Genomic DNA, 138,640 nt, shown 5'->3' on the forward strand with positions numbered 1-138,640 from the left:
GGAATGACTAAACATTATCAAGAGAAATAGACAAAGACAGAAACCCAACACCACCATGTGCTTCGGAGAAGCTACACCACAAGCAGTTTCCATGCCCACATTCTGACGACACCCAAGATTCCTCACTCCCACCCCTTTCTCTCCTTCTTTCCAACCCACTCCGAGATCCCAAGGAGTTGGTATCAGAGGGCGTGCTCTGGGCAGTTAATTCCACGGAAGGGAGAGTGAGCAAAAAGTAGAGATTAAGGTCCAATAGATAGACTTGGACCGAGGGCCGAGACTGGCACGCTGCCCCACACGCCTCCAGAAGGCGGCAAACAAAGGCATGCTTTCTTTGTGTGCCAAGAAGCTCCTTCCAAGGCCAAGAGCACCTGAGAGGACAGTGCCGTCACTTTCGTTTCTTCAGGCGCAACGTACAAAAGGGCACGTCTGTAGCAGAGGACGTCCGAGCGTGGATAGCTGCTTTTCAAAGAAGGGTTTCTTTCCTCCTACTCATTGGAGTGATTGCCATTGCATCATTAGTGTTTCTGTTACTTTTCTATTACTGTTGAAAGCAAAAAGCAGGTGCTAGAAACAATATCAGACGAAAGCTGACTGGCACAACCTGGGGATCACAACCAGACACAGTAAAGACCTCTGCCCTTGCACTTTGCTACTCTGCTGCTGAGTACACATGCCCAGCGTGGAACATATCTCAGCACAGTAAAACAGTGGATGTGGCTCTTAATGAGATATGCTGCTTTATCACAGAATGTCTATGCCCAATAGTGCTGGAGAAATTATACTATTTAGCCGGTATTGTACCACCTGATATCTTCCAGGAAGTTGTTGTTCGGCAATCCCTTGTACCCTGCGGATGATGGTCCTCCAAGAGTAGTGTCTTCGTGGTGGGTCCATAGGTGACTGTGGAGCCCTATTCTTAATCCTCATGTACTCCCACAGTGAGGACATCGGTTTCCAGGTGGAAGACAGTTCCAGTTGGGGTTAGCTTGACACGCCTTCCTCTTGGCACATTTCTGCCTTTCTCCCTCCATTCATGCCACTTCAAATTCTGCAGCTGGTCACAGCTGACTCCAGCTACAGCGCTCAAAGGCCAGGGCTTCCCAGTTCTTGGTGCCACAGTTTTTAAGGTTGGCTTTAAGCGCTTCTTTAGAGCTCTTTTCCTGTTCACCAACATTATGTTTCCCATTCTTGAGTTGAGAGTATAATAACTGCTTTGGGAGATGGTGATCAAGCATTCTGACAACATGGCCAGTCCAGCAAAATTGTTGGCGTAGGAGCATCACTTCAATGTTGCTGGTCTTTGCTTCTTCCAGCATGCTGACATTTGTCCGCCTGTCTTCTCAAGACATTTGCAGGATTTTTCAGAAGCAGTGCTGATGGAGTTGAGTGTGACATTTGTAGACAGTCCATGTTTCACAGGCATATAACAGGGTTGGGAGGACAATAGTTTTATTAAAAAAGCACTTTGGTTTTCCTATGGATGGCCCAATCCTCAAACACTCTCTGCTTCATTTGGAAAAATGCTGCACTCATAGAACTCAAGTGTTGTTGTACTTCAGTGTCAATGTTGACTTTTGTGGAGAGGTGGCTGCCAAGGTAGCGGAAATGGTCAACATTTTCTAATGTTATACCATTAACCTGGATTTCTGGCATTGCAGAGGGATTGGCTGGTGACTGCTGGAGAGCACTTTGGTTTTCTCAATGTTCAATGAAAGGCTGAACTTCTCGTACGCTTCTGCAAAGGTGTTTAGAGTGGCTTGTAGATCTTCTTCTGGATATGTGCAGACTACATTATCAGCTGGGAAGTAGCAGCCAGCAATGAAAGGACCAAGGCATTGACATCTCCAGCCCATTGTTTGTTCAGATATCAGCCAGTAAGCCAACACCTTAAATCAAGAAACAGCTTCCTAAGATCTACAGAGATACTCGCAAGAACAACTCAGCAAGCGAGAGTCCAAAAGTGGCAGGTTAAAACCCAGAAGGTTGGACTTGGAAGGCGCTGAACAGACTGAGCTCTGGTATTGTGAGATGAAGAGCCAACCTTAAGAAATGGGACCTCAAAGTGTAGTCTGCGACATGTGAGTGTGGTGAACAGCAAACCACAGACCACCTACTACAATGCAGTCTGAGTTCTACCACATGCACAATGGAGGACCTTCTTACAGCTACACAAGAGGCACTTAAAGTGGCTAGCTTCTGGTCAAAGGAAATATAACATAATGGCAAGTTTTTAACTTCGTTTGTGGTTTTTTTATACATTATAAATGTATTCTCGTTATTCATTATTATGGCGCTTCATGCAGTCATGCTGGCCACATGACCTTGGAGGTGTCTATGAACAACGCCAACTCTTCAGCTTAGAAATGGAGATGAACACCACCCCCCAGTATTGGACACAACTTAATGTCAGGGAGAACCTTTACTCAGTTTGCTTCTGACACGATAAACAAACTGATGGAAGTAACCATAAAGTTATGTCAGAGGACACGGCAAATACCATTATGTCATGTTGGAGAACATAGCATCTTACTTTTTAGGAATTTTCTAGGTCCTCTGGGACAACTCTATGGCAACCTTTGACCAAAGCAGTTCATTTCAATGGCCATGGTTCCAGTTGCCTTGTGATGCAGGGTCCACCCTGTATTTCCTAACGCCTCCTGCTTACCCCCCAAGACATGAGGCTCTTGACCTCAAATAACCTCACCACTGCTCTAAGAACTGGGGAAGAAAGACCAGCTCTAAGATCTGAGACTTCAGCAGTAAATCTACATCACTGACTTCAGATCGCCCTCTCCGAGTCTGCCGGTTTCACAATGGATTCGGTTCCCTTTTCTGGCCAAATTCTGCGAAGATCATCCGGCCTCCCGTTGCTGCGAAGATCATCCGGCCTCCCGTCATGCTTTCACAAATAAGCCTAACACGTTGTTGCTCTTTTGTAATGACATGATTTTTATTATACAAAATAAAATCCCTTGTACATAAGTTAGTTGAAACCCTACAAAAAGCATCGGTACCAAAATATATCATTTTTCAAATTGAAAAAACAAACAAACACACGCACAGTACCATAAAGTACTAAACATAGGTATGGAAATAGTACCAAACAGAAGTAATATTTTCAACTTTTTTAAAAACCCGGTGTTTAAGTAAAATAGGGTATGGACCAGTGGTTCTCAACCTGAGGGTCCCCAAGTGTTTGGCCTACAACTCCCAGAAATCCCAGCCAGTTTACCAGCTGTTAGGATTTCTGGGAGTTGAAGGTCAAAACATCTGGGGGCCTAGGGCGCTTCCAGACATCATCAAATCACAAGTTTTAAACAGGGGCAAAAAATCCCAGGACTTCAGAAGAGGTTCACATACAGGCTTGTTGGTCCCGGGATTTCTGCCTCCATTGTCCAGACTTGATGCTTTGTTGCGAGATTTAGATGCTCCCAAGATGGTCGCCGCGGGATTTCTGTCGGAAAATTGTGGATATGCGGAGAATCACTGCAGTGAATCACTGCAAAAGTTCTGTTCTTTGTCCTGACCAGAAAAACTGTGGCCTCCAGATATTTCATGAAGTATCTGCCACACAAACAATGTTTATGGGGTAGTACCATTTCTACCCAAGTCAACACTACACAATCACAGAGGAAAACACACTTTCAAGCCAGGAACAGAACTTTGTCATTATTGTCACTTTTTAGAGCCTGGCTGCCAGGCCATCTGTTCAGACAGATTTGGTTGTGTTGTTGTAGGTTTTTTTGGGATATATGACCATGTTCTAGAAGCATTATCTTGCCTGCATCTATAGCAGGCATCCTTGGAGGCAGGCATATTCAGACCTCATAACCTCTGAGGATGCCTGCCATAGATGCAGGCAAAACGTCAGGAGGGAATGCTTCTAAAACATGGCCATATAGCCCGAAAAATCTACAACAACCCAGTGATTCCAGCCATGAAAGCCTTCGACAATAGATTTGGTTGTGTACTTGTGGCATCAAACAACAGGTTCCTGGATTACACATGGCTGTTCCTGATTGCTTTTCTTGTGAAAAGATGTACAGTAATGACTAGGGGTGCACAATTTTGTTCTGTCCAGTGAAACTGTGTCCCCCACATGTTTCATGAAGTTTCTGGCACACAAACAAAGTTTTTGCCTTCTACTCAAGTGTCACCTTCTTTTCAGGAATCAACCAATCAGGAACAAACATCTAAAGCCTGGGAACAAACCCAGATTTTTAAAAATCCAGTGATTTCCAATTGCAGGGACATCCAGATATTCGAAGATGCGGATATTCGGGTCAAAACCGCAATATTCCAGCACCTGGAAATCTCACTTACTTTTTCTCTTTTGTAGCAATTGTTTCTGTGTTTACAGGCATTAGTGTCTGGCTACCCTCCTGTTTGCTACGGAAGCTCCTGGGATAAAGATACTATCTGGACATGCCCGCACAGGTTGAGAACCACTGGTATGACTATACAAGGCATGGGCAAACATTGGGCCATGCCTGGGCAATACAGAATAGAGTAGTCTAAAAAAAAGGGAGAAAGGGTAAAGTAAAGAGGAAGAGGTTGAATATAAAGAAAGGGCGGAAGGGAGGAGAGAGGATAAGAAATGATTCCGATGAGCAAAGTAGGGTTTTATAAAAGAGGAAATAAAAAAGATGTCCACTCAGACTTTCAGAGGTCAGCCTGTTCCAGGAAATTCATAATTTCTGTATCTTTCCTGGAAGCTTCTTCTTCTGCCTGGCAGTTCTTCTAAAATGTTCTCCAAACTCCAGAGCATTGCAGAACATCCAAAACACAGAATAAATTACATTCCACTGTCCCATATTAAATAGCATATAAATAACCCATGTAAACGTCTCTATGACATAAATTATTATTATTATTATTATTATTATTATTATTATTCCCTTTTTCCAAAAAGACTCCCAGAGCAGCCTATAAAGAGCAAGAAAAGCGTCCCTGTCCCAGATTTACAATCTTAAAGGTACGGCATCAAAAAAAGGGGGGATGATGAGGGAAAAGGAAGAACGCAAGCCCAGGCGTCAATTGTCAACGTTGGATTGTTGGTAAAGGAACTGTCCCAGAAGTAATGAAATGGTCAGTTGATAGATGATGGAGGGGAAATCAGGCCATTGTCCACTCTGCTAGTGCACAGAGGTGGATTTTGAGCAGCATTCAAGGTATCCCTGCTTCCCTACTTACTCTCTTAAAGTCTAATGCAGGCATGGGCAAACTTTGGCCCTCCAGGTGTTTTGGACTTCAACTCCCACAATTCCTAACAGACTCAGGCCTCTTCCTTTTTTCCTTAAGCAGCTGAAGGGGAAAAGGAAAGGGCCTGAGGCTATTAGGGATTGTGGGAGTTGGAGTCCAAAACACCTGGAGGGCCCAAGTTAGCCCATGCCTGGTCTAATGGTACAGCTATCAGTCTATCAGTACCCGGATACAACCAAATAATTAAAAATACACACATAAGTGCTGTCTGTGTAACCTTTGTAAAGGAGGGGTCAGCATAATGCAGTCAATGGAATCCTGGGATTTGTAGTTTGTTGCAGCGCCAGCACTATTTGAAAGAGAAGGTGAAAGACCTTGGAAAACTGCAACTCCCATGATACCATAGCATTGAGCTGTGTCACCCTGGACTTTAACTGCATTGAGTTGTGTCACCATGGACTTTAACTCAACAATATGAAATTGTAGGGATTGTACTTTGTTGTGGCATTAACAACCATTAAGGAAGACTAAAGACCTTGTAAAACTACAACTCCCATGATACCATATTGAGTGGTGTCACCATAGACTTTAACTCAATGATATGGAATCATAGGAATTATAGTTTGTTGCGGCATCAACAGCCATTAGAGAAGACTAAAGACCTTGTAAAACTGCAACTCCCGTGATACCATAGCATTGAGCTGTGTTGCCCTGGGCTTTAACTGCATTGAGTTGTGTCACCTTAAACTTTAACTCAATGATACAGAATTGTAGGGATTGCAGTTTGTTGTGGCATCAATGGCCATTAGAGAAGACTAAAGACCTTGTAAAACTGCAACTCCCATTATACCATAGCATTGAGAAGTGTCATCCTGGGATTTAACTGCATTGAATTGTGTCACCCTAAACTTTAATTCCATGATATGGAATCATAGGAATTGTTGTTTGTTGCGGCATGAACAGCCATTAGAGAAGACTAAAACTACAACTCCCATGATACCATAGCTTTGAGCTGTGTGACCATGGACCTTAACTCATGGGAGTTGTAGTTTGGCGAAGCACCAAAACCCTTTGACAAAGAAGGTTGATATCACAAAAAACTACAAATCCCAAAATCCCACAGTATTGGGTTGTGTCAAAAAGTGTAGTTGAATACTGGCCAACCAGACATAACAGAGAACTTACATTTTCATGCAAAGTTATACAGGCGAAAATAATTACAGGGTCAAATCTTGGAAAAAATGCTTTCTGAATGCCCCATTTTGTATTTTCCCCCCCAAGATCTGATCCTGTGAACATTTTCACCTGTATAAGTTCATGCATTTTTTCTGCATAATCTTTAAATATATATTATAATACATAAATATTAAAAATAAGGTAAAAGCCAAAATGTTCCAGGATCTGGGAGATGACTTAAGACATGTAACAGATGACAAACACGCCTGGGGCAGGTATCCAAGCCACCGGTTTCTACTGAGATCTTGTAGCACGAGAAGCGTGGAAATAAATAGGTAAATTTGCATGAAACATGTCCAATCCTGCTTCCGTCTGTCTTCGGTTCATTTCCCTGAGAGGTTTCCAGGAAGGAGCTGGGCATAAGTGCCACCCTTTTGACTCCTCGAGGAAGCATTAACTTGGATATTTCTTTCTTAGGATGTCGAAGTCCCGCAGCGTCCTATCCACCCACAGTCTGTACCAGAAGCACACAACGTATCCCAATTGCTTCTTCTTAAAGGTGTCGTTTTCGACCAAGTTTGGCATGGGTGGGTCCGTAACAGGGACTGATGGTCCACCCAAGGTGGAAATGATGGAGGTCAAATTGCTGAGCAGGCCTTGGATGCGTTGCCGGGTCAGTCTCAGCATTTCCAGCAGTTCCCCTTCGCCAGGGTTCAAGTCAGACTGGTCGTCCCAGACCACCTCCATTAACCTCGAGTAGGCACGGTAAGCTTGGCGGTTCTCCTCCAGACGCTTTATGTCAGAAAGATTCTTCCATTCCAGGTAAATGCTGAAGGGCAATGGCACTTCTTCAAAGCGTGTCCTTGAATCGTTGAAATCGGGATCGCTAAATGGGCTCCCTTGGTGACTTCGCTGGGAACAAAACAAGAACGCAAAGGGCACAGTTAGAAAGTCCTGTTGCAGCTCATAAAGGACCAAGGCATTGACATCTCCGGCCCATCCTCTGTTCAGATACTAGACAGCATGCCAATCTTAAATCAAGTTATAGCTTTCTAAGATCTATAGCAGTGTTTCTCAAATTTCCTAATGTTGAGACTCCTTAATACAGTTCCTCATGTTGTGGTGACCCCCGGTCACAAAATTATTTTTGTTCCTACTCCATAACTGGAATTTTGCTACTGTTTGAATCATAAATATCTGATATAGAGGATGCATTTTCATTCAGTGGACCAAATTTGGCCCAACTACCCGATATGCCCAAATTTGAATACTGGTGGGGTTGGAGAGGAGACTGATTTTGTCATTTGTGAGTTGTAGTTGCTGGGATTTATAGTTCACCTACAATCAAAAGTATTCTGAACTCCACCAACAATAGAAGAGGGCCAAACTTCCCACAAAGAACCCCCAAGCCTTGAAGGGACTTCCTGGCATGAGTCTCCCTCCAGCCTCACACACTCTCCCTCTCCCGCACATGCGCACCACTCTGCCATTCACAAAGCATGCCTGCTCTCCCTTTGGAGTCTCAGAAACAGCCCTCCCCTTGGCTGAGAGGCTGGCCAGTCACAGCACAGGAAGACTTTTGGTGGGAGGATTTGCCATTTGTTCCCAAAAAAAAAAAGGAAGAGAAGGACAGGCGGAGAAATCTTCAGTCTTCTCTGCCATAGGGGTTCCTAAGACCATCAGAAATATATGTTTTCTGATGGTCTTTGGTGACCCCTCTGAAACCCCCTTGGTGGAATTGAACCAAACATGGTACACAGAACTCCCATGGCCAACAGAAAATACTGGAAGGGTTTGGTGAGCATTGATCTTGAGTTTTGGAGTTGTAGTTCACCTACATCCAGAGAGCACCATGGACTCAAACAATAATAGATCTGGATCAACTTGGCACAATTACTCAATATATCCAATATAACAGTGGGAGCTCATCCCGCTCCTGGGATTCGAACCAGCAACCTTTCGGTCAGCAAGTTCAGTAGCTCAGCAGTTTAACGCACTGTGCTACCAGGCTCCTTTGCTTTACTAGCCTCCTCCTTTAAAACTATATATTTTAATTCACCCTCTTTCCCTCCCCAACCAAAAAGTCTCCTGACCCTGATTTAATCCTTCATAATAATAATAAAACACATCTAAGGAAGTAGATTACATCTTCGGGTGATGCCACTTATGCATGCCTACATAAGCTATATCTGTCAACATCCTGTTCAGGCGAAAGCGAAGCATTTGTCATGCAAATGAGCTTTCTGGCCACCCTTAGCTTCCCATTCCCGTTGCAAACCTGAATTAAAGCCAAAGCTGCTCTTTAAACCTCAGGTGTACTGGCTCCCTGGGAAGAAGGGTTGGGCTGGGCAGGAACAGGCAACTTGCCTACTCTCCTTGAGGGCATGGCTATCCTCCAACCACAAGATCATCCGATCCTAGGAAATGCAGGACTCAGATCTGTCTTGTGCAAAGAAACGAGCTATTGCTGGTTCAGGATCGTCCCAAGCTCGGAAGTTTCTGGGCCAAAACCCGAAACTTTGAAGGAGCCACATGATGTTAATAAGCAGAAACTCTATCTAAAGAAACTATTCCCAGACCAAGGTGAAAAGAAATGTTTATTCATCTTCTAAAGAAGCACTGGAAAACTTAGTAGAAGACAAGTGAACTAACAGGTATTCTGCTTGAGGAACTTCCTTGCTTCTAGATCTAGAAGATGGGTGGAAAGCAGAGCAGAAGGTGAGACCTGACACAGCAACATTTGTGAAGGAAGGAAGATGCTAACTAATTAAATAGAGAGGCCTTTTGGAGGATCTTTGATTGTTGCAACAGAAAAAATCATTAATTGCTGCTCTGTTATGTGAGCTCTGAAATAGATTTGCTCCCAGACCATTCCTTCTATTCAAAGTTGAGCCTACCCCAAACTGGAAAATTTGAACCCTCATCTCCCACAAAAAGCAGGACATTTAAGGCCAGGCTGTGAGATCTGGCAACTCTCTGATAGTTTGAAACCCAGGGTGCAAATACACTTTGAAATGAATGCAGTTTGACCCCACTTGAACTGCCATGGTTCAATGCTATCAAATGCTGGGAGTTGTAGTTTAGTGAAGCACCAGCAATCTTTGGCAGAGAAGAGTATGTAAAACTGCAACTCCCACTGTTCCATAGCATTGAACCATGGCAGTTGAAGTGGTCCCAAACTGCATTCAATCCACAGTCTAGATCAGGGGTCCTCAAACTAAGGCCTGAGGCCCAGATAAGGCCCTCCAAGGTCATTTACCCTGCCCTCGCTCAGGGTCAACCTAAGTCTGAAATGACTTGAAAGCACATGACAACAACAATCCTATGTCATCAGCCAAAAGCAGGCCCACACTTCCCATTGAAATACTAATAAGTTTGTAATTGTTCTTCATTTTAATTATTGTATTGTTTTTAAGTGTTTTTTGCACTACAATAAGATGTGTGCTGTGTGAATGGGAATTCAGTCATGCTTTTTTCAAATTATAATCCGGCCCTCCAACAATTTGAGGGACTGTGACCTGGGCCTCTGTTTAAAAAGTTTGAGGCCCCCTGGTCTAGATGCACCCCAAGCAAACCATATCCCAAGGTACTAAAGAGAGCTCCAAGACTGGTGTTTGAAATGGGAGCTGTGCTATGTGTTGTCGAAGGCTTTCAGGGCCAGAATCATTGGGTTGCTGTGAGTTTTCCGGGCTGTATGGCTATGTCCCAGAAGCATTCTCTGTCATAGATGTGGGCAAAACATCAGGAGAGACTGCTTCTGGAACATGGTCATACAGCCCAGAAAACTCACAGCAACCCAGTGATTCTGGCCATGAAAGCATTCGACATTAGATAGGAGTGCTTTGAGTTTCGAACCAGGATTTTAGGAGACTAAGGTTTGAATCCCCTCTCAGGCATGGAAAACCCATTGGGTGATCTTGGGCAAGTCACTCTCTCTCAGCCTTTGCAATGCCTTTGTCCACTAAGCCATCAACAGAAAACAAGATGGAAAGGTGGCCCATAAATTCACGGCTGCACTTGTTCTATGACTTTTTAACATTAGCAAAAGAGGTGAGAACTTTGGGAGAGGAACAAGCATATTTTCCACTGCTCTAGAGAAGGAGTCCTCAAACTAAGGCCCAGGGGCCGGATACATGGCCCTCGCTCAGGGTCTACGTAAGTGTGAAATGACTTGAAGTCACACAACAACAACAACAACAACAACAACAACAACAACCCTATCTCATCAGCCAAAAGCAGGCCCACACTTCCCTCTGAAATACTAAGAAGTTTATATTTGTTAATATTGTTCATTTTAATTATTGTATTGTTGTTAAGTGTTTTTTGCACTACAAATAAGATATGTGCAGTGTGCATAGGAATTCATTCATGTTTTTTTTCAATTATAATCCGGCCCTCCCAACACTTTGAGGGACTGTGACCTGGCCCTCTGTTTAAAAAGTTTGAGGACCCCTGACCTAGAGACTAGGACACAGAGCAATGAATTCACATTGCAGGAAAAGAGTTTCCACCTGAACTTTAGGAAGAATGTTTAGATGGTTAGAACTGTTCAGTCATGGAATATGCTTCTATGGAGTGTGGTGGAGTCTCCTTTTCTGTAGATTTTCAAGCAGAGTCTGGATGGCCATCTGGCAGGAGTGTTTGGACAGAGTATTCCTGCATGGCAGGGGGTTGGACTGGATGGCCCTTGCGGTCTCTCCCAACTCTACAATTCTATCATCCCTTTCCAAAGTGGCCTTCAGCCCTTTCGCCTGCATTCTGATCTTGCCGACACAATGGCAGGGTGCCCAAGTATTCCCCACCGTCCGCTTCCCGCCACATGCCCGGGCTTAAGATGCCAGAGGCCGTGAGGTCATTGCAACCCGGAGGCTTTGGCCCGCTGGTATGCAGCCCGCAGCGTCCACGTAAAAGAGAAAGTCACGCTGGAGGAACTACGGTTGGTCAGACTGAGAAACAACAAGAGGCTTGTTTCTCCAGACTGAGGAATCCCACAGAAGGCTGGGACTGGTGGGTGGGTGACGCTCTCCCAGATTTCTGAGAGGTGACAAAGGAGGCAAGTCACGCTTGGCAGACCCCCTGGAGCCTATGAGCCACCGAGGCTTTCCCATTCTCTTTCACCCCCAGCGCCGCCGTCCTCCCTTTGAGGCTTTGAATACATTTCTCACCTTTGTTTCCTCAGTGTGTGGGTGTCTTTGGCAAAGGTTGAACAGAGATAGTTTTTCCATGGCCTGGAGGCATAAAGGAAGCCAGGAGGGTTGGGATTTTGAAAGACTTAATTATTTGAAAAGGGAGAAAGTTCACCAGGTCCAAGGAGGATCACCGTTTCAGTGTGCCACTTTAACTGTCATGGCTGAATGCTGTGGAACCACGGGAGTTGTGGTCTTTACATGTTCTTTAGCTTAATCCGCCAAACAGGGCTGGTGTCTCGCCAAAATAACAACTCCTATGATCTCAGAGCACTAAGCCATGACAGTTAAAGTGGAGTCAAAATGAATTAAATCTACAGTGTAAATCAGGCATGGGCAAACTTCAGCCCTCCAGGTGTTTTGGACTTCAGCTCCCACAATTCCTAACAGCCTCAGGCCCCTTCCTTTTCCCCCTCAGCCACTTAAGTGTGGATTCCACTTTGTGGCCCATTTCTGAAGATTGGCTCTGCATCTCATCTCAACACCTTCCAAGTTGCCCGCTCTTCTGTGGGCCCAGGGGGGAGTTTCTCCTCTGGTATCAGCGACTGATTGAGGTTCCACGTTTTAACCTGCTACTTTTGGACTCTCGCTTGCTGAGGTGTTCCTGCGAGTATCTCTGCAGAACAGTGTTTCTCAACCTGGGGGTCAGGACCCCTGTGGGGATCGCGAAGGGAGTGTCAGAGGGGTCAATGAAGACCATGAGAAAACACAGTATTTTATGTTGGTCATGGGGGTTCTGTGTGGGAAGTTTGGCCCAATCCTATCATTGGTGGGGTTCGGAATGCTCTTTGATTGAAGATGAGCTATAAATCCCAGCAACTACAATTCACAAATGTCAAGGTCTGTTTTCCTGAAAACAAACTGTGAGTAGATCAATAGGTACTGCTCCAAGGGGAAGGTAATGGTGCTCCATGCAGTCATGCTGGCCACATGACCTTTGAGGTGTCTATGGACAACTCTGGCTCTTCAGCTTAGAAATGGAGATGAGCACCACCCCCCAAAGTCAGGGGTTCCCAAATTCTCAAATGGAGATGAGCACCAACCCCCAGAGTTGGGGGTTCCCAAATTGTTAACCTCAGCATATGAAGTCCAGCTCCGTTCTAGTAATGTCTACTCTAGAGTAAACCATAAGCCAGAAAACATGAAGACCCAGAACTAGATGAAAGGCCCTCCTTCCATACCAACTGCCATTGCCCTGGTTATGGAGGAAGAGAAGAAAGGGCAGCCTTAGCTCCATTTTGCTTAGGTCCAGAAGCAGATGAAAAGTTTTCCATCCCAATTACCACTGCCCTGATTATAGGTACAGATTATATATCTAACTCAAGCCCAGAAGCAGATTAAAAGCCCTCTCTCCCTTCTAACTACGACTGCCCTGGCATCAAAAAGAGAGAAGGGTCAGGTACAGCTCCATCATAGTAAAGGTAAAGGTTTCCCGTCACATTAAGTCTAATCGTGTTCCACTCTGGTTGGTGGTGCTCATTTCCATTTCTAAGCCAAAAGCCGGCGTTGTTCATAGATGCCTCCAAGGTCATGTGGCCAGCATGACTGCATGGAGGGCCATTACCTTCCCGCAGAAGCGGTACCTATTGATCTACTCACACTTGTATGTTTTCAAACTGCTATGTTGGCAGAAGCTGAGCTTAAAAGCAAGCACTCCCCCCACTCTCCGGATTCAAACCGCTGACCTTTCAGACAGCAAGTTCAGCAGCTCAGTGGTTTAACCCACTATGCCACAAGGGCGCCCTTAGTACTGTCATACTTAAGGCCAAAAGAAGACAAAAGACCTCCACCCCAACTGCCACTGCCTTGGCCCCATAAGTAGAAAAGAAATGAAGGCAGTGGCTGGTGAAGGACACAGAAATTAGAGTTCCAAATTCTACAGAATTCTTCAGAGTGTAAAAATGTGCTTCCAGTGGTTAGTCAATGGCTTGGCAAACCTGTTCCGGGTTTTAATCTAACCTCTAAAGGAACGGTTTGAGTTATGCTGAAGTCTTTTAAAGAACAGAACTCACCCTCTTGAATGGTTCCTTTAGCATTCACCCCAAAACCCAGAGTAAATTACCCAGTCTACTGCAATGCAAGTTCAGACTAAAAACAGGAACGGATTTCCACCCTTCTCACCAATATGCATTCTGGTTGGTGCAAAATTTGCATTTGGCAGAGGATATGAAATTTTAAAATGTTTTTATTAAAGGCTGAAACCTGGTAATTTTTCATGTTTTTCTTCCAGCCATTTTTCGCTTATCTTTTTTGAGAATGCAATTCTTAAGACGACGCTAGTATTGAAGACATAATCTCAAAGACGGCCAACCGTCTCCTTCCAGGGACGGGCACGCTGTCTTTCGTAGAAATGTGGGCACGGAAGAGCTTTCCAAGAAACCACATAATTTCTAAGAATTTGGTTTTGCAATTGTTGGTTCGAAGTATAATAATCAACCCTGTCTATAACCCCAAATTTAAGAAGGCAAAAAATTCTTACATAGGTGTTGAGAAGGATGGTGGTGTTTTCTTTCATGTATTGGACCAGTTGGTAGGTCCGGCTAATGAGGTTGTTGACAGAAAGCTCAGGATCAGAAGAAGCAATGTGGACGAAGACAGCCGAAATTACAAAGAGTCTGCCAACTAAAAAAGAAACAAAAGAGAGAATCTTGAATATTAACTCCCAGTTGTGGGGAAGGCCATAATAACAACAACAACAACAACAACAACAACAACAACAACAACAACAATGTATTGTTGAAGGCTTTGCTTCTCCTAATAAGACTTGGTTTCCATACTTCTGATCCTTTTGGTTGCCCTTCTCAGTACATGTTCCAACATGCCCATATCTTTCTTGAACTGTGGTGCCCAAAAGTGACAGAGTATTCCATGTGAAGTCTAACCAAAGTATAATAGAGTGGGACTATGACTCCCCCAGTTTAGACCAGTGGTTCTCAACCTTCCTAATGCCATGACCCCTTAATACAGCCCCTCATGTTGTGGTGACCCTCAACCATAAAATGCTACTTCATAACTGTAATTTTGCTACTGTTGGGAATCATAATGTAAATATCGGATATGCAGGATGTATTTTCATTCACTGGACCAAATTTGGCACAAATACCCGATACACCCAAATAATACTGGTGGGGTTGGGGGATTTATTTTGTCATTTGGTAGTTGTACTTGCTGGGATTTATAGTTAACCTACAGTCAAAGAGCATTCTGAACTCTACTAATGAATTGAACTCCCATGACCCATAGAAAATATTGGAAGGATTTGGTGGGCATTGACCTTGAGTTTTGGAGTTGTAGTTCACCTAAATCCAGACAGCACTGTGGACTCAAACAATGATGGATCTGAACCAAACCTGGCATGTATACTCAATATGCCGAAATGTGAAAACTTGTGGAATTTGGGGGAAAACAGACCTTGACATTGCTGGGATTTATAGTTGACCTACAATCAAAGAGCATGCCAATGATAGAATTGGGCCAAACTTCCCACAAAGAAACCCAATGACCAACAGAAAGTACTGTATTTTTTGATGGTCTTTGGTGGCCCCTCTGATACCCCCTCGCAACCCCCCAGGGGTCCTGACCCCCAGGTTGAGAAACACTGTACTCCTATTTAGACACGGTACTCCTATTGACATAGCCTAGAAACACATTGGCTTTTTTAAGCAGAGAATTTAGGGGGCTATAATGCCACATTAGCTCTCACTATTGCAACCTCTCCAACAGCCTTGGGATTGCCATCATGCTAGAGGGGATGGAGAATCTATCATAGTAATAATAATAATAAACTTTATATATAGACTGCCCTATCTCCCTGAAGGAGCTCAGGACGGTTTCCCACAAATATGGCAAACATTCAATGCCCAAAGAAAGAGCATACAAACAGTTTACATCAGAACAAAACACATTAGACAATAGAAAACAACATAATAATTAAAATAGCAAAGTATCATAGGTTTTAGTCCAGACTTCATGGAGCTATCCAAAGTGCTGTGCCTCTAATAGGGTTCAGCACCATGGAGAGTTCAGGCTAAACCCCAAAGCAAACCCACTTTACACAGAAGCAACCATCCACTGCTGTGAGTAGCGGCAAGTTCTAATTATGATTGAATATATATGTCGTCAGTTATTCTATGTAGCATTCTACCATACACAAAGAAAGTGCCATTTCAAAATGCCTCTGAATTTCCCTGGCACTAATACGCAAAGTAACAACTGACAAGCAAACCTGCCTCAGAGCATATCTAGTATAGGTTGAGCATCCCTTATCTGTTTTTTCAAACCCCAAACATTCCAAAATCTAAAATGCATGGCTGAGATCATGATATTTTTGTTTTCTGATTATTCAACATATACAAATTTTAGTTCATGCACAACATTTTCAAAAAAAAAAATACCTTCAGGCTATGAAGGGGTATAGACCTGGGTCCTATCTCCAAAATATATCATTATGTACATATATGCAAATACATGTATTCTAAAATCTGGGGGGAAATCAAAATAATTTCTGGTCCCAAGCATTTTGGATAAAGGATATTGAATCTATTGTCGAAGGCATTCATGGCCAGAATCACTGAGTTGTGAGTTTTCCGGGCTGTATGGCCATGTTCCAGAAGCATTCTCTCCTGATGTTTCACCTGCATCTATGGCAGGCATCCTCAGAGGTTGTGAGGTCTGTTGGAAACTAGGAAAATGGAGTTTATATATCTGTGGAATGTCCAGGGTGGGAGAAAGAGGTCTTGCCTGTGTGGGGTAGGTGGCCAATTGCAACATTCACACTTGCCTCCAACAGACAAGAGTTCTTTCTCCCACCCTGGACATTCTACAGATATATAAACCCCACATGCTTAATTTCCAACAGACCTCACAACCTCTGAGGATGCCTGCCATAGATGCAGGTGAAACGTCAGAAGAGAATGCTTCTGGAACATGGATATACAGCTCGGAAAACTCACAATAACCCAGATATTCAATCTATAGAACAGCCAAATTCCTGCTAAGTCATGAATTTTCTCCGGTGACTCATGTGCCATTCCCATTTCTCAGCCCAACCAGCCTCACAGGGTGGTTGGGAGAACAATTATAGGCTGATGTTTTTGAGAGGGAGAAATCAGCCAGAAAAATAAACTAAAAGAACAGGGATAATGTTAGTATCTATCCATAATAGGCAGCTGAATAAGAACATTTCCCAAAAGCTTGTCACTATCTCCTCCCAAATCACCAAACATCCGGCCATATGCCTTAGAGAAAAAGTTACACTTACCCAAAGAAAGACTCATGGCTACTGGAGTTGAAAATCTGGGTGAAGTTTAGAAACTTTGGTTTGGGGTCCCTTTTGTCACCCCCTAATGACTGAAGGAGGTATTTCTGCTCCTATGTGGATGCTGTTGGAGATTCTTGGTAATTTGTCTCTGTCGCCCCCAAGTGGAGGCAGTTGGGATGGTGGCCCCTGGTCCTCTTCTGCCTGGATCTCTCTCTGGCCATAAAGGGCTGCTTCCCAGCAGTCCCTCCTTCTGCCCTGAGCCTCTTGGTGCTGCTGCTCTGACTGTCCCAGGAACCCCACTGACCCGGCCCTTTATAGGCAGCTGAGGTATTAAACCCATCTTCTGTCATTCCCAGCCTTCCTCCCCTCCCCTCTGTGGCAAACACCTCCTCCCAAAAAAGGGGAAGAGAGGGGGAAAGGGGAAAAAACTCATAGGACCATTTCCTGGACTCTGTTGTTCCTAAGAAGAAGAAGAAAGAAAAAAAAAACACAAACTGGGGGGAGCGAAAAAGAGAAGGAGATGCAAGGGAAGGCGGGGAGAGGTGGGGCCGATTGTGAAATGTGCTTAATTTCCTGAATAGGGGAAAGGAGAAAAGAAAAGACACAGGAGGAGGAGGAGGGCTGAAAAGCACATGAGACAAGAGGGCATTTCCTTTCTCAATTGCACAGAGTTGTCAAACAGCCAGGATGATGCTGGTCTCACCAGGAGAATGATGTTCTGTCTGGTGAAGACCAAAAGTTGCCAGCTGAAACACCAAAGAGGGCTTCTGTACTTTTCAGGCTTGTGTAGAAGAGGAAATTTTAGCCAATTTTTGTTGAGCACTTATCACAAGGAACAGTAAGTGAACTTCCCTAATTTACACAACCATTCAAATTTTCAGTCTGGCAACCTTAGGAATCCCACCAAACGGAACATCATTTTACCAGTGGGACTAGCTATATATTTGGCTATTTGGCAATTTAGAAAAACAACCATTAGCAAAGTATAGGGCAGCATTTCTCAACCTGGGGGTCAGGGCCCCTAGGGGAGGGGTCACGAGGGGGTGTCAGAGGGATCACCAAATGCCATCGGAAAATACAGTATTTTTTGTTGGTCGTGGGGATTCTGTGTGGGAAGTTTGGTTCAATTCCATCGTTGGTGGGGTTCAGAATGCTCTTTGATTGTAGGTGAACTATAAATCCCAGCAACTACAACTCCCAAGTGTCCAGGTCTATTTTCTCCAAACTCCACCACTGTTCACATTTGGGCATATTGAGTATCCAAGCCAAGTTTGGTCCTGATTCACCATTGTTTGCGTCAACCGTGCTCTCTGGATGTAGGTGAACTACAATTCCAAAACTCATGATCAATGCCCACCAAACCCTTTCAGTATTTTCTGTTGGTCATGGGAGTTGTGTGTGCCAAGTTTGGTTCAATTCCATCATTGGTGGAGTGCAGAATGCTCTTTGATTGTAGGTGAACTATAAATCCCAGCAACTACAACTCCCAAATGACAAAATCAACCCTCCCCCCAAACCCACCAGTATTCAAATTTGGGTGTATCATGTATTTGTGCCAAATTTAGTCCAGTGAATTAAAATACATCCTGCATATCAGATATTTACATTACAATTCCTAATTACAAAATTAAAGTTATGAAGTAGCAACAAAAATAATTTTGTGGTTGGGGCTCTCCACAACATGAGGAACTGTATCAAGGGGTCATGGCATTAGGAAAGTTGAGAAACACTGGTCTAGGGGAAGGAATACTACAACCCCCACCATGTCCAGCTATAGGGATTCTGGGAGCTGTAGCCCCAAAAGTCCACTCTTAATTCTGTGATGCCCTAACAAAGATATGCCCTTGTACCTGTGTAGGTGGACACTTCAACGTCCCAAGTATTGTAGCAACTCCTCTTCTCTAAGCCACAATCGACTTTTGGCCCAGCAAGTAGTTTTGAGAGAGACCTGGAAAGAGAGATATGGAAAGGACAAGGGGATTGCTAGGCAACTAAGGGGAGGAAATGTCTTTGGCTGCCATGCAGTAGTCAGAGATAAAGAATAAGGAGGAAGCCAAATCAGAGAGGTGTGGAACAAGCTCAAAGTCAGGACCTATCCCGTTATGATGAAACTGAGCTAATCTCTCATCTTCTTTCCTTCCTTCCTTCCTTCCTTCCTTCCTTCCTTCCTTCCTTCCTTCTTCATGAAGCACATTCCTCTACAGAATTGCTGCCCAATGTACATCCTCATTTTCCAACTACCTATGAATCTAAGCAAATAAACACAACTGACCCACTGGATTTATTTGATGCTGAGTTTCTATTTGATGGTCTTCCAAACTCATTCCAGCTCTCATTGTCTCCACTGGCAAGCTGTTCAACCAACACAATTGGCCCAAATCCAGTGAAGTGTTCCTTAGGAAGGTATCTTCAGGCAGGGAGAACCTCAGACGGCTGAACATCTGTCTGTAACGCAGCTGTTGGAACCACCGAAACCACGTCTGGAGGATCAAGCCAGAAGGAATGACAGCATGACCTTCCATTTTTATTCAGGCCGTGCCAGAAGCGTCCCTTTTTTTGCCCATACACTGGTGTTACGTTGCACATTCCAGCATGACGTTTCAATGGCAGGGACGGTGCCAAAGAGCCAGACACAAGGAAGAACTGGCGTGTGTGTATAATTGCGTGCACGCATAATATAGACATTACTGGACTGGCAGGGGAATATTCAGCTTTTACTACCAGGAATCAACCTTTGAGTAAGTCATCAGGAAATTGAGAGTGTGAAACAAGGATGGAGAAATAGCATGGACTGTGGTTTATGCCACCTGCCTATAACAGGCCTCTCGGCACGTCCCGGCATCAAATTTCCGTTTGCAAACAAAGTTCTGAAGCTGAAGAAAGAGGAGCCGCGGAGAAGGAGCTGGGAAAGAGGCCAGGCCTACTGGGTCCGTTTCCAGAGAGGGAGCCTAGTGAGCAAAATTGGGCAGCCTCGCTGGTCCAGCTTCTCATGGCATGGCAGGCATTTGTCGCAGGTTTCAGACTTTTCGGAAGTGGGGTTTTGTGGACTGATGCCTCTCTCTACATATCCCAAGGCTGTGTCGAGAAGATACGCTGCACCCTGGGGATGAGCAGAAGGCATTTAGGATGACTTGAGTTGAGAATGGAAGCTTGAGCCCCCTCTTCCCTCTCCAAATTTCTAGCATTGCAGTAACTTAAAACTTCTGTTGAGTATTTAGCAATATAGTTTAAGCTTTCAACGGAAAGGGACAGGCACCTTGAGAATGTGGACAACAAATACAGTCTCAGTCACTATACAGAGGTTTAGCTTTTGCCAATTTAAGTAAACATTCTTTCTAGGAATTGCAAGATCTGCTATTGCTGTACTATGGCGGAAGTTGGCCACAGAGTCATGCTGGAGTATAGAGGTTCTTAGTCCCCTTCCACACAGCTGTATAAAATCCACATTGAACTGGATTATATGGCAGTGTGGACTCAGATAATCCAGTTCAAAGCAGATATTGTGGATTATCTATCTCAATATTCTGGGTTATATGACTGTGTGGAAGGCCTTTCTCTTTTTTCCTTATCTCCCCCATACCTTTTCCCCATTTCTTTCCCTCCCTCAAACACCTTCCCTTCTTTTCTTTACTTTTTTCTCTTCCTTCCTTCGTCTTCCCTTCTTTTCCTTTCTTCCCTTCCTTCCTTCATCCCTTCTTTCTCATCCTCCTTTCTCTTACTTCCTTTCTCTTTTATCCTTTTCTCCCCATACTTTTTCCTCTTTCCTTTCCCTCCCTCCCTCCCTCCCACTCTTCCTTCCTTCCTTCCTTCCTTCCTTCCTTCCTTCCATCCAATCTGTTTGCTCCTTTTCTTTCCCTCTGCTCTGGGTCTGAAAGTGATGGCTTTGATTTTTGTTCTGTTTTTTTAGTTCCAATCCCTGAATTATTTCAGGCTGGATAAACAATCATCCTAACCTAAAACATTGGGCCTTTCTACACAGCCATATAACCCAGAATATCAAGGCAATATCTGCTTTGAACTGGGTTATCTGAGTCCACACCACCATATAATCCAGTTCAATGTGGATGTTATACAGTTTAAGCATGCCTAGGGGGGGAAGGCAAGGAATTGTGGGAGTTGAAGTCCAAAACACCATGAGGGCCAAAGTTTGCCCATGCCTGGTCTACACTGACAATATAATGCAGTTCCAAAGTGAATTGTATGATAGTGTAGATCCATCCATTAGTTCTGCATCCAAGTTGACTCGACTTTTCATTGACCCACCATCATATATTTTTCCCTTAAGGATGCCATACACAGGAGTTTTCTATCAACATCTCCCTAAAAGCAGGGGGAAAGGGGGGAAAAGGAATGCATTATCTAACCAAATGTCATTGCAATTCAGTTGTGTACTTTAGCTAGAAACAATGCTATTTCAGAATTTGCCAAATTTTGTCGCTTCGGTGCATCATTTCCCTTCCAGTTTGCAAATTAAATCCTCATTTTTTGTTAATGAATCATTGATAACTATCTGTTTCCAGCCCACTCTGAAATACCTAAATCCAGTGATATATGTAATTAGGAATGCTTAAGGAATGAGAGAAGGAAAATCCCCTTCCATAATGGATAACCCCCATTCCCCCTTTTTTTTCAAGCACCACTTGGTTAGGAAAAGATGGCTGACAATTTTGATATTTTTTTCCTTCAGATTAGCTTCAGCTCTAGTTTGAGATAGGTTCGGACTTTAGGATGTGTGTGTGTGTGTGTATGTATAGATAGATAGATAGATAGATAGATAGATGGATTTGTAGGTGTTTTCCAAGATGGCTCCCACTTCCAGAGAGCCTTGTGACCCCCACTGATGATGGATCTGGACCAGACTTGGCACACAGACATCCCCTCCAATAACCAATTGAAAATATTGAAAGGTTTTGGAGGGAAATTAACCCTGGATTTGGGGTGTTATAGTTCACCCACATTCAGAGAGCACTCTGAACCTGATTTTGGATCTGGACTAAACATGACACACATGCCCATCATGCCCAACTTTGAATACTGGCAGGGTTTGAGAGGAATAGACCATGTACTTTGGGAGTTATAGATCACCCACATCCAGAAAGCTCTGGGAACCCAACCGACAATGGTTCAGGACCAAACTTGGCACACATACCCAACATGACCAACTCTGAATACTGGAAGAGTTTGGAGGGAATTGACCTTGAAGTTTGGAAGTTATAGTTCACGCCCATCCAGAGAACATCATGAACCCAACCGATGATAGACCTGAAGCAAACTTGACACACATACCCAACATGGCCAACTTTGAATACTGGCAAGGTTTGGAGAGAATTGACCTTGAAGTTTGGAAGTTATAGTTCACGCCCATCCAGAGAGCACTGTGAACCCAACCAATGATAGATCTGGAGCAAACTTGACACGCTTGTTCAACATGGCCAACTTTGAATACTGGTAGGGTTTGAGGGGGATAGACCCTGTACTTTAGGAGATATAGTTCACACACATCCAGAAAGCACTGGGAACCTAACTGACAATGATTTGGGACCAAACTTGGCATGCCCAACATGGAGCCAATCTAGTATAGTGTTTTTGGAGTGTTAGATTGAGCCATAGTCAGAATTGGCACAAAACTATAAAGGATGCATCTACACTGCTGTGGAATTGTGGGAGCTGTAGTTTAGTGAAGCAGGGGAGGCAAATTATTTTGAAAAACTACAACTCCCGTGATTCTTTAAACTTGAACGGTGGAGAATAAAGTGGTGTCGTGGTGCATTTACTTAGCAGTGTAGAGCACCCAAAAGCATGGCAATTGTGGTAAACTCACATGTTATCAGAGAGCTCTTCCACACAGCCGTATAACCCAGAATACCAAGGCAGAAACCCCCACAATATCTGTGTTGAACTGGGTTACCTGAGTCCACACTGCCATATATCCCAGTTCAAAGCAGATAGTGTGGAATTTTATTTAGCTGTGTGAAAGGGGTCCGAGTGTGCACCTACACTTTAGGCTTAATGCAACTTGACACTACTTCAACTACTATGCTCAGTGCTAAGGGAGTTGTAGTTTAATGAGACACCAGTTCTCTTTAGCAAAGAAGAAAGGTCTTGTAAAAATTATAGCTGGATCTACACTGCCCTATATCCCAGGATTTGATCCCAGATTATCTGCTATGAACTGGATTATATGAGTCTACACTTCCAGATAATCTGGGATCAGATCCTGAGATAAGGTACAGTATAGATCCAGCCTCTGTCTCCCAATAGTCCATGCCGTTGAGCCATGGCAGTTACAGAGGTGTCAAACCACATTAATTCTGCAGTATAGATGCAATCAAAGCTAAGGAAGTCTAAGGAAGTCAATAAATTATGACTAAAAGTTGGTGTCGTCTGCATTCTCAACTTTCTCTTTGGGAGAGTTTTTTTATCCGGACGTGCGCCAAACGTTCCTTCTCCTCGTGACTGACTTCTCTTTCGTTTTGGGTCCCTAAGGAAATGAAACCGGATGCCAAGAGGTTATTGTACAGGGATGGATGCTTTTCTATGAAACAGTGCCTCATTTACATGTCTCGGCTTATCCTTTAACGCGGTGGCCAATCCCAGCTTTTTTGCAGACTTTTCCTTGACGTCAGAAATCAATCGTCGCTCCAAAGCCGGAGATTCCCCAGGTTGCCCACACATGAACAGCAAAATTCAGCAAAAGAGAGAAGGAACTGACTCATGACAACACCAGCATGGAGTGAAAAGGATGGATATGCCCTGAGGCCACATCATCGGCCTTTGGCAGAGGTCGGGAGAGAAGATGTCATTTCCCTGTCTCCCACTCCATCCTGTCATAGACGCATTCAAAACAAAAAACTAGTTATCAATCAATGGAAAGCACAATCACCTTTGTATTGTCGAAGGCTTTCATGGCTGGAATCACTGGATTGTTGTAGGTTTTTTGGGCTATATGGCCATGTTCTAGAAGCATTCTCTCCTGACGTTTCACCTGCATCTATGGCAGGCATCCTCAGAGGTTAACAGAGGGGACGTCTACACTGGGGAATGAATGCACTTTGATAACACTTTACTGGAGATAGATAGATAGATAGATAGATAGATAGATAGATAGATAGATGTGGAATCCTGGGAATTGTTGCTCACTGAGCTGCGAGCCCACTTTTCCAGAAAAAAATGTAAAACTCCAACTTCCAAGATTCCATAGCATTCAGCCATGGCGGTTAAAGAGGTGTCAAACTACAGCAGAGTCTCGCTTATCCAACATAAACGGGCCAGCAGAACGCTGGATAAGCAAAAATGTTGGATAATAAGGAGGGAATTAAGGAAAAGCCTATTAAACATCAAATTACATAATGATTTTACAAAGTATCATGTTTTACAACGAATCGACAGAAAAGGCAGTTCATTACATGGTAACGTCATGTAGTAATTACTGTATTTATGGATTTAGCACCAAAACATCACAATGTATTGAAACAGCTGTGGATCTGGGCAAGAGGCAGACTGCGTCAGATAATACAGAACGTTGGATGAACAAAGGTTGGATAAGTGAGACTCTTCTGTACATTAGTTCTGGGTTGCTGTGAGTTTTCTGGGCTGTCTGGCCATGTTCCAGAAGCATTCTCTCCTGACATTTCAACTTAATCATTCTCAGAGGTTGTGAGATCCATTGGAAACAAGGCAAGAGAGGTTATATATCTGTGAAATATCCAGGGTGGGAGAAAGAACTCTTGTCTGTTGGAGGCAAGTGTGAATGCTGCAACTGATCACCTTGATTAGCATTGAAAAGCCTTGCAGCTTCAAGGCTTGGCTGCCTTCCTGCCTGGGGGAATCCTTTGTTAGGCGGTGATTAGCTGGAGCTCCTGGTAGTGCAGTGAGCTAAACTGCCAAGCCGCTCAACTTGTTGACCGAAACGTTGCAGGTTCAAATCTGGGAAGCAACATGAGCTTCCACTGTCAGCCCTAACTTCTGCCAACCTAGCAGAAGGGAAGGTAATGGCACTCCAAGTAATCATGCCGGCCACATGACCTTGGAGGTGTCTACTGACAACACCAGCTCTTCAGCTTAGAAATGGAGATGAATACTAACCCCCCAGAGTTGGACACGACAACTTAATGTCAAGGGAAAATCTTTACCTTTATTTAGCTGGCCCTGATTGTTTCTTGTCTGGAATTCCCTTGTTTTTTTAATGTTGTTCTTCCTTTACTGTTCTGATTTTGTTCATTTTCATGGTTTCCTCCTTTCTGTTGAAATTGTCCATATGCTTGCAGATTTCAATGGCTTCTCTGTGTAGTTTGACATGGTTGTTGTTAGAGTGGTAGTTGCTACTGTTCTCTAAAATCAGGACAGTAAATAAAGAACAACACTCAAAAACATGGGAATTCCAGACAAGAAACAACCAGGACCAGCTAAACACCTCCCAACACAGCATTCCCCCAGGCAGGAAGCAGCCAAGCCTTGAAGCTTCAAGGCTTTTCAATACTATTCAAGGTGCTCAATTGCAGCATTCACACTTGCCTCAAATAGAAAAAGAGTTCTTTCTCCCAATGTGGACATTCCACAGATACTTAAAACCCACTTGCCTTGTTTCCTACCTGCATGGCCGCATTTCTGAGTACGAACCCACACGATCTCTTCCATCATCTGGAGAGGCCCTGCTCGCACTCCCACCTCCTTCATGGGCGCGATTGGTGGGGACGAGGGAGAGGGCCTTCTCGGTGGTGGCCTCCCGACTCTGGAACTCACTTCCCAAGGACATCAGACATGCCCCAACTCTGGCAGTCTTTAGGAGAAGCCTGAAAACATGGTTGTTCCAGTGTGCCTTCCCAGAATAAGGAAAACTCTCAGCAATATGCCCTCAAAATGCACTTTAGCATTGATTTAGGACTGACTGCGTTCCTTCATCTCTCCTTGAAAATTCTATCCCAGTTATATCCTACCTTGTTCATGTCCAGCATCATTTTTAATTTTAATCAATTACATTTGGCCCAGCCATTGGTTTTAAATGCTTGTGTGTTACTGTTGATTTATTGTTTATTTTTTGTTATGTGATTTATATTAATTGTGTTGCTTTGATTGTTTTGTTATTGCTTTTGTTTATTGGTGTACTGTGGGCTTGGCCTCATGTAAGCCACACCCAGTGCCTTGGGGAGATGGTAGCGGGGTACAAATAAGGTTTTTATTATTATTACTAGCCATACCCTGCCACGCATTGCTGTGGCCCACATGGGGGTTCTGTGTGGGAGGTTTTTGTCCAATTCTATCGTTGGAGGGGTTCAGAATGCTCTGTGATTGTAGGTGAACTATAAATCCCAGCAACTACAGCTCCCAAATGTCAAGATTCTATTTTCCCCAAACTCCACCAGTGTTCACATCTGGGCATATTGAGTATTCGTGTAGCGCTTGGTCCAGATCCATCATTGTTTGAGTCCACAGTGCTCTCTGGATGTAGGTGAACTACAACTCCAAAACCAAAGGACACTGCCCACCAAACCCTTCCAGTATTTCCTGTTGGTAATGGGAGAACTGTGTGCCAAGTTTAGTTCAATTCCATCGTTGGTGGGGTTAAGAATGCTCTTTGATTGTAGATAAACCATAAATCCCAGAAACTACAACTCCCAAATGACAAAATCATTTTTTTGAGTGAAGGACATACATTGGGTTGTTAGGTGTCTTGTGTCCAAATTTGGTGTCAATTCGTCCAGTGGTTTTTGAGTTTCTGTTAATCCCACAAACGAACATTACACTTTTATTTATATAGATTATTATTATTATTATTATTATTATTATTATTATTTCCAACAGACCTCACAACCTCTGAGGATGCCTACTATAGATGCAGGCGAAACGTCAGAAGAGAATGCTTCTGGAACATGGCCATGCAACCCAGGAAAAAAGTCACAGCAACCCATTGATTCCAGTCATGAAAGCCTTTGACACTGCATTAATTCTACAGTGTAGGTGCACCCTTAGAAATGTGTTTCATTGCAAGCTCCTTGTAGCAGAAATCTGCTTGTATGTATCAAGATTACTGTGTAAATAAAGGAGAACAATTCAATGTGCAGTCATTCCTCTTCTTCCTCTTCCTTAGCCTCCTTTTGTATTTCTCTATAGACAGCTCAGGACTGTATACTTAGTTTTCCTGCTGTTATCACAAGTTGTAGTAGGCACCAGCACTCTTTGACAAAGAAGGCCCTTGTAAAACTACCATTCCCGTGGTGCAATAGCATCAAGCCATGGCATTTCACAAGATATCAAACTGCATTCATTCTACAGTGTAGATGCACCCTAAGGAGATTGTGAATTATGTTGCAATGCAGCTCCCTTGTGCCCCAAACAGTCTAGCTGTTGTCGGAGGTGATGCTCCAATAACTTAAGTTCCATTGAGGTCATTAGGTTTTTATCCTGGGTAAACATACCGTATATGCAATTGCACTGTAAAGATTACCATCAAAAGTTGCAGCAACTGGAAGACTGAGATTCAAGAGGGAAAGGGTGGTGAGTAATGAAACTGGTCAGACAGTGAGCTCTATGTTGTCCTTAGAAAATGAGGTAGCGAGCCCAATATATCTGTCCATCAGTCCTTCCTCTTCTTTACTGCATCATATAAAGAAGTATGTCAAGCAATGACTGTCGGAAAAACAATAATCATAGCAAGCATGGAAGGAGGATGTGTTTTTATAGCACGAAAGATAAACTATGAAACTTTTCTTTTTAAAAAGGAAATAAATATTTTCCTGGAATATTTCTTGTGTTCAGAACTGGTTCCTGCCATTCTCTTCCATGGCGATAAAGATAGAAACCATGACAAAGCAAACCAACAGTCACGCAAGGTCTGACAGTATGGTGTTAGTCGTGGCAATGTTTGCTGCAATGACATCAGTTGCTGTTGTGTCCGTCAAGGATCACAGCCATAGCCATATTTAGTAGGAGGAGGGAGCAAGCTTGTTTTCTGCTTCCCTGGAGACTACTAGGACACGGAACAATGGCTTCAAATTACAAGAAAGGAGATTCCATCTGAACATGAGGAAGAACTTCCTGACTGTGAGAGCCGTTCAGCAGTGGAACTCTCTGCCCCGGAGTGTGGTGGAGGCTCCTTCTTTGGAAGCTTTTAAGCAGAGGCTGGATGGCCATCTGTCAGGGGTGATTTGAATGCAATATTCCTGCTTCTTGGCAAGGGGTTGGACTGGATGGCCATGACGTCTCTTCCAGCTCTATGATTCTATGATTCTAGGGAAGGAAGGGGAGAAAGAAAGATAGGGAGAGAGAAAGAGGGAGGGAAAGAAAGAAGGAAAGGGCAAAGGAAGCATGGAAGCAAAGAGTGAAGGAAGGAAAGAGGTGGAGAAGAAGAAAGGAGAGAAAGAGAAGGAAAAGGAAAAGGGGGAAGGAAGGAAAGGGGTAGAGAAGGAAGGAAGGCAAAAAGGAAAGAAGAAAAGGGAAGGAAAGAAAGAGGGAGCGAAAGGAGGGAAAAAAGGAGAGAGAAAGGAGGGAAGGTTGGCCACAGCAACACGTGGTGGGTACAGCTAGTAATATATAAAATAATGTATAAATGTTAAAATTAATATGGCATCCCTACTTTGCGGATTTTCACTTATTGCGGGTGGTCCTGGAACAGAACCCCCGTGATAAGCGAGGGAACACTCCAATCCAATTCAAAGCAGATAATCTGGATTTTATATAGCACTGTGGTTGAGACCTGTAAGAACAGTGGAATAGGTTGTTTTGAAGTCTCCGTTGTCGGAGGTCATACAAAATAAGTGCTTTAGTCCTGCATTCCTACCTGGAAAGAGGTTGGTCCCCCCCAAAAAATTAGAGGTGCATCTGTACTGTAGAACAAATGCATTTTGACACTACTTTTACTAGTATCTTCTACACTGCCACATAAATTCAAGATTATCTAATTTGAACTTGATTATCTTTGGAAGCTTTTAAACAGAGGCTGGATGGCCATCTGTCAGGGGTGATTTGAATGCAATATTCCTGCTTCTTGGCAGGGGGTTGGACTGGATGGCCCATGAGGTCTCTTCCAACTCTATGATTCTATGAATCTATGATCTGGCAGTGTACTCATATAATCCCGTTTAAAGCAGATAATATGGATTATATGATTTGATAATCTGGATTATAGAGCAGTGTAGAAGGGACTCAATGCTCTGGAATCCTGGCAGATGCGGTTTTACAAAGCCATTAGCTGTTGCATGACCAAACTACAGACCTCAGGAGTCCATAGCATTAAACCAGAAGTGTTAAAGTTGTGTCAAACTGCATTAATTTTATGGTATAGATGAAAGAACAATTTTGAAGGACACCAATGAGATCCTGAAGTATCATGATACTTCACTGAATACTGTAGTTAGGGTTCTCCATGGCACCTTATTTCTCATTTCTAGGTATGACTGGGAAAGCTGGAAAGTAAAGTAGCTGATAGGAAGAAAATGCTGGAGAAGTTTTCTACAGATTGCTAAAATGCAAATAAATGGGTCCTAGAGTAAATTAAACACAAACTCTTTCTAGAAGCCAACTAGGCATGGGCAATCCATGGTTCTAAATGGTTCTAAAGTACTTACAAAACTAGGGGACGCTGCTGCTTTCCTTCTAAAGTGTTTCTAAAGTTCTGGTAGTGAAAATTTCAGAACTCTAACATAACTTTCAAAACTTCATTATAAATGGCAGTTTCTAATTGGTTCTGTCATAAAAATCACCAATAACAAAATAATGGAATTTTGAAAGTTTTGTTAGCGTTCTGAAATATTCACCACCAGAACTTTAGAAACACTTTAGAAGGAAAGCAACAGCACCCCCTACTTTTGTAAGTATTTTAGAACCATTTAAAACCATGGATTGCCCATGCCTACAAGATACCTAAGCTGAGAGTGTCATACTTCAGTCACATCATGATGTTAAATCATAAAATAGTAGAGTTGGAAGAGACCCCATGGGCCATCTAGTCCAACCCCCTTCTGCCATGCAGGAAAAGCACAATCAAAGTACCCCTGACAGATGACCATCCAGCCTCTATTTAAAAGCCTCCAAAAAAAGTAACTTCCACCATAAAGCCCCACAGGTCCCTTCTACACTGCCATATTCACAGACCTGTTCTATACTTGCCCTTCCTGGCTTATCAAACTTTCCAGTGGGGGATTGGCTAAGTGGTTTACGAGGATTATCATCGCCTCATTGGAGCAGGGACAATTACCATCTAGTTTTGTTTTTTTTTTTTTAAAAAAAAAAGCAATTGTAAGACCAATTTTACAGAAGTTGTCCCTTATAACTACTGGCCCATTTCTAATCTCCTTTTTTTGGCAAGGTTCTGGAGCGAGTGGTGGCGTCTCAACTCCAGGGATTCTTGGATGAAGCCGATTATCTTGATCCTTCACAGTCTGGTTTTAGGCCTGGTTACGGAACGGAGACAGCTTTGGTCACCTTGGTGGACGACTTTCGCAGACAGCTAGACAGAGGGAGTGTGTTTCTGCTGGTTCTTCTGGATCTCACAGTGGCTTTCGATACCATCGACCATGGGATCCTTCTGGGTCGGCCCTTTGGAATGGGTCTTGGGGGCATTGCCTTGCAGTGGCTATACTCCTTCCTGGAGAATCGTACACAGATGTGGGACACCTACTCAGACCCCTGACTATTTACCTGTGGGGTTCCAACAAGGTTCTCTTCTATCCCCCATGCATGAAACTGCTGGGTAAGGTCATTTGAAGTTTTGGAGTTGGGTGTCATATCTATGCAGATGACACACAACTCTACTACTCTTTTCCACCTCATTCCAAGGAAACCCCAGATCCTAGACCTGTGCTCGGTAGGTATGATGGACTGGATGAAGGCCAACATGTTGCAGCTTAATCCAGACAAGACAGAGGTCCTCCTGGTCAGTCGCGAGGCCGATTGGGGTATAGGGTGGGAAGCTCTGCTCAACAGGGTTACACTCCTCCTGAAGACACAGGTCCACATTCTGCGGGTCCTCCTGGACTCAGTGCTGACACTTGAAGCTCAGGTGTCGGCGGTGGCTGGGAGGGCCTTTGAACAGTTAAAACTTGTGCACCAGTTGCAACCATATCTCAGAAAGCTTGACGGCCACAGTAGTCCATACCTTAGTTGCATCTAGAAAGGTTAAACTGCAATGTACTCTCCGTGGGCCTCTGAAAACGGCTCAGAAACTACAATTAGTGCAAAGGGCGTCAGCCAGATTACTAACTAGGGCTAGCTATAGGGCCAGCCAGCTCCACTGGCCGCCGACAAATTTCTGGGCCCAATTCAAAATGCAGGTCATTACCTACAAAGCCCTACATGGTTCAGGTCCTTCCTATTTGAGATTGCATCTCCTATGAACCGGTGTGGGCTCTAAGATCTGCCGTGGAGGCCCTCCTCTCGAGCCCACCTCCATCTCAAGCGCTGTTGGTGGGGATGAAAGAAAGGATTATATGGCAGTGTAGACTCATATAATCCAGATCAGAGCAGATTTATTTATCGTGTCAGAAGTGAATTGAGGGTACAGTTGAGGGACATGAGAGAAGCCTCCCCGCAGCATCGTAACACATCTGGGCAATGTCTTTATAGACAACTGATTCTGGCACACCAGAAGCAACTTGCAGCATGCAAACAAATGAATAGACCCTTTTCAGTGCCAACTATGACAATAATTTCAATCAACATCGAAAGCATGTCAAATGCCAAAGAACAGTTGCCTTATGAACTGTGTTCAAAGCAGATAATTTGGATTATCTTCTTTGATAATTTGCATTATATGGCAGTGGAGAAGGGGCCATAAAAGGAGGATTCCTTCCTGGTGTGCTTTAGGGATAGAGGATGAAAAAGTAGGCTTTCATTCACAGAAAAAGGTGCTTGGTAGTAATCATTTCCAAACACGGCACACCCATCTCTTCACTGATAAGGTTTTTTTAAAGGTTTCCTAACTAACTGCATGTTACACGCTATCTGCCACCTCCCTGGTATTTGACGTAGTAGCTTTTTCAATCGTTTCAAAATTAGAAACCTTATCTAAATGACCCTGACCTGGTATCAGCAACAAGACCATTCCAAGGAATTATGATTCCTGTCTCAGAACAAAACAATACAAGCATTTGATAACATGTAACTTTAAGCCGTTAATTAATTAATTAATTAATTGGGAGCCCCCGGTGGCGTAGTGGGTTAAACCCCTGTGCCGGCAGGACTGAAGACCAACAGGTCACAGGTTCGAATCCGGGGAGAGCGCGGATGAGCTCCCTCTATCAGCTCCAGCTCCTCATGCGGGGACATGAGAGAAGCCTCCCACAAGGATGATAAAACATCAAAACATCCGGGTCTCCCCTGGGCAACGTCCTTGCAGACAGCCAATTCTCTCTCACACCAGAAGCGACTTGCAGATTCTCAAGTCGCTCCTGACATGACAATAATAATAATAATAATAATAATAATAAATAAATAAATTAGTCAACTATAAAACACAGCCGGATTGGAGTTCTTCTTCCATTAAAATAGACTGAATGCATACAATTTCTGAACAGTTGTCAATGAGGAGAAATGGCTCTCTAGAAAAGATAATAATGCTTGGTAGTTGGAAAAGAGGAAGGCCATGTTACAGATGGATAGACCCAATCATAGAAGCCATGGCTTTTTATAATACCCAAATGGGGCTGCTGATGATAAAGTGACTTGAAGGTCTATCATTCAACATACATTGAAGTTGACTTGATGGCAGGTAACAACACTTTCCTTCTAAGGCTCCATCTATACTGCCATGTAAAACCCAGATTATCTTCTTTGAACTAGATTATATAGCAGTGCAGATATATAATCATCCATGGTATCATCCATGGATTGAGGTTCTGGGTTTTAGCCTGCCACTTTTGGATTCTCACTTGCTGAGGTGTTCCTGCAAGTATCTCTGTAGATCCAAGGTAAACATACCCATCTCAAAGCAGATAATGTGGATTATTTAATTGGATAATCTGGGTTATATGGCAGTGTAGAAGGAGCCTAAAGCTGAAACCATTGATAATTGTTGTAGTCCATCTTCTACATGACATCCTTTTAAATGACCGGAATCACTAGGTTGCTGTGAGTTTTTCGGGCCGTATGGCCATGTTCATGGGTATCATCATTTCTTAGGTCCCTCCTACACTGCCATATAATCCAAATTATCAAAGGAGATAATATATACATTATCTGCTTTGAACTGGATTATATGAGTCTACACTGCCATATAATCCAGTTCAAAGCGGATAATCTGGATTGTATATGGCAGTGTAAAAGGGGCCTCAATCTCCTATTCTATCATCATCATCAACATCATCATCATCATCATCATCCAAGGTTATTTATTTATCATATCAGGAGCGAACCAAGGGTACAGTTGTATTGTATTTAAAAAACACAAAGTTTAGAAAAACTTGGCATTATATTAAATGCCCTTTGACCAGTAGCTGACCACTTGGAGTGCCTCTAGTGTTGCTATAAGAAGGTCCTCCATTGTGCATGTGGAAGGGCTCAGACTCTGAGGATTACCTAGGAAGGAATCCCACTGGAGCATTGCAGCGCACCCAAATACCTGGGAGTCACCCTGGACCATGCTCTGACCTATAAAAAGCACTGCCTGAATATCAAGCAAAAAGTGGGTGCTAGAAACAATATCATACGAAAGCTGACTGGCACTACCTGGGCATCACAACCAGACACAGTGAAGACATCTGCCCTTGCGCTATGCTACTCTGCTGCTGAGTATGCATGCCCAGTGTTGAACACATCTCACCACGCTAAAACAGTGGATGTGGCTCTTAATGTGACATGTTGCATTATCACAGGGTGTCTGCACCCTACACCACTGGAGAAACTACACTGTTTAGCCGGTATTGTACCACTTGACATCCACCGGGAAGTAGCAGCCAATAGTGAAAGGATCAAGGCAGTGACATCTCCAGCTCATCCCTTGTTTGGGCATCAGCCAGCACGTCAACGACTTAAATCAAGAAATAGTTTTCTAAGATCTGCAGCTGGAACACCCCAGCAAGCGAGAGTCCAAAAGTGGCAGGCTCAAACCCAGAACCTCAACCAATGGCTGATGCCAAATGAGAGACTCCCCCTTGGGCACACAGAAAACTGGGCGACTTGGAAGGTGCTAAACACACTGTGCTCTGGCACCACGAGATGCAGAGCCAATCTTAAGAAATGGGGCTACAAAGTGGAATCCACAACATGCGAGTGTGGAGAAGAGCAAACGGCTGACCACCTGCTGCAATGCAACCTGAGCCCTGGTACATGCACAATAGAGGACCTCCTTGCGGCAACACCAGAGGCACTCCAAGTGGCCAGATACTGGTCAAAGGACATTTGATCAACTACCAAGCTTGCAAATTTTGTGTTTTGTCTGTTTGTTTGTTTGTTTTGTTCTGTTAGAAATGTAATACAATTGTCTGGTTGCCCCTGACATGATAAATAAATAAATAAATAAATAAATAGGGCTCAGACTGCATTGTAGCAGGTGGTCTGTGGTTTGCCCTTCTCCACACTTGCATATTGTGGATTCCACTTTGTAGCCCCATTTCTTACGGTTGGCTCGTGGTGCCAGAGCGCAGTCTGTTCAGCGCCTTCCAAGTTGCCCAATCTTCTATTGCCCAGGAGGAAGTCTCTCACTTATTATCAGCCATGGATTGAGGTTCCGGGTTTTAGCCTGCCACTTTTGGACTCTTGCTTGCTGAGGTGTTCCTGCAAGTATCTCTGTAGATCCAAGGTAAACATACCCATCTCCCTAAGTGACGCATGAAATGGCCAAGGTAAACAAGAAGTGACATCTTGCCCTTAGATCCAGACAGAAAAATGTCTTGGTCATTCCTCTGATGTGACACACCAACATGGAAGCCCAACAAGCTATAAAACCAGACCCTCACAACCAGTTTAATTGAAAATGGTTGTGAGGTCAAGCCAGACATTAGAGCAATTTATTCTTTATCATAAAATTTGATTGTCGGCATTGGGATAGTTGCACTAAAGTTTCCGCTTCTGCGGTTGTTGCAATGTCATCTTCCCCAGGATGGTGTCTATCCATCATCCCCCTTCATTAGCTATGCGGGCTTGCAGATGATGGGAGTTGCAGTCCCAAACATTTTCTAAGTGCTATGCTGTTGAGGAAAGCCATGGAAAGAGGTGTCAATTTGAAAATTTCCCTGGAAGTCTATAAATGAACACTTTTCTGATTAAAACCACTCTGGTGCATGAGGTAACCAAGAAAGATAGCCTTTCTGAACAATCCATTACTGTTTAATAGCAGGAAATATTTTGGGTTTAATAGACAAACAAACCATGGGAGAGTCCCAATTTCTTTGCACGAATGTTATGTGCGCTAAAAATAGACTTTTTACCCTCTTTAACTGGAGTGAATCATTCAGAACTATCGCAATCTCTCCTGGATGATTCTTTCTTATTCACAAACATTAGCAACTTGACCATATGCTTAGGATGCTTTGCCTAAAAAAAATCCCAGTTCTCATTTGCAAATTGTTGAAGGGTACGTGTGTTGGGACTTTAGTTACCCAAATGTCTAAACATTAACTTGGGGGGGGGGGGGAATAGCTCCTTTAAAGTTCAGACTAAAATCCAGAGGACATTGACTACTCTGTTGATACTGGAGTTAGCAGGCTGCATTGGTGTGAAACTTATCAATATCTTCATTTGCTTCCAAGTTGGTGAAGGGTCCAAGAATAGGATGTTTCAGCCTTAAGTCATCTCAGGGCCCTTCTACACAGGCCCTAAAACACGACAGAAACCAGGAGATATATATAGTATCAGGAATGACTTGAGAAACTTCAAATTGCTTTTGGTGTGAGAGAATTGGCAGTCTGCAAGGATATTGCCCAGAGGACACCTGGATGTTTGCTGTTTTACCATCTCTGTGGAAGGCTTCTCTCATGTCCTTGCATGGGGAGCTGGAGCTAGCAAAGGGAGCTCAACCTGCTCTCCCCAAATTTGAACTCATGACCTGTTGGTCAGCAGTTCTGCCAGCACAAAGGCTTAACCCATTGCACCACTGTGGGTTTCTGGTGGTGGTTAAATGACATTTTTTTAAATGCATGCTGATTTGCATTAACAGCTGAAATACATGTGTTAAAAGTGCACTTAAAACCCAATTTCAGCCAAAAAAAATGTGTATATTCGTATCCCTGCAGTCAAGGAAAACACGTGACTTCGTCCCTGAACACTGCTGTGGACTGCTCCAGTATGTGTCCACATTTTAAAATCCCGAAACAGCTGATCAGGGCTGTAAACAAATTGAGACACACAGGTGGCTAAATGGCAGCACAATCAGAAAGCAATTACAATGAGAAGTCTCTGCAACCATTCCTTTGTTCTCATGTATATGAAATTAAACAGAATTTGAATTTACAGAAGAGTGAGGAGAAATAAAAAGAAATGTGTGTGTATACGTTTAGATATCCTCATCTCAGAGCATCAATTTATAAAAGTAAAAGTAAACTTCCACCAGATGTATCAGATTTCTAAAACCCGATGCAAATGAAGGTGTCAAGACGTCAGGGGAACATTGACAGCTCTATGTTTGGACTTGCTATCATATGTCTCAATTTTTTGCCCCACTTCTTTCTCCTGGATTATGATGCTCTCTGGAAGTGCCCTCAGACCACCTAGATTTAGAATAATAAACAAATACAGTTGAAAGAAATCCAATGACCATCCAGTCCTTGTATATTTGAAGGATTAGAGGGTATATTTGAAGGAGGAATACAGCATAGTAAATTGCTCAACTGCAACTTTACACATCAAATAAGTTCTGGCTTAAAATTAAATCCAGAACTGTGTGCATGCTCAAGCATCAGTTTTAAATTGAAACAGGAGCGAGAGGAGTTGGGCAAACAAACTAAAATTCATTTCAGTTTGAACTGGTTTCCTATTTGAATGGATGAATTTGGAAATCTGAGAATTAAGCAGACCTCTCATGCAGCGGGATTGTTTCACCCACGCCTGAGTGAACCTGAAGAATGGAGCCAAAGTGCATTGGAATGATGCCACTTTCCCCAGCCTTATTCATTCTTGTTTTCCTCCTCCGCAGGTAATGCATCCCTCCATTGCTGCCATCGTCCTCCTTGGGGACATCTAAACTGTTGAATGAATGCAGTATGACATCACTTTATATGCCGTGGTACTATGCTATGAAATCCTAAGTTGTTTTTTGGTGAGGCATTCACTCTTTGGCAGAGAAGGCTAAAGAGTCTATAGAACTGCAACTCCCATGATTCTGTAGCACTGAGCCATTTTTGTTAAAGTGGTGTCAAGCTGCATTCTTTCTACAGTGTGGATGCAGCCTAAAAGTCCCAGCATTCACAGATTCTCATCAACCCCATTTTATCAATTTGAACCTACTAAAGACGTGGATGTTTCATTGTGCATTTGACCTGAATTCAAGTTCCTATATTTTATTACTACACTTTTAGTTAAGCTGAAATGTTATAATGTCCTGTTATAATTGCTCTATTCCTACGCTACTATACCAGTGTTTCTCAACCTTCCTAATGCTGCGACCCCTTAATACAGTTCCTCATGCAGTGGTGACCCCCAGCCATAAAATTATTTTCATTGCTACTTCAGAACTGTCATTTTGCTCCTGTTATGAATCGTGATGTAAATCTCTGATACGCAGGATGTATTTTCATTCACTGGACCAAATTTGGTACTAATATCCAATATGCCCAAATTTGAATACTGGTAGGGTTGGGGGAGAATGATTTTGTCATTTAGGAGTTGTAGTTGCTGGGATTTATAGTTCACCTACCATCAAAGAGCATTCTGAACTCCACCAACAATGGAATTGAACCAAACCTCGCACACAGAACTCCCATGACCAACAGAAAATACTGGAAGGTTTTGGTGGACATTGACCTTGAGTTTTGGAATTGTAGTTCACCTACATCTATAGAGTAGACTCAACTATGATGGGTCTGGACCAAACTTGGCACAAATACTCAATATGCCCAAATGTAAACACTGATGGAGTTTGGGGAAAATAGACCTTGATATTTGGGAATTGTAGTTGCTGGGATTTATAGTTCACCTACAATCAATGAGCATTCTGAACCCCACCAACAATAAAATTGGGCCAAACTTCCCACACAAAACCCCCATGACCAAAAGAAAATATTGTGTTTTCTGATGGTCTTTGGTGACCCCCCTGACACCCCCTCATGACCCCCACAGGGGTCCCGACCCCCAGGTGAGAAACACTGTACTATACGCTCTATCCACCTTATTGACCAGCCTATCCTTTAACTCGTTCGCACATTGGCCCCCTCTCCCGCCCAAAAAATGAGACTAGAAATATCTCTGTTGTTGCTTATGATGCTTGTTTATTATTGTTTATGATGATGCTGTTTTTATGGTATTTTAATATGTTATTGTTCTATTTTTAATTGTATGTTGCCTTGGGCTTGGCCCCATGTAAGCACCTCAAGTCCACTCAGGGAGATGGAGGTTGAGTAGAAAAATAAAGTTCTTCTTCTTCTTCGTCTACTACTACTACTAATACTACTGGTGGGGACACAACAGTAAATCGTGTAGGAGATCCTTGCAGCCACGACTCCAAAGACCAGGGTTCAAATACCTGGTGTGCCACAGAGCCCAGATGGCCAACTTAGGCAAATCATACTCTCTCATCCTCAGAGGAAGGCAATGGCAGACCCCCTCTGAACAAATTTTGCCAAGAAAGCTGAATTATAGGTTCACCTTAAAGTCTCAATAAATTTGAAATGTGTTGTCAAAGGTTTTCTTGGCCTTTGCTGAGTTGCTGTGAGTTTTCCAAGTTGTATGGCCATGTCCCAGAAGCATTCTCTTCTGACGTTTCACCCACATCTATGGAAGGCATCCTCAAAGGTTCTGAAGTTGTGTGGGGTAAACATCAGGAGTGAATGCTTCTAGTACATGGCCATACAACCGGAAAACTCACAACAACCAAGCTGGAAATGACTTGAAGGCACACAACAAATCCTTGCACCTGATTTAAAGGTCAAACTCCTGGGGGTTCAAGTCTATTCCACTTAAATTAGTTGCTTTTTGAGGTTTCTACACTAAAGGTCACTTTGTTCTTGTTATATACTGCCCAGTCAATTCCGACCTATGCTAGTGATTCCATTATAAGGTTTTCTTACCAAGATGGATTCCAGGGTAGAGAATGTAAAATATCTTGCTATGTTTTGCTCTGTCTCCTATTAGGAGCACAATAGCCACAAAACCCAACCATCTGTTCCTTCAAGACCATAACATACTGACACCAGAGAAGCTCAGATGTGGATTTACAAAGCATGAGAGAGCTATTTTTTAACTGCAATCTTGGAATCCTTCAATTAGAACAAACACTGGATAATAGAGTGAATAAAAAGCAACTTTTCCATGTACTGCGGTTCTTCACATATTCTTTGTCATATATCTCCAGAGAAGATGATTCTATAGATAACATATTTCTTTGCTGCAATTTCACCCCTATTTTTTGTCCAATCCAGATGCAATTTATTTCAGAGGAAATTGATATTACATCCCATGGATGGCCTGGTGCTGCCACCTTGTGGTCATCCTGTGACATATCAGCCTTGCTGGCTCTAATATTGGAGAAGGATCAACATATGCATTTCTAGATATTGATTTAGGCCAGATGTTGGGAAATGGGAAGGAGCACATTTCCTGCCACTAAGATCCCCTGGGAGGCCCCAAACTCGCTAAAGCACAACTAAAAGTGGCCAAAAATCTGTTCTGGTTTTGGAAATACAGATATGTTTATAATGATAAATAGTGTAGGAGACCCTTGTATCCACAACTCTGGAGACCAGGGTTCAAATACCCGGTCTGCCATAAAACCTAAAAGTCCAACTTGGGCAAGTTACACCCTCTCATCCTCAGGGGAAGGCAATGGCAGCCCTCCTCTGATCAAATTTTGCCAAGAAAACCACATTATAGATTCACAATACAAGGGGCGTTCATTAAAGATTTCCCCTAACCCACTTCTTGTGGACAGAGAGCAATGAAATTTGGCACAGTTATTAGTCCTTCTCTCCATAGGTGCCACCTAGGGACACACACCTCTCTTATCTTTTTAAAAAAAAATTATGCTTTTTATTAAGAAATTTTTCATAAAGTAAAACTGATGTTTGAAAAAACATAGAATGAAAGTGGTGGAACAATTGAAGATGAAAGAAAGTTTGAAACTTGATAGAAGAAAAAAAGTAGCGAAAGAATACAAAAAATAAAAATAAAAAAAATCTTGAAAAATCCTAAAATCAACTCCTGATTTATCCATTTTATATGTCATTGTATCATCAGCAGCCATGGATTTTGAGATCCAGGGAGGGTCTGCAATTAGAGTACGGTGTTCACAAAGGGATCACTGTAAGAAATAAAAAATATGCTGTGTTAAAAAAAAACGAATACAATAAAACGAAAATAAAAAATAAAAAGTGGGGAGTGGGAGGGTAAAACAAGAGTGTTTTCCCTGTAAGTTGCTTCCAGGTTCTGTTTGCCAAGTTTTTAATTATATGTCTGAAAAAAAATTGGTTCATATGGCGTTGTTTTCTTATTATCCCTTCTATCCTTTAAGTTTCTTTTAATTTTCCTTATATATAAAGTCCTCTGTATTTATTTCTTAGAAATTCCATAAACACAAAAAGGATTTTTTTTCATCTAATAACCGCAGCCAGAATAACCCTGGCACAATTATAGAAAACACCAAGAATACCCACTAAAGAAAATTGGATTCTGAAAGTGATGGACATCATGAATATGGACCTTCTCACCCAAAAACTTGCTCAGAACAACACCCACCACCAGGAAACAGACTGGGGACCTCTCTTATCTTTTTAAGCAACTGTAAACACCTCGCTTGTAGAAGTCAACAGGTTGCTCCAAAAGCCATGTTGTGACTTCAGAAATCAGAGTCTCATCATCTGAAAAATGCTTTCCCTTCAAAAATAACTTCATTGTTGGAAAGAGGTGGAAGTCTGATGGTGTGAGGTCGGGTGAATAAGGGGGATGCAGTAGAATTTCAATATCACATGAGCATGCTTCCATTTGGGAAACATGTGAGTTGTGGACTGGTGCATTGTCTTGCAGAAGGCAGATACCTTTGGTGAGCATGCCATGTCTTTTGGTTTTGATGGTCTCCCGCAATTTCCACAGCAGTGAAGCATAGTATGCCCCTTTGCTAGGAAATCAATCAATATTACTCCATGCTGGTCTCAAAATACTGTGAGCATGACTTTGCCTGTTGAGAGTTGGGCACGTGCTTTCTTGGGAAACAGTGAGTCATGATGCATTCCATTCCATCGACTGGACTTGAGTCCAGGATCATAGTCATGGACCCAACTTTCATCCTGTGTGATCAGTCTGTTGAAAAAGTCCTCCTGGTTTCTATTGCACATGTCAACAGAGCCTGAGAGCATTCAACTCATTCTTGCTTCTGGAAAGGTGTGAGCAGCCGGGCAACGCAACAAGCAGATACCTTATGCATGTGAAGATGGTCTTGGATGATTTTTTCCATGGACCCCACACTAATCTTGACATTTTGGGCTAGGTGGCAAATGGTTATGTGGCGATTTTCCAAAATGGCGACCTCCACTTGCTGTATGGTATGTTCATCAATAGCAGAGTGGGGTCGCCCTGGAATTGGAGCTGTTTCCACTGAAGTCTGACCACATTTGAATTGATTATGTCAGTTCTTGACTACATCATATGATGGGGAATCATCGCCATAAACATCTTTCATCTCATTAAATGTCTGCTTTAGTGTGTGGCCTTTCAATTAAAGGAACTTGATGAGTGTTCTGTATTCCACTGGGCCTATTATCAAACCTCACACCACTTCAGCACCTGTAAAATCAAAACCGTTATCAGTTCTCAGTTGTAAATTGGCACGTAACCTATAGAGATTTACATCATTACACATGTGCAGTTTCACTGTGATAAATAGAAGTGGGTCAGGGGAAATCTTTATTATTATTATTATTATTATTATTATTATTATTATTTATTGCATTTATTGACCGCCCCTCTCAGCCCGGAGGCGACTCGGGGTGGTGAACAACAACAAAGAAGACAGTGTACAGCGGGTCTAGACATACAAAACAGACAAATACAACACAACATATACTTATACTAAAAATCCGCTTCGTCAAGTCCTGGGGTCATAGCCAAAATTCGCAGTCCTCATTCATTCCAGTGTCAATTAACTATACTTAGTTGAAGGCCTGCTCAAAGAGCCATGTTTTTAGGCCCCTACGGAAGGCCATCAAGGAGGGCGCCTGTCTAACTTCTACCGGGAGAGTGTTCCACAGCCGGGGGGCCACCACCGAGAAGGCCCGCTCCCTCGTCCCCGCCAGGCGTGCCTGTGAGGCGGGCGGGACCGAGAGAAGGGCCTCCCCGGATGATCTCAAGGCCCTCGTGGGCTCGTAGGCCGAGATGCGGTCTGCAAGGTATTTTGGGCCGGAACCGTTTAGGGCTTTGTAGGAAAGCACCAGCACCTTAAATTGGGCCCGGTAGCAGATCGGCAGCCAGTGGAGTTGGGACAGCAGAGGCGTTGTATGCTCTCTGCGTCCAGCTCCCGTTAACAACATGGCTGCCGCGCGCTGGACTAGCTGAAGCTTCCGGGCCGTCTTCAAGGGCAGCCCCACGTAGAGAGCGTTGCAGTAGTCAAGGCGGGATGTGACCAAAGCGTGTACCACCGTGGCCAAGTCAGACTTCCCAAGATACGGGCGCAGCTGGCGCACGAGCCTGAGCTGTGCAAATGCTCCCCTGGTCACCGCTGAAACCTGGGGCTCCAGGCTCAGCGATGAGTCCAGGGTCACACCCAAGCTGCGAACCTGCGCCTTCAAGGGGAGTGCGACCCCGTCCAGCACAGGCTGTAACCCTATACCCTGTTCGGCCTTGCGACTGACCAGGAGTACCTCTGTCTTGTCTGGATTTAATTTCAGTTTGTTCGCCCTCATCCAGACCATTACAGCGGCCAGGCACCGGTTCAGGACTTCGACGGCCTCCTTAGTAGCAGGTGGGAAGGAGTGACAGAGTTGGACGTCATCTGCGTACAGGTGACACCGCACCCCGAAACTCCGGATGATCTCACCCAGCGGCTTCATGTAGATGTTAAACAACAAGGGGGACAAGATGGAGCCCTGAGGAACGCCACAGGTCAACGGCTGCGGCGTTGAACAGGAGTCCCCCAATAACACCTTCTGAGTACGACCCTCCAGGAATGACCGGAGCCACTGCAGAGCAGTGCCCCCAAGGCCCATCCCTGCAAGGCGCCCCAGAAGAATACCGTGGTCGACGGTATCGAAGGCCGCTGAGAGGTCCAGGAGCACCAACAGGGACACACTCCCCCTGTCTAGCTCCCGGCGCAGATCATCCACTAAGGCGACCAAGACCGTCTCGGTACCATGTCCCGGTCTGAAACCAGACTGTGCCGGATCCAGATAATCCGTGTCTCCCAAGAATACCTGGAGTTGTGAGGCCACCACGCTTTCCATGACTTTGCCCAAAAAGGGAAGATTGGAAACAGGCCGAAAGTTGTCCAATTTAGTGGGGTCAAGTGATGGTTTCTTCAACAGCGGCTTTATAATAGCCTGTTTTAGGCTCGCTGGAATCTTGCCCTCCCGGAGGGAGGCATTAACCACCACCGTTACCCACTCGGCCAATCCCCCTCTGGCCTCCTTAAGAAGCCAGGATGGGCAGGGGTCTAGGATGGACGTGGTGGGCCTCATTCCTCCAAGTATCTTGTCCACATCCTCGGGTTTCACAAACTGAAAAGAATCCAACAAAAACTGACAAGCAGGTGCTTGTGTCACATCCACAGAGACTGCATCTAATGTGGCGTCCAGCTCAGAGCGGATCAAAGCGACTTTGTCTGCAAAGAACCGAGCAAATGCTTCACAGCGCGCTGCCGAGTTGTCAGGGCTCCCACCCGTGGGAGGAGTTAAAAGACCTCTGACAACCCGGAACAACTCCGCTGGACGGTTTTTTGCAGACGCAATAGTGGCCGCAAAGAAAGTTTTCTTTGCGGCCTTTATTGCCGCGGCATATGCCCTCAAAAAGGACACAAACCGTGTTCGGTTTGACTCGTTTGGGTCCGATCGCCACACGCTCTCTAGAACCCTCTTCCTTCGCTTCATCGCTGCCAGCTCCTCAGTGAACCAAGGAGCTGGTTTAGCTCGGTTACTTGAGAGGGGACGTTCCGGAGCGATCTTGTCAATAGCCCTGGTCATCTCCCCATTCCAGAGAGCGACCAAGGCCTCGACATTATCACCTACCGCGGTGGCGGGAAACTCCCCAAGAGCCGTCAGGAATCCGTCCGGATCCATAAGCCTCCTGGGGCGGACCATCTTAATGGGTCCTCCACCCTTGCGGAGGGTAGGGGGCGCAGTGAGCCTAAATCTAATCAGGAAGTGGTCGGTCCATGGCAACGGAGAGATGGACAACTCCTCCACACCGCCACCCTGCTCCCATCCCTGACAGAAAACCAAGTCCAATGTGTGTCCAGCGCAGTGGGTGGGGCCAGTTATTTGTTGGGACAGCCCCATGGTTGCCATGGCAGACATGAAGTCCTGAGCCGCACCTGTGAGGGTTGCCTCGGCATGGATGTTGAAGTCCCCCAGCACAAGGAGCCGTTGGGACTCCACAGCCAGGCTCGAGACCACCCCCGCTAGCTCAGGAAGGGAGACTGTAGTGCAGCGAGGTGGACGGTACACTAGCAGAATCCCTATTCTGTCCCGGTCACCCACCCTCAGATGGACGCATTCGAAATTTGTGGTCTGCGGGATGGGGCTCCTGGTTAGATGGATGGAATCTCTGTAGACTACTGCGACCCCGCCTCCCCGTCCTCCGGCTCTAGATTGGTGTTGCACGGAGAAACCTGGAGGACAAAGCTGGGAGAGATTTACGCCCCCCGCTTCATCCAGCCAGGTCTCCGTGATGCACGCCAGATCTGCCCGCTCCTCCAGGATTAAGTCCTGAATCCAAGTTGTTTTTCCGTTGACAGACCTGGCGTTCAACAACACCACCTTCAAGCCAGAGGGCCCGCTCACCTGGTTACACCAAATTCCCTTAGGAGACCTATTTGGAATAGTTAATTTGGGAAAGCGGTCCGAATTAGGCCGAATTCGTGGTCTCCTTCTCCCGCATCTCCTCCTTCCCACCACGACCTCTATGGGGGCCCCTCGGCTAGTGGAACATCTCCCCCCCTCCATGCCGCAGTTCTGAGCCATAAGAGTATTTTCTCCTATGCTTGTTGTTAACCTTATTAGTTCTTGCCAGCATCCCCTCTCCCCCTCCTCCCCCCTCCCCACCACACTCTCAATCCCAGGCTCCGGGCCACCTCTTCTTCCGCCCCCACCACCACACCAGAGCAGCGTAAACAGTATCCAAAGGGGGGCAGGGGGCCACATGGGTAGCGGCGATTCGGATGGTGGTATCGATATAGTCAGTTCTTAAAGTGCAAGATATCGCCAGGTCTTAAAGTGCCAATTCTTAAAGTTCTTAAAGTGCAGCAATTCCGGGAATGGTCCGTCAATAATCAAGAATGATCGTAAGTTTCTTAGCAGCAACACACATTCAACGTTCGACTTTAATGAATGCCCCGTAAGTTGGAAATGACTCCAAGGCACACAACAAATCTTTGTACCATATTTAAAGAGTCAAACCCCTGGAGGTTAAAATCCATTCCACTTCATATTGTTGTGTTTTGAGTTGTCTACACCAAAGGCTCCATCTTCTACATAACCAATAAAGGTGGGAATCATCTCCAGATTTCAATTTGACAGCCTTGAATTCTTTGAAATCTATCAGGTTGTTTAAACTTCCATTCACATTTTCAGACACATTGCTTTTGATTCCATGCAAATCACTTCTTTCAAAATTCTGAGTTGCTTCATGGGTTCATACCACCTCCTCTTCCCATCCCACAAGCCAAAATAGGATGTTAGAAGTGGATGAGGGACCAGGGACTGACGTTATTGGAAAGATACAGAACTCCACCAGCTTCTATTGGGAAGGGCGGAGGGATGAAGGAAATTTTCCTGGCGCCAGAAGTGTGAAATATCTTTCTATAAAAAATGGACAAAAACCTAAACATGCATTGACTGGATAGGCCCATGTGCTACTCCACAGCCACAACCACGTACAGTAATTCTGCTACAAAATATGTGAAGAAGGTTCAGTAAAGTGTGGTCCTATTTTTTCTTCTGCGTTTAGAATAAAAACAGATTGGCTGCTGATCCAAAAACAACTTTGCTCTGGTCACAGATAGGTTGAAAACTAGACCTTCCCCAACCTAGCACTCTTCAGACATGTTGAACTACAACTTCCATGAACCATAAATGCCATGGCTGTGGATAACAAGCACCACACTCTGGCATAACCAGAAAGAAGCCTGATTTGGAGAAGGTGGTGAAATGTAACTTCTAACCCAACCTAGCACTACCTGGTTTCAAAATCAAGCTCTTACAAAGCCAAAAGCTCAGCACCTGGGTAAACACTCTTTTTTCCCAGTAACCCGAGAGATCACTACTTCATACAAAGATGGGAGCTAAGGCCTGCCATTCCACTAGACATTGCCCTACATCCGGGGTTTTCAATCTGGGGGTCGGGACTCGGGGGGGGGGGGGTTGTGAGGGGGTGTAAGAGGGATCGCCAAAGACCATCAGAAAACAGTATTTTCTGTTGGTCATGGGGTTTCTGTGTGGGAAGTTTGGCCCAATTCTATCATGGGTGGGGTTCAGAATGCTTTTTGATTGTAGGTGAACTATAAATCCCAACAACTACAACTCCCAAATGTCAAGGACTATTTTCCCCAAACTTCGCCAGTGTTCACATTCGGGCATATGGAGTATTCGTGCCAAGTTTAGTCCAGATCCATCATTGTTTGAGTCCACAGTACTCTCTGGATGTAGGTGAGAACTACAACTCCAAAACTCAAATCCTTCCAATACTTTCTTTTGGTCATGGGAGTTCTGTGTGCCAAGTTTAGTTCAGTTCCATCGTTGGTGGAGTTCAGAATGCTCTTTGATTGTAGGTTAACTATAAATCCCAGCAACTACAACTCCCAAATGACAAATCAATTCCCCCGCCCCAACTCCACCAGTGTTCAAATTTGGGCATACTGGGTATTTGTACCAAATTTGATCCAGCAAATGAAATACATCCTGCATATCAGATATTTACATTACAATTCATAACAGTAGCAAAATTACAATTGTGAAGCAGCAACAGAAATAATGTTATGGTTGGGGGTCACCACAACATGAGGAACTGTATTAAGGAGTCACTGCATTAGGAAGGGTGAGAACCACTGCCCTACACACTAGTCAACCAAGGCCTGCCATTCCACTCACCAGCTTCTTTTGACAGCCAAAGATTTACTAAAGCTTCTGCTATCTTGGTTACCTAGATACCAAGGCAATGTTCTTTCTCTTGCCAACTATAATCCTAAGCAACCAGTCCTAGGATCTAATTTCTTCTCTAAGGAACAGTTAATCCCAATAACTCAATAATAAACTGCTCTGTCGACCTACTTCCATTGTTGACTGAGATACCAAATTATCATTCTCTGAATTATACCAGCAAAGAATTCAGACCTTTCATCATCAAATGCAGGATGACCAAATATGTGATGCCCAATTAAACAATACACTATCTTTGAATACCATTATTCCATATTAGTCCATCCCAGGATCTGAATTATGTCTGATAAACCAAAGCATTGAAATTAATATCCCGGTTGAAACTGCGCAAGAGGCGGAAGCCGATTTCTTCCAAATCATTTCAGAATGTCAACCATTCCCTTCAACTGACATCACAACACTTCCATTTCTGCCGCAAAGAAAATTTGGGAGATGGTCGAAGGGAAAAGATATGGAGCATTGTATTTGTGGGTAGCCTGGATATCTATAGGAGGTTTGGGGGCAAAAACGGTGTCTTAAAATCACACAGAAAAATAATAATAAAAGGGAGAAAGGAAGTTCTGTGACTTTTGACAATATACCAGGCAGATTTGGGGATAGAAGAAATGGGAATTGGGTTGTACTTTCCCACTACCTGTCTTATACCTTTTAATGAATTGGCACAGCAAAGAGTAAATCTCAGTACATTCTTATTAAAATATTAGTTCTTTGGTCACCTGAATAAATCACGTTTCTTTAGTAGCAATTACAGTAGCAATTCATGATTTGGATACTCATCAATCACCTTCTGACAAATGGTGACTAACCATTTCATTGCCCCTCTTCCTCCCCATTGTCTTTCCTTTTATTTCACCCCCCATGCCACAACATAATCCTCGTGAAACGTGGGTAAATTCGAGCCACAGTGGGCAAAATGGACAGCATGAGGAAAGATCCCAGCGACGTCAGCACCCTCTGAGGGGAAAGGATATGTTTCGAATTACTATCCGCACTGCTTGGCAAGTGAGCACATGCCATCCGGATCCCTCGTGGCTGTGGCTTATGTCCAGGAGCAGGGGCTGAGTCCCCATGGACTCGCTGGTGGCAGATGAGACTGGATGACCGACCAAAACATTTGCCACAGTGGGCATAGAGGTAAGGGCAGGCACCTGTATGGGAACGCTAGTGGTTAGTGAGGCAGGAGCTGTCACCATACCGCTTGCCACAGGTGTTGCATTGGAAGGACTTATTGCCCAAGTGAATGATCTGATGGTGGATGAGGTGCGAACTCTTTAAGAAGGACTTGCCGCACTGGGTGCGGCAAGACCCAGTGGTTTGACACCCATGTGGGTCCGTTTGTGGTACACCAAGTCCGACCACTGAGAGAAGCTCTTGGCACATGAGTGACACCCAAAGGGTTTTTCCACAGTGTGTGCCCGATGGAGCAGGATCAGGTGCGAGCTCAGCATGAACCACTTTCCAGTCAGGGCAATCAAATAATGCTTTGCAACAACATATATCAACATATATATTACTTCCATGCCTTTCTTCTTTGCTTCTATAATTTCTGACATTGTTTCTCTTCTCTATTGTTCCTTCTCTCATTTCTTTCCTTCTTCCTTCCTTCTTTTCTTCTTTCCATTTTTCCTTCCTTCTCTCATTTCTTTCCTTCTTCCTTTGTTTCTTCCCTCCATTCTGCCTTCCTGACATCCATCCATCATTTCTTCTTTACCTTTCCTTCTTTCCTTTCTTTTTTACTCCTTTCATCTTTTTTTCCCTTTCATGATGCCTTCCAACATTTCTGACTTTCTTTCTCTTCTTTGTTGTTCCTTCTTTCTTTTCTTCATCCTTCCTTCTTCTTCTTTTCTTTCTATTCTGCCTTCCTTCCTTCCATCATTTGTACCTTTCCTTCTCTTCTTTATTGTTTCTTCTTACCATTCTTTCTTCTTTTCTTTTCTTTGTTTTTATATGCTGTGGAGTTTAATTTTTGTTATTATGTATGTATTAGTTGTTATGTTCAGGCATTGATGTTTGCATTTTTTGTGACTGGAATCTGCCCTGAGTCCCTTCGGGGAGATAGAGCAGAATATAAATAAAGTTTTATATCATTATTATCTCAAAGGTGTGGTCCCCATGACAGTAGCTCAAGTGACCATGATGGCTGTCACAAGGACCCCTTCCCCAAATGGGTTATCCAACTCTCACCCTGGCATCATGGCTAGCATTCCTGTCACCACTATTGTTCATAACCTTACAGTCATCATATTGTCGAAGGCTTTCATGGCCGGAATCACTGGGTTGTTGTAGGTTTTTCCGGGCTATATGGCCATGTTCTAGAGGCATTTTCTCCTGACGTTTCGCCTGCATCTATGGCAAGCATCCTCAGAGGTAATGAGGTTACCTCACTACCTCTGAGGATGCTTGCCATAGATGCAGGCGAAACGTCAGGAGAAAATGCCTCTAGAACATGGCCATATAGCCTGGAAAAACCTACAACAACCCACTTACAGTCATCCTTCCAGTCCAGAACCAATCAACCAATCACAAGGCAATCTTTGAGATCACGGCCATTCTGCATAACAGAAACCTCTTCCTCCTCCTCCTCTTCATTGTCACTGGTGTCTCTTCCTCTGCAGATACACAAAGACATGGTAAAAAAAAGTGTGATGCAGGTTGATTTCAATTTCTTTCACTTTGAACATCTGACATTGCTGCCTGCAAACTCAAGAGGGAAGAACAACACAGAGAGAAAAGTCAGTAGCAATAACGTTGGAATCATTCATTCAATTATTTGTGGACCCCAGACAGTTACGAACAGTCTTTTATGGAAAAATCAGACCCCAAAAGTAGTCCACAGTCCACAGCTCCATTGAGATGAATTGAGGAGCCCGTGTTGGCTTTGGTTCTAGTTTCAGAATATCTTTCATCGATTCCCCTAGAACACATGTGTCAGACTACTATGTCATTTTATGTGGTCCTCCAGATGATGGACTACAATTCCAGAGTCACTTTCCTGTAATGAAGCATTGGTGGGTGTTGCTGTTGTTTATTCGTTCAGTCACTTCCAACTCTTTGTGACCTCATGGACCAGCCAACACCAGAGCTCCCTATCGGCCATCACCGCTTCCACCTCCTTCAAGGTCAAGCCAGTCACTTCAAGGATATCATCCATCATTAATCTTGCCCTTTTTCCTTCGATTTCCCCCAGCATAATTGTCTTCTCTAAGCTTTCCTGTCTTCTCATGATGTGTCCAAAGTACTTCATCTTTGCCTCCTTCCCTCCAGTGAGCAGCCGGGCTTTATTTGGACTGGTTGTATGGACTCGTTGGATCTTCTCACGGTCCAAGGCACTCTCAGAATTTTCCTCCAACACCACAGTTCAAAAAATGATGGGTACTGTTCCATTATCTGGGCGGAGGCCCTAGAGAGAGGAGGGTTGTCCCATTTATTGCGGGTGGAGTTGAAGGAGGAAAACCATAACTCCTTTCCCATATCATAAAGGAGGGTTGTTTCCACGACAGGGACATATGTGGGGGGAATAACAGGAAAACATGGGGAAATTGTTTTCCTCCTTCAACTCACCCTCCACTCCCCAAAGTGGGACATTTTCTCTCTCTCTGGCACTCCTGGTGGTCTCCTCCTGGATAATGGAATAATATCCAGTGGTGCCACATCCATCCGCCTAGCTGCCCTTCAGCAACTTCCATACCACAAAAGGGGAAACCATTTCCTGTAGTTTGAAGCCATTGTTCTGCATCCTAGTCTCCAGGTCAGCAGAAAACAAGAAAACAAGCATAAGCAGCTGAGGGGGGAAAGGAAGGGACCTGAGGCTGTTAGGAATTGTGGGAGTTGGAGTCCAAAACACCTGGAGGGCCCAAGTTTGCCCATGCCTCAACTAGCTGTATTCTGATTTTGAAAGTGATGGGGGGAGGATAAAAATCCCTTTTGAACTTTACACATGCTCAGTACGTGTGAAAAAGATCTTGGAGTCCTCGTGGACAACAAGTTAAACATGAGCCAACAATGTGATGTGGCAGCAAAAAAAGCCAATGGGATTTTGGCCTGCCTCAATAGGAGCATAGTGTCTAGATCCAGGGAAATAATCCTACCCCTCTGTTATGCTTTTGTTAGCCCACACCTGGAATATTGTGTTCAATTCTGGGCACCACAATTCAAGAGAGATATTGACAAGCTGGAATGTGTGCAGAGGAGGGCAACTAAAATGATCAAGGGTCTGGAGAACAAGCCCTATGAGGAGCGGCTTAAGGAGCTGGGCATGTTTAGCCTGAAGAAGAGAAGGCTGAGAGGAGATATGATAGCCATGTATAAATATGTGAGAGGAAGCCACAGGGAGGAGGGAGCAAGCTTGTTTTCTGCTTCCTTGGAGACTAGGACGCGAAACAATGCTTCAAACTGCAAGAGAGGAGATTCCATCTGAACATGTGGAAGAACTTCCTGACTATGAGAGCTGTTCAGCAGTGGAACTCTCTGCCCCGGAGTGTGGTGGAGGCTCCTTCTTTGGAAGCTTTTAAACAGAGGCTGGATGGCCATCTGTCAGGGGTGATTTGAATGCAATATTCCTGCTTCTTGGCAGGGGGTTGGACTGGATGGCCCATGAGGTCTCTTCCAACTCTTTGATTCTATGATTCAGAGGTTCACAATGTCAATACAATATTTTCCATTCTCACTAGAGATAACGTTGCCTATAAAAATATCTGGGTTTAAATCAAAATGTAGAAGAACTCTTTGCTCTCTTATTTATTTATCGTGTCATCAGCAACCATACCATTGTGATTACAATTCTAACAGAACAAAACAAACACACAGATTAAAAAGAAAAAGAAAAAACACACACAGATTTTGCAAACTTGGTAGTTGGTTAAATGTCCTTTGACCAGTATCTGGCCACTTGGAGTGCCTCTGGGGTTGCCACAAGAAGGTCCTTCATTGTGCATGTAGCAGGGCTCAGGTTGCATTGCAGCAGGTGGTCAGTGGTTTGTTCTTCTCCGCACTCGCATGTCGAGGATTCCACCCTGTAGCCCCATTTCTTAAGATTGGCTCTGCATCTCATGGTGCCAGAGCGCAGTCTGTTCAGCGCCTTCCAAGTCGCCCAGTCTTCTGTGTGCCCAGGGGGGAGTCTCTCATCTGGTATCACCCATGGATTGAGGTGCTGGGTTTGGGCCTACCACTTTTGGACTCTCGCTTGCTGGGGTGTTCCAGTGAGTGTCTCTGTAGATTTAAGAAAACTATTTCTAGATTTAAGTCGTTGACGTGGTGGCTGATACCCAAACGGGATGAGCTGCTTTGGTCCTTTCACTATTGGCTGCTACTTCCCGGCGGATGTCAGGTGGTGCAATACCGGCTAAGCAGTGTAATTTCTCCAGTGGTGTAGGGCGCAGACACCCTGTGATAATGCGGCATGTCTCATTAAGAGCCACATCTACTGTTTTAGTGTGGTGAGATGTGTTCCACACTGGGCATGCGTACTCAGCAGCGGAGTAGCACAGCGCAAGGGCAGATGTCTTCACTGTATCTGGTTGTGATCCCCAGGTTGTGCCAGTCAGCTTTCGTATGATGTTGTTTCTAGCGCCCACTTTATGCTTGATGTTTAGGCAGTGCTTCTTGTAGGTCAGAGCATGGTCTAAAGTGACTCCCAGGTATTTGGGTGTGTTGCAATGCTCCAGTGGGATTCCTTCCCAGGTAATCCTCAGAGCTCTGTTCTTTGCTCTCTGAAGAGATTTAACTCCACAGCCCACAATGCCATTGGGGACATATTCCCTCTGCCATCTTGCTCGTAGTCCTCAATCTCCTTGAGACACAACAGAACTCTTTTCCCCGTGCTGCTTAGCGACCTCCATAAATGGCCTAACTGGGGAGGGAGGAGCCAAGCCCCTCCTTCCTCAGCCGCCTCTCCGCCATTTCAGTTGTAGTCCAAACATCTCTTGTTTCGCCGTAGCGACCAACAGGGCCTAAGGCACCGAGCCGGGGCGACAAAACTACCATTCCCAGACTGCACCGCGGCGAGGCCCTGCCCGCCATCTTGGTTTGTAGTCCGAGCCCCTCCCTCGCGCCGCAGAGCCGAATGCGTCCCGAGGGGTGGAGAGAACTACGACTCCCGTCGGCCCCCGCGCGGCGAGCGTCCCTTGCTGGGCTTCCTGGGGCCGCCATTATGAGTTTTTGTGTGGCTGTGTGCATCTCTGTGTGAGCGAGGTGTATCAGTATGTGCGAGTGAATGACTGTGGGGTGGAAGGAGGGGGGAGAGGAGAGGATGAAAGAGGCCGGGAGCCTTGCTCCTCTCTCTGCCAGGAGCCTGAGGCCTAGCTCGCCTCTCTATGAGGCACAAGGGGAAGAGGCAGCCCGCCCCATTGCGAGATCTGAACGTTTGGAGGGAGGGGGGTGGGTTTGAAGTGCCTCCTTATGTGGGGGGAGAGACTGCTGGGTAGTTCAGAGCCCCCTTGAAGAGTGGGGAAAGGAGGGGGGCACCAAGCACCCCACCCTTTGGAATTGGGGAGGGTTTAAAGGGGCCCCCACCACATTGAATAGGCAGGTTTTGGGGGGGAGAGACTGCTGGCAGCCCAAAGCCCCCTTGAAGAGAGGGGAAAGGAGGGGGGCACCAAGCACCCCACTCTTTGGAATTGGGGAGGGCTTAAAGGAGACCCCACCCCATTAAATAGGCAGGTTTTGTGGGGAGAGAGACTGCTGGGCAGTTCAGAACCCCCTTGAAAAGAGGGGAAAGGAGGGGAGGCACCAAGCACCCCACTCTTTGGAATGGGGGAGGGCTTAAAGGAGACCCCACCCCATTAAATAGGCAGGTTTTGGGGGGGTGAGGAGAGGAGGCACCAAGCACGCCACCCTTTAGATTTGGGGAGGTCTTAAAGGGGCCTCCACCCCATTAAATAGGCAGGTTTTGGGGGGAGACTGCTGGGCAGCTCAAAGCCCCCTTGAAGAAAGGGGAAAGGAGGGGAGGCACCAAGCACCCCACCCTTTGGAATTGGGAAGAGCTTAAAGGGACCCCCACCCCTTTAAATAGGAAGGTTTTGAGGCTAAATATCACTCCCTTTATTGCTTTGGAAAAGCAGGGAAGGTTGAAAGATTGCTAGTTAAAGAGACTGGGCCTTTTATCACTGAAGCCAGGCAGATCCCTGCTGTCCTGAAACCAATATTTAATCTTGCATATTATTGAAGGGCATGTTTTACAGGATCAAGCCTGCCGCCCTTCCCGCTGAAGAGTGAATGGAGATAGAGTTTTGAGCCTGAAGCCCAAGAAGAAGGGAACTCTTCCTTCTCTCCCTTCTGATCCCACCTCCACTAAGCCCAAGGAGTGGATTTAGGGTGCACTCACCCCCTCATTGAACAGGAAAGGTTTCAGGTTACATCCCCTTTGGTTTCAGGAAAGCTAGGACAGGTTGGAAGATCATAAGCAAAGCAGGTTTGGGCCCGGAGCAAGGTATATTCCTGTTTGGCTAAAACAAAAAACAAAGTCATTTAAAATTTTGGTATACTTGAGGGGGGGCATGGGTTACAGGATAAAGTCCACCACCTTGCCTGCTGCAAAGTGAATTTTGAGTAACAAGCCAAGCAGAAGGGAAGCTGCTGACCCCCATCACCACCACCTCTTCCTTCCAGCCAAGAAGAGAGCAAGCCCCCCTCCTCTCCCTTCTCTCCCCTCTTCTTTTCCCACCTCCACTAAGCCCAAGGAGTGGGTTTCCAGAGGGGAGTGGTCTGCCTGCATTTGAAAAAAGGGGAGGGTGGGTGTTTGGGCAACTGAGGCAAACCTCAGTGGTGGGCAGCAGAGGAGGAGGAGTCAGGAAGAAGCAAGGAGGGTTTTGGGGAGGGGGCTGGAGTTTGCGTGCAGGCAATACCAAGGCTCCTTACCCAAATTTAGGGGACCCTGAGGAGATGTGGGGGCCCAGATTGCCCTTCTGTGTGTGTTTCTCTGTGTGTTTTAATGTCCTGTGGAGCTGAAAAGGGGGAGGAAGGGTGCCTTCTCACACATCACCCCCCTTGTTTTCTCCCAAGGGCAAGGAAGGGAACAGTGGAGGGTACAGCAGGAGAGGGGCTGAGGTGTGTGTCTGTGTTGTGGGGGGAAACTGCTGCTATGCATCTGTAAGAGATCGTCCCACCCCTCCTCCTCTTCTTCTCCCCCCCCCCCACTTCAGTGTTGTGGGGGGGACTGAGAAGGAGAGAGAGAGAGGCGCACGCACAAATCCTTCAGCAACTGGCAGGATCTCTTCCACAAGCCCCCCTCCCCACCATGACAACAAATCCAGCCTTAGAATCACCATCCACACCATGGCCACACAGCAGGTGAGTGAACCCCCCTCTCTCTCCTCCTCTCCCTCCTCCCAAACCTTCCATGGATTTTTAAAGTGGGGTGGAGGTGATGGTGGTGGTGGGGAGGGATTGTATTCCACATCTCCAATCTCCTCCCATCCTTGGCCACCTTTTCGCTAGTGCCTGCCTGGGATATGTGCATGTCTGTGTGCGTGAGAGAGTGTGTGAGTGTGGCGATTGTAAGACGTACAGCATCTTTTCTCTTTTGGAGGCTTCTGATGGATGAGGAGGAATCTTTGGTGCCTGGATGCGCTTCCCAAAGGTAAGCCACTGCCCTGCTCTCCCTTTTCCCCTCCCTTTGAAAAAAAAATCAAATACAGGAATTAAAAATGTTGGCCTCTCTCTCTCCTAGAAGCAAACTCTTTTTATCCCATTTCCCATAACCCTAAGCTTTCCATTCAAAATTAAATTAGCCTTTTCCCTCGTCACCTTGCCTTGAGCCCGGTGATGTTTTGAAGAGGAGGAGGGACAGAAATGCTTCGCCAACTCCCCCCACCTTCCCGCCCTCCTTCCTGCATTCGATACACATAGAGTGTGGATCGAGTGGACGCACACAGCATGTGAAAACATCACAACAACTCAGATGCAGGGAGGAGGAGGAGGGGGGGCGGTGGTTCAGCCATCAAACGGATTGCACGGATATGCATTATCTGATGAGATCTACACCTTTCCCCTCCCCATTAAAATATGCCAAGACAGACTGTTGTATTTTCCTTGCTTCCCCCCTCCCCCCCCCCCTTCTTTCCCATCACCTCCTTTGTTGTTTTGCTTTCTTGGATATTCTCCCCTACATTCTGTCACCTTGGGCTTGGGAGGGGGCAAAGGAGGATTATTCCTACAGTGAAAATAAACAAACCCAAGCATAGTCGGGGTATGTATCTCCTCTGAGCAGAGAAACGGTTGTGTTTATATATATATATATATTGTTTCAAAGGAAGGGGGTATCACCTTTGGGTGGGGTGATGAGGGAGAGAGAGGAGAAGAAGAGAGCAGCAGCAGCATTATTAGAGAGAGAGAGCTGCTGAGGAGCCCGCGCGGAACCAAAGTTTCCCGGCCGCGGTTTCCAAGGGGAAGGCATTGGCGGGCGTACGGGGCTGCCTCTGTGTGTGTTTCTCATGTTTTAACCCCTGGAGGGGAGGGGGAAGGGAAGGGAAGCGAAGGAGGGGAGGGGCCGTGTCAGCCGGATCCAGGGGGGCCACGGCGAAAGGATGGCTCTGCTTCGGCCCCCCCAGGAGGTGGGGGGCCCAGAGGGCTCTGGAGGGGCGGCCCGGACCCCGAAGGCTGCCTGGACCTAGGAAGACAAGGGGCTCCTCGGGGAGAGAGAGAGAGAGAGATGTGTCAAGCAGGTGGTTGGCCCATGGGAATCGAGGGGAGGGGGCCCCGCCACTGGCAGCATGGAGGGCCCCATTGGGGGAAGCCTGCGCCGGGACCGGGCCTGTCAGCGCGGAGGCCGCGGCTGGGGCGTGATGAGGTAGATGTGCCTGTGCGGACATGGGGGGGACAGGGCCCCAGAGATGGCTCCTGGGGGTCGCCTTGGGCCTGCAGGCCACCTGATCTTGCAAGCTGGGGGGTTTTGGGGGGAAGGGAGGAGGCATGTTTCCAGATAGATAGATAGATAGATAGATAGATAGATAGATGCATTGGGGGCAAGTTTCCAAAGGAGGGGTTTTGCTTTGGGGTTTTTTTTGGGGGGGGGGAGGCATGTATCCTGATATATATATGCATTGGGGTCAAGTTTCCAAAGGAGGGGTTTTGCTTTGGGGGAAGAGGAACATGTATATAAACATGGACATATAGTCAAGCCATGTTCCCATAGATGTATTGTGGGGGTCACATTCCACCTGATCTTGCAAGCTGGGGGGTTTTGGGGGGAAGGGAGGAGGCATGTTTCCAGATAGATAGATAGATAGATAGATGCATTGGGGGCAAGTTTCCATAGGAGGGGTTTTGCTTTGGGGGAAGAGAAACATGTATATAAACATGGACATATAGTCAAGCCATGTTCCCATAGATGTATTGTGGGGGTTGCCTTGCGTCTGCATTCCACCTGATCTTGCAAGCTGTGGGGACAGAGGCATATATATGGGTATATTTGGGGGAAAAGAAACTAGAAAAAAAATTCCAGCTGCAGTGTTAGGAAGAGCAGTGATCTTTTTGTGGGTGAGAACTGGATGCAGGTTGGGAGGTGTGTGTGTAAACATACAAGTATAGTCAAGCTATATTCCCATAGATGTATTGTGGGGGTTGCCTTGTGCCTGCATTCCACCTGACCTTGCAAGTTGTTTGGTTTTTTTGTGGGGGGGGGGGCATGTATCTTGATATATGTATGCATTGGGGACAAGTTTCCATAGGAAGGGTGTTGTTTTGGGGGGAAGAGAAATTGCAAAAAAATTTCTAGCTGCGGTGTTAGGGAGAGCAGTGATCATTTTGTGGGTGAGAACTGGATGCAGGTTGGGAGGTGTGTGTATATGTACCTGTGTGTAAACATACATATATAGTCAAGCCATGTTCCCAAAGATGTATTGTAAGGGCCACCCTGTGTCTGCATTCCACCTCATCTTACAAGCTGTGGGAACAGAGGCATATATATATATGGGTATATGTATGCATGGGGGGTTGTTTTGGGGGAAGAGAAGAAATCCAGCTGCAGTGTTAGGAAGAGCAGTGATCATTTTGTGGGTGAGAACTGGATGCAAGTTGGGAGGTGTGTGTGTGTAAGCATACAAGTATAGTCAAGCCATATTCCCATAGATGGGGGCAAGTTTCCATAGAAGGGGTATTGTTTTGGGGGAAGAGAAACCACAAGAATTTTTCAGCTGCAGTGTTAGGAAGAGCAGTGATCATTTTGTGGGCAAGAACTGGATGCAGGTTGGGAGGTGTGTGCATGTACATGTGTATAAACATACATATATAGTCAAACCATGTTCCCATAAATGTATTGTGAGGGTCGCTTTGTGCCTGCATTCCACCTGCTCTTGCAAGCTGTAGGGAAGGAAGCATATATACGGGTATATGTATACATTGTGGGCATGTTTCCATGGATGGGGGTGTTGTTTTGGGGGAAAAGAAACCGTAAGAACTTTACAGCTGCAGTGCTAGGAAGAGCAGTGATCATTTTGTGGGAGAGAACTGGATGCAGGTTGGGAGGTGTTTGTATGTACATGTGTGTAAACATACACATATAGTCAAGCCATGTTCCCATAGATCAGTGCTTCTCAACCTGTGGGACCCCAGGTGATTTGGACAGAAATCCCAGCCAGTTTACCAGCTGTTAGGATTTCTGGAATTGAAGGCCAAAATATCTGGGGACACACAGGCCGAGAATCACTGTCATAGATGTATTATGGGGGTTGCCTTGTGTCTGCATCCCCCCTGACCTTGCAAGCTGTGGGGAGAATGGCATGGATGGATGGAGATAGATGCATACATACATACATACAGAGCCATATTCCCATAAATGTATATATGGAGGGTTTTTTACTGCATTCCACCTGATCTTGCAGGAAAGGTGGGAGAAGAGAAATTGGAAGAGTTGGCAACATTTACTAGCTATGATGTTAGGAAGAGCAGTGGTGATTTTCTGGGTGAGAATTTGATGGGGCTGGATGGAGGATTTATGTGTGTGTATCAATCATATAATCATAGAGTTGGAAGACACCACAAGGGCCATCCAGCCTTCCAATCATCCCTCCATATATATAGAGAGAGGGAGGGAGGGAGAGAATTTGATTCCAAATCACTCCCCCCCCCCCATAGAAACATCTCTAAAAACAGAGTGCACCTTAGAATCTCAGTTCTATCTTAGATATTTATCTGTTGGTGTTATTATTGAAATTACTGTTCATTGTACCATTGATGGCATCTTAGAATCGAAGAAAAACAGTACACACACATATTAGAGCTATGGTCCCATAAATGTATATTAGGGTATAGGATTTTGTGCCTGCATTACACCTGATCTTGCAAGAGAGGACAGAGTAGGAAAGAGAAATAACAAGTATTTTTTATTTGAGGTGGGAATTGAAGGGAGGTATAGTGAAAGAAAAATTAGTAGTTGAATCCCCCTAAAATCAGTGCCAGTTGTACATTCCTTAAGTAATGCCACCACAACAGCCACCTTCCTCCAGACCTATCCCTTATTTTTTCTTCTTCAAATATAGGTGATGCCATGTCTTCTACTGTGTGAAAGCAGCAACTATCTCTGAATTCTCTTCCTTTAAAAAAATTAAATTAAAATCCATTTTTATTACACAGTACAATTAGTTTTTACAGTAAAACTATGTAACAGTAAATTGACTTTCTTTGTCTTAATTTGTTTTTTAATCGCTTTAATTCAATATTACATCAGTAGAGAGTTTTTGGTATGGTATAGTATGGGATACAGTATTAGTTAGGCCAATTTTATTTGTAACGCTCAAGCAACCAGAAATTACATTTATGCAGAGTCTACCAATATCAGTGGGGGCTTGTTAACTGAAAGTATACTGTAAGATCATTGACAACAATCATTCATTTGCACCCTCTCACAAAAGATGGTTTGGCGACATGACCAAATTCCTCTTTGATTCTTCCTTGAAACATAACTTCTAAAAATTGGATGTCATGACAGGAACCCACAATATGGGTATCTCTTTATACTCACAATTGTCCCTGTTTTACTTTATATGTCCTTCACTGTAAAGAGTAGAGTCAAATTGGACATTTCCTAACGCAGTCCTTGTTCTTACTGCATCAACTGTCCATCTCTGCCCAGCCTCTCCTCACATAATATCTGGAAGAACTTACCTATGTCTGACATCTGCCTTTCCCTGGCCCTTCTCCAATCACTGGTGGCCAGTGGTGGGAAATGATGACATCACGCTTTACAGTAAGTTCTGTGGATATTATGTAGAGCAAGGGGAGATTACACCTGCAAGGTGATGTATTTTGTGGGGGAGCAATAGTTGCATGCTCAGGGTGAGACCTAATTTGATAATCTGCATAATAAAGATGGAAGAGAGAACATGAGCACTTTGTTTTCCTCCTAGATTTTAAACCAGGGAATTGTGCATTTTGTATCATATTTCTGTGCAATGTACCTGTCATTGGTGGTGGTGAAACAGATGAGAGAGGCCTTTGCTAAGCAAGCTGTTGACATTCACAGAAACTTTTGGCATTGCTTTTTCTTCTGGTAACATGGAATCTTGCTGCGTCTTTTGACAGCATATCTTATTCTGTTCCCACACATTTCAGGAAGATTTCCTATGAAAATTATTGTTATAGGAGGATGTTCTTTTTGAAAAAAACAACTGATAATGTTTGTGAAATGTTCTCTCTGAAAAACATCAAGAATGTTCCTGACCTTTCCCTGTGTTGTCTGGCTTCCATTGTTTGGCTTAGTCTTCCCCAGGATCCTAACTCTTTCAAAAATTCGCTATCTTTTTTCCCCCTTCTCTAAAAGTTTCAGGGTTCTTCTGTGTGAGTTCAACCTCTGAGCCAACAGTATAGCAGGCATGATGGTCTTTAACAGGTCTGGAAGAATCCTTTAAGGAAAAAAATAGCTCACATTGTTGCCTAGATATTTGGCTTGTTCTTGTTCCTTTCAAGTCATTACAGAGCAAGTATTCTTTTTTCCCCCACCTTTTCCCCCCAGATTTAATTTTATATTGGTTTGTAAAAGCATGAAATACATGCGTTGCCTTGATGGCAGGACTTTTCCCCCTAGAAAGGATCACAGCTAGGCTAGTGAGTTAGAATTGATGTAAGTAACTCTTATAAAGCAGCACAGCTGTTGCATTTTTAATGGGGAGGACAAAAAGCAGATTGCTTTATTAAGGGGTGTCACCCCTAACTGAGATACCTATATGTTCTTTTCAGTTATTTCTTTCTTGGGAAAACAAATTGGTTTTGTTCTATCCCCTTCTATAAATCAGTGAATGTAAAGGACCTATATCTAAAGCACTGTGAATACCTTCCATTAAAACATATATAAATGCTTTTTAATAATGTCTTTTGCTACTTGGGTGTAAGGTGAAAGTCAGGAAGTAAGAGCAGTGAAGCCATTCCTTGATTCTTCTAGATAGACTCATTCATCAGAGTTGCCTCCTTTAAAAAGCAGATTCTTTTTATTCCATATCCGTGTCATTGTTTTAACAGGGACTGTAAAGTATCCAAGGGGCTTTGATTCTTGTTGCATTTACAGCTTCCCTGTGAGGAAGATCATTTTGTTCAGATGGCTGAGATTGAAGGAAAATAATGTCTCCATAATCCCTGTGTATCAAATATAGAATTACAACCTAGATATCAGTCCTTGCTTCCTAGCCACTCTAGCAACCCAAGTAGAATAGCATTTGCTTGAATCTTATTCTAATGTAGTTCCTCGTGCTTTAATGTGAAGTTGGATGCATCTAGATTTGGGGAGTTACATGTGTGCGCGTGCGTATATTGGTTTGTTTTTTTAAAAGAAAAATTGTATTTGTTTTATACTTATCATTGATGTATTTGGATTGTTGTTTACATTATTTTAATATTTTGTAAGTCACTTTGGGTCCTGTGAAGGAGAAAAGCAGGATATAAATAAAGATTTATTTTACTGAAACAAAAGCACAGTATGCTACAGCAAACGAGATCTATATTCTGGATTTATTATTATTATTATCATTATTTGGAACACAACAAGATTAGTACACAGCAAACAAGGTCACGCTGCTGGCTGTTGTATTAGATCACACATCGGACATTTCCCAAGTGTCTAAGACCGTGTGATGTATCGGCGAATGATGTGTGCAGATCCCAGTAAGGTGGCTTTTTGTACCTGGCAGATGGTATTATTATTATTATTATTATTATTATTATTTGGAATCAAGTCATGCTAGTTTTTTCTTTAATTTGTTACTGCTTCTTTACACAAAAGTGTCTACATTGACCCTTGCCTTTAATTTTCTTCTCTCTCTTTCTGCTGTTGCAGTATCATTGCTTTCAGAGCCGTACATGTACACAGTGACTTCCTTGTACAATTCAGAGGGTGATATTTGGAGCAGCGCTGTTCAAGTTTCTAGTTGTTAGGACTTGAAATTCTATAAGTTGATGGGGTAAGAAGGTCAAGCAAGATTTCCAATGACAAGCAGTTTTAGATGGGGAATCTAGACTTTCTATAACCACAACAAAATAGAATAATAATGTAGCAAGGACCAATTTTTACAAAAACTGCTGAAATTTGCATCCTTTATGCAAACTAAGGCTTTATCGATGAGGAATGTGGTTTCTTTGTCGCCTACTTGTATTTATTTTTGTAGCAAAATATACTTGTTACAACCTTGGCACTTGGTGTTTGGTAACGGATTTTTTTGTCCTATTTTTTCCTTCTTATTTCATGCCTCCTTTTTATAGTGTTAATAGATAGGAGACAGTAGGCAGTTAGTTTGGAGACAATGATTGGATCTTGTGAGAGGTCAGGTCACACTGGCAGACTTTCCCTAATGATTGAGGAGTGGCGGTGCGATATCATATTTATATTATTTAGTCACTTTTAACTTGCCGGTGGGAATCAATACAGCACTGCCAATCTTGCAGAACTTCAGCTGTCAGCATTCTTCACAATTGGTTATGTTTTTACGATTGATAGGATTTGCAGTCCAACAACATATAGATAGATTTCTTTGCTCTTTGCTGATATCCTGCCTGTCACAATGAAAGTCAAGATAGCATGTGTCAGATTCTTCATCAGGGCCCAGAAATGTTTAGCATATAATGCAGCCATTTGGGCTTTCCAGATGTTTTAAACTACAGTTCCCATGCTCCCTGATTATAGAATATGCTGGCAGTGACTTAATAAGGGAGCTGTCAGCCAAACAAACAATCTGCAGGATTGCCTACCAATTTGGGGAGCTGTAACCCACGGGAGGGACTGAATCTATCTAGACCCGTACTATTCTGTCAGATATGACAGACCCAATCCCTGCATTGCACTAGGGTTCAAAATAGCTTGCTGGATGAGGCAGTGGACCTAAGTTTACATGCCTACTTCAGCACCCAATTAACTGTGCTTTTTAATTGGAAAGCAAATGCAGTTTTGTTGTCACCGTGACCAGATTTTATTCAAGCCAATCTGGTTAGAGGAAGATGATGTCTCACTTTAAAATGCAGAGAAACAGAGCTGTATTTCTCTGTTGCTAGTTCGGCATTTCTTTTTGGCCTGGATTGGGGAACCTTGGTATATTGGGCAAAATCTGCATTAAATACACATATTTTGTTTGTAAATGATATTGCTGTGGGATCTTTAGAATTTATACAAGTGAAGACAGTTTTCTCATGGAAAGAACATTTTTTAAAAAATGACAGGCCTGAGACAAGAAATCAAACATAATTTTCTTTATTCAGTATGTCAGTTGGCGCTTAATATGAGGGTCATTCTGTTTCAGGTATTAATTCAAAGTCTTGGTTACATATGAGGCTTCTTTTTCTTCTTTGGGATGTGCTAGATAAACATTTTCCCCCTCTTTTCTCAGTAGGATATTACTGCTTACAAGGAAAAAATGTAGTGGTGGGTGAAGCTGGATGAGTCACAATACAGTAGAAGAACAGCAAGCTGAGGTCCTTGGCAGGGCTTGGCAAAATTGCTTTTTGTCACATGGTACCCAGAACTCCTTACTTAGCATGGGCAATAGGATTCTGGGAGTTGTCCAAAAATAAGCTTCCTCAAAACTCTGGCTCTTGGTTGCTTAGACATAATATTGCATGATCTGCCCCATGTATCTAGTGCTGAGGTGATTCCTGGGATTCTGTTTGGCTTCACAAAAGCTCCCACACTGGTGTAATTTTTGCTTGAGGAACTTATATTGGGGGTGCAAATCCTCTGAACATGCCAACCTTCATTTGCCAGGTGGCATTGGCTGTGTTCTGTCCTTCGTATTTCTATCAATAGCCCACAGGAGTCTCACTGACCAGCCCTGCCAAAACAGAATTGTTTGAATTGTCTTAAGTTTCACGGAGACCCGATTCTCTTTCCTTTGAAACCATTCTGCTTTTTGGTTGTCATTGTTGTATGCCTTCAAGTTATTTCCCATTTCTTGAAGCGACCCTGAGGTGACCTTATAATAGACTTTTCTTGTCAAGATTTCTTCAGAGGGAATTTATCATTGCCTTCCTTTGAGGCTAAGAGAGTGTGACTTGTACAAGACATCCAGTGGGTTTCCATAGCTGAACAAAGATTCAGACCCCTATCTGCTGGGGTTTTAGTCCAACACTCAAACACCATACTAGCTCTTCTGCTTGATCAGTGAGCCTGTTTTACTTCTTTCCCTATCTTTGTATAATGGGTTTAAAATCAATGGTTAGTTTCAAACTAATATCCTTTTAAACAATGTGATGTTTTGTAACTTACATTATTTGTTGCAGCTATAGGTGATATTTATTTTCTTTACTCTTGCTATCTAGTGACTGCTGTTAACAGCTGACCCACAGTTTCCACCTTTATGCATATTCCCTGCTGTTCATGCACTGCAACATGTATCTAAGAGTTTTCACCTGGAAAAGTTACTATTCTGACAACAGCTCTTGGAATCCCTTAAAATTCGCTATATTTGCTGATAGAGTCTGGGAGCTGTAGACTTAAAAATCAGCTTGGGAAAGTTACAGGGCTGGTGTTGTGAAACTTATTTTAGGGTGTTTTGTTTCAGATTGCATCTAGTAGAAAGAAACTGGTTTTGTTTCTTAGACTTTGTGAATATATTGTATTATTAACATTATTTTGGGAGGAATGCCCCTGAAAAAGATCGAATCCAGCCTAAAACATGGATTTTTAAGCAGGCTTTTGACCTCGATTAGGCTGAAATGGGCCCATATGAGGTTGAAACTCTGGCACTTTAGTTGTGAATTGTTGGCAGGTAGTTTTATCTACAGATGGTCTGCATTTTTTAAATTGTGCTTTTTTATTTTATATTATACCTGTTGTTAGTGGTTGTTTTTATAATTTTATATGATATTGTTTTATGTACTGTTTAAAGGCACCTTGGAGTGCCTTTGGAAGCCGCCCTGAATCTCCTTGGGAAGATGGTAGCGGCATATAAATTAAAAAATTGTATTTATTATTATTCTGATAAATCTTAATATTTGTTGTGTGGCTTCAAGTTGTTGCTGGTTTATGGGATCCTGTCACTGGGTTTTCTTGGCAAGATTTTGTTCAGATGAGCTTTGCTGATGCCTTTTTCTAAAGCTGAGAGAATGCAACCTGCCCAAGGCGACCCAGTGGATTTCCATGTCACCCTAGGAATTCAAACCCTGGTCTACAGTATAGTATATATAGTCATATGTCATATATATACATACATGGATGATACCACTATAACATGCTGGCTTTGAGGGAATACAAATACAGACAGTCCCCAAATTATAAACATCATATACAAACAGGGCTGAGACAACAGAAAGTGAGATTAAATCTACTCCTAGGAAGAGAAATTCACTCCTGTAAGAGTTATCATGGAAAAGGGGTGTGTTAACTGAAGCTTTGTCATCAATCCTTGTTTCTACGACAACCCAAAAATTTCAATATCCACTTGTCACAGGAACGGTGGCGCAGTGGGTTAAACCCCTGTGCTGGCAGGACTGAAAACCGACAGGTCACAGGTTCGAATCCGGGGAGAGGCGGATGAGCTCCCTCTATCAGCTCCAGCTCTTTATGCGGGGACATGAGAGAAACCTCCCATAAGGATGATAAAAACATCAAGGATAAAAACAACCTCCCATAAGGATGATAAAAACATCCCCTGGGCAACGTCCTTGCAGACAGCCAGTTCTCTCACACCAGAAGCGACTTGCTCCTGACACAACAAAAAAACCAAAACAAACAGGAACCAAAATGCGATGCAGTCTTCTGTACAGGAGCACAAACAGCAAAACAAACATTACAGGGATGTTAACCTTCCCCATGCTATTCAAAATAAAACAAAAACCATTTTTGACTGAAGTTGCACTTAAAACTTACAACATACACACAAATACAGTTTAAGAAAAAAAATACAGAACCTATCTTGTTAGTAACCTGGGGATTGCCTGCACTGTATATACTTATTTCGTTTGACTAATATAAGAGCTTTAATCTAAAAACCTGAATTTTCCTAAGCTCTGGTTTCATCACTTCAATAATTATACTGAAGTCTTTGTTTTACTTTTCGACTTCTCTCCCTTGCCCAACCCAACTGTGAACTGCTTTTACTGAGTACATTATTCACCTGCAGAAAAAATGCCTGCTAACTCACATGTTTGGCCTCTTCTCTCCATCCCTACAGCCCAGAGAGTAGCTGAAGCGGGACGTAGCCAATGTCGTCCAGCAAAGGGGCAGGGGCTGGAGCTCGCCGGCGGCGGACGCGGTGCCGGAAGTGTAAAGCTTGCCTGCGGTCAGAGTGTGGGGAGTGCCACTTCTGCAAGGACATGAAGAAGTTTGGGGGCCCTGGGCGCATGAAGCAGTCGTGCCTCCAGAGGCAGTGCACGGCGGTGAGTGGGGTGGGAAAGCTGGTAGCAAGTTGTCGGGTATATTTCCATATGGGGTAGGCAAGCTCCAGCGTACTTTTGTACTAGAGGCTTCTGTGAGGCGTTCTTTTCATATCAAATGCAACCTCTGAGGGAAAGAAGTGCAGCCAGGTACAGTGCCATCATACCTTGGCTCTGGCAGCTAGTGATAGCACCTCCTTCCATACCATCTGCCACTGTTGTGGCCTCTGAAGAAGAGCAGCCAGCATCCTCTAGACTTAATCACCTCTTCCACTGCCATCCCACTTTCCCTGTGTTTTGTGTCTTTTTAGATTGTAAAAAGGGAACTTTTGTATGACCCCTTTGTAAGTTGGCTGTGGAAGCCTTTATGACTGAAGGACCAGGAATAAAAATCCTAAGTAAATCAGTCATTACATTCCAGCATGGCAAACAAGGCAAGGTTTGGAATACTGTGGATTCCTGGTCTGCATGATTTTGAAGAAAATTTGATTGAGAGGCCTGTATTATTTCAGTATTAACACAGAGCCCATGAAAGTGCAGCTTGTGGTCACATGTGGCCCTTGAGCCTTGCTTTTGCTGCTCTCAGAAGCCCCTAGCCACCAAAAGCACGATTTTAAAAACATCTAATATTCAGGCATTTCTCCCCCCCCCCCCCCGAAAACTAGCCCAAATGAGTAAAATCGGGTCTTAGAACCTTGATTGTCCCCTGTAAGGTAAAGCTGTGTATTCCTTGCCTCTTGACTAAGCTACCCTAAATAATAATAACAACAACAACAATAATAATAATACAAACTTTATTTATATTCTTCCCTTTCTCCTCAAAGGGACTCAGGGCAGATTTTAATCACAAAAAAGGCAAACACTCGATGCCTGAACATAACAACTAACAGACACATGATAATTAAATTTAAACGGCGCAACATATAAAAACAAATTATAACTTAGCAAATTAGAATAAGATTTAAACACAATCTATTATATCAGACATAAAACAAACATGAAACATAAAAACAGAAGCATCAATTTCCCAGATACAACAGTGTTCCTTGGGTTCCTAAAGAGTTCCTAAAGCATTTGGGAGCCACAAATCAGCTCTCTAGGCTGGCTTCTGGCTCTGGGAAGCAGTTCTCTCCAACTGCCCCTGTTAGTCCTCACTCATTTCTTGATCTTCTCTCTCATTGCAGCCAGTTCTACCTCACACGGCCGTGTGCCTGGTGTGCGGGGAAGCCGGGAAAGAGGATACAGTGGAGAGTGAAGAGGAGAAGTTCAACCTCTCGCTCATGGAGTGTACCATCTGCAATGAGATTGTGCATCCAGGCTGTTTGAAGGTGAGCTGGCAGACAGAGGAGAGGGGGGGTGTTGATTGTTATGCTCTTGTGCTTCAACTATGCCTCCTGTTCCTCTTTCCAGATGGGGACTGCTGAAGGAGTGATCAACAATGAGATTCCAAACTGCTGGGAATGTCCAAAGTGCAAGAGAGAAGGCAAATCCATGAAAGTACGTGGATGTGGGGCAGGAATGCCAGGAGCAGAGGGGTGGTGCTGCAAAAGGCCAACCATGAAGGGATGGAGAGCAGTGGGGGGAACCATGCAAGGGTCTCATTTCTTGAATACTAGAAAAATTGAAAGACAAGATTTCTTGCTCAGTGACTTCATTATTTGTTTCCACATTAGACATAGGCTCCATCTCTCCCCTTCCCAAATATACTAGCTAGAAACAGGATTTTCAAAATTCCTATTGTTCTCAGTGTTGTAATGCAGAAAAGTAAAATAGTAAAGAGTAGAGACATCAAACTGGCAATGAAGATCCGCATAGTTAAGCAATGGTATTCCCCATAGTAACATATCGATGCGAGAGCTGGATCGTAAGGAAAGCTGAGCGAAGGAAGAGAGACGCTTTTGAGCTATGATGTTGGAGGAAAATTCTGAGAGTGCCTTGGACCATGAGAAGATCCAACCAGTCCATACTCCAGGAAATAATGACTGATTGCTCACAGGAGGGAAGGATATTAGCGGCAAAGAGGAAGTACTTTGGCCACATTGTGAGAAGACAGGAAAGTTTGGGGAAGAATAATGATGGGGAAAATGGAAGACAAAAGGAAGAGGTGCCGACCAAGGGCAAGATAGATGGATGTTATACTTGAAGTGACTGGCTTGACCTTGAAGGAGCTGAGGGTGGCCACGGCCAGCAGGGAACTCTGGCGTAGGCTAATCTATGAGGTCATGAAGAGTTAGAAGTGACTGAACGAATAAACAACAACAAAACTTTTCCAAACACTAGAAAATGTCTGAGTTGTTCAAACAAAAACACATCCTTACAATAAAAATAAAGGATTTATAGCACTATTTTTGACAGCCAGGTCTGACCCAGTGTACATAGTTTTATATCTCTGTTGCAGTTGTTACTTTTGTTTTGCTTCACACAAAGCTGATCTGGCAGCCTCTCTCTCACCTCAACAGTTCCTTTAGAATTTCTCTGTCTTGGAATTCCCTTTCCCACATTTTCATGGTTATGGGGGCAGCAGGGTGGTGGGAGGGCAGTCTTGCTCAAATACCTTTATGCCTCAGGCCTGCTTGTTAGTTATGGAAACATGCGTGCATGTGCTGATGTCTCTGTTTGCCTTCCATCCTCTTGCGCTCAGGACTCAAGTGATGGCACAGGGAAGCGGCGCTCTGACAATGGGGAAGATGGTGTCCGATGGAAGCTGACAGATGAACCCGCTCAGAACAAGAAGAAGTTGGCACCCGCCCCTCCTCTATCCCAACCGCCCTCTGAGGAGACTCAGGGTGGAGCCCACAAGCGCAAGAAGGAGAAGGAGCTGCCGCCCCCAGACACGGGACCCAAAAAAAAGGTGAGGGAGGAGACTGGAATGATGGAAAAATCCCTCTAGACCAGTGGCTAGAGTTTTTAATACTGGTAGCCAGATTTTGTTCATTTTCATGGTTTCCTCCTTTCTGTTGATTTTGTCCACAAGCTTGTGGATTTCAGTGGCTTCTCTGTGTAGTCTGATATGGTGGTTGTTAGAGCAGTCCAGCATTTCTGTGTTTTCAAGTAATATGCTGTGTCCAGGTTGGTTCATCAGGTGCTCTGCTATGGCTGACTTCTCTTTCGTGTTCCTTGATTCATGTTTGGGTGCTGCGTTATACATTCAAAGGACTCGTGAAAGATGGCCATACAAAGAGACTATATGTCCATCTTTCATGAGTCCTTTGATTGCATTTTCCTGCATTGCGGGGGTGAGACTAGAGGGCCCTCATGGTCTCTTCTAACTCTGTGATTCTATGATTCTACCTCAGTACTTTCCCATCTTTCAAGAATCTATGGTCTGAACTCTCTAAATTCGTTTAGTTCTTAGTAGGGAGATCCTGGCTTTCAAACACATTCTGCTCAGTCACCATCATTTCTCATTTTTCTTTCTTTCAGTTAAAAGGCACGCGGGAAAAGCATCTGAAGAAGGTGAGTGTGGTGTGTTTTATCACTTGGCATAATACAGTCAATGGACTGGGGAACTCAGTTTGAGAGGGTCTGACCTGATGGTTGGTAAACTTGCCTAGCCCAGGCAAAGTCTGTCCTCCCAATATTCTTCCACAACATGACTGAGAAATGCACCTGATCAACATCAATACATGACATGTTCATCAATATGGTTCTTGTAAGAAATTGCTGCCTTGTATGCCAAGCCTCCTCAGCTTTGTCCTCCCTCCAGGTGAGTTGGATGATAGGCTACAGCACCCACATAGGGCATGGTAGTGCATAATTGGAGTTGCAAAGGGCCATAGTTGGGGAAGATATCCTGAGCCTTTCTCAGTACTGTTGCTGGACTCTGCAGACAGGTTTTTGTGTAATTTAGTGACCTGCCATATCTGTATCTTACTATTGTGGGTATGTCTTGTTTCTTCTCTGTTTGGACTCACATCTTTGCTTGGGCCTCCTCCTCCTCCTCCCTTCCCCCTCTTCTCTGCCCCAAATCGCAGGCCGCTGAGCAGCCCTCTGATGGGAACAAATTGCAGTCCATGCAGACCTGGAGCCGCATGGGCAGCGGGGATTTTGAGGTGAAGGGGTCCATCTCCCACCCATCCATCCACTTGAGCCAGATCACAGCTGGTGACTTAGAGGTAAGAGACATGACAGGAGGAGTCATTGCCTCTTTCAATGTTGCACAAGGGAAGTGAGTGGCTGGCAGCTCAGGGTGGAAAATCTGTGGCCCTCCAATTTTTTTGGATTACACTGCTCAAAGTCCCATCTGCATCATGGGCCTTCAAACTGTCACCAAATGTTGCTGTAAAACTATCATTTCTTCAAATATATAACAAGCATATGGGCTGATAGACATCTTTGGAACAATGTTACTTTTTTCCCAATACAACTCTCAGAATATGGGGCCAGCATGGAGTTGTCTTAAAAGCACTGTATATAATCAAGTATAAGCTGACCGAATATAAGCCGTGGCAGCTCATTTTACCCCAAAAAACCTGGGAAAATGTATTAACTCAAGTATAAGCTGAGGGTGGGAAATGCAGCAGCTACTGGTAAATTCCAAATTAAAATAGATACCAATAAAATTACATTAATTGAGGCATCAGGAGGTGAAATGTTTTTGAATATTTACATAAACCTGTAATTTCATATAAGCCTGTCCAATCTGATTAAACCATTATAACCTTCTTCAATGTAAATGTGCTTACGTATTCTTCCAATAATAATAGAGTAAATAATGTAAATGTAATAATAATAGAGTAAAATAATAAATGTAATAGTAATAATAGAGTAAAATAATAAATGTAATAATAATAATAAAATAGTAAAATAATAAATAACCTTAATTTGAGTATAAGCCAAGGGAGGCCTTTTCAGCCTTAAAAAAGGGCTAAAATCTTGTCTTAATATGGTATCTATATCATGCTCATATAATGCATAGAGATGTGACACAATAGCATTGTTTTTCTCCCTTTGTGCTTCACTAATATTTACTTTTAGCCACCAGGTGGGGCTGTAGTCAAGCAATACGGATTGTTTGCAACTTTGGATATTTTTTGGGGATGATGCTGTACTCAGTAAAGATTCTTCCTTGGGTTCTGTAGTTCAACCATGGGTATAGGTTGTTGTTTTTTTAAAGTCCTCATAAAACAATGTCATTTTTTCATCCTGAACATTTATTTGATTTATAGCTTTGTCCCACCTCAAAACCACAAGGCAGGTAACGTTGTATTGAAAACATTATAAGCTCCTTACAAATACTAACCCTTAACATTCACTCTGTTCTATTCCTGGCTGCTGGTTTTTCTTTTTTTCAAAGATTGTCCACTGCTTCCAGAAGATGTCTAGCAATGTGATCTGATGAGTTTCCCAGGAATTGATTCAGAAATATCTTGCGTTTCAACTGTATTCTCAGCAGGGTGGCTTACAGACGATAATCTAAAACAAAACACAAATACAATTGAAATGATCAGGAAAATATTTTTTTTCAAAACAGAGCAGATAGAAAGGAAAACTGTCAGCCCTCTATATTTGCGGGTTTGACTTTTGTGGATTTTATTATTTGTGGATTTGGTTTAAAATGTTCTGCCTAGTGAAACTAAAGTCAACTAGTTGATCATGGAGTCATGCTAGAGGACCTAGAGAGAACACCCACTTGGAACATAGGTCCTCTAATGCAGTTCTGTGGTTAACTTCCAATGGACGTTGCCCATAGAGTTGTGCTGGAAAAACCTAGATGTTCGTATAGAGGTGCTCTCTCAGGTAAAACTCATGGTTTTTCATTTCCACCAGGGCCTGTGTCCCTTACCACAGGGAATGTGTGGGGTGACTATAATTCAATCAAATTCTACTTTAATATTGCCAAGGAAAGCCACTTCTATCTGGTGCTGATAACAATGGCAATGGAGATATCTGATAGTTGGATTTTTGGTCATATTATCAATGCATATTGTCTCTGGAAGCGGGTCCATCTGCATCTCAGGACCTCTACCACAGATTTTAACAGCTAGATACATTCATGTAGGAACTGACACCATTCCTGTCCTTGAGACCTTCACAATAGAAAAATAGCAATTTGAATTACCCCCAGAAATATACCGGCACCCAGTGAAGGACTCCTAATCGATTCTAACTGCCCCAATTTGTATCCTGAATCAGCTGGGATTTCGGCATTTCCTAGACAAACCTGCATATAACCCACGTACAGTAATCTAACATTGTACATTATTAAGGCATGAATAATTCTGACCAGATCATAGTGATCACAGACTTGGGGGAACATAAATTTGACTGATTTTGGAATATTTTATTTAATCCTGGGGTTCCTTCTATGACTTGGTTGTATGTCTTTCGCATATTGGGGACAAAACAGATAGAAACTGAAGTTTATATGAGCAGACAAAATGCATCAAACTTAAGGAATTCTCATCCTGTAGTCAGTATTGTCTTAAAATGAATAGCTTAAAATGAATTAGAATTACCTGCTGAAGGAGACTTGTTTGGCTCTGACTCTTTTCTCTTTACACAAGAAAGCAAATCTATAATTCATACAATGGGAACAGTTAAATAACCCCCAAAGGAATATTTAAATATGTACCGTAACCCCATTTTTTTCAAGTTTCACAGAAAAAATGAGAAGAAATGGGGGGGGGGGGCTTTTTCTGTTTTCCCTCTTCCCCGGATATCTCCAGTTGCAGTCCAACAACATCTGGAGAGTCATACGTTCCCCTTCCTTGTTTAATCATTCTCAAAGATCATTCAGTTAAACAATCCCTTTCTTTGACTGTGAGTCTTTCCTTTCCTCTCAGAAACCGAAGGTCCCGCCAGGCCCTTTGGAGTCCTCAGTCCAGTCAGACAAGTCCCACCAGAGGGAGAAGCTGGAGCGTTTCAAGCAGATGTGCCAGATGCTGGAGCGGGTGAAAAACAGCAGTAGTTCTAGTTCCAGTTCGGACTCGGACTCTGATACGGACTCTCGGGGCTCAGATGGCTCTAGCGGAGGGGTGTCGAGCCGAGCGGCCTCGCCAGCCACCCGCTCCCAGCGCCTGGCTGCCTTGGGCTTCAGCGCCAGCGAGGAAGATGAGGAAGACGAAGAGGAGGAAGAAGAGGGTGGAAGGCGCAACGGTGGTTCGGAGACGGCACGGAATGGCAAGCAGCCCAAAGCTCGGGGGAACTCTCAGGAGAAAGAGAACAATCATCGTCCGTCCAGCCGAGGGAGCGAGCGGGCTAAGCAGCAGGCGGGCGGGCGCAAGACAGGCCGTCCTGCTGGGCAGACGGGGCTCCGCATGGTGGCCCGGACTCAGTTCCTCAACTGGCCTCTGGTGCCCTCCCCTCCTAAGCCCCTACTGCAGCTGGAGCGGCACGTGGTCCGACCTCCCCCCGACAGCCCTGAACCCGACTCCCTTCCTTTGGATAGCGGCTCCGACCACATCATGCAGCGGGACATTTGGTTGGCGGTCTTCCAATACCTCAGCTATCGGGAGCTGTGCGTCTGCATGAGGGTGTGCCGAACGTGGAGCCGTTGGTGAGTAGCACGCTCGCATCCAGGGAAGGGATGGTAGGCGCCTCCTCTGTCCCACCTCTGTAGAAGCAGGAATGGGTGGCACTGGGGAGCATCAGAAAGGAGGGAGCAGGTGTGCTGTAGCATTTCTTCCCAACCATTTTCCCCTGAGAATGGTTCTGCATCAATGTTTTCTCTGGCTCATGTTTCCTAGAGCTGATTTATTACCAGTTTCTACCTGTCCAGCAAGATATAAGCTGAGTACATTTGTGCACACTGTTGGGACAAACTTCCCTACAATTAGCAGAGCACCCAAAAACAAACAGGATACAAAAGTTGAGCATTTGCTCACAGGAAGCAAAGCGTGAATTGCCGTGTGATGTGGCGGTAAAGAATTTAGAGCTTGGGCAGGCAAAGATGCAGAGTCCAATCTTTTAAAAAGCACCAAAGGTTTATTTACAATAATAAAGAACTAACTGCATTACTTCATGGTAAAGAACTGGGTCTGAGCTACTTTAACACCCATTGATTCTAAGGTTTCAGAGAGGGGGAAAACACCAATCACTACATCTCTCTGACACACACACGTAGAGAAATCTCAAAGCACACAGCACATACTCAGATGTAAGAAAACAGAAGTCAGATTCAAAAAGATTGGCAGAAGAGTATCCATTCTACACAACCAATCAGAATGAGAGCAGAAACAAAAGAGAGAAGAAAAAGATATATTCCCAACTGTCATTCAACAGACATGGGGAAAGGAAATTTTCAGTCTATTGTCGAAGGCTTTCATGGCCAGAATCACTGGGTTGTTGTAGGTTTTTTCGGGCTATATGGCCATGTTCTAGAGGCATTCTCTCTTGATGTTTCACCTGCATCTATGGCAAGCATCCTCAGAGGTAGTACTCAAAGGTAATAAACTTTTTGAGATTTTTAAAGATTGAACTCTGCATCTTTGCCCGCCCTCACTACCTTTGAGGATGCTTGCCATAGATGCAGGCGAAATGTCAGGAGATAATGCCTCTAGAACATGGACATATAGCCCGAAAAAACCAACAATAACCCAATTTTAAGTCTATTCTAAACTAACTAAACTGTTCCTCATTGAGAACTTGAAACTTGTGTAATGTAGGGTTGAATCAGATTGCAAACCCTATGAACAGAGATGATAATAAGAATGAGAGGTGCAAAGGGAGAAAAGTGAGTGATCCCAGCATGAGTGGTTGATTCCATGCTAGCAAACCAAACTTGGGTCTGTGGTGGGTTGAGAGCATGTGTATTGTACAGTTTGTCCAAGTTATTGCTCAGCACTCTACATCTGCATGTTTAACCTTTATGGATTCAATTTATTATATTCTTTCTGTCAGGTCAGTGGTTCTCAACCTGTGGGTCCCCAGATGTTTTGGCCTTCAACTCCCAGAAATCCTAACAGCTGGTAAACTGGCCGGGATTTTTGGGAGTTGTAGACCAAAACACCTGGGGACCCACAGGTTGAGAACCACTGGTCTAGGTTCTCCGGGCAGGGGTTGACCATAGATTCACCTTGGAGAACCTAGAGATTCCTAGAGAAGTGTTCTCAGGCAAAAAAAAAAAAAGTATTTTCATTTGTGGTTTTTTCCATTTGCATGTGGGTCCTGCCCTCTCATCTCTGTAAAAGTGAAGGGCCTTGTGTTTATCAAAGAACTCTTGGGAATCCATGAAGGGGTGTAAAATCCAGAAAAGGAACTAGGTTGGTAGCTATTAATAACAACAGCAGAACCAATAATTCATTTATATGCCACGATTTACTTCATAGTGGACTACAGGCAGTTTACAAAATATTAATGTTGATCAATGTGTGTAAATATATACAGAAGTCATGCTTATCCAACATAAACGGGCCGGCAGAATGTTGGATAAGTAAAAATATTGAATAAGAAGAAGAGATTAAGGAAAAGCCTATTTAACATCAAATTTGCTTGAAGTCCCCAACATCTGGGCTTATCATCTGTCCCCTACTAGGCAGAGAGTCTTCTCGGTTGTAGCCCCTTATTTATGGAATGCCTTGCCAGTTGAAACCCGATCTATCCGAGACCTACTTGCTTTTCGGAAAGCCTGTAAAACCTTTTTCTTCCGACAAGCTTTTGATGGGTGAATAACTCGGGACTATGTCTGTTCTTGTTTTTATTGTATTTTAAAGTTAATTGTATTGTTTTAATCTATTGCTGTAAAGCGCTCTGAGCTAAATTGGGAGTAGCGGTATACAAGTCAAATAAAAAAATAAATAAAATAAAATTACATTATGATTTTACAAATTAAGCACCAAAACATTATGTTTTACAACAAATTGACAGAAAAAGCAGTTCAGTACACAATAAAGTTATGTAGTAATTACTGTATTTACGAATTTAGCACCAAAAATGTATTGAAACAGCTGTGTATTTGGGCAGGAGGGAGAATGCATTGGATAATGCAGAATGTTGGATGAGCAAAGGTTGGATAAGCAAGACTCTACTGCATATAAAAGTTATTTTGAAGTGCAGTTTTCACAGTGGAGTGAAAGCCTTTTAAAGTCCATTAAAAGCAGAAGAAACACGTTAAACTATTAAAAGCCCATTGCAATTGGTTCCTAGAAATCGGGACAGAAAAGCTTTCCATTTGCCAGAAGAACAGAGTCACTCTCATTTCCTTATGGTAAAACATATTGCATGGCATCTAGACAACCAGATTGACTACAATAGAATTTATGTGGAGTTATTGCACCTTTTTCTCCCCAGCTTGATTCCACCAAATGCCCCTTGATGTAGGTTTGTGTGAAAACTGGTGTCTGGCTTAAGGGCATCATGCTTGGTTGTGACTCAGCTGGATGTGTGCCTGGTCACTTGGTCTTTGGAGGTTTTGGAAAAGGGTTTTCTATAGAGTAGAATCACTGTTGCACCAGGTAGCCGTTTTCAGAGAAGGCTAGTAACAAGAGCAGGTAGTACTTAAGAGATTTGGGAAAGGGTGGGGAGATGATGATGATGATGATGATGATGATGATGATGATGATGATGATAACAACTTTATTTATACCCTGCCTCCATCTTCCCAGAGAGGACTCAGGGCGGCTAACATGAGGCCAAGCCCAAAGATACAATACAGCAAAATAAAATAAAATACAAAACAACAAAACTGACAACACAATAAAATAAATAAATTTATTTATTTACTTATTTATTTGCTTTATTTATATACCACTTTTCTCAGCCCTCAGGCGACTCAATAAACAAGATAAAATAAACAGCGCAAAACATTTTGTTTTGCATGTGGAAACAAAGTCTTAACAGCAACAATGGCAAATTTATCCACTTTTAATATTTATTATTCTTAATTGTTTCAATTGTAACCTTTTCTTTTTCCAGCCCTGGAACTGGGTGGGTGGCAAAAGTTTAGAGAGATACAGTTCAAAAAGGTTATCAATGAAAACATATAAAAATTTAAAATGTAACCAAACTATAAGTAGATCCAAAATGTATTCATTAAAAAGCAAGAAGGGGAAAAAGCATGACCCAAACAATTACCATCCGGTCAGTCTCATTAGTACCAGGCAAAATTCTGGAAAAGATAATTAAGGAAGTGGTCTACAAACACTTAGAAATGAATGCAGTAATTGCTTATTGTCAACAAAGATTTATCAAAAACAAGTCATGTCAGACTAATCTGATCTTTTTTTCAATAGAGTTACAAGCTGGGTAGATGCAGGGAATGCCGTGGTAGTAGTGTATCTGGATTTCAGTAAGGCCTTTGACTAGGTCCCCCATGACCTTGTCAAACTAGTCAGATGTGGGCTAGGCAAACATGTTTGTTTTTTTTTTCCCATGTCAGGAGCAACTTGAGAAACTTCAAGTCGCTTCTGGCTTGAGAAAATTGGCCGTCTTTAAGGACATTGACCGGGGAAACCCAGATGTTTTCCCATTCTGTGGGAGGCTTCTCTCATGTCCCCGCATGAGAAGCTGGAGCTGACAGGTAGGAGCTCACTCTACTCCCTGGATTCGAACCCCCACCCTTTCGGTCTGCAGTCCTGCAGGCACAAGGGTTTAACCCATTGTGCCACTGGGGGCTCCTATCAAACATGCTAATGAAGGGGCATCATATGAGAAGGGCAGCCAGCTAAGGCTCCAGGAGCTGACCGCCTCATATGTGAGAATATGGTTCTTCCTGTTCAAATTCTTTCTACTTTCTGCAGCTACCCATCAATCCAATGTCCTGTTGGATTATAAAGTGCATATTCTGCAGCCCTCATGTGCTGCTTGGGGGTGTTGTCCCATGCATTTGGGTTGCTTTTTGCTTCAGGAAGGCTGATCTATGCTCGGTTTCCAGCTTAGATCGACACATTTGATGCCAATGTTCTTATTTAGCAATGCAAAGACCTGTTGTGGAAAGCATGATTCGAGGATAGCGCTGCTGTGCAATCTTAGCATAGAAATGCAAAGCTGGGGGTGTGTGTGAAACAATTCCCACTTGGTGGCTGCCTAAAATATTTGCAGTAGTTGCCTTTGGGGCCACCGTACTGTGCAAAACAGTGAACTATGTAGATGTTGGCAGAAGAGATTTTCTTCATACCACTTCATAAAAGTCCCACAGCCCTTAAGGGCAAGCAGCTGTGCATTAATGACTTAGAGTAGCTTCTTTCTCATCTATATGTTGGAGTAAGAATTCTTTGACATCGTCACTGTCAAAATCTAAAAATAGACTTCCTCCTCCTCCCTGTTTTGGTTCTTTTTACTGAGCAGGAAACATCTGCCCTGTGGGAGCCCTCCACGCCCTTCAACAACTGTGAACTGAACTCACTTGAATATTTTGATGCTGCAACAATACTACTGCTTTCTTCCCATGCAGCAGAAGAAAAATCAGTCTCTTATAATTATTCTAAACACTGTGTGGAATTGTTTTGTCTCTTCCTTTTACAAACAAAAGCACCATTATGGAAGAAGAGCAATATCATTTTGGGTTGTTGTAGGTTTTTTCAGGCTATATGGCCATGTTCTAGAGGCATTCTCTCCTGAAGTTTCGCCTGCATCTATAGCAAGCATCCTCAGAGGTAGTGAGGACCTCACTACCTCTGAGGATGCTTGCCATAGATGCAGGTGAAACGTCAGGAGAGAATGCCTCTAAAACATGGCCATATAGCCCGAAAAAAACTACAGCAACCCAGTGATTCCGGCCATGAAAGCCTTCAACAATACAATATCATTTTGACTTGATATCCCTCTTTTCTCCCAAAAAGAGACTGAAAGTAGCTCAAACATGGATTAAAACAGATGTGCACATAGAAAGAGATTATGATAAAGCTGCTTTTGAAAAGAGAATAAAATATGCTCTTAAAATGTTACTAATTTGGAACAATTTAAAAGCATTTAAAGCCAGAGCTTTCCAAACTGTGTGTCGCGACATGTTCGTGTGTCGGTTGAAGTGTGTAGGTGTGTCATGGAAAAGAAACAAAAATTGATTTAAAAAAATTGGGAATATATGTCACAAATCATAGCAATGACTTTAAGGAATTTTCTTTGAAATTGCTAGAATGGAATATGTTGTATCTCCATACATTTCGTTATTATAATTTGTGTATGTGTCCATATCTCTTATAAGAGGTTGGTTAATCGCCAGTTTGCTAGTAAAACTCAGTTTGTGTCACGAAATAATGCATATCTAAAAAGTTTGTCACCAACATGAAGTATTTGGAAAGCCCCGATTCAAAGTATCCAGCGAGGGTAGCCCTCCAGATGTTGGTCTGCTTTCCTCCCCATTGCCCATGCTGTCTTGTATTCTGAATATTGAGTGCAATAGTATCTGGAGAGTTGCCTCATTTTGCACCCTTGTTATAACATAATGAACAGACACTTTAAATCAGTGTTTCTCAATCTGTGGGTCAGGACCCCTGGGGGGGTGTCAGAGGGGTCACCAAAGACCATCAGAAAACACAGTATTTTCTGTTGGTCGTGGTGGCTATGTGTGAGACGTTTGGCCCAATTTTAGAGTTGGTGGGATTCAGAATGCTCTTTGATTATAGGTAAACTATAAATCCCAGCAACTACAACTCCCAACTGTCAAAGTTTATTTTCTCCAAACTCCACCAGTATTCACATCTGGACATACTGAGTATTTGTGCCAGGTTTTCTCCAGATCCATCATTGTTTGATTCCACAGTGCTCTCTGGATGAAGGTGAACTACAACTCCAAAACTCAAGGTCAATGCCCACCAAACCCTTCCAGTATTTTATGTTGGTCATGGGAGTTCTGTGTGCCAAGTTTGGTTTAATTCCATTGTTGGTGGAGTTCAGAATGCTCTTTGGTTGTAGGTGAACTATAAATCCCAGCACCTACAACTCCCAAATGACAAAATCAATCCGCGTCCAACCCCACCAAGATTCAAATTTGGGCATTACGATTCATAACAATAGCAAAATTACAGTTGTGAAGTAGCAACAAAAATAATTTTATGGTTGGGGGTCACCACAACATGAGGAACTGTATTAAGGGGTCACGGCATTAGGAAGGTTGAGAACCACTGCTTTAAATTATAGTACAGATTTACTCTCCTCCCTCCTTCCCTCATATGTATATTCTCTCGCATGCTGTCTCTAGCTTACTGAATTGATTGGCTGTTCTTCCTCTTCACCGGTCTCTGCCCCATTCCAGGTGCTGTGACAAGCGGCTTTGGACGCACATTGACCTCAGCCGACGAAAGTCCATCACTCCCTCCATGCTGAGCGGCATCATCCGCCGGCAACCAGCCAGTCTTGACCTTAGCTGGACCAACATTTCCAAGAAACAGCTAATGTGGCTTCTCAACAGGCTACAAGGTACCGTGGAGGAGAAAATGGGTTGTCCAGGCTGTGTGTGTGCTTTATATTCTGAATTTCTCCCAGCATGGAATCCAAGGCGACTTCCAAAAATGCAAAACAAGACGTAGTAAAAAGTTAAAACATAATTCCTGGCGCTCCAGTTGGTACAGGTTTCTCATCATAAAGCAGTGCAGCGGCAAGTGGACCAAGGGAGGAGGGACAGTGGTGCCCAATCTCCTTTAGGATAAGAATTGGGGGGGGGGGGGGGGTGGATTTTATCTGAATACTATATAAGTTCATGGCTTTAAACTTGTTTTAATTAGCTGTTAATCTGTTCAAATTCTGTTTGACTTTTTCATGTTTTAAAGGTTGTTTGGAATGTGTTTACATTTATTTTTACTTACACATTGCCCTGAGATATAATGGCTGCCGGGGGAAATATGAATGTTTAAGACACAAATCATCAGAAGGCTTTCTGAGGTGCCGGTTTGTGTATGAGAGCCTCAAATCACGACATTTAAAGGATGAATTGGCACAGGAAGGAAGTACGAATTGAGAGTTAGTTGCACATCTTAGAGGAGAGGTAGTGCTGGTTCTGATGTTTTTTTTCCCATTCGTGTGTTGCCTCCTACATCTTTGCAGGCCTTAAGGAGCTTATCCTGACCGGCTGCTCTTGGTGCTCTGTATCGGCGCTTAGCACGGCCAACTTCCCTTCCCTGCAGCTTCTAGATTTGCGTTGGATCGAGGATGTCAAGGATTCCCATCTCCGTGAGCTGCTGTTGCCTGCCACAGATGCTAAGCCAGGTAAAAAGCGGATGTAGCAAGAGATGGCAATGCTTTTCATAAAGCATTATTATTATTATTATTATTATTATTAATTATTATTGATAAACAAGATGAATAAACAGCAAACAAGATCACTATGCTGGCCTTTAGTATCCAATCACACATCAGACACTTCTCAAGTGTCTAGGACTGTGTGATGTATCGGTAAATAATACATGCATATCTGAGTAGAGTGGCCTTTTGCAGCTGACAGATGGTAATTTTGTCAGCACTGATTGTTTTTAAGTGTATGCCAAGGTCTTTAGGCACTGAACCCAGTGTGCCAATCACCACTGGGACCACCTTTACTGGCTTGTACCAGAGACTTTGCAGTTCTATCTTTAAATCCTCATATGTCAGCTTTTCCAGTTGCTTCTTGTCAATTCTGCTGTCGCCTGGGATTGCAACATCGATGATCCATACTTTGTCCTCCCCCCCCCCCCCCCCCCATGATCAGGAGTATTGTGCTCCAAAACTCTGCCAATCTGAATTCAGAAGTCCCAGAGTACTTTGATGTGTTCATTTTGTGTAACTTTTTCAGGCTTGTGATCCCACCAGTTTTTTGTCTCAGGCAGATGGTATTTGTGGCACCAGATACCACCATTAATAATAATAATAATAATAATAATAATAATAATAATATTTATTATTATTATTAATATTTTACTAACACAAAAACATAGTATGACAAACAAAATATATATGCTGGATTTTGTATCGCAAAATCACAAGTCGAACACTTCCCATGAGTTTAGGACTGTGTGATTATTTATTTATTATTATTATTATCATCATCATCATCATCTTTACAGTTTGGGGGGTGGGGGATTGACTTTCTTTCGTCCTCACACCAAAAATAATGTCATAACCTTTCTGCCTCATGTGAATGCTTCAGTTGCTGCAGTGCCTTTCTTGTCAGACTAGAGATCTGCTTCAGGATACACCCTTTAACTCTTTAACATGACAGTTTTGAAGAAATAACTATTACATATTTTTAAAGGCCCAGCTTAACATGGCTACTGCTCGCTTGCTGTGATAACAGACCCAGTTTGGCCATGCAGTTCCAAACCTCTTAGCACTCACCTTGCCATTTGACAGATTTGTCACACAGGCGTCAAAATGACCACTGTAAATAAACACGTTGAACAGCGGGTGATAATTCATGGCTAGTTTTTCTTGTTAATTATTACATTAAAACATCCAGACCCAAATATATGAAATAAAACAGTAAAAACTTCTTGTACATAAAATAAAACATCTGGCCTTATGCAGGTTTCACACACAACATGCAATAACAGTCAAGTTTAAAGAAAGCAACAGTTTATTGTCGAAGGCTTTCATGGCCGGAATCACTGGGTTGTAGTAGGTTTTTTTGGGCTATATGGCCATGTTCTAGAGGCATTCTCTCCTGACGTTTCGCCTGCATCTATGGCAAGCATCCTCAGAGGTAGTGAGGTCTGGTGGAACTAGGAAAAAGGGTGTATATATCTGTGGAATGACCAGGGTGGGACAAAGAACTCTTGTCTATTGGAGCTAGGTGTGAATGTTTCAACTGACCACCTTGATTAGCATTTGATGGCCTGACAGTTGTTTGGTGTGGCTTGTTGGTGCCTGGGGCAATCTTTTGTTGAGAGGTGATTAGATGTCCCTGATTGTTTCCTCTCTGCAACAGTTTTCTCTGAATTCTCGACATTCTTCCATATTTTCAGCTTTTTCAAGACCCCGTTCGCGTCTTGTGCATTCCTGCCCTCCCAACTGGCTCTCTTTCTATTTATTTATACCTGAACCTCTCTGCCTCTCCTACTGGCCCTATCTAATCCTTCAGCACAGAAGCCTGCAGGTTATATCCTTCCCCCCACATTCTATAGGGTGCAATTTCTGGCTTCCTCAGCTTCTTACTTCACACATGCCTTTTAGTGATGCTTACAATCTATCTCCCAAAGCACACTGCCTCTTGGCTCACTTACTCTGATCTTTTCTCCCTTCCGCCATGCCAGGCCAGACCGATAGTCGGGGCCGGCTTCAGAATGTCTCTGAGCTGCGGCTCTCTGGGCTGGACATCACGGACTCCTCGTTGCGCTTGGTGATCCGGCATACCCCTCAACTTGCCAAACTGGACCTGAGCCACTGCAACCATGTGGGCGACCAGTCTGTTAACCTGCTGACCGCTGCTAACTCTCCACTCCGAGAGACCCTTGTCGAGCTCAACCTCGCCGGTAAGTTCAGCCGCAGAGACCAGTAGAATCCCTCAAAGCTGTTCACAATTCCCATCTCTCCTTTTTGTCCTGGTGCGAATCCTTAGCTGACCCTTAAGAAAGTCCTGAAATGAATTTCCCTCATCCTTGCTAAACTATTTTATCTAGGTGTGGCTGTCTGCCTTCAATTTGCATGTTAACATAGCAGTCCCATATATTTCATAGGACATCCTTAGACAAGGAATACTTAGAGGTGGCTTGCCATGGTCTGCCTCTGAAATGTCACTTACAGCCCCTAGTGATCTTTCCAAATACTAACCAAGCTTGATCCTGCTTAACATCTGATGTAATCCAGGTGTCTTCAGGGTATGATAATATATAATACTAATATTGTGCTATGCTAATAATATAATATATTGTATGTTCATATAATATTGATCATAATATTATATTGTAATACAGTACTAATAATAATGCAATTTAATAATTATATATTATATATTGCATGTAATATTACTAATAATATTGCATTATAGTGGTATAGTACAATATAGTAATATATAATACTAATATTGTGCTATGCTAATAATATAATATATTGTATGTACCTATAATATTAATCACTAGCCATCCCCTGCCACGCATTCTGTGGCCCAGTCTGTGTATTTGTGTTTTGTGTGTGTATATATGTATGTGTGTGTTATTTGTGTATATGTGTGTTTGTGTATTTATGTGGTTTTGCACAGGTGTTGTTATAGGGGGGGGGGGGGTTGGGGTTTTTTTTAAGTCTCTTCTGCTATGTTTTTCAGTGTTTTTATGAGTGATCGTCACTCATTGGCCTGATAGGTATATTGTGTCCAAATTTGGTGTCAATTCATCCAGTGGTTTTTGAGTTATTTTAATCCCACAAACAACCATTACATTTTATTTATATAGATAACATTATAATGTAATACAATACAATACTAATAGTAATACATTATAATAATGTAATAATTATATATTATATATTACATGTAATATTACTAACAATATTGCATTACAATATTGTTACAATATAATATATAATCCTTGACATTGACTGGAATGGTGATTCGACTGACAAGACTGTTTTATTGTTTTAATGCTTGTTGATGTATTGTTTTAATTGTAATTTATGTTTAATTGTGGTTTTACTATTGTTTGTATTGGCATTGTATCAGTGCCCATTGTAAGAATTGAATCTTGCCATTATTTATGTGTAAACTGCTTTGAGTCCCCCCCGGGATGAGAAAGGCGGTATATAAATACTGTAAATAATAATAATAATAATAATAATAATAATCTGCTATGCTAATAATATAATATATTGTATATACATATAACTTGTAAGCCGCTCTGAATCCCCTTCAGGGTGAGAGAGGGCGGGGTATAAAAATAATAAATATATATATATGTGTGTTTTTTGCTCATTGGGTTTTGGAGTGTAACTCATTATATTTCTTTAAAAGGTGCAAAGGAAACAAATAGCACAGCACTAAAGAGTATGATATGTCACTTTCCAGATCAGGATCATCCTATATTAGCAAAACATGAGTTGCTTTCTAGACTTGTAGATGGTTGACCTGTCTACCCCTTTCTTGCCTCGCAGGATGTAACCGGCTGACGGATCAGTGTCTGCCCCTTTTTCGCCGCTGCCCACGCCTTTCCCGCATCGACCTCCGCTCTTGCCACCACGTCACCCCTGAGGCCTGTGCCCGCTTTGCTGAGGACTCGGTCACCAACAGGGCTTCAGTCCCCGCTGCCCCTGCCTTGGCACCTCCTTTCCGTTGCCCCGAGGAGAAATTGCTGCTGAAGGACAGCTAATACCCGCCTTGGGGTGGAGGCGCGGGGAGACTCTGCCTCACCAATCAAACAACCGGACACGGACTCTGAGAGAACCTTTTTACTTAAAGCCATGCACTGAACCGGAGTGGCGTCTCCACCCCCAGCCCCCCTTGAGCGTGCGGCACAGGGGGAAGGAGATGTGCTCCCCTGACCCGCCGAGCCGCCGCTGCTGCAGGGCCGGTCGCCTTTTGCTCCATCGCTTTGTTGCAGGACAGAGCCACGGAGTAAGTGGGGTCCAGGTAGCCTTGTTGCTTTACAATGCTGGGAAAGGTGTCTTCCTCCCACCATGCGCTGCGCCGTCTTATTCTCTCCCCGTCCCTGAAAACATCAGTCTGGGCTGCAGTGGGTACCACGACTCTCTTGGGATGGCTGCGGCGAGGTGGGCAGGAGCTTGAAATGCTGGCTCAGGAGGAAGGCAGCTTATTGTATGGTGTTGGATTATTATTTTTCTCATCCCTTCCCTGATGCAAATGTGCACTCCAACTTCATCCATTCCCCACCACCGCACATGCTGCCTTTATGATTTTGAAAGTGTGCGTGAGTCTGCCTGTCTGTATGCCTGTCTCTCTTTCCTTTCCCCCCACGTTTTCCCCAATGTTTGTTTTCAGTGAGGCTTTTTAAAAGGTGGCGGTGGGGGCCCAGGCAGCTGATACTTTGATTCCTCACCCCGCCTCACTACACGCCCACTGAAATGCCGTCCACACCGCTGCACATGTCCCTCTCCCACTGCAGTATGTACACCTTGGGTTGCCATGTACATATGGGTTCAATTCCCTGGATGCCCCAAAGGCTTGTTCCCTGGATACACTCCCCTTTTCCTCACATCTTTCTACTCCTGTATCCCACCCAACCTCTTGGCTGATCTGAATGTTCAGGTATCTTGACACATGTGCCTGACCCGTGCACAAATTGTGCTCGATCACCAAAACTGGTAACACGCACACACTGCAATCCATATGTACACTGTCTCTGCTGCTATATTGTTTACACAAAAAAAACATGGTGTGCACGTGGACACGCGTGCAAAGGCACATGCATGAGTGGGCCTATCCAACGGGTCCTCGGCCCTTCACACTCAACTTTTCACCTCCCATTTGTATTTCTTCTCCACCTTGCTTCCTTCCATGCTACATGCATTCAAAACACTTCTTTGTATACTCAGTGCCACGGAAGTATGTTCCAGAAACACATCTGTCTTTTGTCTCCATATGGAGACTTTATGTCAGGCCTAGCTATGGACACTCACAGGATTTTTGTCCCTTTTAGTAATAACCCTCACCTTTCTCAGAGTGAGCAGGACCTATCTTTGAACATCATCCTGATATTGCTTCCACACTCATACACATAAGAAGGGATTGCTGTTTTGTAAAAACTTGCTCCTTGTATGAGTAAGCTTGCACATTGGATAGAATGTGACACTAAACCGCTCTGTATTAATTTAGAACATGCAGGTAATGTTTTCTCAAGAAAGACCAATTGGGGGGAAAAATAGGAAAGCTTTTTCCTGTGAATCTCCTCTGTTTTGCAGTTTGAAATGGTGCGATCCGTTTTCTCATTCTACTGTATGTTTTAGACCACTCCTAGGGATGCTTCTTAGGTATCCTCCAATCAGGCATGGGCAAATTTTGGCCCTCCAGGTGTTTTGGACTTCAACTCCCACAATTCGTGGCCTCAGGCCCCTTCCTTTTCCCCCTCAGCTGCTTAAGCGGCTGAGGGGGAAAAGGAAGGGGCCTGAGGCCAGGAATTGTGGGAGTTGAAGTCCAAAACTCATGGAAGGCCAAAGTTTGCCAATGCCTGCTCTATAGAGCAGCTAAATCTGGAAACAATTCCTATGTTTTTGAAAGCCAGGTGGTGGGGACACACACACCATACTGTCAAGTAATGTGAGTTGACCCCCTTTCTGCTTTGCTTTTGACACTCTGACCATCAATGATATACATCAGCGCATATGCGCCACATGCCCATTTTCTGCCTTCTCTCCTCCATTTCCATTGATTCCCTCATTATCATATATAGGCACTTCTACCTACAAGTCTTCTCCCGTAGCATTGCTGTTCCCACAAACACACTCACATTACCTTCCCGGAACATTTGTTCTTTCTCTTCCCACTTGCAACGCCTCTATTTCCTCCCTCTCTGACCCCAAGGTTGCGTGTTTGTGCCGGCGCTCTTTACCAAATTCCACTTCTCCTTCCCCACGAAGCAAACAGGGCTTGGTGTGAGGATGAGTTTAGCCTGTTGTCTTGCAATCTTTTCATTTTTGCTTAGTTCAGTTATGTTTTTACTGACCTCATCTTGGGAGGTAAATGGCAGCTGTCTTGTTCTGGCCCTGTGTCTCCAACTCTCATATCCCTCCCCCTCCATTCTCTTTTTGCTTATTTGTTTGGGTCCATAAGCTTTAAAAAAAAACCACTGTTTTGGAAACTGGTGGAGGGGAAGGTGTAGAAGATAATGGGACTATGGGGCAGGGCCAGGCCTGGTCCTTAATTCTGCCTGCCCTTTGCCCTCAGTTTCAAACTTGAACCTCCCTCCCTTTTTATTTTTGTGTGTGTGCGCGCGCATGTGTGTGTCTGTATGTGTGTGTGTGTGTTTTACTTTAATGGAGGTGGAAAGAGAAATACTGTAGAAAAAGGGTGCAAAAAGAATGTCCCTGATTGAAGCTGTTATCGGTCCTTTTGCTCCTGTTTGTAAGTGGAATTGCAAGGTTGATACAGCTTTTTCCCCCTTTCCCCCCCTATTTCCTGTCTTACGTGTTTCCTCCTCATCTCTATATTGCTTTCTTATTGACTTGCTAGGCAGAACAGAGATTGAAGTTCAGTGGGTTTCCAAAGGGAGCAGTGAATGGTGTGGCAAGTAATAGAAGGTTATCTGGATTCACAGATTGACTGTCCCCTAGAATATTTTTTCCACTCCAGTCTTATTAAAAAGATTTCCCAGAGTCTTGGCTCTGAAAAATCCCCTTTTCCGGCCCTTTTCCCTTCTTCCTCGCCTCTTTTCTCTCTTCTGCCTCCCACTGTCTCTAACCTGGACTGTCAGGGGGCACCAGAAGCATCCATTCTGCATGTTGGGATTTGGGAAGAGGGCGAGATGGCGTGAGACTGGCTTTCAAACTGGTAACCATAACTTTTATAAAATATATATATATATACTTGAACGTTCATTTATTACTAAAGCATTACTTGAAAAAAACGCAGCGATTGGTCGTGGAATCAGAGGCGAGGTTTTCGGTGGTTGTTCTTTTTTTATTTTTAAGCTTCTGTTGGGTGCTCTTTTTTATTGTTTCGAGAAAATTGGTTCGGTTTAATTGTGTTTTTTTATTATTATTTTAATTTTTATTTGTCTGATGAAATAACAAAAAAAAATCCTTCTCTCTCTCACTCCATTAGCCAAAGAGGCCCAAGGTATCTTTCCTTTCTCCCCAACCGCCCCACTTCTGGACTTTCTCCCCACTTTCCTTTCTCCCCACTTCTGGACTTTCTCCTTCCTTAGTCACCCCGTTAGAAGCTCCTAAGAAGAAAGTATTAAGCATTTGAGAAGTGGGGAAAGTGGTGGAGACTTTGGGGTAAAGATATGATAGAGATGGGGGTGGGGGGTTCTGTCATCATGCGGAGGGAGGGGAGAAATCCAACAGGCCTTTCCGTATCCTTAAAATGTTAACTTCCCTTCGGGCACAGCGTGAATATGTACTGTATTGCCTTCCTTCCCTTTGGTGTCTTGTCCCCTGCTCTCCAGATCTACACACTCCATGGTGCAAACCACAAACGTGGGTTGAATCTCACTTGAGCAAACCACTCTTTCCAGCTAAAAATGGCTCTAAGCCAGGTGCGGGCAAACTTGGGCCCCCCAAGTGTTTTGGACTTCAACTCCCACAATTCCTAACAGCCGGTAGGCTGTTAGGAATTGTGGGAGTTGAAGTCCAAAACACCTGGAGAGGCCCAAGTTTGCCCATGCTTGCTCTAAGCCATCAAATTCTCCCCCGTCTCAGTTTCACTGCATTTGGGATGGAGGGGAGCAGAGAACGAAAGAGTAATATTTCTATAGGAGGGGGATTGCATTCCCTGTGCCATGGTGACCCATCCTTGCCTTTCCTTCTTCCAAGGATGGCGATTCAATAGGGTGCTGTTTCATACATATCCTTTAGAGTTCTTTTTTTGTTTAATCTTCCTTTCGAATGACTGTTTTAACTAAAAAAGAGAAAAGAAAAATACCTCAGGTTTAAAAAGAAACGGTGAAGAACAAAAATATCATCCAAGGGTCTCTCTTAACTGTATAGACTGCTGCTTTGAGGAGGGAAGGGAGGCAGACGGACCAATTTGGGGGTGCTATCCATGGCCAGAGATACGGTTTGGACCCCAAGGGGTGCAGGCAATGAAATCCTCCCCTTTCTCTGCTTCCCTCCCCTACACAGGTTTTCCCACTTTTACAATCACTGGAAAGGCATCCCCTCATTGACATGTTGGTAACCGTGTCCCTCGGACACAAAAGGGACTGGTCCTGGAATGGTACAAGGACACCGAGAAATGTCTCCTCCTGAAATTCTCTTCTTGCCCCTTCCATCCTCTCTGAGATGTTAGCCTTCAACAAAATGCTCCAAGGTCCCCCCTCTCCTCTATCTGGTATGCCATGACATGTCTCTTAGACACACTACACCAAATACAAGGCTTGAACACACTATAACACAGGTATCAAGTGGGGCTTTCCCTCAACTGAGCGAATTGGTGCTATATTCCCCTCTCTCTTCTTCCACTTTCTAGCAAAATACTCCCAAGCTTTCTCCTCCTCCTCTCCATTTGGTCTGCCATGGCATGTCTCTTACAGCAGACACAGGGCCTAAACTCTCTATGACACAGGCAGTAATACTGATTTCCCCCATCCCATTTTAGTAAAGCAGAAGTTTATTCTTCCCTCTCTTTTCTCCTCCATGCAAAATGCTCCAAGGTTCCCTCTATTCCATCTGATCATCCATGACATGTCTCTTAGACACACTACACCAAACACAAAGCCTAAACACACTATAACACAGGCAATAATACTTACTCCCACCCCCTCCTTTTTAGTAGTACTATATTCTTCCCTTTTTTTCCCACTGTACGCAAAATGCTCCAAGGTTCCCTCTCTTCCATCCAATCAGTCATGACAGGTCTCTTAGACACACTACACCAAACATAGGGCCTAAACACACTATAACACTGAATCCCCCCCCCCCCTCCATTTTGGTAAACCAGTACTATCTTCTTCCCTCTCTTTTCCCCTCCATGCAAAATGCTCCAAGGTTCCCTCTCTTCCATCTGATCAGCCATGACATGTCTCTTAGACACACTACACCAAACGCAGAGCCTAAACACACTATAACACAGGCAATAATACTTACTCCTACCCCCTCCATTTTAGTAATACCATATTCTTCTCTTTCTTTCCCCCTGTATGCAAAATGCTCCAAGGTTCCCTCTCTTCCATCCAATCTGCCTTGACATGTCTCTTAGACACACTACACTAAACACAAGGGATAAACACACTATAATGCAGGTATCAAATGGAGACTTTTCCCCAGTTTAGCAGACCACTGCTATATTATCTTTTCCCTACTCCCTCTCAACAACAAATTGATCCAGGTCCCCCCTCCCCTCTATCTGGTCTGCCATGGCATGTCTCTTAGAGGTGCTACACCAAACGCAGGGCCTAAACACACTATAACACAGGCAGTAATACTGAACCACACCCCCTTTTAGTAGACCAATCCCCATTTTAGAAGACCAATACTGTATTCTTCCCCTCCACGCAAAATGCTCCAAGGTTCCCTTTCTCTTCCATCCAGTCAGCCATGACATGTCTCTTAGACACACTACTATAAACACAAGGCATAAACACACTATAATACAGGTATTAAATGGGACTTTTCCCCAGTTTAGCAGACCAGTGTTATATTCTCCTTTCCCTGCTTCCTCTCAACAACAAACTGCTCCAAGGCGTGTCCTCCTCCTCTATCTGGTCTGCCGTAACATGTCTCTTAGACACGCTACACTAAACACAAGGCATAAACACACTATAATACAGGTATCAAATGGGATTTTTCCCTTTTAGTAGACCAGTGCTATATTTTTTCCCTCCTCCCTCTCAACAACAAACTGCTCCAAGACCCCCTCCCCTTAATCTGATCTGCCATGGCATGTCTCTTAGACATGCTACATCAAACACAGGGCCTAAACAACACACTGTAACACAGGTATCAAATGGGCTTTCCCCCAATTTAGCCGACCAGTGCTATATTCTCTCTTCTCCCAATGTTTGCCCCCCAATTCTTCATCCCTCACAGGACTTAAATCACACAGGTGCCCACTTCTCCTTACCCATCCGTTGGGTAAGAGAAAGGGAAAGAAAACAAAAATAAAAAGGGGAGGGGGGAAATCTGGTTTGGAGCAATGTGTCTTTGGCAGTATTCAATCTAAACACCTCCATCTCGGCCTTTTTGGGACTGTTGGGGCTTTGGGGGGACAGGATTCGGGGAGGGCCGCAAGAACAGGTTCCGATCTGAATTTCAGGGGTTCTATTATTGTACAATAACTGTTTGCTATATAAACAAAACAAAATCTTTGAAAAAATGAAATATGTGTTTTGGTCTTAAAAGCCTGTTTTTGTTTTTTGTTTTGTTTTGTTCTTCCCCTCCCCCACCTGACCCTTTTGGGGTTTTTATTTTCATTTTTGTTTAAAGAAAAATGTTGCGAATAAAAAAAGTTGGGTTTTTTTAATTATTATTATTTTAAAATATTTTTTCCAATGGGTTCTGTTTTATGGTTTCTGGAAATGTGTTTTATAAACTCTCCTTTTTTTGGTTTTTTTCAGAAGTTTTATTTTGTTTTTGTTTTGTTTTTTGTTTGCGCCGCCAGCATTCTAGACAAGTGAGGTTCATGGAGGGGGAAGGCAGATACACTCCACAGGGAAGAGATGGGAATCACAAAGCAATGTCAGACAAGTCCTAGTTATTCTCACCATTCATTATGATGCCTCGAGTGGCTGGGAGTTGCAGTCCAGCAGCATCTGGAGGGCTACTACTTCCCACCTCAAGATCACTCTTGAGGTGGGAATTTCAGTTCAAGACCAGTCTTGAGGTGGGAAGTTCACTCTCGAGGTGGGAATTTCAGCTCAAGACCACTCTTGAGGTGGGAAGTTCACTCTTGAGGTGGGAATTTCAGGTCAAGACCAGTCTTGAGTTGGGAAGTTCACTCTTGAGATGGGAATTTCAGCTCAAGACCACTCTTCAGGTGGGAAGTTCACTCTTGAGGTGGGAATTTCAGGTCAAGACCAGTCTTGAGTTGGGAAGTTCACTCTTGAGATGGGAATTTCAGCTCAAGACCACTCTTGAGGTGGGAAGTTCACTCTTGATGTGAGAATTTCAACTCAAGACCACTCTTCAGGTGGGAAGTTCACTCTTGAGGTGGGAATTTCAGGTCAAGACCAGTCTTGAGTTGGGAAGTTCACTCTTGAGATGGGAATTTCAGCTCAAGACCACTCTTGAGGTGGGAAGTTCACTCTTGATGTGAGAATTTCAACTCAAGACCACTCTTCAGGTGGGAAGTTCACTCTTGAGGTGGGAATTTCAGGTCAAGACCAGTCTTGAGTTGGGAAGTTCACTCTTGATGTGAGAATTTCAACTCAAGACCACTCTTCAGGTGGGAAGTTCACTCTTGAAGTGGGAATTTCAGCTCAAGACCACTCTTCAGGTGGGAAATTCTCTCTTGAGATGAGAATTTCAGCTCGAGACCACTCTTCAGGTGGGAAGTTCACTCTGGAGGTGGGAATTTCAGCTAAAGACCCTCTTGAGGTGGGAAGTTCACTCTTGAGGTGGGAATTTCAGCTCACGACCACTCTTGAGTTGAGAAGTTCACTCTTGAGGTGGGAAGTTCAGCTCAAAATCACTCTTCGGCTCAAGTTCACTCTTGAGGTGGGAAGTTCACTCTTGAGGTGGGAAGTTTATCTCAAGTTCACTCTTGAGGTAGGAAGTTCGGCTCAAAATCACTCTTCGGCTCAAGTTCACTCTTGAGGTGTAAAGTTCAGCTCAAGATCACTCTTAATATTCTAAAGATCTTAAAGCAGGCATAGGCAAACTTCAGCTCACCGTGTGCTTAAGCGGCTGAGGGGGAAAAGGAAAGGACCTGAGGCCAGGTATTGTGGGAGTTGAAATCCAAAGCACATGGAGGATCAAAATTTGCCCATGCCTGCTTTATAGGCACCAGATCCCATCTTCTTTTGGAAGCTAAGCAAACTCACTCCTGATTAGTACTTGGATGGAAGACTGCTAAGGAATACAGGGTGTTATAGAAGAAGGAACTGGCAAAAAGCACCTCTTGACTATTTCTTACGTAGGTAAACCCTCTCCCAAGTACTAACTAATATTGACCCTACTTAGTTTCTAAGATCATACAGTATCTGGTGCCCTAGAATCATAGAATCCTTGAGTTGGAAGAGGCCTCATGGGCCATCCAGTCCAAGCGCCTGCCAAGAAGCAAGAAAATCTCATTCAAAGCACCCCCAACAGATGGCCATCCAGCCTTGGTTTAAAAGTCTCCAAAGAAAGAGCCTCCACCAACCACACTTCGGGCAGAGAGTTCCACTGATTAACAGCTCTCACAGTTGGAAGTTCTTCCTAATGTCCAAATGGAATCTCCTTTCCTGTAGTTTGAAGCATTGTTCCACGTCCTAATCTCCAGGGCAGCAGTAAACAAGCTGCTTCAAAAAACAAGCCCTTGTGATATGTAGGCCTTCCAACAAGCCAAGGAAATGGCATGACAACCAGACTGGCTTGAATCAGATCTCCTTTCAAAACAAGACTCAAAAACAATTTTTTCCTTTTGTCACATTTCTTAAAATCTGTCTGCTTTAGCCTTTTCAATCCTTTCTTCCTTTGGTTTTAGACTGGCCTTTGTTTTTCCTTAATCTAGTTTTTCTTCAATTTTCCATCAAGTATATTTTTAGGAAGTTAATTCTTACCACGAACTCTATGCAACTTGAGTCTGATTCAGAGATTTACAGTATTTACGACTTAGTGCCATTTCTTCAGAGACCTTAAGGTGGTGTAGCGAGCTGTCCCTCTCACTACTTTTGTCTTCACATCAACAACTTAGTTCAGGCAGAGAGTGTAGCTGACTCAAGGTCATCTAGTGAGATTTATGGCTCAGTTTGGGGCTTTGTTCCAAGATTTCCCTTGTTCCAGTTAAGTATTCCAGTCGCTATATTTTGCCCTGCTCTCCTGGGAAATGCTTCATTTGTTAACTCATTGTGTTCATAAATATAACTGCAGTCTACACATATGATAGAATAAGGGAGGGATGGAATGGCAATAGAATGGATTTCACCATTCGTCTTATAGACAAGATTTTTTTTTAAAACTAGGCAAGTGGGGTTTATATATCCCCCACCCTGGACATTCCACAGATATATAAACCCCACTTCCCTAGTTTCCAACAGACCTCACAACTTCTGAGTATGTCTGCCATAGATGAAGGCAAAACGTCAGGAGAGAATGCTTCTAGAACATGGCCATACAGCTGGTAAATCACCAGCAATGATAAGATCTACCAACCGAAAGGTTGCCAGTCTGAATCGTGTGTTGGTGTGAGCTCCTGACTGTCAGCCCAGCTCACTGTTTACCTAAACAGTTCGAAAACGGCTTGCGCTGTAAGTCGAGAAATTAGGCACCGCTAAAGAAGCAGGGGAGGTATTTTATGACGCCATAAAGAAAAAGATCAGAAAATGCCCCACAACCAAAAGGAAGGAGGACGTGTTGATAGCTCTTCATCAGAGAGGCTAGGGCAACAGTACCCCTTGTGGCTGGATTCGAGCACAATCTCCAAGGTGCCAAAAAAGCTGGATGTGGACACAACATACCTCCTTTTTGTTCGGTCTGTCTCTATCCTGTCTGTCCAAAACGGCATTGAATGTTTGCCGTGTATGTGTACTGTCATTCGCCCTGAGCCCCCTTGGGGAGATAGGGTGGAATATAAATAAAGTGTTATTGCAAAAGACCCATTTGCAAGACCCAATGTTATTTTGCCTTCAGGTCATTTCAGGCTTATGGTGAACCTATCACGGATTTTTCTTGGCAGAATCTGTTCAGAGGGTTTGCCACTGCCATCCACTGAGGCTGAGAGTGTGTGACTGACACAAAGGTTCAGTGGTTGAGAAGGCATTCAAACCCTAGTCTCGCAGTGTTCATGGGTACAACTTGAGTACATCTGAACCTGGCTGACACAACAGAAAATTACCTTCAGTTTACATACAGGAAAGTTCAAGCAAATTCACTTCTTCCTACATTCATATCCTAGATCAGTGGTTCTCAACCTGTGGGTCCCCAGGTGTTTTGGTCTACCACGCCCAGAAATCCCAGCCAGTTTACCAGCTGTTAGGATTTCTGGGAGTTGAAGGCCAAAAACATCTGGGGACCCACAGGTTGAGAACCACTGTCCTAAATAATTAATACAGTTTGGCCCTATTTTAACTACCATGGCTCAATGGCATGGAATCCTGGGATCTGTAGTTTGGTGAGGCACCCACAGAGAAGGCTACAGATCTTGTAAACTACAACTCCCATGATTCCATAGCATTGAGTCATGGCAGTTAAAGGATCAAAATGCAATCACTTTGATCCTTTATTATTTAAACTTTATTATTTAAACTGTTATGTTTATTCATATCATGATCTGATCACCATACTCAATATCTCCTCAAACTAAGGCCCAGGGGCCAGATACGGCCCTCCAAGGTCATTTACCCAGCCCTTGCTCAGGTTCAACCTAAGTCTGAAATTACTTGAAAACACACAATAACAATCCTATCTCATCACCCACAAGCGGCTCCACACTTCCCATTGAAATACTAATAAGTTTATATTTATTAAAATTGTTCTTCATTTTAATAAATATAATTATTGTATTGCTTTTAAATGTTTTTGCACTACAAATAAGAATTAATTCATTTTTTTTCAATTTATAATCCGGCCCTTCCAGGCATGTAGCCGGGGGGGGGGGGGGCTTGAGGGGCTTCAGCTCCCCCCCCCCCCCGAAATTCTCATGGTGGTTCGCGAAAGGGCCTTACTGGTGCATTATTTAAACTGTTATGTTTATTCATATCATGATCTGATCACCATACTCAATATATCCCATATGCATGGGGGTATTGGGGTAATGATACAAAAGGTTTACTAGGCTAGACCCTCTTTCACTCAGACTCAGCCCCCCCCCGCCCCCCCCTGAAAAAAATCCCCCCCCCCCCCCGAAACGAAATCCTGGCTACGGGCCTGGGCCCTCCAATGGTTTGAGGGACTGTGACCTGGCCCTCTGTTTAAAAAGTTTGAGGACTCCTGCTTTATAGTGTAGATCAGGCATGGGCGAACTTCGGCCCTCCAGGTGTTTTGGACTCTAACTCCCACAATTCCTAATTGACCTGAAAGGAAAGGGACCTGAGGCTGTTAGGAATGGTGGGAGTTGAAGTCCAAAACACCTGGAGGGTCCATGTTGGCCCATGCCTGTTATATAGCCACACTTCCGCTTTTGGCCACATTCTGCGGGGATTCTGGGCGTTGCAATCCTCCTTGCCCATCCCTCCCCTCCCCTCAGAAAACCAAGTTCTGCTTTTTCTCCCCATCCCTTCCGGTGCTTTTGCTTTAAACGCCGGCTGCCAAGGCAAACAAGAGGCACGTTGACTTCCCCGCCCTCTCTGTCGCTCGATCCGGCCCGCCTCCCTCCCTCCCTCCCTCCCTGCCTGCCTTTCTTCCTTCCTTGCCTCAGCTCAGCCGCCTTCGTGGAGACCAGCTTTTGCAAGAGATCCGGGTTTCTCTTCCTCCCTCCCTTCCTTCCTTCCTTCCCTCTCCCCCGATTCCCCACTTGCGCATCTCCTTCGCGCCTTTCTCCGACCGGCACCGGTCGCGACATACTTCCCCTTTTCTCCCTCCCTTCTTCCTTCCCAGCTTCCTCTTTTGGAGAGGGGACCCACTTGGACGCACAGGTGAGCTCTTGGGGAAACCCTTCCCCCTTGTCCTCTAAAACACCCCTTAAACTCACCCCAAACTTTCCTCTTTTCTTCCTTTGCTCTTTACCCGCTTTGTTTGGGTGCTTTTTTGGAGAGGGGACTCACTTTTACGCACAGGCCAACATTGAAAAGACACCTACCTTTACCTCGGTAAGAAAGGACACCTGTCTTTACCTTTACCTCCCCTTAGCTAGCATTATTTCTCCTTAAACTCACCCCCACCCCAAAAAAACCTTCCCCTTTTCTTCCTTTGCTTTTACCCGCTTTGTTTGGTCCCTTTTTGGAGAGAAGGTCCACTTTTACGCACAGGGAAACATTGGTGACAAACTTCCCTTTAACTCGGGGCACTTCACCCTTTTCTTTCGACCCCCCCCCCTATTTTTTAGCCAGCAATACTTCCCCCTCCAACGTCCCCCACTCTAATCTTTCCCCCTTCTTTCATTTTCCCACCCCTCCAACTCCTATATTTGGAGAGGAGATCTACTTTTACGCACAGGGAACATTATTTTACGCACAGGGAAACATTGGAGACTGACCTCCCTTTAACTAAGGGACACTCCACCTTTTTCTTTGGGGAACCCCCCCCCCCTTTAGCCAGCAATAGTTCCTCCTCAAACGTCCCCCACTCCAGACTTTCCTCGTTTCCTTTCCCCACCCCTCCAACTCCTTTTTTTTTTTTTTTTGGAGAAGAGATTCACTTTTACGCACAGGGAAACATTGTTTTACGCACAGGGAAACTTTGGAGACAATCCTCCCTATAACTCGGGGACGCTTCACCTTTTTCTTTGGGGACCCCCTCCCCTTTTAGCCAGCAATACTCCTCCTCAAAAGCCTCCCGCTCCAAACTTTCCCCCTTCTTTCCTTTCCCCACCCTGCCAACTACTTCTTCGTCCTATTTTTGGAGAAGAAACCCGTTTTGATGCACAGCTGAGTCCTTGGGAAACCCCCTCCCACCCTCTCAGGGACCCCTTTTCCCTTAGCCAGCGTGACTCCCCCTTCAATTCTCACCAAACCTTTTCTATTTCCTTCCTTCCTTCGCTCCATATCTCCCACCTTTCTTCCCTTTCTGCATTTCCTCTTGCTCTTGACTCACTTTGACGCACCGGCGAGGGTTACCCATTTTTCCCCGCACTTGGGGAGACCCTTCTTGGTCCCTATTATTCCTCCCTATCACTCTCTCCATTCGCCTTTCCGACCCTTTCCCCCGAAACCCGGAGTCCCTCCTGCCTTTCCCTCCCCTCTCGACGCCTCTCTCCGAGCTTCCCTCCCTTTGGGTTCTCCAAAGTGTCCCTTCGGGCTCCGGAGAAAGCGGCCCTTCCTTCCTCCCGGGCTTGGCGTCCCGATGAAGAGCGGGGGAGGCGGCGGAGGAGCCGGCGCCGCTGCCGCCGCGGAGGGTCCCGATGGCGAGGGGGCCGAGGGCGAGCGGGAGCCCCTGAACCCGGAGTCCACGGAGACGCTCGGCGTCTCGGCCACCTACCGGGAGTTCGTCCGGCGCAGCTACCTGGAGCTGATGAGCGCCAACCAGCACTCCCTCCACGCCCTCAACTGGCGGCGCCTCTACCTCAGCCGCGCCAAGCTCAAGGCCTCCAGCCGCACCTCCGCCCTCCTCTCCGGCTTCGCCATGGTAAGTGTGTGTGTGTGGGGGGGGGGGGGGGGGAATAAAGGGGGAGGGGTGGCACTCTCCCTCCCCTTCCATCCCTTATGCCTTGGCCATTGACATCCCTTGACCGTTGGCATCCCTTGACCCTTGAAATCCCTTGATCAATGACATCCCTTGATCATTGACACTGAAACCCCCCAACCATTGACATCTGTTGACATCACTTGATCATTAGTATTGACATCCCTTGCACATCCCATAGGCACTGGCATCCCTTGGTTATCAGCATTGAAATCCCATGGCCATTGACATCCTTTGACCATTGGCATCCATTGATCATTGTCACTGACATCACTTAGCCAATGACATCCCATGGGCACTGGCACCCCTTGAGTATTGGCACTTACATTGCTTGATCATCAACATCCCTTCACCATTGGCACTGCCATCCCTTGGCCATCAACATCCCTTGATGACTGACATCATTTGTTCATTAGCATTGATACCCCTTGACCATTGGCATATCTTGATCATTGGCATTGACATCCCTTGACCATTGCGACTGACATTCCCAACCATTGACATCCCTTGACCACTGACATCACTTGATCATTAGCATTGACATCCCTTGGCCTTGACCTATTGTGATCATTGGCATCTCTTGATCATTGAACTGACATCCATTGACCATTGGCATTGATATCCTTTGACCATTGACATACTTTAACCATTGACATCCTTTGACCATTAACATCCCTTGACCATTGACACTGACATCCCTTGACCATTAGAATCCCTTGATCATTGACATCATTTAGCCCATGTCATCCCATGGGCACCAGCATCCCTTAAGTTTCGGCATTGAAATCCCTTGGCCATTGACATCCCTTGATCATTGGTATTGGCATCCCTTAATTATTGACACTGACATCACTTAGCCAATGACCTCCCATGGGCACTGGCATCCCTTGAGTATTGGCACTTACATTGCTTGATCATCAACATCCCTTGACCATTGGCACTGCCATCCCTTGACCATTGGCAATGACATCCCTTGATCACAGATATCCCTTGACCATTAACATCCCTTGACCACTGACATCACTTGACCGCTGACATCACTTGATCATTAGCATTGACATCCCTTGGCCATTGACCTATTGTGATCATTGGCATTGGCATCTCTTGATCATTGAACGGATATCCATTGACCATTGGCACTGATATCCCTTGACAACTGACGTCACTTGAGAATTAGTATTGACATCCCTTGACATATTGTGATCATTGGCATTGACATCTCTTGATCATTGAACTGACATCCATTGACCATTGGCACTGACATCTCCAACCATTGGCACTGACATCCCTTGATCACTGACATCATTTAACAATTAGCATTAACATCTCTTGACATATCATGATCATTGGCATTTCTTGATCATTGAACTGACATCCCTTGACCATTGCCATTGATATCCTTTGACCATTGACATCTTTGATCATTAACCTCTCTTGACCATTGGCACTGACATCCCTTGACCACTGACATCTCTTGGCCATTGGCATTTACATTACATTGGCATTGGCATTTACATCCCCCAACTATTGTCATTGACATTCCTTGATCACTTGATAATTAGAATTGGCATCCCTTGACCATTGACGTATCTTGATCATTGGCATCTCTTGACAATTGGCATTGATATCCCCCAGCCATTGACACTGACATCACTTGATCATCAGTATTGACATCCCTTGACCACTGACATATCTTTTGATCATTGAATTGACATCCCTTGACCATTGGCATTGACATCCTTTGACATCCCTTGACCATTAACATCCCTTGACCATTGGCACTGACATCCTTTGATCATTGACATCTCTTAACCATTGCCACTGACATCCCCCAACCATTGACATTGACATGCCTTCATTACTGACATCCCTTGACCATTGACATATTGTGATCATTGGCATCTCTTGGTCATTGAACTGACATCTCTTGACCATTGGCATTGACATCCTTTCACCATTGACATCCTTTGACCATTGGCATTGACATATATTGGTCGTCGACATCCCTTGACCATTGACATTAACATCCCTTGACTACTGACATTGCTTGATCATTATCATTGACATTCCTGGACCATTGGCACGCACTCTGCTTTGTTCCCATACTTTGCTCTCTTTTTGATCCTCCATACTGCATACTGCACCACTTTGCTGCCTTGGTCTTGTGGTTGGTTGTGGTACCAAACCTCCACAGCAGAGAATTATTACTATTTCAAACTACTTGTCCTTGAATTGCATAGCACTGAGCCATGGTAGCTAATCGTGGCATTAATGAAACTTGACAAGGCTTGCACTACCATGGCTCCGTGCTATAGAATCCCAGGATCTGATAGACAATCTTTGACAAAGAAGACACAATCTTATAAAACAACAACTCTCAGGATTTTGTAGCATTGAGTAAAGGATTGAGGCGAGTAGTTGGATATCCAGTTTGAATCAACTCTTTTACTTTGTATTATTTGAACCAAGTTGGGTGTTTGTCGGGGTACATCCCAATTAGCTCTGAATGAGGCATTGAGGACTTATTTGCTGACTGTTGGAGAGTTAGATCAAAGACATTGGATACAAGGACTCTTGGGTGAACTTCCCATTTAAGATGGATGAGGGTGTTTTTTTCACTTCCTTTTATGTTTTTGAAACTTCAAAAATAGTTTGAGATTTTTTCCCCGACTTTGAAGTCCAACTATATTGACTGTGCTAGTTTTTTTCTTTCTCTGAGAGTTTAAGAACAGGGCCTGATGTGCCTTTTGTGAGCCATCCCAAGTCCCTTCAGAGAGATGGTGGTGGGGTATAAATAAAGTTTTATTATTACATTATATTATTATATAAATAAAGTTTTATTATTATATATTATTATACGAGCCCCAGGTGGCACAGTGTGTTAAAGCGCTGAGCTGCTAAACTTGTTGACCAAATGGTCACAGGTTCGAATCCGGGGAGCAGCACGAACTTCCACTGTTAGCCCCAGCTTCTGCCAACCTAGCAGTTTGAAAACATGGAAATGTGAGTAGATCAATAGGTACCGCTTTGATGAGAAGATAAGGGTGATCCATGCAGTCATGCTGGCCACATGACCTTGGAGATGTCTATGGACAATGCCAGCTCTTCGGCTGAGTAATGGAGATGAGCACCAACCCCCAGAGCCAGACATGACTGGACTTACTGTCAGGGGAAAACCTTTACCTCTACCCTTATTATATTATTATAATTAAAGTGTAGCAACATTGCAAGTATGTGTTTGTGCTTAGCTGCAGCAAGGCTTACTTTCAGGAGCAATCTCAAAGAAGTCGTCTTCAGGGATGATGGGCTTCATTATTCAACAATGGCAAACATTTTGGCAAAAATAGGAAGGGCTTCTGTGCAACTCATTCAAATAACCACCATATACACAGGGCTTCGGCCTGTGTAAGCCGCATCGAATCCCTTGGGAGATGCTAGCGGGGTACAAATAAAGTTATAATAATATAATAATATAATAATCCCTGTACTCATAATGTATTTAAAACCTTCATGGAGGAGTCAGAGTTGTAACCTTTTAATATGGCATAGTTACATCATTTTAATAAACTTACTCCTAGCTGTACCCGCCATGCTTTGCTGTGGCCAACCTGCCCTCCCTCTTTCTCTCTTTTCCCTCCTTCCTTCGCTCGCGACTTCCTTCCTCCCTCCCTCCCTCCCTCCCTCCCTCCCTCCCTCCCTTCCTTCCTTTTTTTCTTTCCTTCTCTCCTTCCTTCTCTATTTCTTTCTTTCCTTCCTCCCTCCCTTTTTCTTTTCCTTCCCCTCTCTCTCCTTTATTCCTCCTCTACCTCTTTCCTTCCTTTGCCTTTTGCTTCCATCCTTCCTTCTCTCTTTCCTTCTTTCCTTCCCTCCCTCTTTCATTTCTTCCCTTTTTTCTTTCCTTCTTCCTTCTCTACCTCTTTCCTTCCTTCACTCTTTGCTCCTATGCTTCTTTCTTTCTTTCTTTCTTTCTTTCTTTCTTTCTTTCTCCCCTTCCTTCCTTCCCTCCCTCCCTCTTCCTTCCCTTTTTTTCTGTATCGTCATTTAGCTTTTTTGGGGTTTTAAATCCTTTCTGCGGTTGTTTTTTTTTGGGGGGGGGAGGTTATGAGTGATGGTCACTCGTTGGTTTGTTAGGGATATAGTGTCCAAATTTTGTGTCAATTTGCCTGGTGGTTTCTGAGTTATGTTAATCCCACAAGCGAATATTTCATTTTTATTTATGTACATATTTTCATTGACATTCATCCCACACTTCCTTTAAGGTGCTCAGAGCAGTATATACCAGTTTTCCCCACAGCTCTTTTTATTTCCACAACAACCTTTTGAGGTAGATTAAGCTGAGAGAGAGATCCAAGATCACTCAGTCAGTTGAAGGACCAAATAATAATAATAATAATAATAATAATAATAACAACAACAACAATAACAATAATAACAATAATAATAACAATAGCAATAACCATAGTACTAATGTAATAATAATAAATTGTATCTGTTACCCTCCTTTCCCAATGGGAAACCCAACCTATATTTCTCACCTGCCCCTGAAGTATTTACAATACCGCATTGGAAAAACTTGTTCTGCAATACCTAATGGAGGCCCTTTTTTATAATTTATAAGCACCGAAAAGTTGGCTCCAAAGGATGTGACACAGCAGTTTCAATGTGGAAGTAGTAGGTATGGCTAAGATTGTAGTATCATTACATATCATTATTTCTCGAAAGAGCTTAAGCTTTGCGTATTAGGTTGTGAGATAGTGTATTTGCTGTGATACATTATTCACACACCATCATTCTTATTCCTTTATAAAGATAGAGATAGTTGTTGTGTGCTTTCAACTTATGGTAACCCAGTGTCACCCAGTGGGTTTTCATGGTTCAATATGGGTTTGTGCCCTGTTCTTCAGACTTATAGCCCAGTGTTCAAACCACAGCACTTGTGGTTCCATAGGTAGGTAAATAAAGGTAGGTAAAGGTTTTCTCCTGACAATAAGTCCTGTCGTGTCTGACTCGGGGGGTTGGTGCACATCTCCATTTCTAAGCTGAAGAGCCGGTGTTGCCCGTAGACACCTCCAAGGTCATATGGCCGGCATGACTTCATGGAGCGCCGTTATCTTCCCACCGGAGTGGTACCTATTGATCTACTCACATTTGCATGTTTTCAAATTGCGAGATTGGCAGAAGCTGGGGCTGAAATCGGGAGCTCACGTTGCTTCCCAGATTCAAACCTGCGACCTTTAAGTCAACAAGTTTAGCAGCTCATTGGTTTAACCCACTGCTCTACTGGGAATAGATAGATAGATAGAGATAATGATAGAGATAGATGCTGTCGCTTCTCTATTATTTCTATCTATCTGTCTGTCTGTCTGTCTGTCTGTCTGTCTGTCTGTCTGTCTATCTATCTATCTATGCAGTGTTTTAAACTACAAATCATATATATCTATATCTATCTATATATATGGTGTATAGTTTGTTGCAAATTTTAGAGAGTGTTGCAGGAGCCCCCAGTGGCACAGTGGGTTAAACCGCTGAGCTGCTGAACTTGTTGACTGAAAGCTCGGCAGTTCAAATCTGGAGAGCTCTTGCTGTTAGCTCCAGCTTCTGCCAACCTAGCACTTCAAAAACATGCAAATGTGAGTAGATCAGTAGGTATCGCTTCTGTGGGAAGGTAATGGTGCGCCACACAATCATGCTGGCCACATGATCTTGGAGACGTCTATAGACAACACCAGCTCTTCAGCTTAGAAAAGGAGATGAGCACCACCCCCCAGAGTCAGACATGACTAGACTTATCGTCAAGGGGAAACTTTTACCTATAGCTCTGTTTGTTGCATGCCTTCAAGAGTTCTTATTTTGTATAGCTCTGTGTGTGTGTGTGTGTGCGTGCATGCGTGTGTGTGTGTGTGTGTATAAAATATATGTGTGTGTGAGAGAGTGAGTGTGGGAAACACAGAAATGTGTCAATAGTTTTCCTCCATTGGCAAACTTTCAGTTACCGTAGTTTACTAAAAATGTCTATAGAAAAAGCTTGCAAAAAGCAGAAGTTTAAACAAATTGAAACCTCCCCATATATAATGGGGAAAGTACTTTTTTCCAAAGTGTTCACATTGAGAATTCCGATTCTTCCCCGTTTCCTAGGATAATTCTAAAGGTTTCGATCAAAGCTAAGTCTGTAATTTGGTGGCTCTGACTCCAGTGCAGAAATGCAAACTTCTATTTGTAATGTACACACACATGCTCACACACCCACTCTACTTTTGGTGACTCAATATTCTGTCTCACATCTCTCTTCCTGTGAGGAAACTGCTGAAATGACGTATCTTGAGTGTGGTTAAACATCCGCTTTGGGATGGTGGTGGTAGCCATAGATGTAGAAAAGCTGAGCTGAGCGGAGCTGAACCATTTAGGGGACTGCTAGCTTTCCTAGAGCTTAGTTTATCTAATCTTATCTACACTGACATTTTTTAGCAGTCTAAAAACATATTTCCTCATAAAAAATTAAACAATGAGAATTTATTTTGAAATATATGTGGCTTTTACAAATATAATTTTAAGTATGAAAGGGAATAAAATAATAATAATAATAATAATAACTTTACTTTATACCCCTCCTCCATCTCCCCGAAGGGACTCAGGGTGGTTTACAAAGGGACAAGTCCCCCCAAAAATACAGAATTAAAACATAGAACAATAAAATAAAATCAAAAACAAAACATCAGGTAAAAACATATCACAGTATCAGAGCAAACATCGTAAAAACAATATCATGGCTGAATGACAATAGAAGCTGAGTTCGGGAGCGGGGGGGGGGGGGGGGGGGGCTCAGAGTTTGTGCAGTGCTTCCCAAATAGAGCAAAGGGAAAGTGCAAAATTCAAAATTCAATTATACATGCTCGGTTATTGCAAAAGTGCATTAGAAGTTCCTTTGGGTTGCTGTGAGTTTAATGTCCTGTATGGCCATGTTCCTTTCACATGGTGGCGGGCATATTTCCTTTAAATCTGGAGAAAGGAAGGAAAGTTCTGATTTTCTTGAATAAATAGTAAAGTTTTTCTCCTGACATTAAGTCCAGTCGTGTCCGACTCTGGGGGTTGCTGCTCATCTCCATTTCTTTTTTTAAAATAAATTTTTATTAAGTTTCCTTACAGTCATATAATTAAAAGAAGGGGGTAAAGGATTGAAGGTAGGGTAAGATGGGAGAAAGGGGAGTAGGGACGGGGGGGGGGGGGGGGGTAGAAAGGGGAACCGGTCCTAGTGATTGAGTGTGAGAGGGGTTGCTTGGGTTAGGGGAAGAAAAGGGGATCTGGGGAGGGAGGGGGAGGAGGGGTGGTGAAGATTGTGAAAAGGGTTGTTTACTTCCTCAATCTTCTTCTCTGTGGTTCCATCTTATTTTTGCAGGCTTCTTTCTTCTGAAATTGTTTCTTCCTCTTCTTTTGTGTCTTGTCTAGCTTCGTATACTAAAAAGTATTCCTCAAATAGCTTCCAGTCTGTTTTTTTTCAATGGTCTTCCATATGAGTCCTTTAGTGCAAATATCAGCTTATCCATATCTTTGATTTCCATAATTTTATTTATCCATTCTTCCTTAGTGGCTACTGCTCTCTGTTTCCACTTTTTTGCCAGAACTATTCTTGCTGCGGTGATGCAATAATTAAACAAAATATCATCATTCTGGTCAAGTTCCATCTCTTCATCTATTATCCCCAATAAGAAGTATTCCGGTTTCATCTGAATTTTTATTTTTAAAATCTTCTCGCATTCTTGTTGTATCATTTTCCAGAAAGAGCCAACCACTGGGCAAGTCCACCAAGCATGATAAAAAGTTCCTATTTGTGTTTCGCATTTCCAGCATTTGTTTCTGACATTGCCATACATTATACCTAGTTTTTGCGGCGTCATGTACCACCTATAAAAAAAATTAAACTAGTTTTCTTGTAGATCCGTCCAATAGGTGTATTTAATCTTTTTTGTCCAAATTTCTTCCCACTCTTTGCTCATCTCCATTTCTAAGCCAATGAGATTGCGTTGTCCGTAGACACCTCAAAGGTCATGTGGACAGTATGACTGCATGGAGCGCCATTACCTTCCCACCAAAGTGATACCTATGAATCTACTCACATTTGCATATTTTCCAACTGCTAGGTTGGCAGAAGCTGTGGCTAACAGCAGGAGCTCATTCTGCTCCCCGAATTCAAATCTGCGACCTTTCGGTCAGCAACTTCAGCAGCTCAGCAGTTGAACCCGCTGCTCCACCAGGGTCCCTGACTTTTTGAAGACATATGTGTAAATCGAAACAGAATCTTTATTTTAGAAGTCTATAGCCAATATAATACAGTGGTTTGAGTGTTGAACTATTACTGGGGACCAGGGTTTGAATCCTCACTTGGCCATGAAAATCCACTGGTGATATTGGCTGCACACCAGACTGAAAAAAATCCCTCTTCTAGTTATATCTTTCTTTGTTTATATTCTGAGTCCAATATTAAGACAGTTAAAATAAGCATAGCTAAAAACATGTTTTAATACAAAAGTTGAGAATGGAGTGAGGTTATAAACGAACATGAAACCAATTAAAATATTGCCTCCTTAAAAAGAAAATAGACAATACAGTACATTATGCCGCACTCCTGATACTGTTGGACTGCAATTCCCATCACTCCTAACAAGTGGTGGGCACTCCTGGGAAGTATAGTCTAACTACAGCAGGAGGGCCACCATTTTCCATCCCTATATAGCAGGCATGGGCAAACTTTGGCCCTCCAGGTGTTTTGGACTTTAACTCCCACAATTCCTAGCAGCCGGTAGGCTGCTAGGAATTGTGGGAGTTGAAGTCCAAAACACCTGGAGGGCCAAAGTTTGCCCATGCCTGCTATATAGCCTCTATATTATAGGTTTATAGGGCTTTGTAGTTATGTCTTTAATCTTTCCTACATGAATGTTTCTGTAACAACACAGTTTTTATTGGGGATTACTGCAGGTATCCACCCAGGAAGTTAAGAGTTGCAAGACTGAAAACTGGAGCAGGATATATTTAAACATAAGCGGGGATTTCCACAGGTGTTGCTTGTTACCTGGTTGCATTAAAGGTACTGGAGACTGGGTTGCTGTGAGTTTTCCCTTGCTGTATGGTCATGTTCCAGAAGCATTGTCTCCTAATGTTTCACCCACATCTATAGCAGGCATCCTCAGAAGTTGTGAGGCCTGTTGGAAACTAGGCAAGTGGGGTTTATATATCTTTGGAAAGTCCAAGGTGAGAGATAGAACTCTTGTCTGCTTGAGGAAGTGTGACTGTTGTAATTGGCCACCTTGATTAGCATTTAATGGCCTTGCAACTTCAAAGCTTGACTGGTTGCTGCCTAGGGGAAATCCTTTGTTAGGCGGTATTAGCTGGACCTAATTGATTCTTGTCTGGAATATTATTTTTTATTTACTGTTCTGATTTTAGAGTTTTTTAATACAGGTAGCCAGATTTTGTTCATTTTCATGGTTTCCTCCTTTCTGTTGAAATTATCCACATGCTTGTGGATTTCAGCAGCTTCTCTGTGTAGTCTGACATGGTGGTTGGGAGAGTGGTCCAGCATTTCTGTGTTCTCAAATAAAATGCTGTGTCCAGGTTGGTTCATCAGGTGCTCTGCTATGGCTGACTTCTCTGGATGAGTTAGTCTGCAGTGACTTCATGTTCCTTGATTCGTGTTTGGGCGCTGCGTTTGGTGGTCCCTATGTAGACTTGTCCACAGCTGCATGGTATATGGTAGACTCCTGCAGAGGTGAGAGGATCTCTCTTGTCCTTTGCTGAATGTAGCATTTGTTGGATTGTCTTAGTGGGTTTGTAGCTAGTCTGTAGGTTGTGTTACTTCACCAGCTTCCCTATGTGGTCAGTGGTTACCTTGATGAATGGCAAGAACACTTTTCCTCTGGGTGGATCTTTGTCTTGACTCTTGTGGCTTGTTCTTGGTCTTGCAGCTCTTCTGATATCTGTGATGGAGTCTCCATTGGCCTGTAGAGCCCAGTTTAGGTGGTTCCATTCACCTAGTACAAGAGACTCTCCAGCTTTCAATCCTGGAACAGTTTTCAAAGGGTGAATCTCTACACTGTAGAATGAATGCAGTTTGAGACCACTTTAACCACCATGGCAATCATGGGAGTTACAGTTTTGAAATGACTTTGGCCTCCTCTGCCAAAGAGTGCTGGTGCCTCACCGAACTACTGATCCCAGGAATCCATTGCAGTGAGCCATGGCAGTTTTAGTAGCGTCAAACTGCATTCATTCCACAGTTTTCATAGAGACCTCATGGGCCATCCAGTCCAACCCCCTGCTAAGAAGCAGGAAAATTGCATTCAAAGCACCCCTGACATATGGCCATCCAGTCTCTATCTAAAAGCCTCCAAAGAAGGAGCCTCCACCATACTCCAGGGCTGAACAGCTCTCACAGTCAGGAAGTTCTTCCCAATGTTCAGCTGGAATCTCCTTTCTTGTAGTTTGAAGCCATTGTTCCACGTACAAGACTCCAGAGGAGCAGAAAACAAGTCTTTTCCCTCCTCCCTATGACTTCCCCTCACATATTTATACATGGCCCTCATCATGTCTCCTCTCAGTCTTCTCTTCTGCAGGCTAAACATGCCTAGCTCTTTAAGCCACTCCTCATAGGGCTTGTTCTCCAGACTCTTGATCATTTTAGTCACCCTTCTCTGGACACATTCCAGCTTGTCAACGTCTCTCTTCAGTTATGGTTCCCAGAACTGGACACAGTATTCCAGATGTAGTCTGAGCAAGGCCAAATAGAAGGGTAGTACTTTTAACCCAAATGAAACCATCTTGGTCTTCTCCTTCTCAACGGTGTAATTGGGCTCCTGGGAGCTGAACTTTTGCAGATTATTTTCCTACCTTTGCTTTTCTTCTGGTCATTCTGACCTGCTCCAGTCATATCCCTGTCACTAGATCTAGGCTCTCTGCCAATTAAAAGTATTTCAGAAGTGCCACGCCTTGTCTTGTAGTCTTAGGGTGTTTGTTTGACAATTTAAACAGCTGTCATCTTTGAAAACTACTTAAGTCAATTACAGCATTTTTTTTTTAAAAAAAAGAACTTGTGCATGGGACAATACTTTCTTGGGCCACACAATTTAATTCTAGACGGTGAACTTGATCCTTTTTATTGCCCCTAAATTTGAAAAACATTGGTTTGGGTGAATATTCACGCTCCTAATACCCTAATTGAGGCCCTGGTTCGCAGTGGGTTAAACCGCTGAGCTGCTAAACTTGCTGACCGAAAGATTGGCGTTCAAATCCGGGGAGCGCGTTGAGCTCCAACTGTCAGGCCTAGCTTCTGCCAACGTCGACATTCTAAAACATGCAAATGTGAGTAGATCAATAGGTAATGCTTTGGTGGGAAGGTAACGGTGCTCCATGCAGTCATGCTGGCCACATGACCTTGGAGGTGTCTTTGGACAATGCCAGCTTTTTGGCTTAGAAATTGAGGTGAGCACCATACCCCAGATTCGGACACAACTAGACTTAATAATGTCAAGGGGAAACATTTACCTTTAATACCCTAATCATCATTGACACTTCTGCAATGACTGGGAGAATCTGGTAATTGTCATACAGATGCCCAGCTTTTCTTAATTGTTTTCAACCCCCCTCTTCAGCAAATAGTGTACTTTATCATTAGTCTGCATCTGGACTATAGAATAAATGCAGTTTGACACCACTTTAATCACCATGGCTTAATGCCATGGGCTCAGGGGAGTTGTAGTTTGGTGAGGCACCACCTTTATTTGACAGAGATCTTATCAAACTACAAATCAAACTATAGATCTTATCAAACTACAACTTGCAGGATTCCATAGATTGAGCCATGGTAATTTTTTTTAATAGTGTCAGAAGCGATTTGAGAAACTTCAAGTCAGTTCTGGTGTGAGAGAATTGGCCATCTGCAGGGATGTTGCCCAGGGGATGCCCGGATATTTTACCATCCTATGGGATGTTTCTCTCATGTTCCTGCATGGGAAGCTGGAGCTGACAGATGTGAACTCTCCCCGTCTCGTGGATTCAAATCGTCCAACCTTCAGGTCAGCAGTTCAGTCGGCATAAGGATTTAACCCAGTGGTTCTCAACCTGAGGTCCCCAGATGTTTTTGGCCTTCAACTCCCAGAAATCCTAACAGCTGCTAAAGTGGCTGGGATTTCTGGGAGTTGTAGGCCAAAAACATCTGGGGACCCCAGGTTGAGAACCACTGGTTTAACCCACTGGGCCACCACGGCTCCTTGGCATTTAAAGTGGTGTTAACCTGCATTCATTCCACAGTGTAGATGCACCCCAAGTTGGCTCTTGACTCCTAAAATGCTCCACCTCACACTATTGGTCTGTATACCTTTGGAAATGTGCCATTTTTTCTTTATCTACATCTTCCTTCAGAGAATATAGTGCAGCAAAAAGAGGATGTGTGTTTTTAGCTGGTGAGAACTGGATTTAAACTCCAACTAAGTTTACAAGGTGACTTTTGTGATAGTGCCACTTCCCGGCTTTGCACACCTTGCAGGGTTGTTCTGGGGATAACTTGGGAGCTGGAAGGCTGGGGTGAGAATGCCCCACACAAACCCCACTGTTCCCTTTCCTTGCTCAGGCCAGGTCCACATGCAAAACTGCATTCCACACTGTGTGATCTCATTTGCTTGTAACCAAAGCAACTGGGGAGCTTAAGCAAGAAAGGGAGGATCGGGCAAATTAGACCGATGGCAAGGTCTAGTTTTCGGGGTGGAAGAGTTCATGGGGAAGAATGACGTTTCTGTAGCTGCCGTTAGGTTTTTGGGAAGTGGGACACATCTGGGAAAGGGAAAGCCGGTGGCTCAGAATAGGAGCTTTAAAGAGGATGCTTTGAATTCAGATCTCTCATCCTTTAAACAGGCGTTAGGATCTTGGGCTCTCCAGGTAACCTCCCATCATCTGTTATTATTGCCTATAGCTAATGTTTATAGGAGCTGTAGACCAAAAAATCTGGAAAGTTTCTGTTATCTACCTCTTAAACAATGTATATCTGGTTGTTTTCTCTAAAAAGGAGCCTGTAGGACAGTGTTTCTCAACCTTCCTAATGCCAAGACCCCTTAATACAGTTTCTCATGTCGTGGTGACCCCCAACCATAACATTATTTTCATTGCTACTTCATAACTGTAATTTTGCTACTGTTAGGAATCGTAATGTAAATATCTAATATGCAAGATGTATTTTCATTCACTGGACTAAATGTGGCACAAATACACAATACAACCAAATTTGAATAGTGGTGGGTTTGAGGGGAGGGTTGATTTTGTCATTTGGGAGTGGTAGTTGCTGGAATTTACAGTTCACCTACAATCAAAGAGCATCCCGAACTCCACCAATGATGGAATTGAACCAAATTTGGCACACTGAACTCCCATGACCAACAGAAAGTACTAGAAGGGTATGGTGAGCATTGACCTTGAGTTTGGGAGTTGTAGTTCACCTACATCCAGAGAGCACAGTGGATTCAAACAATGATAGATCTGCACCAAACTTGGCACAATTACTCAATATGCCTAAATGTGAACACTGATGGAGTTTGAGGAAAATAGTCCTTGACATTTGGCAGTTGGAATTGCTGTGATTTATAGTTCACCTACAATCAAAGAGCATTCTGGACCAAACTTGGCATGAATATTCAATATGCCCAAATATGAACACTGATAGAGTTTGGGGGGAAATAGACCTTGACATTTGGGAGTTGTAGTTTCTGGGATTTATAGTTTACCTACAATCAAATAGCATTCTGAACCCCACCAATGATAGAACTGGGCCAAACTTCCTACACTGAACCCCCATGCCTTGAAGGGACTGACTGGTGCAAGCCTCCCTCCAGCTTTGTACGCTCTCCCTCGCCCACACATGCGCACCATGCTGCCATGCGCCAAGCACGCATGCTCTCTGCTCCCTGCTTGGAGTCTCAGAAACCGCCCTCCCCTTCACTGGGAGGCCAGCTGAGAGGCCAACCAATCACAGCAGAGGAGGATTTTTGGTGGGAGTATTCACCAGCTATTTCCAAAAAGGAAGAAAAGGACAGGCAGAGAGATCTTCAGCCTTCTCTGCCAAAAAGGTTCCTAAGACAATCAGAAATATATGTCCCAGGTTGAGAAACGTTGGGTAGCATGACCATTCCCAAACAGGATTATAACCCAAATCGAATGCATGGCACACTGTTTACAGGATGGCATACCGTCCTTGCAGACGGCCGTGGGCAACGTCCTTGCAGACAGCCAATTTTCTCACAGCAGAAGCAACTTGCAGTTTTTCGAGTCGCTCCTGACACACAAAAAAGCTTAGCATATGCTTCACACTACACAATTATAGTGATATTGTTTCACATTAATTGCCATAGTCCCATTTTATGGAATCACTGGTTTGACTTTCAGGAGGGCCATTTAGAAGAGGCATTTTCTGTAGGAATTTCTGGGTCCTCCAGTGTGATCCTGTGGTTGAATTCTGGGAGAAGTTGACCCTAGAGTTTCACTGGATCACCTCGTGACTCATAGAGAGAACATTTTAATCTCATCTGCAAAAGTCAAGCCTGCAAATGTGGACTGAGTGCCTTTATTTAGATACAGTACTTCTTCCCTCCCAATCCCTGTAGTGCCAGGATTCACCTTCCACCCTGCTCTTCATTCACTTTCTGACTAGGGGCAAGGAGGTTGGATTAAATGTTCCTTATCTTAATTCTTTAGCAGCAAAGCAGGTAACAATGTCCTCATTTCTCCTTGATACGAGAACGGCCGTTAGCTGATATTTCCTTCTTGATTTCCAAACATGGAAATACATTGTCTGTCTCTCTGTGTTAAAATGACATGCAATGAGCAACTGCGGTTGGCACTTAAGGCACGATGCCCAATTACATCACCAGCAGCCATCCCTAGGAAACCTTGAGATTATGGGAGGCTCTTGAATTGGCAACTCTACTTGCATGTGAGTGCATGTAGAGAACAAAACAGTGGAAGTCTTCTGGCTTTTTAATTCCCTAGGTAGGAGTAATACCAGTCTTGGAAATATATAGTGTCCAGAAAAGGCAGTTGTAAAGCTCTAATGCAGCGTTTCTTAACCTAGGGGTCATGAGGGGGTGTCACAGGGGTCGCTAAAGACCATCAGAAAACACAGTATTTTCTTTTGGTCATGGGGGTTCTGTGTGGGTAGTTTGGCCCAATTCTATCATTGATGGGTTTCAGAATACTCTTTGATTGTAGGTGAACTATAAATCCCAGCAACTACAATTCCCAAATGTCAAGGTCTATTTTCCCCACGCTCCACCAGTGTTCACATTTGGGCATATTGAGTATTCGTGCCAAGTTTGGTCCAGATCCATCATTGTTTGAGTTGACAATGCTCTCTGGATGTAAGTGAACTACAACTCGAAAACTCAAGGTCAATGCCCACCAAACCATTCCAGTATTTTCTGTCGGTCATGGGAGATCTGCATTCCAAGTTTGGTTCAATTACATTGTTGGTGGAGTTCAGAATGCTCTTTGATTGTAGGTGAACTATAAATTCCAGCAACTTTTATTTATTTATTTATTTATTTGTCATATTGATATGCCACCCCTCTCAACCCGGAGGCGACTCGAGGCGGTTTTCAGTTGGCAATCAATGACCCCAAACAACATAAATACAGTTAAAAACATTACATATAATATAAACCATACGAAAGCAATAAAACATAAACCACAAGTCCTCAGTGTCTCATCACTAAAATCATTTTTCCGTTGCATTGTCCAATCGTTCTGTGGATATCAATTAGTCTGTTACACTGCATCTGTGAATGCCTGTTCAAACAGCCAGGTTTTGAGTCTCTTTCAAAATATTAGGAGGGGGGGGCGATCTAATATCCCTAGGGAGGGCGTTCCTTAGCTGAGGGGCCACCGCTGAGAAGGCCCTGTCTCTCGTGCCCGCCAATCGCATCTGCGAAGGGGGCGGGACTGAGAGCAGGGCCTCACCAGATGATCTTAAGCACCTAGATGGTTCATAGGGAGAGATGTGTTCAGACAGGTAAACTGGGCAACTACAACTCCCAAATTACAAAATCGATCCCCCCCCCCCCAAACCCTACCAGTGTCCAAATTTGGGCATACTGGGTATTTGTGTCAAATTTGGTCCAGTGAATGAAAATATATCCTGCAAGTCAGATATTTACATTACGATTCATAAGAATAGCAAAATGACAATTATGAAGTAGCAATGAAAATAATGTTATGGTTGGGGGTCACCACAACATGAGGAACTGTATTAAGGGGTCACGGCATTAGGAAGGTTGAGAACCACTGCTCTAAAGGAAAGAGCCTTTGGCATATGGAAAAAAGTGAGGGAATTACAGGATTACAGGAGCCAGGAATTTAATTCTTGGTCGAAATGCCATAGTGCCCATGGCATGGCTGGGCAGCAATTCTGGGTTTCTCGTCCAATTATTCTTAGATGGAGCTTTTCCATGAAGCACAAAGAATGACCATATTATGGGTGTCTTGTCCACTCTCTCCTTTTCACGGCCTGGCAGCTCCGTCTGAGTTTCCAACACAACCCACTTTATGGAGCCTTTATGCCAACCAGCTGTTACTACTCTGTTGAACATGGCCCACTTTCTGAAAATAAGCCTCGTCCTGCTTCCCTTGGCTTCCCAAATAATTTGAATCCATGCCTCAGTGTTGCTGTGTTTAAGAGTTCACTGCTGGTCGAATAGCCTCTTAATGGTGATATTGGGGTGACAGGGCAAACCTTGCTACATGCTTCTTAAAGTGGGCAGCATGGGTTAAATCCTTCCTTTCTGTGTCACTCCCCTATCCTGCTCCCAATTCTCTGGGGAAAGTGCCAATGAGCTGGGATTGAAGCCAAAGTTGGAGCTGAGATAGGGGGCATTTTCCCCAGATCCCTGGAAAAAGGCTCTTAGTGCCAACTTGGGGTTTAATAGGAATTGTGTTTTAAGAACAGCCAAAGTGACTTTCAGTCTTAACAGTAAGAGGCAACGGGGAAAACAAAGCACACTGTGCACAGTCATATTTTCCCATTCATATCTGAAATTATTGTGGGCCTGGCGAGACTGGAACCTAAATTAATAGGATCTCAGAGATGGAAAGTGTTACAAGGATCATCTAGTGCAACCCCCTACCATTCAGGAATGCAATTAAGACATTCCAGAAAGATGGAAATCTCCAAAGATACACAACAAGGCATCCAAAAGGAAGCCCATCCAAATTTGAAGACCACCAAAGAAGGAGAGTCTATCATCCTCTGGGACAATGTGTTCCACTGTCAGTCCTTACAATAATAATATTTGTAATGTTTACATAGAATTTCCTTTTTTTCATGTTGGGAGCGACTTGAGAAACTGCAAGTCGCGTCTGATGTGAGAAAATTGGCCGTCTGCAAGGATGATACCCAGAGGATGCCTGGATGTTTTACTGTCCTGTGGGAGGCTTCTCTCGTGTCCCTGCATGAGAAGCTGGAGCTGACGGGTGGGAGCTCACCCTACTCCCCAGATTGAACCTCCTACCTTTCGGTCAGCAGTCTTGCTGGCACAAGGGTTTAACCCATTGCATCACTGGAGGCTCCTGGCGGAATCTATTATGATTTATATCCAAATTGGGAGCATTTTCCTATCCAGGACCTAGCTCCCTATCAGGCCAGCCCATTTGCTTGGCAATGATCCACCATCGCAAAGAGATATTATAGCTCAAAACTAGAGGCACTGATCAAACTGTATTGGGGAGTTTAATCAGTCTTAGTAGACCAGAAGCAGAACACGAGTCATCAGTATGAGGCAGCACCTGAAAAAGCCAATGCAATTCTAGGCTGCACCAAAATGATAAAAAATTTGGAAACCAAACCCTACGAGGAGTGGCTTTGGAGCCGGATATGTTTAGCTCGGAGAAAAGAAGGCTGGCAGGTGACATGAGAAGCATATTTGAAATAATGTCACATTGAGGAGGGGCCAAGTTTATTTGCTGCTAGTCTGGAAACTATGGCATGGGGCAGTGAATTCAAATTGAAGGAAAAAAGATTCCAAACTTAACATTAGGAAGGATGTGCTGCCTCGAAGTGTGTTGGAGCCTCCTTCCCTGCAGACTTTTAAGCAGAGGCTGGATAGCCATCTGATGAGAGTCTTCCAATTGTGTATTCCTGAATGGCTGTAGGATGGACTCGATGTCACTTGTGGTCTCTTCCAACTCTTCATGATTTTACGAGGTCATCATTTTGCATCTAGATATGGAGATGTATAGTGTCTAGATCCAGGGATCATACCACCTTTCTATTCTGCTTTGGTCAGACCATACCTGGAATCACACTGTATCCAATTCTGGGCACCGCAATTGAAGGGAGATGTTGACTCTAAGCTGGAATATATCCAGAGGAGGGCAGCTCAAATGTTTTCTGCTGCCCTGGAGACTAGGATGTGAAACAAAGGCTTCAAACTACAGGGAAGGAGATTCCACCTGAACACGAGAAAAAACGTCCTAACTGTGACAGCTGTTCAGCAGTGGAACTCTCTGCCCCGGAATGTGGTGGAGGCTCCTTTTTTGGAGGTTTTTAAACAGAGGCTAGGTGGCCATCTGTCGGGGGTACTTTGAATGTGGTTTTCCTGCTTCTTGGCAGGGGGTTGGACTGGATGGCCCACGAGGTCTCTTCCAACTCAGTGGTTCTATATAGCCAGATACTTCTGCAATCTTCCTGCTATCCGCTGAGCATGAATGGATGTGAATTGTGAGGGATGGGCATCAGTGATCCTACAGTGAGTCGAGAGGGGAGGTTTGGTGGCTGTAGTGAGAGGAAAGGAATATTAACCTCTGCAGCAATAAAAGATAGATATAGGAAAGTGAAGGGTTAACTTAGGTAAAGGTAAAGATTTCCCCCTGACATTAAGTCCAGTCATGTCTGACTCTGTGAGGTGGTGCTCATCTCCATTTCTAATCCGAAGAGCCAGCGTTGTCCGTAGATACCTACCATGGTCATGTGGCCGGCATGACTGCATAGAACGCCGTTACCTTCCCACCGGAGCGGTACCTATAGATCTCCTCACATTTGCATGTTTTCGAACTGCTAGGTTGGCAGAAGCTGGGGCTAACAGTGGAAGCTCATGCCGCTCCCTGGATTAGAACCTGCGACCTTTTGGTCAACAAGCTCACCATATTAACTTACGCATGTTTATAATAGAATGTTGGCCCGTATATACTACCTTGGGTTCTTTAAAGGAAAGGTCAGGTATAAATGTCATGACAATTTTGAGAGATAATAATCCAAACTCCCTTACTCAGGTGGCCATGGTGGAGGTACAACTTGAGGACTACGACTATCCCCGAGAGCTGCTGGTCGCCTTCAGTGCCTGCACCACCGTGCTGGTAGCCGTCCACCTCTTTGCCCTCATGGTCAGCACCTGCATTTTGCCCAACATCGAGGCCGTCAGCAACATCCACAACCTCAACTCGGTCAACGAGTCTCCCCACGAACGCATGCACCACTATATTGAGCTGGCTTGGGGCTTCTCCACCGCCTTGGGGATCTTTCTCTTCCTTGCCGAGGTGGTGCTGATCTGTTGGGTCAAATTTATGCCAGTCGGGCGTGCCAGTCCTGTTGGGCAGTGCTGTCATCCTGCGCCGGTCCCTACCGGTAATGACACGACTCCAACCGTGGCTCCTCCAAACAATTCTGGGTGGAACGCTGCCATGGCCTCCACTGTCATCATGGTTCCGGTTGGTGTGGTCTTCATTATATTTGCCTTGCACTTCTACCGGTCCTTGGTCGGGCACAAGACAGACCGGCACCAACAAGAGCTGGAGGAACTCAACCAGATCAAGTATCAGTTGGACGGAGAAGCCACGGCTTTGCAAGTGGTGTGAAGGATTGAGTGGAACTTGCAACTGGTGAAAGCCTTTGAGGATGGTTATTTCTCCAAAGATGTTAGGCCATCTCACTCATCATGACTTTGAGTTGGAAGGGGCGACTGTCATCGGTACACCTGGAACTTAACCAAGAAGATACTGTGATCTCTCTTTACAGGTTTTTCTTCAGTTGTCACTGTTTAACATTCACTCATGTTCTATCGGAATACCAAAAAGTAAAAAGGTTTTGAAATGTGGAATGCTTTCTCCTTTTGCTGTGGGAATTCAAATATTCTGCCCACACTTCCACAGGCAACAAAATATAGCTTTGAAGGAAAGAGAGTCCATCTGTCCCCCAGGAGGAAGCACAAGGACTTTGCTTATTTGGGTACAGTTTGTTTCCTCTTTGCATATCCCTCCAACCCTTGGGTATTTTGCCTAGATGATTTGATTTTTGAAAATGGAAGATATGTAAGTTGGGGAAAGTTGGACCAGTAATTCCCTTGTGTACTGTGCTCCCATCCAGAACCTGTATGTTCCTTTTTTGGAATACATATCCCATAATCCCCACTTTTAGGAGTTGCAATCAAAAATGTACTTTATCTTTCACATATTGTCAAGTGGGAACCAAAAAGCATTGACCCATGGCAGTTAAAGCAGTGCCAAACTGTATTAATTCTGGGTTGCTGTGAGTTTTCCGGACTGTATGGCCATGTTCCAGAAGCATTCTCTCCTGATGTTTCACCCACATCTAGGGCTGGAATGCTCAGAGATTGAGAGGCCTGTTGGAAACTAAGTAGGTAAGGTTTATATATCTGTGGAATGTCCAGGGTGGGAGAATTAATTCTACAGTGTACGTACATCCTAGGGCTTGGAAAAGTTGTAGAAGGAAAACCATACTAAAAAGCAAATGTTGTTCAAACCCCTGTTTTTTTTCTCTCTCTCTCCTGCAAACCTCTAGCATCACCATACAGAAATGTAAATATATTGCGAAGAGAAACTATGAGAGAATAAGAAGCGGGCTTTGCATGTTTAATGCTTGGGAAAGGGTTGGCCGTAGGCCATGGAGAGAAAGTAGGTGAATAGGTTATCTCACTATTGCTTGTTGACTCATTGCCAGACACTCTTTGCTAGTCTGCCAGAACTATTTTTCTCCTCCAGTTTTGTACCTGTGTTGCTGAACCAGCAGCCACTTGCTGACATGATCATTTCCAAAACAGGGAAGAGGATCCCTTTGCCATTGTCTACCAATATCAAGGTCCATTCCTCCATGACCGCTTCCAATTTTTCAAACCATGCTGTGATTGTTAGGCAATATTTGTGTTTTCTCCCCCGAGAGCAAATAAGTTAATAGGAGATGACAAAGTCCAGTAGCAGCAATGGCACACCCCAGGCTTTTACCCACCAAAAATTGATGTATGCATTGTGTTGTCGAAGGCTTTCATGGCCAGAATCAAAGCTTCTGGAACATAGTCATACAGCCTGGAAAACTCATAGCAACCTGATGCATGCAAAAAAAAATTTGTTGGGGAGCAGGCAGGCAGAAGGGAGAGGCAAACGCCTCATTCTTGGTCCAGGGCAGCAGTTGCATTCTTAGACCCAGCCTCAAAGAAGAGAATGGTTTCAACATGACTCATGCGCTTGGTGTTGGTGAAGACCAATCCTTTTTCTCTATAGAAGGACAGTTCATCTTAGCAGCCAGGCTTGAAGAGAAGCTGTATATTTTTGTTGGCGGAGGAAGAGTGGGAGGGCCAATGGAGATCTGAAGGTGAATTGTGTGCAGCTGTTCCGGTATTGTTCTCCCCTGCTAGTTTTGTATTGTTCGCCAGGAACAATCCCTGTGAAGCGGGAGAGGTGGGGTAGACACTGAGCCTACCAAGAAAACCACATCCCAAATTCTTCATAGGGGCAGGAATTACAAAGATATATAGGTTAACGTTAGACCATGACTTTGTGTGATGTCTTCTCCACTCCATCCCTAATATCCAACCTAGAGTGTAGTTTTTAGGGTACTGTTGTTATAACCTGGATCCCGGAATAGATTTGCTTCAAACTGCATAAATAGGAGTCTAGTGTCTAGATCCAGGGAAGTCATGCTACCCCTCTATTCTGCCTTGGTCAGACCACACCTGGAATACTGTGTCCAGTTCTGGGCACCGGAATTGAAGGGAGATGTTGACAAGCTGGAATGTGTCCAAAGCAGAGCAACTCAAATGATCAAGGGTTTGGAGAACAAGCCCTTTGAGGAGCGGCTTAAAGAGCTGGGCATGTTTAGCCTGCAGAAGAGAAGGCTGAAAGGAGACATGATAACAGCCATACATAAATATGTGAGGGGAAGTCATAGGGAGGAGGGAACAAGCTTGTTTTCTGCTGCCCTGGAGACTAGAACACAGAACAATGGCTTCAAACCACAACAAAGGAGATTCCACCTGAACATTAGGAAGAACTTCCTGTGAGAGCTGTTCAGCAGTGGAACTCTCTGCCCCGGAGTGTGGTGGAGGCTCCTTTTTAAAGGCTTTTAAACAGAGGCTGAATGGCCATCTGTCGGGGGTGCTTTGAATGTGATTTTCCTGCTTCTTGGCAGAATGGAATTGGACTGGATGGTCCACAATGTCTCTTCCAACTCTATGATTCTATCCAGATTGGAGCCCTGTTTGGTGCTCCTCGGATCCCCAAGTGGGAGGAAGACCTCGAGAGTACAGCATGGCTCAGATATGGAGAGATGTGGGTTGGCTACAGTTTTTAATACTGGCATTTTATTTTCCTATTCTTCAACTTTGCTTTGTGTCATTTGCCTGCAAGGTTAGCCAAACAGCTTCCCTGAGGAAATTTGAATAAGCATAATTACAATAAAATAAGAATGTAAGAAGAGCCTTGTGGGATGTGCCACAAAGCTTAATCTAGGGCAGGTATTGGCAAACTTCAGCCCTCCAGGTGTTTTGGACTTCAACTCCCACAATTCCTAACAGCCTACCGGCTGTTAGGAATTGTGGGAGTTGAAGTCCAAACACCTGGAGGGCTGAAGTTTGCCCATGCCTAATCTAGGGTGTATTTACACTATGGAATTAATGTGGTTTGACACCAATTTAACTTCCATGAAGCTAAAGGATCTCTAGAATTATGAGAGAGAAAACACTCTCTGTTTTCTCAATACCACAAACAACATTATAAATCTTAATCATGTGTCCCATTGCTTGCTATCCTCCCTAAAAGTGAACCGCTGTAGACATTGCATCTTGCCTTATAGGGAAGAAAAGAAGAAAAAGCCTCTCTTTTGACAAGAAGGATGTTTTGGAGAGTCAATCCCACCCAATGGTGCAGCCCTCTACCAATCCGGCAAACGAAAACTCCATAAATCCTCAGTCAGCCAAGGCCACAGTGTTGGTAATAAGCAGCTTTGGCCTGCATTGCAAATTATTGCATGTTCCTCATTTCTCCATTATCTAGAAATATGGTTGATGTGAGGTCATATAACTTGTATGGGTTTTTATCACTCAAAACAGCTGTACGTGGTTTCCTGTATCAAACTGTAAAGTTTATTTTAAAAAGGACAGTTTAACTTTTTCCTTCCGTGTCAAAAGAGATATAGGGACTGGCATCTTCTCTCTCTAAACACAAGACAGTTTAGGAATGCTTCTACACTGTGTAATTAATGCAGTTTGACACCACTTTAATTGCCATGGCTCAATGCTGTGCAATGATGGGATCTCTGATTTGGCGAGGCACAAACACTCTTTGGCAAAGAAGTCTAAATACCTTGTAAAACTTCACATCCCAGGATTAAATAGTATTGAGCCATGGCTGATAAAGTGTTGTCAAACTGAATTATGTTTACTGTGTGGATACACCCTATAACAGTGGTTCTCAACCTTCCTAATGCCACAACCCTTTAATAAAGTGCCTCATGTTTTGGTGCTGCCCCCCCCCCCCCAACCATTAAATTATTTTAGTTGCTGCAATTTTGCTGCTGTTATGAATTGTAATGTAAACATCTGATATGCAGGATGTATTTTCATTCACTGGACCAAATTTGGCACAAATTCTTGATACAGCCCAAATTTGAATACTGATGTGGTTAGGGAGGATTGATTTTGTCATTTGGGAGTTGTAGTTGCTGAGATTTATAGTTAACCTACAATCAAAGAGCATCAATGATGAAACTGAACCAAATTTGGCACACAAAATCCCATGACCAACAGAAAATACTGGAAGGGTTTGGCGGGCATTGACCTTGAGTTTTGGAGTTGTATATCCAAAAAGCACTGTGGACTCAATGATGGATCTGGACCAAACTTGCCATGAATAGTCTATATGCCCAAACAGGAACACTGGTGATATTTGGGGGGGAGGGGGGGATATACCTTGACATTTGGGAGTTGTAGTTGCTGGGATTTATAGTTCACCTACAATCAAAGAGCATTCTGAACCACACCAATGATAGAATTGGGCCAAACATCCCACACAGAAGCATCATGTCTTGAAGTGATTCGCTGGAGCAAGCTTCCCCCAGCCTTGCACGCTCTTCCTCGCCTGCACATGCACACCACGCTAACATGAGCCGTGCACGCCTGCTCTCCCCTCCCTTCTTGGAGTCCCTCCCCTTGGCCAAGAAGCCATTTGAGAGGTTGGGCAATCACAGCAGAAGAGGGCTTTTGGTGGGAGGATTCACCATCTGTTTCCAAAAAGGAAGAGAAGGACAGGCAGAGAGATCTTCAGCCTTCTCTGGCAAAGGAGTTCCTAAGATCATCAGAAATATGTTTTCTGATTATCTTTGATGACCCCTCTGAAGCCCCCTCATGACCGCCCCTCCCCAGGGGTCCTGACTTCCAGGATGAGAAATGCTGACCTAGGAGAAGTGGTTTGTAGAGGCAAGATATTTTCAACAACAAAAAAGTGGAAAGGTGTTGAATTAAGCCCTTGTTTCCATCCTCCTTCAGTACCCTGGCTTTGTTTGGAGCAGAGCTTGGAAAAGTTACTTTATCCCTAGATTCCCAGTCAGCATGACCAATGGAAAAGTGATGGAGGTTCCACTCAAATATATAAAAGCATAACTGTTTTACTTGATTTAAGGGTGCTGGGATGGTTTGGTGGGGAAGAACTGTGTGATTTACACACCCAGGAAGCTTGATTCCTATCCATCAGGAACTGCTAATCTCATGTCAAGAAGTGATGGTTTGCAGGCAGCCCAGAGGAAGAGAAAAATGTGCATAAAAGTGATGCTTATCAAGGATGTGCTGGAAAAAAATGAAACTCAGCAACTGACTGACACTCAGCTTTCAAATGCAGTCGTGAGAATGAAAGCTAACTTACTCTTCATACCATTTGTCAGCCTAAGGACGTGTACAGTTTTGCCTTTAAAAAATGTTTTCCATTATTGCAAAAGCTTGTTTTAGTTTACGTGTCGATCACATTGGTTTAGGGGCATTGCACATGCAGATGGTACACACTTCTTGTATGGTACACATTTGACCATTTTTATTTTTACTCTCACCTGTTAATGAAGACCAATTTGCACTTTTTATTGTGCACATTTTTTCAAATAAATATGTTTTTAAAGAAAAAGAAGTTGTCAAGGTGAAATTATTCAAAACGAACAGAGAAGCTGCAGGTTGTGTATGTTTACTTTTGACTGTCACTTTGAGTGCATCTAAATTGCAGAACTAATGCAGTTTGGCATCAGTCATGACTCAATGCTATGGAATCGTAGAAATTGTAGTTCGTTTTTTTAAATAATGCCAGAGAATTGGCCGTCTACACAGACGCTGAGCAGGGGATGCCCAGATGTGTTACCATCCTGCTGGGAGGCTTCTCTCATGTCTCTGCAAGCTAAAGCTGACAAACGGGAGCTCACCCCATCTTGTGAATTCGAACTGGCAACCTTCAGTTCAGCAGGTTAAACCCTTGTGCCACCCTGGCTCCTTGTAGTTTGGTGAGGCACCAACACTCTTAAGCAGAGAAGGCTAAAGATATTGTAAAACTACAACTCCCAAGTTTCCATAGCATTGAGCCATTACAGTCAAAGTGATGTTAAACTGCATTAATTCTACAGTATAGATGTACTTTCTGTAATTTTCATTACATTATTAAAATGCTGCTTAAGATTTTTTTAAAAATTACATTTTAATACTACTTCCATCACACCCCAAAATATATCCCTGTAGACAGAAAGCTTGTGCACAGAAAAGTTTTCATAGAATCATAGAATACTTGAATTGGAAGAGACCTCATGAGCCATTCAGTCCAACCTCCTGCCAAGAAGCAGGAAAACCGTATTCAAAGCACCCGCGATAGATGGCCACCCAGCCTCTGTTTAAAAGCCTCCAAAAAAGGAGCCTCCTCTGTTTTTAAAGTCAATATAGTTCATTATCAGGTTCCAAAGAAGCAGAAACTGGGGAGCACCATTAAATTCCCCCCCCCCCAAAAAAAACTAGAAACATCTCCACAACAAAAAATGTTTTGGGCTTCTAAAGTAATAAAACAGCCATCTTTTGAGCCTTTGGGAAAGCATTATCCTTATCTCTCCCATTATATCTTTCCTGGAATTCTGGTTCAGCCACTGTTGGGCATATGCAATGCAAGGTTTGTGTTCCAACTATGTTTGCAAAAGAGTTATGTATACCTCCAGAGCTGACATCTCCCAATATTTCCTTGTCATTTAAAAGTAATTACAAGAGACTGCTATCTGGCTTGTTTTCTTTCCAGACTTCTTTGATGTTTATACTTAGATATGTGCTGATAAACAGGCCAGTTCTCCCTAGTTTTCCATTATATTTCATGGTAAATAGATCTGTTTTAATAACCCAAAATATTTTGCAGCACTTGTTTGCCTTTTAAGTCCTCACCCCGACCTATCCCTGACTCACTTTTAAGAGCCGCTATTGTTTTAGGTGTTCCTTTCCTGTAATTGCAGTTTTGTCCTCTTTCTCCTTACATCTTGGCCTAGGACAACACACTCAGCAAGAAAGAACAAAGTAGCAAAAGAGGGAAGGAACTGTGCTACTTACAAGGAAATGGTATGAAATCTCTCCCGTCTTGTAAATAGGAATCATGGCCGACTGGGAATAAAGCTTCCAAGGCCAGTGCTTGCCAGTTCAATAGATTTATCTAATTTGTGACTATGAGTGGGAATCATGCATCCCTCCCTATGTTGGACTGCAATTTCCATCAGTCCTGAACAATGTAATCAATGGTAAAGAATGCTGGGCATTGCAACCCAGCAACATCTGGAGGGCTATGTGTTTCCCACTCCTATTATAGAAGCATTCGTTGTACAGTTGTGGTGGTTGTTGTGCCTTCAAGTTGACTTACTGTGATCCTATCACTGTGTACCCTTGGCACAATTTGTACCTTTGCCTTCATCTGAGACTGAGAGTGTGTGATTTGCTCAAGGTCACCCTATGAGTTTCCATGTTGTTGTTGTTCATTCATTCAGTCGTTTCCAACTCTTCGTGACTTCATGGACCAGTCCACACCAGAGTTCCCTGTTTCCATGAATGAGTGGGAATTCAAACTCTGGTCTCCTGAAATCCTAATCCAACATTCAAACCACTACACTCTCCTTGCCATTGCCGTATTTTCAGCATCCCATTTCCAGTTCAAATCCAGGGAGAGTGCAGATGAGCTCCCTCTGTCAGCTCCAGCTCCCCATGAGGGGACATGAGAGAAGCCTCCCACAAGGACGATAAAACATCAAAACATCTGGGCATCCCTTGGGCAATGTCCTTGCAGATGGTCAATTCTTTCACACCACAAGCGACTTGCAGTTTCTCAAGTCGCTCATGACACACACATACACACACACAGCATCCTACTATGGTAGGATAGGCTTAGAGAGCATAATCGGTTGTGTTAAGCAATGAAGCCATCATGTCAATAAATTTGAACCTAGGTTTCCCATATAAGGGTGCATCTACACTGCAAAATTAATGCAGTTTGACACCACTTTATGCTCCATGACTTAATGCTATGGAATCATGGGAGTGGACATTTTACAAGGTCTTTAGAGCTGTCTAGGAGCCCCCGGTGGCGCAGTGGGTTAAAGCACTGAGCTGCTAAACTTGTTGACCAAAAGGTCACAGGTTCAAATCTGGGGAGCGGCGTGAACACCCATTATTAGCCCTAGCTTCTGCCAACCTAGCAGTTTGAAAACATGCAAATGCGAGTAGATTAATAGGTACCGCTCTGGAAGGAAGGTAACAGTGCTCCTTGCAGTCATGCCAACCATATGACCTTGGAGGTGTCTACGGACAATGCTGGCTCTTTGGCTTAGAAATGGAGATGAGCACCACACCCCAGAGAAGGACACGACTGGACTTAATGTCAGGGGAAACCTTTACCTTTCCCCTTAGAGCTGTCTGCTAAAGCATTGATAGCTTTACCAAAATACAACTGCAAGGATTCAATAGCATTGAACTATGGCAGTTAAAGTGGCATAAAACTGCATTAATTCAACAGTGTAGATGCATCCCTAGTCAGACAAACTAAACCAGTGTGATAGTTGAGTGCATTGCTGGACATTGCAGTCTCTCAAAAGCTGCCCTTGCTATCCCAACTCCATGCTGCACCGATGTACCACCTGAATCCTTTCTTGAATTATAGGCTCTCTAAAGATCTTTGGTGCGTCCTGCCTTGTCATTGTTTTGGAACATTCATGTCTTCCAGCCCAGGCTTCAAAATCCCCCTTGCCCTAAGGATACACTCTCATGTTCCTTTCTGAACGGAGCTGGGCTATATATAATCCTCTTCTGGCCTTGGCCCTTCTCCAGGGGTTGGCGAAATGTTTATGCTGTCTGGGAATACTCCTGGGCCCCGCTGCTGGGGGGAAGCCAAGAAGGCCCTGGGAAACAAAATGAGAAGGTCAAGAGCAGGCAGCTCTCTGGCTGAGGAAGGTGGGTTCTCCAGGCTTCCAGGCCAGATGGGAACAAGGAGGAAAGACGAGAGCATGGCTAGGCTCCTCACCCGGCAACTTGCATGCCCTGAAGGGTTGGGCTGCAACCCAACGTCCCCTCAACACATCGTAAATATCTGGAGAAACTGTGACACACAAACCCCATTCAGAATAATGCCGCTGTGCAACATGGTCAATGAATTGGTGCCATTGCACAAACACAATGCACAATGTTTCTGTACACCACAGTGGGCAATTCTAGTCCCTATAGGGGTGAATTTTTGTCCCCACATGTATTTTCCCACGCTTAGAAGGGCTAGAAAAATGTGCACTAGGGTTGCACAATGCCCATTATGTTATATACACAGGAGACTCTCAGGCCCCGTCTACACTTCCACAGAACCATAGAATAATAGAGTTGGAAGAGACTACACCGGCCATCTAATCTAACCCCCTGCCATGAAGGAAAAGCACAAAGTACCCCTGACAGATGACTTTGAGTCCACACTGCCATATAATCCAGTGCAAAGCAGGTAATCTGGATTTTATATGCAGTGTTGTTGGGGCCTCAATTAACTTGGACTATGGAGGTTGGTAGATGCTGGATAAGTATACAAGGTTGGGGCAAAAGTCACAAAAATTGAATAACTCCTGTTTTTGTTTTTTTTTAAAAAAAATGTAATTAAAATCATAGAATCATTGAATCAAAGAGTTGGAAGAGACCTCATGGGCCATCCAGTCCAACCCCCTGCCAAGAAGCAGGAATATTGCATTCAAATCACCCCTGACAAATGGCCATCCAGCTTCTGCTTAAAAGCTTCCAAAGAAGGAGCCTCCACCACACTCCGGGGCAGAGAGTTCCACTGCTGAACGGCTCTCACAGTCAGGAAGTTCTTCCTAATGTTCAGATGGAATCTCCTCTCTTGTAGTTTGAAGCCATTGTTCCGCGTCCTAGTCTCCAAGGAAGCAGAAAACAAGCTTGCTCCCTCCTCCCTGTGGCTTCCTCTCACATATTTATACATGGCTATCATATCTCCTCTCAGCCTTCTCTTCTTCAGGCTAAACATGCCCAGTTCCCTAAGCCGCTCCTCATAGGGCTTGTTCTCCAGACCCTTGATCATTTTAGTCGCCCTCCTCTGGACACATTCCAGCTTGTCAATATCTCTTGAATTGTGGTGCCCAGAATTGGACACAATATTCCAGATGTGGTCTAACCAAAGCAGAATAGAGGGGTAGCATTACTTCCTTAGATCTAGACTGCTCCTATTGATGCAGGCCAAAATCCCATTGGCTTTTTTTGCCGCCACATCACATTGTTGGCTCATGTTTAACTTGTTGTCCAATAATCAAATTACCTTCCCCACAGAAGTGGTAACTACTGATCTTCTCACATTTGCATGTTTTCAAACTACTAGGTTGGCAGAAGCTGGGTCTAACAAATAAAGACAGACTTCATTTAAACTTGCGTTTCCTCTAAAAATTGATTTTAATTTAATTTAAAGTATTATTTCTTCATGTTTTTCACAGGTTGCTTGAGAGTTCTGGTTAGCAGTGTCCACTGTATTTTTTAAATATATCATGCACACACATATATGTAGCTCCCAAGGTCATTTTGTGACCTCTTCAGATGTCAGAAATATATTTCCCATATGTATATAGAGTGATTTGAAGATGTTATGGAGCTATATGTATGTGTATGTGTGTGTGTGTGCGCGCATGCAGAGAGTACATACCAAGGTAAAGGTTTCACCTGACATTAAGTCTAGTCATGTCCAACTCGGGGGGGGGGGGGGGTTGCTCATCTCCATTTCTAAGCTGATGAGCTGGAGTTGTCCGTAGACACCTCCAAGGTCATGTGGCTGGCATGACTGCATGGAGTGCAGTTACCTTCCCCACAGAAGTGGTAACTACTGATCTACTCACATTTGCATGTTTTCAAACTACTAGGTTGGCAGAAGCTGGGTCTAACAGCAGGAGCTCATCCTACTCCCTAGATTCGAACTGGCAACCTTTCAGTCAGTAAGTTCAGCAGCTGAGGTATAGCTCTATAATACCTTCAAATCACTCTACAGGTTGGTGAAGGTATTCCCACCATCTTTGGATGTCCCTTAGCCCCATCTCCAGCACAAAAATCGGTGTCAGCAATACTGTTCGTTAGTCACAACTAATTCCTATGAAAGTACTGTAATTAGGCAACCAACTAGAAACTCAATAATGTATCATTTGAAGGCAGACATTTCTTTCTATTATATAACGCTGTCCAAAATAGTATTTTTTTCCAAGGATATTAGAAAGGCACCCATCAAGAACTTCCATCCATAACATCCAAGTATACTGGGACCCACTGTGGGTACATATATAGAGGGGGAAAGTCAATTTTGCAATGCCTACAAGCACACTCCTTTGCTGTGGGTACAGCCTGAAGGTAAACAGATCTTCTAGTTAATGCATCATAAAACAAAACACCGAACCTTGGCCTGGATTAGAGGTTCAAGAAAGACCTGAACTGCTGTGCTAATGGCAAAAATGAGAAAAGTTTGGTCCCCAGCCAAACATCTTCACTCTCCTTTTTTTATGGTTCCAGGAGACATAAAATATTATTTTCCAGGCTGTTCTGCATCCACTCATCACGCGAAGCTGTCAGAACTGCAGGAAAGAATGGTGGTTTTGCTCTCCCAGCTTTTCTATATGAATCACAAATTTTAGTCCTCCAGATCTTTGAGACTTCAACCTCTGGAAGCCTCAGCTGCCTTGGCCAATGATCAGGAATTTTTGGAGCTGAAGTCCAAAACACCTGGAAGATCAAATTTTGGGAAGCACTACCAATGATAAATGGCTAAAATGGAATCAGAAGTTACATTATGTTGCTTCCTTTTTAGAATGATAGCAGAGTTAAGAAAAATACATGTCATGCAATGTTTTGGGGAATTCCTTAATTCTAGCTGTTTGGGACTTTTGGGACCAGATTAGTTTATATTCCAATTCTCTTTCAGTCCTGACATTATCACAGGAAAATTTTGGGACCTCCTCTCTGTTAGCTTAGGTACTTCATAGGATTCTTATGATGATAACAATGGACAGATAGTTAATGGTTGCAGAGTTGATCAGATGAGAGGGTTTAAGTTTTGACTCTGCTGTGAAACTCCCTAAATGATCTTGGATCAGCCACTCTATGTCAGCCTGACCTACTTGACAGTTATTGTAAAGAGGAAGAAAGCCATGCCACGAAATCCTTAAGAGGAAATACAGAATTAAAGTAAGATGCTGTTCAGATGTAGTTTCGAAAATTGCAGAGGCATTGAGCCAACTGAAAAATGGCAGTCTTTGTGCAAAGAGGCAAAACAAAAAGATGTGTCTGTTCGCAACCTTCCTTTGGATCTGTATTTCAATCCAAATCTTCAAAGATCAGAGGTGAAATCTTAGACCAGATATGTGCTGCCCTCTGCAGGAAAAACCATTAATAGCACATGAATGCAACAGCGAATCACATCTGAGGATGCATCTGCACTGTAGATGCAAGGCAGTTTGACACAACTTTAACTGCCATGGCTCAATACTATGGAATCCTGGGATTTGCAGTTTGGTGAGGCACCAGCACTCTTTGGCAAAGAAGGCAAAAGATCGTGCCAAACTACAGCTCTCGTGATTTTATATCACGGGAGCTAAAGTGGTGCCAAACTACATTATTTCTACAGCATAGATCAGTGGTTCTCAACCTTCCTAATGCCGCGAGCCCTTAATACAGTTCCTCAAGATTGTGGTGACCCCCAACCATAACATTATTTTCGTTACTACTTCACAACTGTAGTTTTTCTGCTGTTATGAATCGTAATAACGGTTCTGGCCCCACTTACCTCTCCGAACGCATCTCCACCTATGAACCGACTAGAACATTAAGATCGTCTGGGGAGGCCCTGCTCTCGTTCCCGCCTGCGTCACAGGCGCGCTTGGCGGGGACGAGAGACAGGGCCTTCTCAGTGGTGGCCCCTCGGTTATGGAATGCCTTACCGGTAGACATCAGACAGGCACCATCGTTGCTGGCGTTTCGGAGAAAGGTCAAGACCTGGCTTTATGAACAAGCGTTTGGTTAAACAGTGCAACCGAACATAGGAAGACAGTAAATGGAACATAGGAATGGCACAAGGATTATGAGATCGGATCTCATTTCACTTGAGGCGCTATGTTTGTTTTATGTTGTTTGTTAATTGTTGTGGATCGGTGTTGCTGATCCTGTTGTTACATTTGTTGTGTTTTAATTGCACTGACATTGTTGTGATAATTTGTACCATGTAAACCGCATTGAGTCGCCTGTCTGGGCTGAAAAATGCGGTATAGAAATAAAGCAAATAAATAAATAAATAATATAAATATTTGATATGCAGGATGTATTTTCATTCACTGGATCAAATTTGACACAAATAGCCAATACACACAAATTTGAATACTGGTGGGTCTGGGGGGAGGTTGATCTTGTCATTTGAGAGTTGTAGTTGCTGGGATTTATAGTTCACCTACAATCAAAGAGGATTCTGAACTCCGCCAACGATGGAATTGAACCAAACTTGGCACACAGAACTCCCGTGATCAACAGAAAATACTGGAAGGGTTTGGTGGGCATCATTAATCCATCATCAAGGGCTCTTACTTCCAGTTTTGGAGATAGCCTCTGGGGCCACCAATATTAGCCAAGGTTCAGAATGTAAGACAGAGATCTTGGGCTACCCAGTGATGTTTGGTGGCCGGTGTTTTTTCTGCTCAAGCCAGTGCTTTTTCTGGATGCCGCCTCTAATCAGATCCACTTCTACTATTATGAGATCCCATGAATGAGAATTTCCAAGATCTTAGGTAATCAACCGCCTTTTTCAGGTCTTGCTATATCAACACTGCGGCTTCCTTGATTTTATCAATCCTCCTCTGGACTGGATGATGCTTGTTATTTCTTCCAACTCTGATTCTATTATTATTATTATTATTATTATTATTATTATTTTGCCTACTGCCTTTTACACCAGGTTAAACCACTGAGCTCCCATTGCTAGCCCCAGCTTCCACTAACCTAGCAGTCTGAACACAAGTAAATGTGAGTAGATCAATAGGTACCGCTTCAGCGGAAAGGTAACAGAACCCCATACAGTTATGCTGGCCACAACACGCAGAGTCAGACATGACTAGACTCAAGGTTCGGGCCCAAGCTACCTATCCGAACGTACCTCTGCCTATGAACCCACCAGGACTCTAAGATCTTCTGGGGAGGCCCTCCTCTCGATCCCGCCTGCTTCACAAGCACGGCTGGCGGGGATGAGAGACAGGGCCTTCTCTGTGGTGGCCCCTCGGCTGTGGAATGCCCTTCCCATGGACATAAGATCAGCTCCGACGTTAATGGTGTTTCGAACCTGGCTGTTCGAACAGGCATTCAGATAAACAGTGCAATGAATACGATGAATATAGGAACGGAATTATAGACGACGAGTTGGATCACGATTCTAGTTACGAGACGCTATTGTGTTGTTATTGATGTGCCATTACTTGTATATTATGCTCTCATGGTTTTAAATTGTTATTGCTATTTTGATATGACTGTCTTTTTGCTCTGTTGTGAACCGCGTTGAGTCGCCTACGGGCTGAGAAACTGCGGTATACAAGTAAAGTAAATAAATAAATAATAAATAAATAAGGTCAAGGGGAAATTTAACTTTATGGACATATGTGGTGGGAATGTTAAAATGTAACAACTTTTTGGGTAAATATAATTTAAAATTGAGAAATTATTCGAAATTCCAATCCAGGTAAACATGGAATTTATGTTAATGGCCATACAGTAATAAGGAACCAAAAAATGGGTAGAAAGAATCAAGCAATGGTCCTAACAGGAAAGGCGGTAATAGCCTGGGGATAGAGAGATGAAAAAATGGAATTTGGAAAACTGGAATAACTATTTATTTGAGCAAATACAACTGGACATTATAGCATGTGTAATTCAAGAAGGTACACATGAGGATAAAACAAGGAAAAATAAAGGTAAATGGGAGATTTACAGTATATGAAATTGATAGAAGATGGTGAAGCCAGTATATTGTACAAAATTGAGAAAACTGTGCTCATGGTTAAAGATAAAGATATAGATGAAAATGTGGTGGAGAGAGGGTGAAGGGATTGGGGGGGGGGAGAGAAAAATTAAAATGTAATGAGAAGAATTAATTTTGTAAAGAAGGTGAATTGATAATATAGAAATAATGTAATATTTAGAATGTATTTATTTATTTATTTATTTATTTATTTATTTATTTACATCACTTATATCCCGCCCATATCAGCCCGCAGGCGACTCAGGGCGGTCTACATATCAGCACAATTCGATGCCATCAATATAATACAAAAGCAAAAACAATTAAGTGCATTTAGACAAAAAAGACAGTGCAATAACAATTTAAAAAGAGCTATATCCTCTCATTCCAATCCTCATCCGTTTCATTGTCTTGGCCGTTCCTGGGCCATACTCCATCTCAAGCTTGATTATATATACAAAGTTGTTAATTATCTACTCACAGACTGTGTTACTATGCACTCAATAAAAATTATTTTTAAAAATTATCATTTTTTCCATTGAGGTATGCCATCTCATGATGTGTCCACAGCACTTCAATTTAGCTATCTTAGCTTCTAGTGAAAATGTAATAATAATAATAATAATAATAATAATAATCTTTATTTATACCCCGCCACCATCTCCCCAAAGGGGACTCGGAGCAGCTTACATGAGGCCAAGCTCGGCGATACACTACAGCAAAATAGAATACAGAACAACAAAAATAACATTGCAATAAAATAAATAAAACATTCAGGTAAAATAAACAGTGCAAAATAACAATGGAAAATCAAACACAGTGGGCAAGCCAAATGCACGACATAAAATGATAAAACTCTGAGATAGCAATGAAAAAGGTATATTTGTGGGGGAGGAGCTCGTAGGGGGTGGAACCGTGGAGTTAGGCCATCAATAAGGTGAGGGAAATGCAATATGAGGAAAACACTGTGGGTGAAACAACAAGAAAGGAATATATGGTCACTCTCCAAAGGGACATCTTTTTTTCAAAGATCCATTCATTTTGTTGTTTTAGTAATCTATGATATCCATAAAATTATTTTCCAGCACAACAACTGTTTAACCCTTGTAACAAAACAACCAAATACAAATATTGTCCTTCTCTAACAAAAATGCAAGAGATTTATTGAGAAATACAGTATAGTAGGTTTTTTCTCAGATCTTTCATTTCAACTATGTTACTGTTTGGGGAATGTGTCAGTGTCTGTAAAACACATAATTTTGTCTAATAACAAAGCTAGAAAAAATATTTGTAATGTAATGTAATGTCAGCAGTAATTGAACGAAAAAGCTCCCTGGACCTTTTAAAATATGTAATATTTAAAACTAAGGTGTAATATTTGCAATAGACATTCACATTTGCGTTTTGAGACATTATTGCAAACCATCCTGATCTTCACTATAATTTAGTGTTTGTGTGTGTGTCATACTTCCCATTCGGAATGATTCAACATCACTACAGGCTGTCCAAAAAATCACCATACATAAGGAAAATGGGAAATTGGAGCTAAATGTACCTTTATTTACAAAATATTCATTACACATTTTTACAAAATATTCTCTACATTTTGGCCACCTCTTTCTACACTAACACACACAAAGTGTAATTTTTTCCTATGTATGGAGACTTTTGTGACACCCTATAGAGATACAAGTGCATTAGCACTACTTCATCAGTTCTGAAAAGGAGATGTACCTATAATCTCGGGGCATTAAAACAAAGCTGGACTTGCATAAAACTATTAATGTGGGATCACCAAAAATAATTTAAAAATAGATTGAAAATAGCGAATTGCATACTCTATATAACTCTCATTTTGACCTCATCAACAGGCTGTGCCACATAATAATAATAATAATAATAATAATAATAATAATAATAATAATATGGAACCAAGCATTTGGAGAGTAGTTACAGTGCAATATGCAGCTACAAAGTTAAGATGGTTGGAATGGCTTTTGGATTATGATTTCAGGACGACGTGCTATGCTTTAACTGCTTATTTAAATGTATTTATATCTTTCTGCTTTTTTTATTTTAATGTATTTATTTATTTATTTATTTCTGACATTTATATCCCATCCTATCTCGACTTCCGCAGAGGGACAACAAAAGCATAAATATACATCTTAGGTCAAAACAGTATAAAACATTATAAAAACATAAAAACAGTGAAACATTAGAACAATCGGCAGAATTAAATCGTCGTCCTACACACAGTCCAATTGAGTCCATTAAACCATAGCTCTACCATCATGTTGCTCTAGTCTGCTGATCCCACAGCCTTGATTTCACCTTTTTCCGGAAGGTCAGGAGCAGGTCTGATTTTACTCAGGAGGGAATTCCATAGCCAAGGGGCCACAACAGAGAAGGCCCTGTCTCTCCCCCTCCCCCCACAACCGCAATTGTAATGATGGGGGGGACAGAGAGCAGGCCCCCTCGAACAATCTTAAGGTCCTAGGTGCTTCGTAGCGGGAGATACGTGTGGACAGGTAAACTGGGCCAGAACCGTTAAAGGCTTTATACTTACTTTCTTAGGCGATTCCTCGTTGTCCGAGTAGGATAGTCTTCCATGATCAGTGTGCTGGTGGATCCGTAGGTGACTGTGCAGCCCTATTTTTGATCTGCATTGTCTCCCACAGTGAGGGCATTGGTTTCCAGGTGGAAGGCGGTCTTGGTTGGGGTTGGCTTGACGCGCCTTCCTCTTGGCACATTTCTCTCTTTCACCCTCCATTCGTGCCTCTTCAAATTCTACAGCACTGCTGGTCACAGCTGACCTCCAGTTGGAGCGCTCAAGGGCCAAGGATTCCCAGTTCTCAGTGTCAATGCCAGAGTTTTAAAGGTTGGCTTTGAGCCCATCTTTAAATCTCTTTTCCTGTCCGCCAACCTTCCGTTTTCCATTCTTGAGTTCGGAGTAGAGCAACTGCTTTGGGAGACGGTGGTCAGGCATCCGGACAACGTGACCAGTCCGGCAGAGTTGATGGCGGAGGACCATAGCTTCAATGCTGGTGGTCTCTGCTTCTTCCAGCACGCTGACATTTGTTCGCTTGTCTTCCCATGAAATTTGCAGGATTTTCCAGAGGCAGCGCTGATGGAATCGTTTCAGGAGTTGCATGTGGCATCTGTAGACAGTGCACGTCTCGCAGGCGTAGAGCAGAGTTGGGAGGACAGTAGCTTTATAAACAAGCACCTTGGTCTCCCTCGGATTTATTATTATTATTATTATTATTTATTATGCCCCAGTCCTCAAACACTCTCTGCTTCATTCGGAAAAAAGCTGCACTTGCAGAGCTCAGGCGTTGTTGTATTTCAGTGTCAATATTGACTTCTGTGAAGAGGTGGCTGACAAGGTAGCGGAAATAATCAACATTTTCGAATGTTATACCATTAAGCTGTGTTTCTGGCATTGGAGAGGGATTGGCTGGTGACTGCTGGAAGAGCACTTTGGTTTTCGTATGATATTGTTTCTAGCACCCACGTTTTGCTTGATATTCATACGAAAGCTGACTGGCACAACCTGGGGATCACAACCAGACACAGTGAAGACATCTGCCCTTGCACTATGCTACTCTGCTGCTGAGTACGCATGCCCAGTGTGGAACACATCTCACCATGCTAAAACAGTGGATGTGGCTCTTAATGAGACATGCTGCATTATCACGGGGTGTCTGCGCCCTACACCACTGGAGAAATTACACTGTCTAGCCGGTATTGCACCACCTGACATCCGCCGGGAAGTAGCAGCCAATAGTGAAAGGACCAAATGTAGTGACATCTCCTACTCATCCCTTGTTTGGGTATCAGCCAGCACATCAACGACTTAAATCAAGAAATAGTTTTCTTAGATCTACAGAGACACTCGCTGGAACACCTCAGCAAGC

At 43.7% G+C, this 138,640-nt stretch overlaps 3 protein-coding genes across 9 annotated transcripts; 2 read left to right on the plus strand and 1 right to left on the minus strand.

Annotated features, from left to right (window-relative positions):
* Nucleotides 1-5,319: 5,319 nt before the first annotated feature.
* On the minus strand, nt 5,320-17,391 carry LOC132779349 (cardiotrophin-2-like). Its single transcript, XM_060783040.2, has 3 exons — nt 16,828-17,391; nt 14,047-14,189; nt 5,320-7,293 (listed from the first exon to the last, which is right to left on the minus strand). The coding sequence occupies exons 1-3, from the start codon at nt 16,841-16,843 to the stop codon at nt 6,835-6,837; spliced, it is 618 nt and encodes a 205-aa protein (XP_060639023.2). The 5' UTR covers nt 16,844-17,391; the 3' UTR covers nt 5,320-6,834.
* A 35,975-nt stretch (nt 17,392-53,366) lies between these two features.
* FBXL19 (F-box and leucine rich repeat protein 19) lies at nt 53,367-93,051 on the plus strand. Of its 7 annotated transcripts, XR_010910119.1 has the most exons (14): nt 53,367-55,550; nt 55,789-55,839; nt 66,845-67,049; nt 68,231-68,374; nt 68,457-68,543; nt 69,688-69,897; nt 70,470-70,502; nt 71,021-71,161; nt 73,832-74,544; nt 81,178-81,341; nt 81,966-82,127; nt 84,146-84,364; nt 85,974-92,175; nt 92,345-93,051. XR_010910119.1 is itself a non-coding variant. In XM_060780157.2 (13 exons), the coding sequence occupies exons 3-13, from the start codon at nt 66,876-66,878 to the stop codon at nt 86,186-86,188; spliced, it is 2,262 nt and encodes a 753-aa protein (XP_060636140.2). In that variant the 5' UTR covers nt 53,367-55,550; nt 55,789-55,839; nt 66,845-66,875; the 3' UTR covers nt 86,189-93,051. The 7 variants fall into 7 exon arrangements, 6 of the variants coding, with proteins under 6 accessions (XP_060636140.2, XP_060636147.2, XP_060636143.2 ...); XM_060780157.2 differs by having other exon boundaries at nt 85,974-93,051; XM_060780164.2 differs by having other exon boundaries at nt 71,033-71,161; nt 85,974-93,051.
* A 6,405-nt stretch (nt 93,052-99,456) lies between these two features.
* On the plus strand, nt 99,457-120,028 carry ORAI3 (ORAI calcium release-activated calcium modulator 3). The gene is made up of 2 exons (XM_060780165.2): nt 99,457-99,854; nt 119,205-120,028. The coding sequence occupies exons 1-2, from the start codon at nt 99,573-99,575 to the stop codon at nt 119,784-119,786; spliced, it is 864 nt and encodes a 287-aa protein (XP_060636148.1). The 5' UTR covers nt 99,457-99,572; the 3' UTR covers nt 119,787-120,028.
* The last annotated feature ends 18,612 nt before the right edge of the window (nt 120,029-138,640 follow it).

Source organism: Anolis sagrei, chromosome 6, assembly GCF_037176765.1.
Source record: "Anolis sagrei isolate rAnoSag1 chromosome 6, rAnoSag1.mat, whole genome shotgun sequence".
NCBI lineage: Eukaryota > Metazoa > Chordata > Lepidosauria > Squamata > Dactyloidae > Anolis > Anolis sagrei.

Bases quoted from the DNA above. Each gene is read 5' to 3' on its own strand.
- LOC132779349 (XM_060783040.2), bottom strand. The intron at 7,294-14,046 runs GTAAGAATTTTT...TTTTGTTCCCAG, and splicing joins CCATCCTTCTCAACACCTAT to CGAAGTCACCAAGGGAGCCC.
- FBXL19 (XM_060780157.2), top strand. From the start codon at position 66,876: ATGTCGTCCAGCAAAGGGGCAGGGGCTGGAGCTCGCCGGCGGCGGACG. The intron at 68,375-68,456 runs GTGAGCTGGCAG...TCCTCTTTCCAG, and splicing joins TGCATCCAGGCTGTTTGAAG to ATGGGGACTGCTGAAGGAGT. The intron at 68,544-69,687 runs GTACGTGGATGT...TCTTGCGCTCAG, and splicing joins GAGAAGGCAAATCCATGAAA to GACTCAAGTGATGGCACAGG.
- ORAI3 (XM_060780165.2), top strand. From the start codon at position 99,573: ATGAAGAGCGGGGGAGGCGGCGGAGGAGCCGGCGCCGCTGCCGCCGCG. The intron at 99,855-119,204 runs GTAAGTGTGTGT...TCCCTTACTCAG, and splicing joins TCCTCTCCGGCTTCGCCATG to GTGGCCATGGTGGAGGTACA.